At 45.5% G+C, this 144,179-nt stretch overlaps 1 long non-coding RNA gene and 1 pseudogene across 4 annotated transcripts; one reads left to right on the forward strand and one right to left on the reverse strand.

Annotated features, from left to right (window-relative positions):
- Positions 1 to 6,145: 6,145 nt before the first annotated feature.
- LOC122899832 lies at positions 6,146 to 103,677 on the reverse strand. 4 transcript variants are annotated; one of them, XR_006383151.1, is made up of 4 exons: positions 49,781 to 50,064; positions 37,708 to 38,187; positions 36,991 to 37,293; positions 6,146 to 6,366 (listed from the first exon to the last, which is right to left on the reverse strand). It is a non-coding gene; the product is annotated as an uncharacterized LOC122899832 (long non-coding RNA). The 4 variants fall into 4 exon arrangements; XR_006383149.1 differs by lacking the exons at positions 6,146 to 6,366; positions 49,781 to 50,064 and adding an exon at positions 103,430 to 103,677 and having other exon boundaries at positions 30,692 to 37,293; XR_006383150.1 differs by lacking the exon at positions 6,146 to 6,366 and having other exon boundaries at positions 30,692 to 37,293; positions 37,708 to 37,943.
- On the forward strand, positions 60,103 to 60,275 carry LOC122901475 (annotated as a pseudogene).
- Positions 103,678 to 144,179: the final 40,502 nt, after the last annotated feature.

Consider the following 144,179-nt stretch of genomic DNA (forward strand, 5'->3'; position numbering starts at 1 on the left):
AACCCAAAAAGTTAGTTTCCCACCTTTAAATGGACAATTGCTTCTTCTTTCAGTAAGTCCATTTATTCAATTGTTCACCGCCTAACACATTTATTGAGTGTATATTGTATACACAGCACTGTTTTGGGGTCTGGGGATACAACAGTGATCACAACAGATCAGGCTCCTGCTAAGACAGAACTTACATTTTAGCAGAGGAGACAGACGGCAAGCAAGTACATAAATAAGATAATTTCAGATGATAAACGTTATAAAGAAAATAGAACAGGTGACTACCTTTGGGAGCACCAAGAGACAACAGGTGAATTGACACCTGATCAGTGAGAAAAAAGCCAGCCATGTTAGAATGAGACAGAAAAAACAGCAGATGCAAAGGCCCTGAGGTGGCAATGATCTTGGCCAGTGTTAACAAGACTTTGAGAGCTCCATGAAAACAGCGGAAGCTGAGATAGGGCTGATTCACACAAGACCTCCCAAGCCAAGAAGAGAAATTTGGATTTTATTCAAGTTACATGGAGAATGTGCCCCCAGGACTTAGGACTCAAACTGCCTCCAGAATTAAGCCACTAAACCCCACACACTGTTGATATAACTCGGCACCTGTTGGTTCCTGGAGGGGGGTACTCAAGAGCCATGAAGCACACCAAACTAAACAAGGTAGTCTTGGAGGCAGAGCCAGAATTTGTGAGTAGAAAGTGGCAGAGCCAGCGTCTGATCTGAGGTCAGCCTGATCCCACAATCCTGAGTCTTTCTCCACCCCAGCCTCCCAGGAGCTCCCACATAAAGCTCAGGTAAAGATAACAAGGAGGAAAGATGAATCCCAACATTTGACAAAAAGCATAGTCTGATGCAGCACTTTTCCTCATGTGCAAATGGAATGGGTACACGGAAAGCAGTCCCAGGAGTAGACAGCTCAAACCTAGTGAGACAGGAAGTCCAGCATTTCTCTCACTTCAGAACAAATCCAGAAGGCAACTTTTAATCCACTACAAGCACCCATCTACGTAGCACCGTTGGCAATTCTCCACGGACTTTCACATGGCGTTCTCACGGCCCCATGAGAAAGATGGGATAGAAAGCTGAATTCCTTTTTTAACGATTTCATTTCTTTATTTATGAGAGAAAGAGAGACAACATGAGCAGAGGGGAGGGGCAGAAGGAGCCAGAGAAGCAGACTCCCTGCTGAGCAACGAGTCAGATGCGGGACTCAATCCCAGGACCCTGGGATCTTGACCTGAGCAGAAGGCAGACCCATCGCCAACCGAGCCCCCCATGTGCCCGAACTGAATTCCTCACAATGCCAGTTTGCCTCACTTTGAGGTGCTTTTGCCTTTCTCCAGCCCTGCCCACCTGGAAGGTTCATCCCCAGGCTTTGGCTCACATGTCAGCTCCTCCAACAGGTCTGCTCTGATTGTCTCTAGCTCCTTTCAGGCCAGATTAATCATCGCACTCATCACACCATATGTATCCGATGGCTTCTATGTCCACCCCCTCCAAACTGTGAGCAAACCGAGGCCAAGGATTATGTCATCTGCTGTCAAATGGCTGGTGCCCATCACAGCCTTAAACACAGAGCAGACATTTGTTGAATGCTTGTTGATGAACCCGCGGCTGGCTGGGGAAGGATTTCTTGCCAGTGCTGACGAATGGCAAAGCTGAGACCCACGTCCAGGTCGTAGACTGCATTAGAGCCACGAGGAATACCCATGTACTAGGAGGTCAGGACAGGGGCTATGGAGACATGAAAGGGACCACGGAGGAAGTGATGTTGGGGAGAGGAGGCTGGATCAGAGGAATAAAGAAGCTTGGCACCACGGGGAGGCAAGGATGGGCAGGATTTGGAAAAATCCAGAGGTGAATTCAGAGGTGAATTACCAAAGGTTCCACATGTGGGACGCTGGGGAAAGGAGGACACGGCCTGCTGGGATGTGAGGCTTAGCAGGAGACACCGGGAGTCAGGGGAAGCTTTGCACATTCAGCTTGGCTTGTCAGTGCAATCCCAGATCACTGAGAGGACCTGTGGTCTGAGGCTACATTTAGACATATGCTTAGTACTTGATAATTACAACCAGGAAGGTGATGGTTATGCCAAGGCAAGCAAAGAAAATGAAGAACTCCCAGCAACTGCTGAAGGACATTTTTAAAACCATGCAACCCCATCTTTTAAACATCAACAGGGTAGCTGTGGCTTTCTGGGATGCACTAACACCTTCCTTTCTAAATATCCAAATGCTGCTTTGGTAGCCGAGTGTAGAACTGCCCTCTTTGGAGAAAGCAGTGCGGGGGAGAGGGATCCAGAAAGCATGGGCTCTGGAGGGAGACTGACCCGGGTTCCAAACCTGACTCTGCCCTCTTCAGCTGAAAGGCTGTAGGCTAGCTCTACGGTCCAAGGAAGGGTTCCATGGCAAAGTTACACATGTGGAGCCCAGGTAACGATACCTATGAGGTCTAAATTCTGCACAAGGTCAATTCCTAGAATATACAGGAACTCCTGAGAACCAACTAGAAAAAGGACAGGAAATACAACAGAAAAATGGCCAAGCATACAAGACCCAAGGGGAAATGCACAGAGACAGAAATCCAAATGGATAACAGTGTTTTAAGAGACCGCCAAGCTTATTAATAAGAAAAATGTCAAAAGAAATGCAGTGAGAGACTATTAAACTCTTCTGTTGTAAATATTGGTAATACCTGTGTTGGTAAGTTTATAGGAAAAAGGGAAACTTCCTGCCTTATTGGAAGGAGTGCAAACAGGTGCAGCCATGCAGGAAAACAACCTGGCAGGACTTAGTTTAAACAAATGTTTATCTTCCTTGTGACCCAGAAAGTTTATTCCCAGCTATAAATCCCAGAGAGATGTTCACAGGGTCCTGTAAGGCATCATTTATGAATAAATTCTTAAGTCTCGTTTCTTGTGACAAGGGGTTGAAGCCAATGTTAGTGCCTGAGACTAGAGGAAAGACTGAGGGCAAGTTATGGCTAGATTTGGTACACCACTGAATACCATATGTCACAAACAAGATATACCCACAGCATGGAGATATCTTGAAGTAACACTGAATGAAAACAGTCCGTGGTAGATAACATGCTTATTACCTTTCCTAGGAGGAAATAGGTGTTCACATCTAGGGTACTAGGTGGTGCACTATGGGGAGCTAAGAAATAAATTGGTTCTTTTTCTTCTACATTTCCAACCCTCCACCCCCTACCTTTCCCTAACTATCCCACGGTGGCATTTAGAACACTCAACGTGTTTCCCAAGGTCTCCAGGGTAGTTTAAATATTCCTGTCTAAACGTGATGGAGATGTGTTACATGGTTCTGGGGTAAGCTTAAGTCTGGAGAAAGTTTTTTCGGTTTTTTTATTTTGTTTTGTTTGTTTGTTTTAAAGATTTTATTTATTTATCAGAGCGGGGGGGGAGAGCGAGCACAGGCAGGCAGAATGGCAGGCAGAGGCAGAGGGAGAAGCAGGCTCCCTGCCGAGCAAGGAGCCCGATGTGGAACTCGATCCCAGGACGCTGGGATCATGACCTGAGCTGAAGGCAGCTGCTTAACCAACTGGGCTACCCAGGCGTCCCCGTTTGTTTGTTTTTTTGATAGAGATCACAAGTACGCTGAGAGAGAGAGGAGGAAGCAGGCTCTCCACTGAGCAGAGAGCCCAACGTGGGGCTCGATCCCAGGACCCTGAGATCATGACCTGAGCCAAAAGCAGATCCTTAAGCCACTGAGCCACCCAGGCGCCCCTGGAGAAAACGTTTTAAATATCAGTGTCAATGAAACCTTGGCCTGAAATCCCAGTGTCTGGTGAAGGAGGGAGTGAGGAGCCAACCAGCCGGATGTTCTTATTATTTCCATTTTACCGACAGGGACCAGAATCACAGAGACAATCTAAGACACTTGTCCCGAGGCATTCACTATCAATTATTAAACTGGTTTTAAAGCTCAGGCAGTTTGAATCCAGAGCCCACGCTCTTCTGTTTTTGTTTGTTTGCACATTTTATTGCGTGAGCATGTGTATGTGTGTGATGCAATCTTTCAAACATACAGAATTGTACACAGACTAATAAAAAGAATACATTGTGCTCATCACCCTGCTCTATGCAGCCCTTTGCCATTTAACCACAAAGCAGCTTGTTCCCTTTGTCTTTTTTTTTTTCTTGATCTCTCTTGCCAAATGATTCTCTGTATCTTCTGTTTTCCAGATTAGTTGGTCTTTTCTATTGGTTGTTTATTTCCTATTTCATTAAGTCAGTCAGTCTTTAGCATTCCCTTTCTTCTACTTTCTTTGAGTTTACATTTTGGTTCTTCTTACTTCTGACCTGCATTCTTCTTTTCCAGTGTAAGTATTTGCAGCTCTACATTTTCTTCTCAGAGTTGTTCTAGTCATTAAGATTTCTTCTTTGAGTCAGTAATTATGAAAAAGATTTTTTTTCTTATATCTGTCTTATGGCTGGATTGGTAGGTTATCTTTCAATTACTGATTTCTGATTTAGTTGCTTTGTGTTCAGAAATGTACAAGATATTGTTTTTCTTTCTGTAGTTAGAGATAGATATGATATTAGTTACTTTTATTACTTGAGATTTCCTGCATTATCAATTTTTACAAGTGTTCATGTGATTATTAGAGGCAGGGCTTTGCATAAATGCTTTAGCTCAACGACCAACAAAGGGTGTATTAAGGCCAGATGATAGATTTTTGCACCTTCACAGATACTGTCTCTCACAGCTATTTAATGCTGTCTTTGTAGCACAAAAGCAGCAATAGATGCTACTAAATGAATTAATATGTCTGTGTTCCAATAAAACTTTATCTACAGGAAGAGGCAGCAGGCTAGAAATAGCCCATGGCTCATAATATACCAATTTATGCTTCAGATTCACAGTTAAGCTTGTTAAATGTGCTTTTAAAATATTCTGTATCTTTAATACTTTTTTGCTTTTTTTGCTTAGTTTTTTGAGAGAGTTATGTTTCTCCCTTTATGATAATAGGTCTGTCCATTTCTCCTTGTCATTTTGCCAGTTTTTGCTTTATGTATTTTGGAGTTATGTTATTAGGTAAAAACTAGTTCCAAAGTGTTACAGCTTCATGAATCCTTTTTAAAATCCTTAATGTTCCAAAAATAAAATAAAATAAAATCATTAATGTTCCTTGTTAACAGGCTGTTCTCCAATGATAATATAGTTATGTCAACTTTCTTTTGTTAGTATTTGCCTGGAAAATAGCCATCTATTAAAATTCAAGTGTTTTAAGTATTTATTTTATATTATGTATCCCCTCAATTTTCTACTTTTTTTGAGTAACAGACAGCCCTGTGGTCACTTAAGACACACCATAAGATATCAATTTAAAAACATCTAGTTCTAGAGATTAATCCATTAAAATGTTAGCTCCACAAAGGAAGATAGTCTTAGATATTTTGTTCACTGCTAAGTCCCCAGTGTGGCGAACTGCCTAGCACAAAACATGTAGCACAATACATCTTTATTACATGAATGAACATTGGACTCTTCATTTCAAGGTAAGACATCTTCTGTTCCTAAAGAGGCCAGCTGCAGGTGGTGTCTCCCCTCCCTAGCTAGAGCCTGTAGCAGGTGGAAATTGGGGTGAGGGAAGGGAGGTATGGTGAGCTGCTTTTTTCTTTCCACCCTTTTGTCCCTAGTTTACTTGGCAGGGCTTCAGGCTCTTCTGTGAGGTTGGAGTACAGAGGGGAGGAGAAGCAAGGGCCGTAAAGTTCTTACTAGGCTACTGGCTAATCTTACCAGCTTTGCATTCTCCAGACTAAGCAGATGTTACAGTTGATTCTAGCCTCAGAGATTTCCCTAGCGGACTCCTCTGGCTGCAAGTCTCCTAAGGTGAAGACAGCATCCCATCCCTCTAGCCGCCCCACTCTTCAGCACCAGTCCTCCAGAGGTCCATTTAACAGAGAATCACCCCGTCTCCCCAGGCAAGTCTAAAATATTAAGGCTCCCATGTGACTCTGCCTGCATGAGCCACATCTTGTCCATGGAAACCAGTCATGCATTCTTTGCCCTGCTGCAGGGGGAAGGTTGGCACTTCCCAAATGCAATCCTGTCCTCTCTCTTCCCTGCTAAAGTCCACTTTAGCATCTTGGTCCTAGGTCAAACATCAGGGCAGATGCTGGAGACAAAATCAGGCTCTCCAAGCAGTTCAGCTGAAGAGTTTCCCCCACACACCCCAGCACCGTTCATGCTTAGAGTGAATTGAGAGGTTAGGCACCCTCGTGTCTCCATCCCAAGGAAACCAGACGTCAATGACTCTTCCAAAGTCCTCCCCAAAAAATCCTTTCTTCAAAATCCTCACCCGGATCCCTTTTAACATACTGCATATTGCGGACGGGTCCCAGAACTATGGAAGAAAAGAGAGTCATGGTCAAATTCTGCATTTTGATCTCCCACCTCATTTTGAAAGCAGCATATAATTAATTACCTCTTGGTGCCCCTGTCAAAACTTCCATTTAACATCCTCTTTTAGTTGTACATCCTAATGCTTCCCTTTGTGGTTTACACTTAAAATTTTTAAAGGCACACGAAGTCTCAAGTTAGCTCTATTCTTCTGCTGAGTCTCACAGAACTTTAGAATGTTTAAATGTCCTCAAAAAGCTTTTCACCTTGAAATTATTATTGTTCAATATTTTAGTTCTAGCTGGCTTTTACACCTTCAAATTTGTGGTTATTGTTGTTTTAAAAAGCGAATGCTCATTTCTACATATTCACGGTTACCATTTCTGTGCCCAACATTATTCTCTCTTCCTCCCACCCAGGTTCAACTTCTATCTCCCCAAAGTTTATTCTGTAGCGGGTCTTATTTCAGCCTATTCTTGAATGATAGATTAGCAAGGTATAATATTCTACACTAGTTCTTTTCTCTCAGAAATTGAAGTATAATTCCATGGCAGTGGTGGCATGGGGCTCCCATTGTTGTTGTGGTATCTAAATTAAATCATTTCTCTTTTGTAGATGATGTGTTCTTCTCCAGTTATTTTGCAATCTCTTTATGTGACTGGTATTCTGCAGTTCCCCCACAATGGCAAAGCATAGTGTTAGTTTCATTTATCCTGCTTGGAGATCCTTGTGATTCCTCTAGCTACAGACTTGTGTCTTCAATTACTAAAAGCTCTCAACATCATTCATTTGTTTATCGCTTCTTCTCCATTCTCGCTCATCTCTCCTTTTGGAGTTCTTCTTAGACCTACGTAGAACTTTCTTCTCTCTTTCCTATTTTTTTTATACTTTCACCTCTCTCTCTTACCTAATGTCATCATTTCCTGGGTTCCACCTTCTAGTTTCCTAATACATTGTTCTTTTGTGTCCTACCAGATGTCTAATCCATCCACTGATTTTTAAAATCAACTATATCCAGATGTAAAATCACTCACTGAGCTTCTGGTATAGCTGAGTAAGACCCTATTGGACTGATCCTCCTTCACAATAGCAATTATATATTCAAAACAACAACAAGCAATAACCCGAAGGTATTGGAGAGTGAAAACCCAAAAAACAAGGAGGGTCCAGAGGGAAGTCAACACTGGCATGGGGTAAGTTTCACACTTTTGCAGGTTTTAGACTAATGGCAGTCGATACGGCCTTGGGGGTGGCTTAAACTCCTACAGTGGAAATAATAGGAAGTGAGTGGGGAATCCCAGGAAAGAGAGATCCAGAAACGTACTCCCAAATTAAAATTTCTGCCCAAATCTCTGGATCCACTAGCCATGCATGTGCATATTAGACTCTGAGAAGCACTGGTAAGGACTAACAAAGAGATCGACTTTTCAAATGTTACCCAAGAGAGTGAGTTTTCAGCTTGGATCCAACCAAGTTAATTGCCTGCCAAAATAAGTGAACAGACAAACAAACAAAATCAACAGGCTCTTTGGAAGAATATATAAGAATCCAGAGTCTTAGCAATGTCCAGGATTGTTCACAGAGTTGTTCAAAATTGCTTGATACATGAAGAAAGATAAACATGATCTATTTTCAAGAAAAAAGATAATCAACAGAGATCAACATCAAGATAACCCAGATACTAAACTTAGCAGATAAGAATTTTAAAGCGGCTATCATAACTACAGTGAATGTAAAGATAGGGAACATCACCAGAGAAACATGAATTATAAAAGAAAAACCAAAAGGAAATTCTAAAATTATAAAATACAATGTTGGTAATAAAAATTCACTAGACAAGTTTGAAAGCATAATGGAGATGAGAAAAGTAAGAGACAGTGAACTCAAGGCAGAGCAACAGAAATTATCCAGTCTCAAGATCAGAGAGAAAAAAAGAGACAAAGGTTGGGGGGGTGCAAAGGGAGAAAGAGAAAATCTCAAGCAGACAATGCACTGAGCAGGGAGTCCAACAAGGGGCTCGATTCTAGGACCCCGAGGTCATGACCTTAGCTGAAACATTCAACTGAAAAGAGCCAGATTCTCAACCGACTGAGCCACCCCAGGTGCCCTGGTAAAAAAGATTTTTAAGAATGAAGAGAGACTCAAGAATTGAAGGACAATACAAAAAGATTTAGCATACAGAGTTGGAGTCCAAGAAGGAGAGGAGAGAGAAAATGGGGGTAGAAAAAAATATTTGAAGAAATCATGGCTGAAATTTTCCCAAATTTTGTAAGAAAACAAACAAATGAAAACATAAATTATAGATTCAGGAATCTCAGTGAGCTTCAGGCAGATAAGATATGTGGAAAACTATGCCTAGATCCCTCACTGCAGGAAACCAAAGATAGAGAGAAAATCTTGAAAATAGCCCAAGGACAATGACACATCACATACAGAACATCAAATTTCAAGTAACTGCTCATTAGAAAAAATGTAATAGCAGCCAGAGGACAGGGGAACAACATCCTTAAAGTGCTGAAAGAAACAAATACATAAATAAACTCAGAAGTCCATATTGAGTGAAAGTATTCGTCAAGAATAAAGATGACCTGGGCGCCTGGGTGGCTCAGTGGTTTAAAGCTTCTGCCTTCGGCTCAGGTCATGATCCCAGGGTCCTGGGATCAAGCCCCACATTGGGCTCTTTGCTCCACGGGGAGCCTGTTTCCTCCTCTCTCTGCCTGCCTCTCCGCCTACTTGTAATCTCTGTCTCTCAAATAAATAAATAAATAAAATCTTAAAAAAACAAAAAAAAAAGAATGAAGATGACCCAAAAACATTGTGCTAAGTAAAAGAAATCAGACATGAAACCACAAATTGTATAGATGCATTTAAGTAAAATATCCAGAAAAGATAAGTTTATGGAGGCTGAAAGTAGATTAGTGGTTGCCTTGGGCTGTGGGGCAAGAACAGAGATTAACTGCAAAGGGACAAGGGGGTTGTTACGAAGGTATGGAGATGAAATGTCCCCTGCCATGGAGACGTGGCTAGTGGCCCCCAGATCCCTCCCTACAACGGGTTCCCAGAGCACACTTTTCATCCCCCCATAGTAACAGTCAGTGGCTATAATAATTATGTGCTTACTATCAGCCTTCTCCAGGAATTGGGAACTTCATGAAGACAGGCTCTATTTCCAAACTGTTCTTCTTGGTATCCCTAACCCCCCAGCACAGGGCCTGAAAATGAAATTAGGGCTCAATAGAAGTCTGTTGAATGCATTTGAACTTCTCATTCCCTGTTGGTGAGCCCTTTCTGCAAAGTGATGATTCTTTCATTTCAGATACATTTTCCTATAACGCGTTTTAGTAATTTTTGTCTTTCATTTGTTCCATTGTCTACGCGGAAATCATAAACTACCGTGCTTCGTGTTTTGTCTCTTCTCTATAACTATTACTTTTGTTCACACATTTTGCTCTTTGCCCTTTCCTCTGTATTTTATGTAATTCTGCCATGCCATGTCACTAATTTTTTGCCGTGATGGTTCTACTCCCTGCTATTTCCAAAGCACTCCGAGTTCTGCAATGTACTATTATCATCAATTTTCTGTCTTAATTGTGCCAGTTCCTTATTCATGTCACTGTTTACTGTCTCTTGTTTTTCCTCTTGTTTCATAAAGTCCATTTCCTCGTGATTTCCTTCATACTACAAAAACAATTGGGTTAGACAATCACTTTCTGTATCTTGGAATAAATGTTCCTCCAAAATGAGCTCTTCCTTCACCTTCCCCCCCCCCCCGCCTTTTTTTTTTACCCCCTGCCATGTTCCATTTCTTCTTTTTGGAGAAGGCAAAGAAGAGGAAGCAGAATTTTGGCCTAGGTCTCATTTTTACCTCTTGTTCCTTATCTTTGGTTCATCTCCATTCTCTTTGGGGCCCTGATAGTCCCCAGATGATATGGGTAGGTTTTCCTTAGGCTCCATTTCCCAGTTTCCTGGGCACAGTTTGATTATTCTCCTTAGAACTGGAGAGATGAGTGCCCATGATTTGCTCAGTCCTTTCGTTGCCTGAACAAGATGGAGAGGAGGGTGAGGATGGGCTTTGGGCAGTCTCAGGCCACACCACCGTCTCTGGGCACTCACTCACTCTAACTTTTTCTCAGTTCCAGACCAGGGCATTTCCTTGGGTCTGGTATACATCTGGCCTCTGTGAAGAGCGGTCTTCACATGCCATTTTGATGGGAAAGTCCACCTTCCTCTACCTATTGCTACCTAACAAGTGACTCCAAAATGCAGTGCCTTCAAATACCCAGAATTACTGCTCCCAGTTCTGTTGGTCAGGGATCTGTGCAGGGCTCAGTGATGGGCAGCTTGACTGGGGATGAAGGGCCCGAGATGGCCTCACTCAGTCTGTTGGTTGGGCACCTAGGCTCTCCTCCATGTGGCCTCTCTCTCTCTTCATGCGGTCTTTTGTCCTCCATGGCTTCTCCCTCTGGAAAGATTGCCTGGATTTCTTTACATTGCAGTTGGATTCTGAGGGAATAAGTTGTGTTCTGAGGGAAGCTGCCCAGTCTCCAAAGGTCTAGGGCTAGAGTTGATGGGTGTCACTTTCACCACCTCTTTTTGAACAAAGCAAGTCACAAGTCATAAGACCAGTCAGATTCAAGGGACCCGCTCCTGGGTGGGCAGACCAGTGGGTGTATAGAGGGATGGAAGGAATTGTTGACAGCCTTCTAGAAGAACTACCACTGTCCTTCTTTGTTCTGCTCATCTTCTATGTTAATTTCGGAGACACTATACCCCATCCTTTTCTGGGGACAAAGAAAGACTAGCTGAGTGGTTAGGAGTTCATCTGGCCTCCATCTTTGGACAATAGTACTTACCAGGAGAGAGAGGAGAGGAGCTCCAAGAAGGCTGTTCTGCATTTTTCCCAGTCCAACCATACCCCCGAAGTCTCCAGACTGGGAGTGGGAGGGTATCAGTGTGGTTTCTCAAAATGTACTACACTCTCTTTTCCTCACATAATGCATCTCTAACCAGAAAAAGGGAGCTCTCTATCCACCCCAAACATCTTCCTTGGTTTACATTGCGCTGAATCTGGAAGAAACATGTTAATGTTTGTAGGATGTGGCGGAGACCTGTCCCTAGCTTAAGCATTCATGTCCTATTCTTTGCTATTTTTACTTCCTTTTGATGATTTTATACAGTCCCACTCTCCCCAACCCTAAGGACTGAATTGTGTCTCCTAAAATTCATCTGTTGAAACCCTAACTGGTCTTGGTCTGAGTAACTCGACCAAGGTCACAGAATGAGTGACAGATTGGAACTCAGTCAGCCTGGCTGTAAGGCGCACGCTCTGCGTTTCATGCTGGGAGGCCTCTGGTACTTTCCCTTTTGACTTGCAGTTCCAGAGAGAACGCAGCATCCCGGACTTCCTCCCAGCTGGTGGCTCGTTGCTCCTGGCTCTGCCCTCGACCTCATTCTACACTCTCCTTAGGCACCAGCCACCCCAGAGCAGTGACCTCGGTTGGGGGGTGGGGTGGGTATGGACAGAAGAGGAATTCTGCCTCAGCTGCACATTCCTTCCCAGCCTTTGGGGAGGGCAACAAAGAAATGCAATTAACACCCAGTGTGTAGGTGGGTGGGGAAAGAGCAGCTTTTGTCTGTCCTTCTGGTATCCTGGGAGTACACACAGCTCTGTTTCTAAGCCCTGGTCATTCCACGAGGGTGCTAGGACACCAGCAAACTCCTGCCAGTAGCTCTCTCTTGGCACAGAAAAGTCTGGTTACTTGCTATTTCAAAGGAGGCAACAGAAGCAAAGAAGCTGGTTTGTGGACTCAAGTAACAGATTTAATCTGCACGGGGCTTTTCAGTGTTCTCAGCACGTTTATACAAAGTAGCTTTATCTTCATGTCAGGCCTAAGCAAGTAGAAAGATATTTTTGGTATCTGGCCTATGTTGTTTGTGACAAGCTAGTCCTTCCCATGAACACTAGGAACATTAACTCACATGAATAAGAACGAGAGTTAACATTTATCAGTGATCACTGATTCTAAGCCCTGCTTTAAATGTTCTTTATAAGCAGTAACTCATTGACTCCTCATTACTTTTGACCTTAAACTCCAGAGACCCTTGGCCCCACAAGCAGCTCCACCTTCCTTCAGCCCTGAGTGATGAGCCATCCTGTGAACGAGGCACCCCAAATTGTGCAGTGCGTGACTTGTACAGTCAGACGTGGCTACCCTGCTGGGCTGTGCCAACATTAACTTCTTATGCCAGTATGGGACTTACTTGAAGTCTTCTCTCTCATGAGTGGGGCCGCCCCTTTCTTTTCCAGAATCTGTGAGCTCTCTGCATATTTTATCACTCATTAATCCACATTTTGTAAAAAGGTTTATTCTTCTTTTCCACGTGGCTTCCCCAGGTCACTGTCACAGAGGAAAGGGACTGAGCACTGTCCTGCCGCTGGGAGAGGCTATGTGAAGGATGGAGGCATTCTAGGAGCCAGGAGATTCTAAACAGGGTGTGTGGGCTGGGACTGGTAGTGGCAGTTATTCAGGGTTTTCAATACAAGTGTATGGGTGTGAGGTGTCCAAGGCAGTGACAATGTGGTTTATCTCCTAAACCAATTAGGCTGAACAAGAGAGAAAATAAAGGAAGAAGGGCACCAGATACTGAGGTCAAGGGCTTTACTCTTCCTGTACACAACCCCATTCAGCACTAAGAAAACTATCATGTTTGAACTACTATCTACATTTTACAGGAGAGGAACTGTAACCTCAGACAGCAACCCTCCTTCCAAACCCAGCTCAGAGGTGTAAACTGATACAGCGTTACCATTGCAATAAAGAGCCTCATATTCCCTTGGATCCAGTAACATATTCCCAGGAATTTAATTCAACCAAATAATCAGGGATGATCCCAAAGAATATGGAGAGGGATATTCACTGCAACACTGATAATTGATATTACTTACTATAATTAAGACTAGCAAAAACTAGAAACATCTTAAATGATCACTGGGGACAGGGATGGAATATGTAAATTATGGTGGATCCAAATGATAGAATATCATGCAGGCACTGGTAAGCCAGTTTTCAAAATAATTGCCAATTATTCAATAGGAATATGTTCGTGAGAGGCTAAGAGAAAAGTAAAAAACAACAACAACAACAAAAAAAAAAACCCAAAATTACATATAGAGTAAAAGTCATTTCTAAGAATATGTGTATAAACACATAGAAAAAAGATGAAGGAAATACATCAAAACATTACCAGGATATTAATTTAATATATGTTACACTAGATACATGAAAGCATTAAAGTCACCAGGTGGTAGGATAATGGGTGATTTCCTTTTCCTCTAGATACATATGTGTTTTTTGCAAATATTCTACAACAAACACATATTACTTTAATGGGAAGAAGCGGCAATGACTTTGAAATCTGTTCAGTCGGTAGTCTTGACTACCGGTGACCCTGGGCCTCCACGCTCTTGGCACCAGCAGGCCACATTACCCTGTTCCTTCTTTGGCGGAGAACCTGGGACCTCTGTACCACAGCTGGAGAAAGTGAAGCTCGGAGAGGTGTGGTTTCTTCCCCAGGTCTCCCAGAATCCACATCTGTCTGCCTCCAAGGTCCCTGCTCTTTCCTCTCCCCAAAGCAATTCCCTGCCCCTACTACACCTGGCCTGGAGAAACAGCTGTCCAGAGAAGGCAGTGACCAGAATTCCCCCCAAGCTCCAGGCACCACTGACATAAAGATCAGGGCATTCTTCCAGAATAGTCAAGGGACCTGAACCCGGTCGGAGGGAGAGGTACCTTCTGGTCGCGCCACAAACCCATACTACGTTGGCTTCTTCCACTGGCCACCAGGAGTGTGCTGCTCATTGTCCCCATTGGCAGCCCCTAATACCTCAAAACACCTCATTTTTTGTTCCTGCATCAGTTTCCACCCCTCGCCCTACTGGCTGACTTTGTGACCACCCCCCTGCTGCAACTTGCCAACTTTGCCCAGTCACCGTCACCTGCCAACGACAACCCCTCTTATGCCTCCTTCTAGATAAGCTGATTTTTATTTGGGGGTACTACAGAGGCTGCAGGTAAGACACCCAAGGCACTGCCAGTGACAGGTGGGTTGGGGACAGTGAGCCACGGGCCAGCCAGGCTTGCTCCCCCGACCCCTCGCTCATTCCAACCAGAGCACCTCTTTCTATCTTTGGGTTAACTCCGGGCTCTGTTTCAAGAAGAGACCCGAGCGATTGGAGGCCCCAGATCTGGATCATTAATAAATACACAAAACACTCTTGTAATTACATTATCCCTGTAGACCTGAGTCACAGTGCCAAACAGGAGGATGGCTCTTTTCAAGGCTACACTTATACCCTATTGATGCTAATTCGCTGGGCCATTTCAGCAGGGCCTGCCTTTTCTAAAGGCTTATTGGGAGATAGTGGAGGGGGACAGCTAGGGAGACAGAGCTGCTGGAGGGGAAGGGACAGGAGTGAAAGAGGAGAGGAAAGGAGGGAGAAGGTGGGCAGGGGAGGCACAGGCCCGGGACACCTAGGACAGCTCTTTGGCTTCTTCAAACACTGGCACCAAAGAACACTCCTGAGAAGCATCTGTGATTTCACTTCTAGTTTCCCAACAAGTCATGACTCTGGTCTCCCCGCCTTGCAAGGGCTCTTTCCTCGGATTTAAAAGCCCTTCCTGCACTTGCTCAGCCAGTAAACTCCCCCAAGGTCATGGGGAACCCCTCTGGGAGTCCCAGGCCATTCAGGGGCCCCTAGGATGATGTCCAGCTCCCCGAGAAAATAGCCCTGAGTTAGCTGGAGGCTGCTCCACTTGTCCTTTCTCCTTGCCAGGCTGAACGCAACCTGAGGACATGAGACCACCTTGTCACCTCTACACTCGAGTCCCCATCCTGGCCGCAAGTCTTGCACATGGAGTCAGGCAACCCTGAGTTTGAGCCTGGGCTCCAACACTCAAGAGTTGCAGGACCTTGGAAAGGTACTTAACTCCCCCAAGAGTCTCAGTTCCATCACATGAAATGGGTATGCTACCACCCCTCCAAGGGCGGTTGAGGAAACCAACCATTCTCCCTCCTCACCTTCATCTCCACAGAAGTCATCACCATCTGAAAAATTGTACATTAACTTGTTTCTTTATTGTCTGTCTTCCCTCCCAAGAACGTAAGCTCCCGCAACGCAAGAAGTCATGGAACAAGGACGGGCACCTGGTAATTTTTCCATAAATATGGCGGCATGAATGAACTGCCTGACCCAAGCGGCTGCATTCACAAAGGACAGAGACTTCTAGCCAGGGTCCCTGGGTCTCCCCACACAGAGACTGTCATCAGAAGACTGAGGAGGACATCAGTAGAACACTTAAAAGTGACCCACATGAAATTGGAACCCTTGCACACTGTTGGTAGGGTTGTAAATTGGTACAACCTCCGTGCAGGCAAGTCCCTCCAAAATTAAAAATACAACTACCGTCTGATCCAGTAATTCCACATCTGGATATTTGCCCAAAAGAACTGAAAAAAAGGACTTTGAAGAGACATTACACTCTGTGCTTACTACAGTACCATTCTCAATAGCCAAGAGGTGGAAACCAATTAAGTGTCTATCAGTAGATGAACGGATAAAAACAATCTGGAATATACAGACAATGGACGATTATTCGACTATAAAAAAGGGAAATCTTGCCAAACATGACAACATGGATGAACACTTGAGAAGATTCTGCTAAGGGAATTAAACAGTCATGGAAGGGCGATTACTGCAGGATCCCACCACATGAAAGTAGTAGTCAAGTAGTCAAAAATAGTCAAAGTCACAGAGTCGGAGATTCACCATCAAAGAATGGTGGTTTCCAAGTGCTGAGCAGGAGGAGGGAAAATGGGGAGCTGCTGTTCAATGGGCATAAATCTTCCGTTCAGAAAGATGAATAAGCCCAGAGACGTACTATACATCCTGCCTATAGTTAACGATACATGTTGTACAACGAAAATTTTATTAAAGGATAGATCTCAGGGTGTCTTGGTTCAGCATCCAACTCCTGGTTTCGGCTCAGGTTGCGATCTCAGGGTTGTGAGACAGAGATCCATACAGCTCTGTGCAAAGTGTGGAGTTTGCTTGACATTCTCTCTCCTTCTGCCCCTCCTGCTCATGCTCTCTCTCTCTCTCAAATAAGTAATTTATTTTTTTTTAAAAAGGGCCGATCTCATGTCATGTTCTTACTAAATTAAAATAAAATAAGAAGTGACCCTCATGAGTAGCATTTTCCAGACTCACAATTTCCTCAACCACTATCAGCTGGCCCATCCCTGTGTCTCGGAAGCACTATTGGGCTGTTTGTGCCCTCATGGCAGTTGTGCTAACTGGAGGAGAAGGGGAAGATGGGCAACCCTTACCAACAGATGGGTCTGGCACATTCCAAGTACCTGGCCAGACTGCTCAGGCCCAAAGAGACAAAAGTCCAAGGCTATAAAGCTGGAGAAGGGGGTGGGTGAATGCAGAGGGGGCAAGACCTACCCAAAACTCATGCTGTCCACACAATGTACTCCTTGAGATCACAGATCCTTTTTTCATAAAGTTCTCTGTGTGTGTGTGTGAGTAAAATGACAGAATCTTATTAAGTGAAAATCTAGAAAAAGCTCTCAAGAGAGGGGTCACAGCAGGGTTCCCAAGGAAGGCCTTTAGGGTTAGTCTTTTATAGAAAGCTAACCAGTGAACAGAAATCCTTTTCACATTTCTACTGATACCACCATTGAGCAAGGACTAGTGATAAAGTTCTTTCCACATCACAGAAGTTGTCTATATCCAGACCTCACAGCCAGCTGTGCATTATAGAAGATAATGATTTATTATTTATTTATTATTTTATTTATATAAATTTATTTTTTATTTATATATGTATATTATATATAATATACAGATATTATATATAATATATAGTTTTATTTTTATAATTTTTATTTTTAATTTTATTTTTAATAAATTTATTTATATAAATTTATATAAATATTTTCTATATAAAATGATATATTTTATTTGTTATTATTTATTATGAGTCTGGTAAAGGCAGCTGGCATGTTTTGGAGCTCAGAGCATCCACTGAAGGTCATGACCCTGGGTGGTCATCATCAGCCTCTCCGCAGGACCTCGAGACTCCCTGATGCCCCCACCTACCGCACTGTCACCCATGTTCATGACAGTCTTTGGAAGGAGTCGCCTTTGTCCAACCCTGCTCCTAACCACACCATGGATTTAATCTCCTTATTTAGAAGAGAGCCTAACTCACTTTTTGAAACAGTCCAAAATTCATTGCTGATTTGATCTAATGGACTTTTGTTTTTCAACTATTTCCAAAGTGTGACCCCCCTCCTTAAATGATGAAGAATGACCTTCCCTGGGGAACTCCAGGAATGGACAAAATGTCTCTCTGAAGACATTTCTGAGAGATACATTAAGGCCATTGCTCTCCACCTTGGCTAGCACAGGAACCAGCTGGGAAGACTGAAAACAAAATACAGGCTCAGATCTCACTCTCAGAGTCTCTGGTGTGAGAAATCTGATATGCAGCCTGGTGGGAATATTTCTACTTCCCAGGGGATCTGAATGTACCACCAACGTGGAGAACCCCTGCTAAACATTGGTGGAATCACCGGGACCAAACATGCATGGAGTAGGCCCCCTACTCCAGCAGTGGTAGGTGCCTATGTGAACATGGTGAATTTTGTAAATTTGCAAAACTTCCTTGTACAGTTGGAGAACATGAAGCTGATTAAGAACACATGGCTTGGGACATCCGAGTGGCTCAGCCGGTTAAGTGTCTGCCTTCGGCTCAGGTCATGATCCCAGGATTCTAGAATCCAGTCCCTCATCGGGCTCCCTGCTCAGCGGGGAACCTTCTTCTCTCTCTGCCTGCCACACTCCCTGCCTGGGCTCTCTCTCTCAGTACAGAGAGAGACAAATAAAAGTCTCTCTCTGACAAATAAATAGACCAAATATTAAAAAAAATAATAATAACATACGGCTTGCCCAAAATCTTAGAGCTCAAAGCACCAATTCAAGTTCCTTCAGTGAGATTTATCAAGCATCCTGTGGCCTGGCTGGCCGCCTAATTACCCACCCAGAATCTCACCCATTGTGTCAGATCCCGCATCCAGTGCAGCCCCTCAATCTGGTCTGCAGACATGTTTTCGCTGGCATACACAACACACAGTCTTTGGTAAAATTCTGAATTAGTTGGCTAAGAATCAGAAGATTTTACATGAAAGACATGTATTTCTTGCTAACACTCCCATGGGCAGGGCTCACCTGGAGCTGGCGTGGCCCATGCCCTCCCTTGGACCCCCAGGCTCCCCAGGGGCCACCCTTTCCCAATCTTGCATGGGTTGTTCATTTGACCTGCCTGACCATGTCCCGTCCATTTTTGTGATCTCCGCATTACACCATGAATAGAGATGAAGCTTTATTAAATGGGAACACCATCCACTCAAACAGATCATGCTTATTGGAAATACCAGTCTCGGCTTTTATCTTAAGAAACTGGAGTCAGACCTGATACATAATTATAAAAATCCAAATGATAATGACGAAGCAAAAATATCGCATTGACGGTGTTTTCTCATTCTCAAATGTTTTCATGGACATTCATCCAAAGGCTTTCTTCTCTGTTTCTAATCTGACCCTGCTGCTTGTCCCAGGTCCTGAAAATGGTCTGGATAGAAGTCCAGATCAGTGGCCACAGGCCAATCCAAACAGAAACCTTTGAGCACAGGAAGCCATTTTTCCCTATTGCTTTCCAAAATGATCCTCATAGATGAGCATTAAGGGGAAAAATATGATCCCAACATGTCATAAAACTACAAAGGGACAATGCCATCTAATACATCTGGATTGATAGAAACTATGAAATATATTCATATACATTCAACGAAGGTCAGAATTAAATTTGGGGGCCCACATAATTTTAGATTTATTAATTAGCTTTGTTTGTTAAATGCTGCCTTTATATACCATTTTGTAAAAATGACTCAAGAATTCTTAAATTTCAGGGTGCCTGGGTGGCTTGGTGGGTTCAGTCTCTGCCTTCGGCTCAGGTCATGGTCTCAGGGTCCTGGGATCGAGCCCTGCATCAGGCTCTCTGCGGAGCAGAGAGCCTGCTTCCTCCTCTTTCTCTCTGCCTGCCTCTTGCCTACTTGTGATCTCTGTCTGTCAAATAAATAAATAAAATCTTAAAAAAAAAAAGAATTGTTAAATTTCTTGTGATTTCCTCATCTGTAAAACGAAATTATAATACTGTGTCTTACAGAGAAGTTGGGAGGACCAAGAGAGCCAGTTCATTACGTAGGGCTCAGAACAACACCAGACATAGTGTAAGGGACTCAGGAAATATTTGCTCTATTTATTATTATTCAGCTGTACAGGGCAATTTATCTCTCCCTTCCCTCCTTTCTCTTCCCAAAAGAAGCTAACCAAATGGGTTTATGAGATCCCCATGACCTCTGCCCATTAAATAAGGATGAATTTATTCAGATGTGATACATCACGTAAAGCTCTCATTCATGGATATGAATGTTTAAGTGACTGCAGTGTCTATTACAGGAGAAATTTTTTTTTTTTAATCCACTGATTGGAAGAGCTACAGGGTGATATTTAACTGTCTCCCTTGTTGACTTTTCCCTCTCCAGCCAGAGGCCTGTAAAGTCCAGGATGGGAAATGTATCCAGCTCATTACTGCCCTTTTGGCCCAATAGTTGAAAGGCAGTAAAACATCAACCATGAATGTAAGAAATAAACAAATATTCAGACAATGCAAAACTAAATCAAGATAAAGTTGTCCTATTTCACTCCTAACAGCAAAAATTCTTTGGTGTCCTAGTGACAGGCTGTGGTCGATGCTAACGTGCTGCCCAGAATGAGGCCACCATTGTCCCAGCTGCTGGGAACGTTGCTGGCTCACAGTTGAATCCTCCCTAGCACTGTTTTCAACAAAGGGCACTGTGTTACCCAAACTGCATCACCAAAAGGAGCCACACATGCTCCCTAAAAGCAGTCTGTACCAATGATTGATCAGTTGCATGGGGACAAAGGCCTGGCCCTTTGGCTCCATGTGGGAAAACTCTGAAGAACCATCTCAGCTCCAAAACCCTATAGAATTGAGCCTTGTGGCAAATGCACCACAGTCCAACTTTCTCTCTGCCCAACCCAGTCCCCTCACTCCCAGTAATCCGCCTGCACACAGGCCTCCACTCTGGGGTCACCTAGAGGAACCTGACCTATGACCGTTCATATCAGGATTAAGAACCAAGTGGGAAGACGTTGGCTCTTCCTGGAGGTTTCTTATCCCCACTCCTGCACAACTCACTCCTCGCTTTATTCATAGCTCATCTCAAATGCATCTCAGAGAGGACTTCTCTGACCGTCCTAGTGCCTCCCTGCCCAAATCAATTGCTAGCAGGTTATGCCATTGGACCTCCTTCTCTGCAAATATCAACATCTGAAATTGTCTCATTCTTTGCTTTCTTGCTCTTTCTGCCCTCACCCACCAGGATGTAAGCTCCAGGGAATAGATACATGCTATATTTCTCACTTCCTATATGCCCATCTTCTAAGCATCACCCTGTATGACACAAGCCCTTAAGAAATATTCTTGAGGCAAAAGCACGAGACTAAGGGTGGGGAGCTCTCCTCTTGCTCTGTTTCTGCTATTAACCATCTGTGTGACCTCAGGCAGGCCCCTGGACCTTTCTGAGTCTCACTTTGCACATTTGCAGAATGGGGTGGCCAAATGTGGTGACCGATAGGGTTCTGACATCTCTGGGATGCTATCATTTTAAATGGTTAGGCAGCTCAGAATTACCCTATCAAGCACATGGCTATCACGGAATTTTTGAGCTGGAAAGGAGCTTCTCAGAGCATACTACAATATCTGATGAGTCTGAGCATTCAGAGGCCAAGTTCATGACTATGTGAGTGCTAGAAAAACTTTGTATCTAGGGATATGTTTAACGTGGGAGATCATCAAAGCCTTAGGGCACTATGAGATAACCATTCTCCTCTTTCCATAAATACTGTGAAATGTGTTAAGTCCCACTCTCCAGTCCTAGGAGGTCATGATGAAAGCAAACACTGGTTGAGGCTGCCCAAGTGGCCAGTGGGACTCTGCTCCTATGAAGCATTGACTGCAGTGCCCAACCTAAGCAAGCCCTCAAGGAATGTTGACTCTTACCAGCTACCACTTCCAATGCAAACAAAAGTCATCTTGAGGCAGGTACTCTTATGATGCACCTTGGGGCGGTAGAGACGGAGCCTGGAGAGATCACACAAAGCACCATGGAGACAAAGACCTGAGAAGTGGTTAGAGCCGAATTTGAAAGTCCAAGTCCAAGGCTGTGCCATGTAGCTACCCACACTATGCTGCCACCCGACCAAGTTACATTCTTTTGTTTAAAGATAGGAATCCTGGCTTGCCAGCAAGTCATCGTTTGACCCTCAACTAGAAGTGATATGACTGGTTTACAGCCAAGTTTCTCAAAATTGCTGGGACTTCATCAAAATTTAAAAGCTTCTGCACAGCAAAGGAAACAGTCAAAAAAACAAAGAGGCAACCCACGGAATGGGAGAAGATATTTGCAAATGACAGTACAGACAAAAGGTTGATATCCAGGATCTATAATGAACTCCTCAAACTCAACCCACACGAAACAGACAAACACATCAAAAAATGGGCAGAAGATATGAACAGACACTTCTCCAATCAAGACATACAAATGGCTATCAGACACATGAAAAAATGCTCATCATCATTAGCCTTCAGGGAGATTCAAATTAAAACCACATTGAGATATCACCTTACACCAGTTAGAATGGCCAAAATTAACAAAACAGGAAACAACATGTGTTGGAGAGGATGTGGAGAAAGGGGAACCCTCTTACACTGTTGGTGGGAATGCAAGTTGGTGCAGCCTCTTTGGAGAACAGTGTGGAGATTCCTCAAGAAATTAAAAATAGAGCTTCCCTACGACCCTGCAATTGCACTCCTGGGTATTTACCCCAAAGATACAGATGTCGTGAAAAGAAGGGCCATCTGTACCCCAATGTTTATAGCAGCAATGGCCACAGTCGCCAAACTATGGAAAGAACCAAGGTGCCCTTCAACGGATGAATGGATAAGGAAGATGTGGTCCATATACACTATGGAGTATTATGCCTCCATCAGAAAGGATGAATACCCAACTTTTGTAGCAACATGGACGGGACTGGAAGAGATTATGCTGAGGGAAATAAGTCAAGCAGAGAGAGTCAATTATCATATGGTTTCACTTATTTGTGGAGCATAACAAATAGCATGGAGGACAAGGGGCGTTAGAGAGGAGTAGGGAATTTGGGTAAATTGGAAGGGGAGGTGAACCATGAGAGACTATGGACTCTGAAAAACAGTCTGAGGGGTTTGAAGTGGTGGGGGGGTGGGAGGTTGGGGTACCAGGTGGTGGGTATTATAGAGGGCACGGCTTGCATGGAGCACTGGGTGTGGTGAAAAAATAATGAATACTGTTTTTCTGAAAATAAATAAATTGGAAAAAAAAATGACATACAGAAAAAAAAAAAATTGCTTGTGTGCACACCTGAACGGTCTTCTTAAAATGCAGGTTCTGATTCAGAAGATCCAGGGTCAGGCCTGAGACCTGCATTTCTGACGGGTTCAAGTGCACTGATGTTGCTGGTCTGTGGATCAGGTTTTGGGGGGCAAAGGCACAGAAGAAGAACCTCCTCCTAAAAGTCAGAGACCAGCCTCTGTTCCAGCCCTGGCAAACTCTGGTGACTAAACCACAGCCAACTTCATTCTTACTCCCCCAGGACTTAGTGTCTTTGTCCATAATGTGGAGATGACCCCATCTTTATACCTACTTCTAGGATGGTTATTGTGATGAAATCACAGGGTATGTGTGGAAGCCTCTCATAAACCAGCAAACTCATAGGAAGGGGGCAGGAATTTGCTTGTCCACTGCTCTGTGGCCTTTGAGGATAGGGGTCAGGTTCTCCAAGGGGTTACTTGTGAACTGTCTAGCCTATAGTAGGGAATTAGTTAAGTGTTCACTCCAAGTGCCATACATTTCAAATACTATTTACTTTCGTCTTCAAAATAATCTCTGCTTCCCATTTTACAGGTCAGGAAACTGAGGCATTACCTACCACACCCCAAACCACTGAAGCCATAAAGTCTGGGGCCTGGATTCATACCATGATCTGTCTGGTTTGTACCCTTTATTCCTGGTATTTCTCCAGCTGAGAGGCCTAGGCCCAGACTTTGCTTCTGCACCTGTCACATGGATACTGGGAGTCCAACCCCTCCTTTGAATAAAAGGGGCCCCTGAACTGTGGGCTCCAGTCTAAGGACGGATCCTACGAGTGCAAGTTGAGACTTGTCATCTCAGGGGCAGGAGAAAAGGGCAGGAAAAATAACCCAATTCAAATAAACTTTTCCAGTATTCTGCAATGAGAGCCAAAGTCAAGGGTGTCCTAATTTCAGGGTCCCCCAAAACCCATGTCTAGACTGTGTTAGGAGGAGCCAATGCTTAGAACACCTGAAACTAACAGAACACTGTATTTAACAACACTGGAATTAAAATGAAAAAAATTAATACATAAAAAATAAATAAAGTTTGGGGCGCCTGGGTGGCTCAGTCAGTTAAGCAGCTGCCTTCAGCTCGGGTCATGATCCCAAGGTCGATCAAACCCCACACTGGGCTCCCTGCTCAGCAGAGAGCCTGCTTCTTCCTCTCCCTCTGCCTGCTGCTCTGCCTACTTGTGCTCTATCTCTCCATCAAATAAATAAAATCTTTTATAAATAAATAAATAAAGTAAGTTAGTCGATTTTCTCCAAAAAGAAGGGGAAGAAAGAAACTAAAACAGAACGACGGTTGTCCGGGTGGGGTCCATCGGGGTCTCCAGAGGGCCCTGCGGACCCCGATGTTTTGTTCTTGACCCTGCTCTACAGCTCCAGCGGCCGGCTTCCCACACGAGGCTGTCCCTCACGGGGAGGCTGGCATGGGAGGACTTTTGTCCACAGACCAACTCTGAGGCCCAGTGGGCTCGAGAAAAGAAGAGGAAGGACAGAGACTATATGGAGAGCATGGCGCTATCTATAGTGAGACCTGGAGACACAGCCCAGAGGGGCACTAAGGTGTGAATGGCAGAGGTGAGGTGGGAACTCGGGGCCTCCTGACTCCGAAGTCTGCGCACCTCCCTCCGCCCCCCCGTGTTGGTAATCACCCGGAATGGCCAGAGCGCCAGGACTCCGCGGCCCAGGAGAAAGCACAGCGGTGCCCCAGAGCCTCACCTGATATCCGGGCGGACACAGCGCCTCACCGGAGGCCACAGGGAAAGGGGACTTCCCCTTTGTGAGCCCTTCTGCTGGGGGCGCCCAGCTCATCCAGACACTGACTGAACACAAGCCGGCCATGCAGGGAAATCCAAGCCTGATGGACCCTCAGAGGAAGCTGCTCCCAAGAGGACACTGCCCAGCCCACCCAGCCTGGGAGCCTCCAGCTTGTGGACCAGCTGGACCACAGGCCCCGGATGCAGAAGCCCCAACAGGAGAAGAGAGCGGTGCTGTGGCCCCAGGAAAGAGCCCCCTTCCCAGGTTCTGCTTTCCTGTCTGTCAGAGCATAGCCAGGAAGCCCCAGAACCATCACAGAACAAGAATGGCCCAGATGCTCGAAGGGCCTCCTGACACCAGCTGCTCCCTCTGGGCCTATGGCTGGACCTTGTGTCACACACCCTCTAACCCTCCTCACAGTCAGACTGGAGAAGCATGAAGCCACTAGGAACAGGCTGGGGGGTGGCTATGCAGGCACCCCCATCAGATTTTTAGATTACTATCAGAACCTCTCATTCCACCCAGAGCCAATTTCTACTTGATCCGTTCTCTGCAGAGACAAGGACCCCTTTGCTGACAGCCTTCCAGCCCCCCCCCGCCCCGCCCACCCTGCTCTGAGGAGACAGCTTCCTGTCCATCTGGCACTTGTCTTTCTGGAGGACATGACTTTTGTATACAGAACAGACCCTGAAACCAGTGAGTCCACAAACCCTGGTACCTGCCATGTCCACGGGGGCCACAGCCAGCCCTTGGTACCTCAGCTTCTACAATCTTCTAGCCCTGACAAGGTCAAGAATATATGCACAAGCCAAAGACAATGACCTTTGGGACAGAGGTCAACGACTCCCACTGCCTGAACCTGGGCCTGGCCTGGGCCCTTGGCCCCGCAGACACGCCCTGTGGGGAACCAGCCAGTCTGAGCCCAGTGTCCTTGCTGGAAGCTGGACGTGGGAGATCCACAGAGTGAAACTCGAGGCCAGTGTGGCTCCAGGTGAACAAAGAGAGCTGGGTCAGGCCCATGGACAAGTCACCGGTGTCCAGAGATGTCCTAGCCTCGGGGGCAGCCAATGGCCTCAGATGGTGAGAGACACATGGCAGTTCTCCTTGGGGCACATGGGGCAGCTGCCAGGATGGTTTCTGGAACGTCCACCCCATCCTGATATGCTGATACCAACAGGACAATGTGATCATGTCCTCTGTTTCCCAAAGCCAGAAGGAGCCTCAGAACCCCAATCAGTGAACTTGGCAGGAGAGATTCCCACACCGCCCCAGACGCTGGGTCGCAGCCAGTCCTCATGTATTGCTAGTGCTGGCCCTGAAGGAAATACACAAGGGCCCAAAACAATATGATCTGTCCCTTGGACTTAGGTGTGGTAAGATGTGACTAACACACATAAGGGTCATCCTGGCTTTTCTTCTTCCCACCAACCTATGTTCTAACTAGCACTGGCTCTATGTCCAGAGTCTCCCCAAGTGCAACATTTCCATTTCCACCGCCAAACCCTAGCCATGCCACCATGTTGCCTGGACTGCTGCAATAGCACAGCATGTCCCTCTACTTTTCCACCCTTGCCCCCTCTAAAATCCATCCCCCACACAGAAGATTATGTCCCTCCCCTACTTAGAATCTTCCAGGGGCTTCTCAATACCATCTCCTTAGCAAAGCTTCCAAGAGTCTATAGGATCTGGACCTTGTCTGTCTCTCCTGTCTCCCCTCCTCCCATCCACCCCACCCCTCACGCACAATGGCTTTCATGTCACCTCAAACACAAGAAGTATATTCTGTCTCTTGGACTTTGTATCTGCTCCTCCTCGACAGCTGTCTCCTTCTCATCATTCAAAACTTCCTCAAATGTCACCTCCTCAGAGAAGCCCTCCCTGACCACTCCAGCAAAAGCAGCCCCGCCTCGGTCCCTCTGTCACGATTTGTGCTTCTGTCGTCTCCATAGCTCCTATCAGCCTCTGACACGCTGTCTTCCCTTTCTTGTTCCATGTGTATTGTCTGGCCCGCCTTCTACAACACAAGAATTACAGCTAGGCATGCTGGTTTTCTGACCCCTGAGTCCCCAGCCCTGGGAGAATGCCTGGTACCCAGCTAATATTCAGAGATTATGGCCTGCCTGACCAGCATCTGTCCCTCTGGGGATTCTGACTGGCCTCTGTCCCTCTCTCTCCTACTGCCTCACACCACAGTGGCTCCCAGGGGAGCGTGGCCTTGTTGCCTCTGCCTAGATGCCCCTGAAGCAGACATGTGGTACATCTGGGCTGCAGAAGAATGTTTGAGCATTGCTTTCAGAGTGTGAAAGGAATCAAATGACTCAAATGACCCCAAACTCCTCCTTTCTTCTTTTTCTCCCCAATGGTTCATATATATACACATTTTTTGAAGATTTTTATTTATTTATCTGATAGAGAAAGAGAGATCACAAGTAGGCAGAGAGGAAGGCAGAGGAAGAGGGGGAAGCAGGCTTCCTGCTGAGCAGAGAGTCTGATGCAGCTTGATCTCAGGACCCTAGGATCATAACGTGAGCCAAAGGCAGAGGCTTAACCCAGGAGCCCCTATATGTATTTTTTTTAATTAAATGTGTTGAGATCATTATAGATTGACATGAAGTTATAAGAAATTATATAGAGAGAGTCCATATGCCTCTCACTGACTTTCCCAGTGATAACATGCCATGAAACTATATTATAATGCCACAGTGTCAAACCCAGATATTGGCATCGATACAGTAAGGATACAGAATGCTTCCATCAGCTTAAGGATCCCTCATGCTGTCTTTGATTGGCCACCCCTGCCATCCCTAACACTAACCACCATAAGCTCTTCTCCCTTTCCAAATTCTGTCGGCTTGTCCTTGCTTGCTTTCCACACTTTCAGACACCACAGCATGGTTGTTGGGTGCTTGGTTCCTTCCCATCTGCTTGTGCTCAGCCTCAGTTCTGGCCTCCCCTTCCCTGCAGAAGATTGTATCATCTGATCTTCGCCCAGAAGTGACACTCTTGGAGGTGCCTGGGTGGCTCAGTGGGTTAAAGCCTCTCTTTTGGCTCAGGCCATGATCTCAGAGTCCTGGGATTGAGCCCCGCATCGGGCTTTCTGCTCAGCAGGGAGCCTGCCCCTCTCTCTCTCTGTGCCTGCCTCTCTGCCTACTTGTGATTTCTGTCTGTCAAAATCTTAAAAAAGAGAAAAAAAGAAGAAGAACTGACACTCTGATGTTTTTAGGACCTTCTAATTAATGCAGGGTGTTAACATTGATCCCCTACTTCCTAAGGGGGCAGCATCTTCCAATGCAAAGAGCACAGGCTTGGAATCCTGTCTCCACTTTTCTGAGCCTCAGTTTTCTCATCTATACAACGGGTCAGTAATACTCAGCCAAGTCAAGGAGATTAAGTGACACAGGGAGGTGTTGGGGGTATTTGATTCATGGCAGCAAGGAGGGGTAACCATGCATAACTTAGGGCCACCTATAAATCTCAGTCAGTCTGCAAAATAAAAATAGCAATGAAAGAAAACACCATTTCCTAATGGGATTAAAGTCAGAAAGGGCATCTGATCCTGGAACATATCTCCCACCATTTGCTCATAAGAGCTGATAATTGAACTAAGTTAATGTCTGTCAAAAAAGGGGTCAAGGATTTTGGGAGGGCTCAGGACCATACCATCAGAAATCTGTCAATCAATAATATTCATCACACAACTTCCTGTGTGCCCTCGTGAAACTTCTCTACTCTTCTGGACCTCTACTTCTTGGTCTGTCAGTAGGGAGACAGCTTTGACCTGTGGTTTCCTCCCTCTGGGCTTCAGGGTCCAAAGGGAAGACAAGGTAGAGCCCTACAAGGTCTCTGGCCTTCTCCCCCTCCCTCGCCAATCAAAAGCAGCCCTCTGTTAAGTCCAAATGGCTTTTCCCTTGATGAGGCTCTGGTGGTTTAAGAACTTTTGAGACCACTGTGCTGATAATTGCTAAGATTCCTCTGACTCTGCAAGCCCTCCTGACTCACGGGGCTCTCTGCAACAGAAACAGATCTCAGTTTCATCAATGCCTCCTCCAGGAAGCCTTCCCCGACCCTGGAGATGAAGGTAGGCCACCTGTGGGCATCTGCCTGGCACCCCCTTCCTAACTTGCCCATAGGAGCATTCTAGGGGATGACACCAAAGACTCACAGGGCCCAGAGTGTCAGCGCCAGCACCCTGCCCCCGACCGCGGGCAGTGAGAATGTTCTGTTTGTGCCCATACTGTGAGTGAGGGTGCCGACTCAGCCCTAACTAATAGGTACCCCCTCGGGGTGTGAGGACCCCAAGTGAGTTGCAGCTTGGCTTACTCTGTGACATGCAGTCACAGCAGAGGGCTTAATGGGACATCCTTCTCCTGGTCAAATGAGGGAAATGAGCCACCGTCAACCTTGCTCAGCTCTGTAAACACTGGTAACCACCTGGATGCAAATGAAAGGGCCCAAACTTTGAAAACACTCACACCTTCCTTCACCTAATTCAGTCTCCGGAGGGTCTAGAACTTCATTGGCCAATATGGCAGCCACTTGTCATGCGTGACTATTTAAATTAATTTAAATGCGATCCAACTTCAAATCTAGTTCCACAATTGGACTAGCTGCTTTCAAGTGGCTTTTATAGCCACACTTTAAGCAGCATAGCTATAGGACATTTCCAGCGTCACAGGAAGTTCACTGGACCGTGCCAGCTAGAACTGTCTGGAACACCTGAGCCCAGCCCTCTCCACACCTCCTTCTGACAATCAGTTCACTATGCTCCCCAAACCTTCTTCACTTGTTCCTAAAGGGCCCGGACAGGGGTGAATCATGACCCCCGCCAAGTTTGTGTCCATCCAGACCTCAGACGATGACCTTATTTGGAAACAGGGTCATTGCACATGTAATTAATTAAGATGGGGTCATCCCGGATTAGGTTGGGCCCCAAATCCAACATGACTGGTATTCTTGAAAGATAAGAAGACACAAATACTCACATAAGGAGAATGCCATAGAATGACACAGCCAGAGACTGGAGTGACACATCTATGTGCCAGGGAACACTAGGCATTGTCAGCAACCACCAGAAGCTAGGAAGAGGCAAGGCTGGGTTCTTCCCTAGTGCCTTTGGTGGTAGCATGGCCCGACTGACACCCTGAAACCTTGGGCTTTTGGCCTCCAAAGCTGGGGCAGAATAAATTTGTCATATTAAGCCACCCAGTTCGTGGCAATTTGTTCCAGCCATCCTCAGAGACAAATATAGGGCCCTACCTGGAAATCCGCTCCCCCCCCCATTTTCATACAATGCCCTCCCTCCCTCCGACACATCTCAGAGAGTAACCTCTAGGTATGATACCCAAGAGCCAATCAGATGCCCAGCCATGCCAGCCAGCCAGTCAGCAGACGAGGTAGCGTGAGGACGCCTGGCAGGGGAGGGGTGCTTGCAGGCTGAGCCTGGGATGGGGGGCAGGGGGACTGCCCAGGAAGGAGTGGAAGGTGTACAGACAGCTTGCAAATCACACTTTCCCTTTTCAATTCTAAAACAATATCAGAAGCTTCCCAGAAAGCAACAAGCCCCAGGCGATCCAGTCAGTCAGTAGTTAAACAGTGGCCTGATAGCTTACTTTATTAACTAGCTAAATCAAAGGGCTGTTACAGTCTCTGTCCGGTAATAAAATGCAGGAAGGAGCTGAATCACCCACCTATTAGCGTGGTGTTGGTGCAGTTCATGGTTATACGGGACCGGGCTGGACCACAACAAAGCCAGCCGGCATCTCCACCTACAAACCCTACCACCTCTTCCGCCCATCCTGCTCCACACAGTGCCCCTGCCCACAGCCACCTGCCCGTGGAGGAGGACGGCATCAGAATCTGTTCGTGGCGCCTCGCTTTTTACATACACCCAGAATGACCCCTCGCCATGCATTCCCACTCAACTCCAGGATCCCGCCACAAGCTCAGACAAAAACAAAGAAGCCAAACCAGTCAGAAAGCCAAGGTTTATTAAATCAAGTCCTTAAGGAAGCAGCCAGCACCGACTTTTCACAATGGACCCTAAACAGGGGCAAAGCCCCAGAGCCGATCGCTGAACAGCACGGATGAGCCCGGTCCAGAGCCAGCATCTTCCTCCGACCACACAGAGCCAGGGAACACCCTATCTTTTTGACATTCACATCACTTGTTCCTTGGGGTACTGTTTAACCTGCTGCTTTACAGTGGGAAAGAGGAACACCGCTGTGGAAAGACAGTCCTAAAACTGTTTCCTTCCCTCATGCGGCTTCCCAGCAGGGCCACTTACAACAGCTTAGCTAACACTCTGGGCCTCAGTTTCTTCCCAAGTAAATGAGGAGTCCCGTGGGAGCTTCCTTCTCTACCTGTGACATGAATCTCTAAAATGCTTGAGACTTTGATGCATCGTAAACTCCCCATTAATGCTCCTTGTTAATGTAACCTGTTGATGAATGAGGCACCTAGCATATAGCAAGTACTCAATAAATAATAATTACTGTTATCATTTCTAGAGGGGCAGCTAGTCAACCAGGCTACAGATGCAATAAGAACTCTTTATAAAAAGCTCATTAAAACACAGTCAACTCTGCAGTGGCCCAAAGTACCTCCCTCAGAACACTCCAAGGATACCCAGAAAAGACTGAGCCCAAATCCCCTGCCAGCATTAATAGTAGGACCCACAGAGATCCACAAGTTTCCATGGAGCCAGGGTTGGCAGGTCCTTCCCAGCTGAGCCGTTGCTAGCCCCCCCACCCCTTACAGGCCATGTGGTTTAGAACTGCACCAGTACTGAGCTGTTGGACCAGGAGCTCTGCTCCATCCCTGCCCTATTCTTCTTGCCCTCATTGGCTGGCGGCCTCTTGGGCTCCGCCCACTTCCATCCAGAAGCCCCAGGTGGAAGAGTTCCTAGGGCCCCTGTGATGATGTAATCCCATCCCCAGGCTCAGACCCACTGAGCATCCCGAAGAGGGAACTCAGCATGAGTTCATTCTCCTTCCCAGGAGAAAAGAGAGCGGGAAGAAAGAAATGGGCATTCTTTCTTGTCCCCTCAGGAGACAGGAGATGCTGAAGATCCTTTGCATTTGCTTCTCAGATCTGCCAATCCCAGGGCAACTTGAGCCGCACTCTTCTTGCCTGCATCAGGAAGGCACTAAGGCCAGTGTCCTCTTCTTCGCCTGTGATTAGATCTGTCTGGAATCTCTCCACCTGGCGTAGGCCGGGGGTGACCTCAGATCCCATCTCTGTAGCTTTCCAGAATGGGGCTTCGCTGTGCGGACCGATTTTGTTTCACATGAAGGGTTTTCTTACACTCAAAAGCGGTTGAGCCTGGAAATTGTTGCTACGAGGACAGGACTGAGGGATGCCTGCGTTTGGCTACAAGGTCAGTCCTCCATTCTCCCTTACAGAGTACCTCCACTTCCTCCCGGAGCAAAGATCTGGTGAAACACTAAGAGTGGGCACACACAGTACACAGCAAATCCCAAATTTCGTGGCATATGTGCCTTTCCAGATGACTGCATGGATACACTCCATAACACATTGTTAAAGTGATAATTAGCGATAGACTTGTTATGAATATTCCAAATAAAATTTCTCTCCACAACAGTTGATGGAGACAAAGGGCATCACATGAAATGTAAAAAGTAAGAGAGGGATTTTTATATACAATACGTATTTTAAAAGGGATTGGGAAAATCACGTAGCTCAGAAGTTGATTTCAGTAAACTAAGCCTCTCAGAATCCATTTTCAGCTGCAGGTGTGTGAGCATGCATGTCCCACCCCACCCCACCCCACCACGCCGAGGGAACATGATGCCCCCATCAGAAGAACAAAACAAGAGAACTCCAGGAAGGGAAGAAGCAGCTCTTCAGTTGCCCTGTTGGACAGGCGCCAAGGACGCAGAAGACGGGCAGTGGAAGAAAAACCAGGGGCAACGGAGAAATGGACGAGCAAGTAACTACAACCAAGGTGCCTCACACTTTAAGAGTGAAAGAGAAGTCTTTTATTGTGTTTAGGATTGTCCTCCTACAGGAACTCGCTAAAGGCTCCAGCTCTGCCCCCACACCCTCTTACGTGCATCCTGATTTTTAAATTCACAGAGTGATCTTGCTCCACATGGAGCAACAGCGATGCCAATGGCACACTCCCTCTCCTCCCCGCTGCCTAACTCACCAGGGAAGCTCAAAGCCTCCAGCCACATGAACTGATGATAGCAAAGAGGGGAGGGAAGCTCTAAAGCCAAAAGAAAACAAAAGGAGGAGCCCCAGATCCCACCACGGCCCTGTCCACGCCAGCAGAGTATCAGTGCGGCTCTGGGGCATGGAGGAAATCAACCCTTTCCAGGCTTAAAGGAGACAGGGAGAAGAATGCAATTAGCAGTGTGGCCCTGTCTCCTCTGTTACCATCAGGGATTGGGGACTGACTCAGATGGAATATTCTATTTTAAGGGCGAAGCTGAGCTCGTCTAGCCCAAGAGGGAAATCGGGTGGCGGCACGTATTAGCATGCGCACAGAGTCCTCTGCGGGCAGCATCTTCCCTGCCTCCCTTTGCAGAATTGCTAGACATCATCCAACACCACTTCTTATCTCAGTGGCTGACACAGTCTGAGTACAGCCCTAAAGCTATCTAAGTACACCCCCTTCAACTTCAAACGAGGAAACCAAGGACCAGAGAGGATGGATAATGTGCCCAATACAAAAGGCTAGAAAACAAGGGGCAGGATCAGTGGTTTCAGGAGGAGGACCCCTGAGACCTCAATCTTGCTTTTCCTATTGCAACAATACTACTTCTCCCCACACCCAACTTTTCCTTAGTTGGACTAAATTAACATTCAGACCACAGAATTATCCTTAGAAAGAGTAAAATAAAACATTTGGATCGAAATTCAGAAGAAGGAAAAACTAAGGTTAATGTATCTCAGCTCTGTAGATAGAACACACTAGGCTGACCCTGGCTTCTTCAGGACCTGAAGAAAGCCAGCCTTAGTGAAGAGGCCACCAAGAATAGACTTGGCAGGGGTGAGAAGCAGAAGGGTGACTGCTGACTGCCTCCAAGCCTCACACTTCTGCCACAGGGCCTTTGCACTGCCTACTCTGCTGTGGATGCTCCTTCCCAAAATATCCACAGGGTTCACTCTCTTACCTCCTTCAAGCCTTCACACATATGCCCCCTCCTCAAAGAAGCCTACCCTGACCACTCACTTCAAAATTATTTCCTGAAACTCCCTATCGCCTACATCCTACTTATTTTTTTTCCATAACTTACCACATTCTAACAGACTATAATTTACTTAGTTATAATGTTTATAATCTACTACCTTCCATTTTCAAACAATATCTACAGGGACACGGAATACTTGGTTCCCTCCTGATTCTCCAGGGTCTAGAATAGTATCCTGGCACATAATAGCTGCTCAATAAATACTGGTTGGATAAATGAATGACTGGACGGTTGCTCTTTCCCTTTGCTTCTCATCCTCCCTGCACTATCTCCCTTAGCAACAACCACCTACTCTCATTCACGCATGTGTGCTCTCTCGTGCTTTCTCTCTCTCTCTCTCTCTCTCACACACACACACACACACACCCTTTTGCCCTTTTCTCTCTTCTTCTCCACCTGTGTCCCAGGCCTGCCACTAACATCAAGGATAGTTTAGGCTAAACCTAGAACATTCAGTACTGATATTGCCAAGCCCTCCATTAAAAACTCATATTTTATATACATACATTGTTTTATATGCATGAAAAATCTAGGAGGAGTCGCAAGAAACTGATGGCACTGGGTATCTCCAGGAATCCAGATGGCTGAGCCATAAAGCCTTTCGGTCTCTATGTTTTTGTACTATTTACATTTTGAACAAAGCGAATATAATCAATGATTAAACATGTTTAATTAAAAATAAAAATTGGGGAAAAAAAAACTCAAAAAACTCCCATATGCCTCTGTTCTTGTCTTCCACACCATCTTAATACAAATTTTTCTGGGCGAAGACCAAAAATGCTACCAGCCCTGGGGTAGGATGCTGAAAAAAGGAAGACCGTTTTCCTTTTCTCTAGTTCCCATATTTTCTTAAATGAGATTGTTACTTTCATAATGAAATATTTGAAAACGTTTCCATCAAGCAGAAGGACATGAATTAATGCAAGTGTTCCTACATACATAAAACATGGAGACTTTGTTTAAGTCATGAATCCCTTTACCTTTCATTTTGTTTCCTCCCCTTTGGATTTCAGACTTAACAGATTTCAGAATACATTGGATAAGCTGGTGCCAGGGTCTTTGGAGGCACAGAGACAATGCCTTCGAGGAGGTGCTACCCAGGGAGGGTGACCACAAGCACATGTCCCAGCCTGACGGGCACCCTCAAACATGACAGGTGTCACGCATGAGCCAGTGGATTATGCGTGGTTTCCTGGTTTTCCTTTGAGACTTTTGCATTGTTCCAAATTGTCCCCTGTGCAGTGTACAAGCAAATGTACATATTTCCTCTTGCTGTGCTATGGCGTGTGTGTGTGTGTGTTCTCAGTCATCGGCCTTCTCTAGGCTGTGGATCTTCCCAAGGATGCTCGAGCCCCTGTTTAATTCACCCCTGCCTTCTCAGCCTCCAGCTCACTGCCTTGCAACAAGGACTGCTCCATATATGGGTAATGAATGAGTGACTACTTCACAGCATCCAATGAAGAACCACGAGAAAGACCCCAATACCAAACCCAGAGAGACACCACTCCCTCATTCGCCATCTGCTTTACTTAGCTGTCATTCATGGGTATGCTCTGTTCTGGGCAAGGGAAAGGAGGCCAGAGCTCCCCAAGTGTGGATATATAAAGTCATCAAAGAAAGGGCACAGGCAGCTTTCCCAGTGGCCCAGGCTCTAATGCACTTGGGTGTGCCAAGCAATTAGTGCAGGCTCCAAACTCCAAGGTCTTTGCAACCTTCACTAATTGTCCTTTGATCTCCTTCTGGAGATTTACCTTAAGGAAATAATCATATGAAGATTAACTAGAACCATGTTCATTATTACCAATTCTGCCTAAAACAGAGAAAAATTGGAAACAACCTGAACATCAAGGAACATGAAATTAGGTAAATAAAGGATGGTCTAGCTCCATAATTGAGTACTCTTACACTACAATTGCTATAGACCCATGAAACTCATGGCAAAAAAAAAAAAAAAAAAAAAGAAGGGGAGGATGTGTATTCTTTGAGTTGTAGTCACTTGGCTTTGTTCCCTTATACTAAATCACTTAGTGCCCTCATTTTTTGAAAATTGCTTTATATTTCTGGTCTCGGTTGTCTCTTCTGTAATTAAAGGCATTACTTAATCATTAAAAAAAGCTGATATAAAAAGCTAATGCTCATGAAAAGGCATTCAATGACAAGGTGTGTTATCAAAGAATATATGTGGCACTGTGACACTGTGGCTACATTTATACTTATGATTATATATATGTGCATACATATATTTAAATATGTGTGAGCAGGTCGGTATGTATAGCATCACATATATATGAAAGGCTCTTTAACAGAAAACCAATGGTTGTCTTTGTGGTAAGTAGGATTTGGGGCTGGTTTTTTTCTTTTTTCTTTTTTTTTTCTTTTCTTTCTTTCTTTTTTTTTTGTCTGTATGTCTGATGCTTTTATAATAACCATGTGCCACTTTTCAATAAGGAAAAAAACAACCAATGTTACTTTTCACTGAATCAAGAAAAAAACACTATCCTGGAGCAGGTGAGAGGAAGGGGGTGACGGTGGAACCAGGGGAATGGCTGACGTGAGGGCGGGCTTCTGAGAAAGCTACCTGGGATGGAGTCACGTTTCCATCCCCACCCCCCATCTTACAAAGACCCCGGTTCCACCGGACCAGACTTTCTCTCACACACCCAGCCACAGTGCATCCACTACGGTCCTCACCAGGAGGGTCCTCACCAAGAAGCTGCTCTACATAAATCAGGGTCCCCATCGTTGCGTGAGTCTCACCTGGGGCAGGGCGATGGGGGCAGGTTAGGGGAAGGAAAGCACCGAGGACCCTACCAGGAGACACACTGACCAGGCCAGGTAGCAACTATCAGAAGTGGACCCCCGTTCACACAGGAAACAAGTGGGCCACGAACTTGCCAACTCCTGAGAAAAAACAATGTTTCGCAGGGCTTCTAGCCTAAAATGACCCAGTTTCAGGTAAGACAGTTTAATCCAGGACTCAGAGATGAAAAAAGTTAACATTTTCTCATCGAGAAGGTTAAGCAGAGCTACCAGAGCCAAAATGGGAACAACCTGCTCAGAAAGGCAGAGGTGAGATCTTCAAAGTCCACGAGGAATGGCATCCAGGTGGGATGGGAGCCAGCGGGGGCCTCTTCTCACAACATCTGTTGGCAAAACTGGTTGTAATTCAGTAGGCGATTTTCTCAGGGTTATCCTGAAAGCTTCCGGACCCCTGCCGCTTCTTCAGCCTCTGTGGCCTTTGTTCCTGCTTTTGCAGTTGCCAAGCGAGTGAGATCCACTGTGCGTCCTCCGTTCCGTGGTCCTGGGCGGACGGCTCGGGGACGGCGGTGGGTGGCTCGAGGTCATTGCTGGCATCTGTGAACAGGGAGAGCACTTATCACAATTGGACTCTATCATTCTCCTGTCATCATCATGTCAGCAATGGACAGAAACGAGGCGAGTGGACTGGAGCGGAGAGTCGGTGGGACACAGCAGGAGCTTGGAGTGGGAAGCAGCGCAAGGGGCTAACAAGGGAGGCAGGGCCAAGAGAAGGATAGGAAGGCACAGAGATGAAAGAATTTGGAAAGGGGGCAGAATGCATGAGCAGAGAGGCCAGGCCAGCTTGGGCTGAAGCACTCATGTTCCTTGCCCGTGCCCTTGTCACCTCCTGCGTGGCCCATCTGCCTCCCAGTCTTTGCCTTCTGGCCCAGGAGGGGCCATCCCAGCCCCGCCTCCCAAACCCTACTTAGTACTAACCCTCTCTAAGCCCTACCAGAGAAATGGACTTACTTCTCCCCTTCTTGGGCCCGCAAGCCTTCGGTGCCTGCTGTCCTCGGGGCTCCTGTGGGTGCGGGAGCACTCCTTTCCGGCGTCCGCTTCCTCAGCCTCTGTCACGGCGGTTCAATCTGTGCTTCCAGAATCTCCTTTCTTCCCATTCTTCAGGAAGGTACCAAGACGTTTTTGTCCCTCGACTGGACAAGATCCAGCAGGAGTGGGCAACGCAGGGCCAAATCCGAGACACCAGACTGAGAGGGACAGGAAGGGGAAACACGGGACAGTCCTGGGTGATTTGGACCATCTGGTCACCTCATTCCAGATTTATAAGGGGACATTTAGGCAAGAGACCAAACAGGGTCAGAAGTCCAAATTCGCTGGTCACCAGATTACTTTTTACTTGGGACCCAAGACCTTCCGACACCATTGATCTTCACAAGACGGGTGCAAGCAGATCTTTCTGCCAAACATGTACGAAGCCAGGACAGTTCCATACTTTAAAAAAAAAAAAAAAGTGAATGCTAACCATATTTAAGAACCTGCTCTACATAAACCAGCCTCCACAGAAGCACACCCAGGGTGCCCTCCCTTGAGGCTTCCTCTAGGATGAGCACTCCCCCTTGCTAATGCTCTCCTCCCAGCTGGTCCCCTGGGGTAGTGAATAGGGACATGATGAGCCAGGACCCGGTCCCACCATGGCCCAGGAGATTTCCTTCTGCTCCACAGCCACAGGACTGCTCACTGAGCCAAGTAGGATAAACATCTTATAAATATAACCATTTCTTACAAGCATTACTAAAATACAAGAGGCCATCACTGGTCATCCCCAGATCTTAAAACACATCCTCGACCCAAGTGGTTTGCAAACTTCAGTGTGCCAAGAGTCCTGGAGGCCTTGCTGAAATGTGGATTTTTTGGTGACATTTCCAAGGTTTCTAGGGGAGAGGCTAAGAATTTGCATTTCTAGCAAGTTCTAGGGGCTGCTGTTGGTGTCAGTCTGGAGACTACACTTTGGGAGCACTGGTCTATGCCAAGAGAGGTTCTTAGTAGTACCTACCACGTTAAGGAGCTGCTACCATGCCAAATGCCTCACTTTCACTTAGCACTCAAAACTCACCTGAAGCAGAGGCACAGGAAAGACTACAACACAAAGAAAACTCACTGTTGCTGAATGCAGGCATTTGAAGGCCTGAACAGCAAAAGAATAAGAAGTTTCTTAGAATCCATTTGCTCTAACTCGTTCACTTAATGCAATAGTAGCAAGTTGATGAAGGTTAGGTGACTTGTTGCAAGAAAAAAATGAAACACAGATAACCAATAGCAAAACCCAGACTAGAAAGCCACAGAGGTATTCAAAATCATGAATCATGCCCATGGAATCTCAGAAAACCTCCTGATGTTTGCCATTACAACAGTCTCCAGGCTCAAGAGTTTCTGTAATCGGTGAATGTAGGCTTTTTCTTCCTGTCCATTCATCATGCCAAAGCACTCACTTGAGGCCATCGTCAGTTCTTGGGAAGCCCGTGATGGAAGTAGTTCCTGATTCTCCAAGTTCAACTGTGAATCTACTGCCTAGAACTCGGAACTGGTTTTCTACCAGAAATCCCATTACACATGTGTAGGGTTCAAGGATAAGTCCTCCCACCAAGCACAGGGTTGCTGAACCACAGTAAGGACAGTGCATGTCATCAAAAGCCATCATGAATATTATTTTCTTAAAATCTTTGCCCCTTTGCCCTTCCGGTCCCTCTTCCTAGAAAGCGGTTGCCCCCGGTTTTCTCATGTCAGGCTCCTTCTGTCACCCACACCCTATAGTGTATGCTTCCCTCAAGAGACTCTTGTGAGCACCAACCCAAACAGATCTCTCCCTGCATCTGCCAGATACTTCCCATCCCATCACCCTTCTGCATTTTCTGTACAGCCCCTAGTACCACCAGAAACATTTTGTTCATCATTTACTTGCTTATAACCACCTGGCATCAGAACGTGAGCTCCAAGAGGACAGGACTTAGCCTGTCTTGTTCACCACTGTAACTCCAGCATCTAGATCAGTACCTGGCACAGAGCAGGCTCTCTACACACATCTGGTAGATAAATAAATGAATGCACTGAGGAATGAAATAGAGTATCTTCTTCCAACATAGCTTCCAAAGTTGGAATTTGAGACTTTCCTTTCAATTTCTCACCCTTTCAACAGTAGGAGTTGGATTCCTTGTGCTTCAATGCGATATGGAAAGAAAAAATGAACCCGTAGGTTGGCAATCTCAATGACAGAAGAGAGCAGACAGGAAGTTCCAGGGGATGGGGATGGTGCTGAATGTCTCCCCAGCTCTGTGCCCTTTCACACAGAAAGGGTGCTGGTGGGTCATGTCCACCTGGTTATAGGATGCGGGAAACAAATCCTACAGTGGAATGATGAGATGTTTTAGAGTCAAGAGATTTGGTTTAAAACCCTAGACAAGTCATTTAAATCTCTGCCTTGGTTTCCTCATCTGTAAAATAGGTATGGTGAAATACTCAAGGCTTAGGGTACTTGTGGGGATCAAGGAAGTTAGCACTATAAAACTCTCTAAAGAGTAAAAGACTATTACTTGTTATTGGATTAATGATAATAAGACTATGTTGTTTCCAGATCGGTGAAATTTTCTAGGAAGTGTGTCTCCTCCCAGTCCTGCTCTGCTGCCCCTCAGTCCTACCCACTCTATCCAGCTCCCAAGCTGCTGTGTGGAAGCCCCCAGGCCAGTGACAGCAGCTCCAGGGCGCTGACACTGGCCACTCAAGAGCCACCTCCAGTGTCACGGCCAGAGCGACAGTCACAGATGGTGTGGGCAGAAGGAAGGCCAGGAGAAGACCACTGTGGGAAGCCACAGAAGAGCATGGGGAAAACCATCAGTGGAATTCAACCAGGGCAAGTGGTAGAAAACTGGCCCAAGTCCCTCCACCTTTGGCCAAAATTCTCTGGATAACCCAGAGTCCCAGAGATGGGGACTTCAGAGAAGCCCCAGTTCTGTCTTATCACCAGGCTCTGGCTTCAGAACATCCCCACAGGAGGTGGGTGGGGGCTACACTCCTTCCCTTCCCCAGCAGGTCTCCTGACCAACCCTGCATTCACCAGGTTCCCATTCAAATTTTTAATGCTCCAGGCAAAGAGGCTCTTGACCCAAAGCTGCCTTGACATTACAGATGTCCCCTCCTCTGACCCAGTCACTCCGGGCTCCACTGCACCCTGTCTCCGCTCTTCGTTAAGTGATACCCTTATGACAGGTCTGCAAAGAGTCACTTCTCATCCCTTCTACCGAGAGTTCGATTCAGCCAGGTGACTGGCTACTAACCACACACACACTGGGCACAGAGTTTACACAGCAGCGCCCCACATTTGGGGGAAGACAAGCCTGGCAAGACAGTCCCTGCCCTTGAGCAGTATCCGCTCTGTCTGGGGACACAGAATTCATCACAGCCACCACGAATGGCTCTGTTCACTGTCAGAAAAAGCAGGACACAGGCTGGGGTACATGGGGACCAAGGTGAGGGGCTGCATTAGGTCATCTTCAGTAGCTGATTTCTCTTCTGGCTCATAAATGTTGCCCTGATTGGGGCGTTTGGATCACGGGCAAGTTCTTTCATTTCTGACAACAAAATGAGGTGATGGGTGCTGGTAGTTGCTTGAATCTGAAAAGCTTCAGGGACACATCATCACCTACCAAGGAGATTAATGAATGGAAGGATTTCAACATGGAGGAAGGGCAGGAAAGGGGGTTCTGGTATGAAAAGGATGAAAGGTGTTTGAGGGACCTAGGCCTCTCCAAGGGGATTCGATAAGATGCTACAGGTCTCCCCCTGCACCCCCCAGCTCTAGGTTGGTTGGCGATGCCAGCTGGGGAGATACCAGCCTATAAATGGTAATAAAAGTGTGAGCGTGCCAGGGAGAGGACCAGGGGAATTCACGTGTTGAGGATTGCTGGCTTTCAAGGGATGCAGAGAGGAAGATGCTAGGGAGGGAGGAGACCGTGGAGCCTTATTCAGCCTGTCCACTTACTGGGCTGGTGCTCAGAGTCACCCATTGCCCTCCAAGGGTGAAGACAGATCTGCTTTATCTTCTCCCTCTCCTCTGTCCTCCTGTGTTCCCTGGGCTCTGGGATAGGGTGGGGAGGACAGCAGGACTCTGCTAGTCGGTACTAGCTGGCTCTGGGACTTGCTCACGGGACCAGCCTGCAGTCTGGCACTGGAGGAGGAGCTCCGCTAGCTGGATGTGGGTGTGAAGGGCCCCAGGGTCTCTGGTTTGGGGCAGGGCAGAGCCGACCACTCAGCATCCCACCAAAGAGAGAACAGCCTCTCTCCCACCTCTGCTCAGGGTCACTCACCCTGTCACACTGGATTTTCCTGCTTGTTCCCTGCTCTGAGCGTCTATACAGACTGAGCTCTTCATCCAGGCTGCCCTTCACAGCTTCATCTTGGCACATTCTCGCTGCCTTTCCAACACCTGCTTCCAAACTCACCGTCTCCGTGAAGAAAGACCTGACTCCTTCCGTCAGTATCAATCTCTTCCTCGCCATGCTCTTGTGGCACTCTTCAGGGACAAAAATCACCCGTCTGTCTCTTCCACTGGACCATAAAATCCTCAGATTAGGATCTGCACCAGGGGTCACAGACTCAAATGGCACATGGGGCCACGCAGGTCATGTGATGAGTGAAACAGCTCGTGTCTGGGCCCTCGATGTTAGCTGTCTTGGTGGCAACCAGACACTTGGGAGTCTCAGGACCTGAATCAGAGGGACGGGTCTGACCTAAAAGAGGCGGCTGCCCTTATGGAAAATACTACCACATGGAGACGTGAGCCGACTCTGCCAGGACTTCAGATTCTGGGGGAGAAGCCCGGGATCAGCATTCTCCTGTGAAATCGCCCCATCGTTATGTGTCAGCAGCAAATTCAAATTTAGGACACCACGCCGTGAGCCAAATAAAATGCATCTGCAGGCCAGACTGGCCCAAGTAGCACCCGATCGCAGTCTTGGGGTTTATTTCTGCCTTGTCGATACTCGGTAAATGCTTGCTGGTTGAAAAGCAACCGAAAGAACGAATGAATGAAGAGAGAAGGAGGAACAGATGGGCGGGAGAGGGGAACCAGGACGGACGCCCACGCGTCAAGATGCCAAGTGACGGGTCGGGCGGCTCACAGTGACCCCGCTGCCAAGCTGTCAGCGTGAACAGCATGGTGGTCTTGCTTGCCGCCTGAGGGGGGATGAAACACCGGGGGCCTTGTGAACTCGGAGTCGCCAACCAGCTCCCCGGAAGGCACCACACTAAGCAGCTCCGGCTGCAGCCAAAACACAGACGCTGAACGCAAGCCGGTGTGCATACACTCACGTGACCACGGCGTGCCAGAGTGGAAGCTCCGCGTGCCTCCGAGTCCACAGTCCCAGCAAGGCTCACCTTCTGCTGCATGTTACAGACGTGCTGAGGGAGGCAAGAAGGGATGCTTTTGCCATGAGGGGGTGCAGGGGGGAAGAAAGGAGCCTTCCAGCCCGAATTCTTTGTTTCTAGCCAGAAACTAACTATCTCTCTCTCTCTATCTCTCTCTCTCCCCCTGCTGCCTTGTGGAGTGCTCTGAAGCTTCGGGGAGGGCACAGGCAAGCCTGGCGTGGACCCTCGGACTCCAGGAACACTACGAGGCGGGAGTGGTGTACGAGCAACCCATGTGGAATGCCTGGGGTTGCAAAAGAAAAGTTATTTCAGGTTCAACTGAATTATAATTTATTTTTCCTAACTGATCATTACTGCTGCCGGCTCTATAAATAACCACCTAGGGAGTCTGCTTTTCTGCTCCCAAATCCTCAAAAAGCATTGCCAGGTTCTCTGCGGTTTCTGGCCTGCCAAGCACACAGCACATTTCTTTTCTGTGCAGCCCTTCAGGGAATCCTTCTGCAGTGCATGCCAAGGAGTCTGCTGCGTTCCACCTTCCCCCTCCAATTCCTCCCCCACTCCCCCAGACAGGCCACCCGCCCCTCCTCCCCGACTCTGCAAGAGGCCTCACTCCTGGGACGCAAGAGGTTCCCAGGCCAAGGTCCCGGCTTCTCTCTGTTTACTCTGCTTCTACCCGACTGCGAGCCTCGGTGCTCCAAAGCCAGGAGTTACTCGGACTCCAGAAATCCAGCTGCAGCGTCGTTCAAGCCTGAGCCCAGAAAGGAAAGGAGGGTTCGAGCCTGAGAGTATCGCCAGCAAAATGTCAAGCGTCAATACAGCCCCAGAAAGGATGGCTGTGGTCTATGGGAAATCAATGGAAATGACTTAAAGAAGGATCTGTTCGAGCATGACTCCATGTAATCAAGTACAAAAAAAGAAGCAGCATGTTCTTGATGGTATTCTGAAGGATGGATGCTTACGTGCTCTCTAACCACATGGGGTTTCTCTCTAAACAGAGGACCTCGGGAGGGACTGATGTTCAGCAAGACCCACCAGGCGCTGAGAGCTGGGCCTTTCATGCTGCCTGTTTTGTTTCATCTTTCCAACATGATGGCCCCGAGGCAGGTGTTCCTTTGTCCATTTTGTAGAGGACAGATCCAAGGAAAAGGGGCTTGCTCAAATTCCAGCAGAAAGAAAGCAGCAAGAGTGAGCTTCAAGTCTAAGTTCACCAGACTCCCAAGCCCAAGGTCTTCCACTGCTACGCCCCAGGGCCTCCCTAGCTGGAAGACCAAGGTTAAAGACATGTTTATTTTTCTATTTCTCAGATTAATTTTGCAGCTCAGAAAGCAAGGACAAGTTGGATATTTAACCACAGGTCATTAACAGCCATATTTGAACTCTTCAGAAATTAACCTCTCTAACTAGTCAACTGTGAAATCTAAAGTGTCCTCTTTTTCACTGTTTATTAGGAAAATTACCATAAGGGCTATGGTCACTTACATTGCTTTAATGGTCTAAAAATAAAGCTTGTGTATTTTTGGATGGTTTTTAAAAACAATAATTACTAATATTAACAACACAATGAGAAACGAATGTAAGTTTTCACAATTATTCAGCCCCCAAAGCAGGTTAGGGGACCCACTACACGTTTTGATGGCCTTCTGGGCTCACTCTGTTCAAGAGCATTTGTGACACCACACTGGAATGGCCTGTTTTCTCAGATGTCTCTCCTTCTAGGCCAGTGATTCCCCAAGGTTTTTTGGTAATGTGCCCTAGCAGCAAACATTTGAGTATACCTGCATAGGGGTATATTCCTCTATAAATTGTATTTTTACTCTGTTATTCATAGAAATGGAAAGGATGAAATAGGCATATGTGCCCACCTGTGTAGCTACATGTCCGTCTGTCTGTCTTCCTTTCCCCCCTCCACCCCCATGCATCGTCTCACCTTCCACGGCCTCCCACATGCGTGTTTCACTTTGGATACCACTGTTCTAGGCGATGTGCTCATCAGACCTTCATTGACTCATTTCCCCCCATCTGCAGCAGCATCCATCATGTCCTGAGGACTGTGTTAGGTACTGGGGAAAACCGAACGAATGAAAGGACAAGGAATATATTTTCCATGGAGCTTACAATCCAGCAGGTGAAACAAGGTCGGATAAAGTCAGATGGTGATCATGGCCACAAAGGAAATCAAACAAGATGATGTGATAGAAGTGATGAAGAATGACCATGGACATGACAGGACAAGTCACTCTAGACTGGGACTTAGTGAAGGCCTCTGTGAGCTGCATGATGAGGAGGTCACCATGCAAAGATCTAAGGGGAGAGTGAGTGTTCTGGGTAGATAGGATGTCAAATGCAAAGGTCCTGAGGCAAGAAAGGCCTATGTGGCTGGGCTATAATGAGTTAGTAGGAGAAGATGGAGAAGTAAGAAGCTTAGACTGGGAAGCCCCTGCCAGAGATGAATCCTAGCCCCACTGCCTACTGACTGGGTGACCTTGAGGATGGATGTCACATGCACACAGTTGGTGTCAATAAATGACAGCCCTTGACATCTGTTAACTTGTTTCTCACTGGACTCCCCCCAGTGGACACAGAAGTTCTATACCAGCTAAGCCTGGCCAGTTTTCAACCCTGCTGATCTAGAATAGCTGTCACCATGCCTGGCTTATTGGAAGAGCTCAATGAAAATTTAGTAAATGAACAAGTTTTAAAATTGGTAAAAGCTATAGAAAATCAGAATTCGGCTGAATATAAAAAATATGGATTTTTTTTAAAGTAAACGTTTTCCAGTTATAGAAGTCATGTCATGTACATTTGGGAAGTCTTTGATATTTTTTTTTAAAGATTTTTTTTTAATTTTATTTATTTATTTGAGAGAGAGAGACAGTGAGAGAGAGCATGAGCGAGGAGAAGGTCAGAGAGCGAAGCAGACTCCCCATGGAGCTGGGAGCCCGATGTGGGACTCGATCCCGGGACTCCAGGATCACGCCCTGAGCCGAAGGCAGTTGTCCAACCAACTGAGCCACCCAGGCGTCCCGGGAAGTCTTTGATATTTTAAACAGAAATTGGATAGCGTTCCGCATTCCCCTTAATACATATTTTCAACTGCACATATCTGTTACGAGAGGCCATGGAGTGTATAGGTTAAGAATGTGTGGGCTCTGGAGAGATCCACCAGGCAGGTGGACATCCCACCTCCACTATTAGCCATCTAGACCATCTTGCTAAAGTTACCTGTCTTCTTCAGGACTCGGTTATTTGATCTCCAAAATTGCCAAAATACCAGGCCTACTTCAGAGTAGTATTGTGACGGTTAAGTGAGCCAATGAATACAAAATGTCTCAGAAATGTTGAGGATGTGGCGCTCCCGACATAACCAAGCTCCAGTTTTAGACTTGGCTACTTCTCAGGATTTATTAGCAGCATCACTGCTAGGAGTATCCTTACACTTAACCCCCGCCACACAAATGGGATCATTTCCTTAAGAGAAAGCACTAGAAACAGCATTGCCAAATCGCAGGAGATATGGATTTTAAGGGTTTTTAGCACATTACAAGTGTTGGCCCATTTCCTCAAATCTTCATCTCCACTGAGTACAAACCTTGGAGAAAATCTTCGCCAATCTGTTAGGGGAAAGAACTTCTCATTGTTTTAATTTGCCTTTCTTTAATTACCAGGGATATTGAACCGTTTTTCATTCGTATTGCCTCTCTTGTGAACTGCCCGTTCATGTTTAAAAAAGGAAGTCCATTTTAATAATTAGAGGCAGCAGAATAGGCAGCTTGAAGTGAAACCCCCCCTGCTGCGGGGGGCCAAACAGGGCTAGACAGTCACACGTTATGGAACTGGGCATCTCTTTACCTTGTGGAAAGTTGAACTATGTGAGTTCTGAAGTCCTTTCTAACACTAGGATTGTTTAGGGACGCCTCGGTGGCTCAGTCAGTTAAGCATCTGCCCTTGGCTCAGGTCATGATCCCAGGGTCCTGGGAACGAGTCCCGCATCGGGCTCCCTGCTCAGTGGGGAGCCTAGTTCTCCCTTTGCCTGCTGCCCCCCGGCTTGTACTCTTTCTCTCCAACAAATAAATAAATAAATCTTTAAAAGAAAAAAAAAGAAAGAAAAGAAAAGAAGGCCTGAAAATCAACAGCTGGACTCTGGGGACCCAGCAATATCAGTGGCCTCCGTGTTTTCCCAAGATGAAATTGATTATCTCAATATTCCCCATGAGCCTCTGCATGAAGGCACCTGAGTTCCAGCAGAAAGAGAAGTAAACTGACATGGCTAGGCCTCTAGTAGATCATTCTAGTACAGGAGAGCAGAGAATTCCTTAAGTTTCCCCCTTGACAAGATGAAAAACCTCAGGCGGGGTGGGGGTTGCGCACAGAGCAAATCCTGTTACAGTCACCTTCACACTCAAGGTCAATGTAGCGTGAAGGCTTCCAAGGCATGGCCAGCAACCTGTTGACCTCAGCCGTATCTGTAGAACTCTCTTCCTTGCTTCGCATTTGGCTTAGGTACCATCGTCGGTCTTAGAACACCGTCCTCCCTCCATTCCCCTGCAAGTGTTTACACTGCAGTTTTCTCCTGAGCCAAAAGCCTGTGCAGACTTGGAAAATGCCACTGTATTTGTAGTAAGTGCATACCCGGACTCAGATTTGCTAGTTGTCCACTCTCACTGAGCTGTTCTTGGACTAGAAGTGGGTCTGAGTGTATTGGAATCCTTTAGCCGGAATCTTACAGCGTTTTCAGAGGACCTTCTACATTTTCACTAAGGGATTTTTTTCCCCTCCCTAAAATCTCCCCCATCTTGGCCGTCACAGTTGAAATTTCTGGCTGGGTTTGGCCCCACAGGCATCACGACAGTTGGAAACCGAACGCTCCCATCTCTTCAGTGACTACTCTGAGGAAGAAGTCACAGGCAGGGTGAGAACCCGGCAGGTCTTCCCGCAGGCACACCTGCAGCACACAGACCTGAAGCAGCAGCACAGTAAAACCGGCAGCCAGAATCCAGCTTCCAGCAGGGAGGTAGAATCAGACTGAGGCAAAGCCAGGACTCTGGTTCTTGGCAACATGAGTGAAACTCCACACTAAGAGAGAAGGGCGTCCGTACTGCCAGCCCCTTCGCATGCCCCTCAGATGGGTGGTGAGTGAGGGGACAGCTGAGCTCCGCACGCCGCCCCTGGTCACAGGCAGGTTGGCTAATGACCCCCAATAAAACTTTTGCTCCATCCCCCGTCTGGAGGTCATGTGACAGCTGAGCATACCAAGTCAATCCCTCCAAAAGAATTTGTGCAGGTCCATGAGCGTGCTGCACTGGGCCAAGAGCGGGGGCAGATAAATGCCAAACCTTGGGGCTCTCCACTGAGGGCTTGTGGTTCGGCTGAGGAACTGAGGGTCCCAGGGGCAGCTGGCAGCAGGGTACATCTGGAGTCAAAAACAGGACCCTGCAGGGAGGGCTACTAGAGTCCCCAGAGGTCTAGAGGTCAGCGGAAGGCCAGCCAGCCTGATAGGAGAAGGGGTTGTGTTCCATGCTGGAGGGTGGGGGAAGTTTGGGCAGGTGGATGAGAAGAAAGGGGGCATCTAGGGGAGAAGGGAGACCGTGAGGACAGCCTGGGAGGCCCTGCGGGCAGCCCACGTGGCCTGCACTCTTGGCCCCAGAGTGGGGTCTGTTTAAGGGAGGCAGAGAGAAGAGAATGTGGCAGGGAGGAGGGAGGCCGGATTTCAGAGAGGTCTGAACCCCACACAGAGAAGTCTGGGTTTTATCCAGTAAGCGGTAGGGAGCAGTTGGAGACCTGTGAACAGCAGATTAGCATAATTAAAGGAGAATCTTAAAGACTTGGGCTTTCTGTGGGGACACCTAGGGGTGATGAGAAATGTCAGGCAGCTTTGACAATGGCCCAGGCTGCCAGTGGCCAGGGCTGGACCATGGTGTTGGCCACGGGAGGGGAAGAAAGATACCCGGAAGATACCGGGAAGCAAACATCTAAGGGGCTCGGGGAAAGATTCGGTAAGAGGGCTTAAGGATGAGTCCGGCAATCCGCAGCTTGGTGGCCATGAGGTCGGGGTGACATTGTCCATGGTAAAGAAACAGGTTGGAGCTGAGGAGGCAAGAAGTGATGGGTTCAGAGTGGCACAGGAAGGGCAGTTCTGAGAGAACTTGAAAAGGCCCAAACATCCCGAAGGCAGGCGGCCACTAGAAACAGGAGTCTGCAGCTGATGCTTTGTAATTCCGCTAAAGGGAATGAAAACGCAGCTGAAGTTCTAGCCCGCGCCACGGAGACAGCTGTCTGTCCGAACAGCCCGTTAGTACGGGTTCCCCACACCCCTACCGCCTCTTCCGCTCTTGATTCTCCCCTCCCACTTTATCAGACCCCAGAATGAGATCAGCCACAGAGAACAGGAAGAGGGACACTGAAAAGCCCAGATTTGTCATCCTCGCTTCTGCAAGCACGGTCGGACTCCGTGATTCTCCCACTGAAGCACATGCTCACAGCTCAGCCCTTAAGTATTGAGTCATTTCTTTCCCCTTCCCCTCCCTTGTCCCTCGTCCCCTCCTATCAGCTCCTCCACCTCCTCCTCCACCACCCCCCCAACCCCTGCCAACAGCCTGGCACGCATTTTCTCCATCACATTCCTGCGCGACTCTCCACATTTCCTCTTCCCTCCAAGCCTGCCTCCTACCTCTTTAGAAACGCTGGGAGTCCGGGAGGTGAGCCACAGATGCACGGGGACAGAGGACCACAGATGTCAACAAAGACAGGCAGCTAGTTGTGAAAGGAGCATTGAAGGCAGGTCAGGAGTCTTGGATTTTCAGAGTCAGGCAAGGGAATCAGATAGAGATCCTTAGAGACAAGGGGTCTCATGATCTCCCCAGCTTTGCTGACTTCGACACAAGTGTTCTCACTGCCTAGATACAGATGGCCGATAAGCAGTTCCCTTTCAGAGAGGTAACCCCAAGTGCATGCTGGCAGCTGTAGTTACTCTGAATGACAGTGGGAGGGAAGGAAACAATGAGTGCAAAAAAAAAAGGCAAATGCTTAAGGTGGAATGGACGTGAGCAGTGTGAAATGCACACCTCCTCCAGTTCCTGGAAGACAAAGATGAGTCAAACAGAAGCTTCATTTCAGAGGCGTTCCTCCTCCGCTTGACACACACATTCCCAGACACAGAATCATCCGTCCCCGTGTCACCCAGCATCTGCAGCTACCAGCCACCGCCTCCTTGTAAGTTAAGCTGGAGAGTCAGATCTGCTTCTGCTGGGGAGCTGAGAGCAAACTGGGCCCCGCAGGGATGTTTCCAGGGACAGGAGGGCAGGAGGGTATGGTGGAAAAGCCGAGAAGGTCAGGATTAAGCTGCAGTTATTTCTGGTTTCCTAGACAACCCCGTCTACATCAGGTAGAAATCTGAAGTCCATCTCAAAGAATGACACAGGCCCTGGGAATGGGAGACAAGAGAGGAAAGGCAAGCAGTCGATGCCGTGTGCCAGTTCAGGGAATGGGGACAGCAGGGGACACAAAAATCTTCTTTGTGGGACCTGAAATCCCATCAGGTTCTGCACTTTCCATAATCTTGCATTTGTGGCCAAAAGAATGACTTTAATTCTGGTTCACTGGATGGGGATGTGGGCTCTACAGGTGCATGAATTCGTCAAAACTGATCTGGGCATTTCCCTGTATATAAATTAGACCCAAATTCTGGCTCTCCCAAGCCATTGACTGTGCGATTTTGGATGCGTCACCGGACATTCTGTGGTCCAGGGTTCCCTGCCTGCTAAACTGAAACTAAAATTTACAATCATAAGAGCTGGCTGGGGCTGGAAATGGGCCATACATGCAGGTGAAGAAGGACCATGATCAAAGCAAAGAATTTCTGAATAGGATTAGCTGTCTGCAAAAAATTCCCCCCAAATCATCCATCCGGGAACAAAACAAAAAACAAAAAACAAAAAAAACCAAACTGGGGAGAGAAGTGAAGATGCCTTTCTCTACATCAAAGTGGCCATCAGCTGTTTGCTTTGTGTACTTCCGGCCCTGCAGAGCCTCCAAGCTCTTCTGCTGGAGATCTCCCAGTGGCCTCAAGATCGGGTCATGCAGACTTCTTCCCTTCTTTCCAAACTCCTTTTGCATCTTTTGGCACCCTGGTCAGGTAGCAGGAGAAGGACCCTTCACGGAAGGGAGGGTACAGGGAGAAAGGGTTCACACAGAGGGCACGCCATGTGCAGAGAGAGCTGGACTCCGAGGCTATGAGAGCCAGCCGGGCATCACGCCCAGTCCATCTCTTACAGATAGCAAAGGAAAGATCCAGAAAAGCGGCGGAAGTTCTCACCATTCCTTAAGCCCCCTCCCAGCCCCCTAAAGAACAACGAAGTGGCCCATGGCTATCTTTAGGCTGCTCCTCTCCCATGGAAGCAAGCGTGCCTGTTTGTTCCCCAAACAGGTCTCTGGTTGGGTGACTTTTGGACAGGCACTACCCTAAACAGGCACGGAAGCAGATCTGGTGAATGGTCTGGCTCACCTGCCTCTCCTCCCAGAGCAGCTCTGGGACATGGGGAGGACCTCTGGATATGCAAACTGCAACTGCTGGGGCTCCTGGGTGGCTCTGTGCGTTGAAGCCTCTGCCTTTGCCTCAGGTCATGATCCCAGGGTCCTGGGATCCAGACCTGCATCGGGCTCTCTGCTCAGCAGGGAACCTGCTTCCCTTCCTCTCTCTCTGCCTGCCTCTCTTGCCTACTTGTGATCTCTGTCTGTCAAGTAAATAAATAAAAAAAAGAAAAAAGAAGAATAGAGTGACTACAGCTCCTAGGATAAGAAAGAATTCACAGAAGACGCCTTGACGGCAGCTACCCAGTGACACAGCAGAGGGGTGGCATGCCCAGGGAAAAACTCCGGATAAGGAAGACCATCAAAAGAGCATCAGATCCAGATTGCAAATTGCTTTAGCAGCTAACACAGGCAGAAAGATGGAGTGACTCGCTCTAATCCAAGAGGTTTATGCTTCAGCCCTGGCTGCCCCGGACTCTCACCCTTGACCCAGCCTATTCATCAGTATTTTGATAAGCAGATTCCCTTCACAGAGCTACTTAATCTGGGTTTCCAGAGAAGTCTCCCAGGGATGAATGAGTGTTTCCTGCCAGTTTCAGAGGCTGGGCGGTTCAAATGCAAAGCGTGAAGGGACTTGTCATAAGGTGTACAAACTTCCCCATCATTGGACTTGACCCAACTAGGGGTTAACTCAGGCATCTTTTCAATTTTGACACTTGGATCTATTTTTTTCTAAATCCACTTCCTCCTTGGTATCCAGGAAATTTAAAGCCCTCGCTTATATCCTCCTTGATGCCAGGTTTTAGTCAGAGCCTGAACAGCATCTGGGGCTAAACAGAGATTAGGGGTGGGGGCAGGGGGGTCAGTAGGAGTGACAGGCACAGGCAGGAGACCTGCCTCTACGGAGGGGCACCACCAGCAAGCCGGCCTTGTGTGCAGCCCTCTGGCTACATGCCATCTGCCTATAAGCCCTTAGGTGGTGGTGGTGGGAGGGGGAGCTAGGGCTGGGACCCCAAATCCTGAGGCCCCCAGAGGCACAACTTGCCGTCTGGCCCATGCCCTCAGAGGATGCTCTAAGAGTTGCCACATCCCTAATGGCAGGGACGAGCTCTGGTCTCCACCTTGTCATTTCTTCCAACTGTCATTAAAGAAGGGCAGCGCTGCGGGCTGTGTCTCCTGTTAGAAATGAGCTGGGGAGGGGCACCTGGGTGGCTGAGTAGGTTAAAGCCTCTGCCTTCAGCTCAGGTCATGATCCCTGGGATCGAGACCCGCATCGGGCTCTCTGCTCGTCAGGGAGCCTGCTTCCCCTCCTCTCTCTCTCTCTGCCTGCCTCTCTGCCTACTTGTGATCTCTGTCTGTCAAATAAATAAATAAAATCAAAAAAAAAATCATTAAAAAAAAGAAAAAAAGAAATGACCTGGGGAAACTGTCTGCATTATATTCTGGAGAGATGGGAATTGCCTTCAAGCAACAAAAGACGTGACCAGGGAACTTTGATTTGAATTCAGTTTATAAATTATGTGTTACAAGTAAAACTGGGTTTAATTAGTTTGTGGGACCCTTATATTTGCTGTAAGAAAAAGTGACAAAAACTGAAATTTACAGCTGTGGGAGGAAAAAGGAGTCTGAGCAGGGGCAGCGTCAACCATGACTAGCACCCAAGTTAACACCATTTGTCTCTTACAGGTAGTTCAGGATTGGAGAAAAAAACAAAACAAAACAAAACAAAAAAACAAAAGACGAAATGAAAAACAAGCTAAAAATGGAAAAACATAACACAGAGCTTTGAGTTCACAAACAGGCCCAAAGGAGTTGACAAGTCACCTGACAAGGGTTTTAGGTTGGAAAAGAATGCCAAAATGTGAGCCCCTGTGTGCCTTCCCTCCCTTACTGGTGTCCCAGCCCCGCTGCCCGGGAATAGAGATGGCTAACTCCCCAACCGAGGTGAAGTTCACTGCTGGAGACTGATCCAGGCCAACATTCTAGGACCCTTCAGTCCCCCTTGACACAGGCAGTTCTTGAAGTATGGGGGTGCAGATGGGGCCTGTGGGCTGAGAGCGTGGGGAAGGACATGTCTGCAGGGTGTGGGCCGGGCCCCAATCCCCCTGCCCAGGCCACTGCTCCCAGAGCCGGGGTCTTCACTTAGCCCCAGGGATGGGGACGTGGTGGAAACCATCCATGCCACCACATCGGCATAACTAGGCACCTAGGCCCTCTCTCCCTTAGCCAGAGCTGGAAGCCAGAAAGGTCAGGCCGACCCGCAGCTCAAAGTTAACCCCAGGCTGGCCACTGCCCGGCCTGCCTCCTTGCCTCTGTCAGTAGCACCGCTTGCTGTCCATGGCAGACTACTTGCCAACGACCCACAGTGAACTTGGCTGCTCCCTGTGGGATTTACTGGGTCTGGACCTAGAACTGGCTTGGCCTGCCAGGCGCAGAAGGTCAACTATGTTTGACAAGGTGACCCCTACCCGCTACCTCTTTCTTTTCTCCCTCCTCCCTGGCTACCTGCCCTTCTCCAAATCAGTCTTGTCTTGGATCAGTTTCTCCCTGACCTTGGCTGATCTCTGGCATACTGGGTGTTTTTCCAAGGAGCACAGCTGGCCCATCAGGCGCTCAGAAGAATGAGGCTGGTCGGTTCCCCCAAAGCTCACCACCCCGTACCATCGCAGTGTCAGAGCACAGTCCCTGCAGGGTTCACAGCCGTTCACAGGTCACCCGAAGAGCCAGACAAGACTCTCAATGTCCCAACTCACCATACACATCCTGCCTTAAACCCAGACTCTGTCTCAGGGGTGCTCGATGCCAAGATACCCGTAACAGAAAGGGCAACCCTCAGAGTATGTCAGACACATCCGGCAAAACTGTCATCTTTAAAGTCCATAAAATCTAAGACTCTATCATCCCCCAGGATCCTCACTGCCACCACGATGGGGAGCCAGGGCAGACTCTTCTGATCATTCAGACTTTAACTGGCTGTGGAGGACCATCCCTCCTAGAAAGGAGTACTGGGCAGCAGGACTGACTGCAGGGAGCATGCTGGTCTGCGTTCCAGGACCAGGGGTCCACCCGAGCACCATCTTCCAGGGGGTGGTGCAAAGTGGGGGGAATGGGGAAACCTTGTCTCGGTCCCAGTTTCTCTAAGCCATTCTCTGCCTATGGCGAGCCTTCTCTATTAAGGGCCAGATAAGAAATAGTTTAGGCTTTGGAGGGTCACATTTGCCTCAGTTGTATATTCTACTTTTCTTTGACTTTTTTTTTTTTTTTAACAAACATATTGGGAAACATAAGAACCATTCTTAACTTGAGGGCCTCTCGATAAAAGCAGGGGGCAGGCAGATCTGGCTCCCACGCTGGTCACAGTTTCAGATCCCTGGCATAAAGAAAAAAACTGCAACATTTCTTAGTGGCCCCCCACCAAGCAGGCCCTTGCCACCTTCCTTCCCTGCCCTGACTCCAACTGGCCCATGGACTGCCCCTGACATGTTCCAGCTGCACTTGGCCCAAGTCAGGCCCCTGCTCAGGCCCCAGGATGGTCTGTCTACACCATGCATTTCACTTCATTCAGCATGTTGGGGGCACATGGAGAGCCCTTCTGTCTTCCTTGAGCTCAACCTGGGATGCCCAAGGTCCAGATGGCCCCACCCTGCACTGTGAGGTCTCATCGGACCGCACTCATGAGCCAAACCCAACCATCTCCCTGCCACAGGGGTACCAATTGCTGAATGGCCTAACTTGGGTTCTTCTTATTCCATTACCTTGCCACACAGGGCAGGCAGACCAAGGGCATGGCAAACCCCATCAGTTCCATCTTGAAGCACAGCCAGGACCCAGGACCCACCCTTCCACTGCTGTCCCCCAGGCCACGCTTCTCTGTGGACAACTGTCACAGCCCCTCCTCAAGGCTCCCTGCCTCCTGTCTCCCTCTCCCGTGCTCAAAGGCCCCAGAGGCTTCCCAGCCCATGCCAAGTAAAAGCCGATGTCTCTCAACACTAAAACAAATCCAGCATCAAGATCCTTCCACTGGCCCACTAAAAAGCCCCCTCGGTCTACCCAGGCCACATACCAGGCCTCACCTCCCACCACTCTGTCCTGCTGAAGCTAACTCCAGCGACACTGGCCTCCTTCCCTCCCTCCTTACCCAGCTCTCTTTGTCTTCTTAGCCCCGATCACCAATACTTTATGTAATTTTTCACAGGTTTTTTTTTTTTTTTTTTGGTCTTGGTTTTTGTTTTTCTCACTAGAATATGAACTGCATCAGACAGAGGTTCGATTTCTTCAATGTGCAGCACAGAGTAAGTGTCCAGCAAATGCACGGATATCTAGAATGCACAGGGACAGGGTCCCCCCGCTGACGGGTGAGAGATGGCAGCATGGTGGGGACAGGGTATCCATCTGCACTGTGATACCTTTACACAAATAAACATCTTGCTCTTAAGCCCCCTCGGGCGGCCAGAGGGACTAACAAACAATGAAAACAGATACAGCCCTGGAGCCAACAGTCTCCAGTTGTTTATATTCAATCCTAAAGCAACCTCAGATTTCAGCCAAACTAACGAATTATCTACGGGAAAAAACAACAAGCGATCGCTCTAAGGCTTGGAGCATTCCTGCTCACGGCCCTATGGTGCTCACCACACCACAACAAGCGATCGCTCTAAGGCTTGGAGCATTCCTGCTCACGGCCCTATGGTGCTCACCACACCACCCGGAAGCAGCAGAAGGAGGAAAGGGAAATCATGGTCTTTGGCAGCAGGTCTGGGTTTCAAATCCTAGTGCTACCTCAACAAGCAGACTGATTTTGGGCGTGGTACCAAGGGCTCTAAGCCTTGCCTTCCTCGTCTGCTAAATGGACATTCTAATACTTATAAGACTGATGAAAGGTTGATATAAATACTTTTTAAAAATCAGACAGCTCTCAGCACAATGTCTCAATAAACACCAATATCTCCCCTTTTGTAAGTGAGGAACCTAAAATTCAGAATGTCAGATGACTTTCCTGAGGTCAGAGGGCTGGTTCCACAGCAAGGCTGGGGCTCAAGCCAACCGTGTCCATCTTTCCTAACATCCAGCCTCCCATCTGTTTACGTTCCACATGCTCCACACTGCTTGTGTCAGTCGGATAAAAGCAAGAGTTGGCTCTCCATCACCCCGTTTGTGGAAGACTGTGGAACAGAGACTTCTGGCTTTACTACCTGACACCACATGCCAGGGGTCACATTTTATTATTGAGAAATCTGACAGTCACAAGTAAGGGTTCAAAAAGCTAAAAGAATTCAACTGCCCAGTTGCTAACTGTCCCTAGAATATGCACATGGAAGAGGACGGCTTCCCTTTCACCAACAGATGGATAGACACCACACTCAGTATAAGCAGGGTACACTAGGGACCCCCCACACCAGCACCCCCCAGGCAGACAGCAGAACCCGATCTAGCCACCCCCGAGATCCAATGCCAAAGCACAAAAGCCACAGTCAACCAGAAAGCTTCCACAGAAGGGATCAGTCTTTCCAGGCACAAGTCATTTTCTTTATGGAGCCCATGTATTCAGTAATCCTATCTATAAAGTAACTTTTTTGTATAATCGAAGTGCTTTCTCCATTAGCTTTCACCATGAAGTTGAAAATGTGTTCCTCCTGGAGAAAAAAAAAATAGACTTCAGACATCATAAAAATGTAAATTATTAAGGAGCAAACCTTTTAGGTGACACATTTGGAGGACAAACAATGAGGAGACAGCCCAAACAATGTCTAAGCGGACTGGAAAAGAAACAGAACACAAATGTGTGTGGTTACAAGACGAGAAAGCTTTTCTCAGGATGTGAGTCCTGAGTCAAGGACCTGAGGTCGCTGATGGCGCAAAGTCAGGGCCCCTGTTACCCTGAGAAGGAGGTGCTGCAGTCCTGACAGTCACTGGCCATCCCGCCACCCCCACCTGGGTGACCCTGCTTTCACCTCGGACCTCAGCCAAAATGTCCCTTCTTCAAAGAATGACTGGTGGAACTGACTTCCTCCTTCCTTCCTTCCTTCCTCTCTCTCCCCCTCCCTTCCTTGACTCATTCACTCAACAATGATTAGTGAGCTCCCACAATGGGTCCAAGTCTCCTTATTACTGTCTATGTTCACTTTATAACTAAATATTTACATGTCCAATACTCTGAGTTACTCTCCATCTCCCTCGTGAGTTCCCTAAACACAGAGATCACATCTGATTCATGCGTTATTTCATCGCCAGCACCTGACAGTCCCCGGAACCCAGTAGGCATTCTGTAAGTATCTGCTGAACAATGCGTCAGCCAAAGCATTCCAAAGCTCCACTCCTATTCCAAAATTCCAAAATGTACTCTGCTGTCTACCCCACACAGCTATAATTGATGTCACAACCAACAGGACTTCTAAATTTAACAAAGGAGACAGATTAATTCATTTATAAATTTATTAATAATGGAAAACAATAAGACGTCCAGCAAAAGGCCCACAGTTCCTTTCCCCAGGGGCGGAAATCAATGGTATAGATCAGAGGACAGGCCTGTGGCTGTTATCCTGGGGTCGCCAGAGGTGGTGGAGAGTACTAGTTAAGAGCAAGGTAGAGGAAGACAGGCTGCCTGGCTCAGGGTCCTGAGCCCACCAAGAGTCAGGACTCGCTGTGCGACTCTGGGTGACATACTTAACCTCTCTGTCCTCCAGTTTTCAAATCGGCAAACTGGGAATGATACGGATATTAACTAGGGGAGGTGGGGGGATGGGGGAAATAGGTGATGGGGATTAAGGAGTGCACTTGTAATAAGCACCGGGTGTCGTATGGAAGTGTTGAATTGCTATCTTGTACACCTGAAAATAATATTACACTGTATGTTAACCAAGTGGAATTTAAATAAAAACTTTAAAAAAAGAATATTAACTTCAGTGATAGCATTAATAATTAAATGAGTTAGTACATATGAGCACAGTGCCTTGCACCTGCTAAGGACTCACCAAATATGGATTTTATTTTCTGGAAGAAGGAGAACCCAGCTAGGCCCAAACCAAGAAGCTGGATGTGCTTTCATGAAGTTCACAAACCACCCCGACCGAATCTCCAAGGTTTCCTATAACTCAAAGGCGGGCAGATGATTCGCCCACGTCAACCGTCCAGCCTCGGGTGCCGTACATGCGTGCCAGCACCGCTGTAACCAAATACCACAGACCGGGGGGGCTTTAACAACACACACTGACTTTCCCTTGGTCCTGGAAGCAGGCAGTCTGGAATCGAGCTGCGGGCGCGTGTGCTTTCTCCTAAGACTCTCTCCTTGGCTTGCAGATAGCCACCTCTCACCATGTCTGTCCTCACGCAGCCCTTCCCCTGAGCAGGCATCCCTCTTGTCGCTTCCCTTTCTCACGAGGATGCCAGCCCTCTGGGACCTCACTGGATGCCGGCTACATCTTTCAAGGCCCCGTCTCTACATACAGCCGCACTGGAGGAGGGCACCGACATACACACTGGGAGTGGAGCAGGGACAGGGATGTCTGCCCATGGAGCGGGGCCAGTCACCTTGCCCATTTGAAATGAAGAGTTGGACCAGAGGACCCCATGAGGCTTCCCAGGACTGAGTCTAAGATCGGATTTCTCACATCCCACAGTGCCCGGCACAGTGACAGGCACGCACTGAACGCTTAGAAAATGCTCACTGGATGCCTCTCTAACAGATACTAGTTAAGGCTGAGCTAACGGTGTACGTTCCAAAGTCCATACATCTTACTGTCCAGTCTACGTCCCGAGCCCCAGGAGAACAGATTGCAAAAGTGAGGACGGGCCGCCTGCTGACACTGAAATTAACTGTAACGATTAGCTCCGAGACCTTCTCACATTAAGTGGACAATGAAAAAGTGGACGCAGAATCCTCCCGATAATGAATCAGAGGATGAACATGCTTCCATGGAGGCCAGGGTCAGGCTGATCTGCTGAAATACCCAGAGGGCGGAATGATCTCACTATCTCTGTGAAACATTGTTCCAGAATCTGGTCTGCATTTGACAGTGAAATCAATAAAATCACGGTCTTAGCAACAATTTCACAGACAGCCTTCAGGGAGTCCATGAGTAGAACCCCCGTCACAGACAAAGCGACTGCTTCGAGACGCTCAGAATCCCCCACTGCTAGGAAGGGGAAAACTCTGGCAAATCAAGGAGACCAGACTGTCAACAAGCAACTCCCTCAATACTAACTTTTTAAGGAAAACTTTTATATTACATTTATTACGTTCATTCATAAAAACCAACTTTCCTGGGGTATCACATATATATACTAACACCCACACATTTCAAATCGATGTATATACCCACGTAACCATTACCCCCAAAGCAAGATATAGAAATTTCCATTACATCAGAACATTCCCTGAAACTCCTTCCTGGTGAACCCCTGGTCCCACTTCCCTCAACCCCATCACAGGGCAATGGAGGAGTTCTGACTACTCAAGGGTTTTTTATAAGCATACAGTGGCAGTATCGTAGCCAATGAGGTTTATCCGAGGCGCGATTATTGCTAATTGAAACAATATATACTCTTTTATAACTGGCTTCAGCGTAACACCTAGAACATTCACACCCACCACTGCCGGTATCAGCAGTGTGTTCCTTTTTAGTACTGAGTTGGGCTCCAGAATGGACTGCAAGTTGTTGACCCATGCCCCAGTCAAATGGTGTTTGGGTTTGCATTAATTCCAGTTTGGGACTGTTACAAATTAAGCTGTTAGAAATATCCCCATACCAGTCTTCTACCCATGTAAATGTTTGTTTCTCTTGGTAAATATTGAGGAGTAAATCTGCTGGGACATGTGCATATATGTTTAACTTTGTAAGAAAATGCCAAACTCATCCTACTAGAAACCACCAATAGACTCACTCTTGAAGTGCTTAGTAGACAGATTTTTAAAATAAGAGAGGAAACCAAAGTTGGGAGGGCAGCAAGGGCATCCGGAAACCTGTTGGGGTTGCTTTGCTGAAGGAGCCCGCAGGCGCTCCCTGGCCCAGGATCCTGTCAGGACAGCTCCCGCTGGCCACCTCCCCTGTGCCCACTTCACCCCAGGAAAAGTCACCTTTGTCCCACCTCAGAGGCCATATGTCCCCCACCCCCCTGTCAGTGGCCCTCTGCTCCCTCTGTCTTCAGGGGCAGTTCTGACAGGCCCATCACCTGCAGACTTCTCCAGGAGAGTCTGGACTTGGAGGGGTTGTCAGATCCAGGGGACACATTCTCCAGCTGCCTAGGAACTCCGGTTACCAGGCTCCAGTGTTGTGGGAGCATCAGGCCACGGAGCCCCTCGCTAGGTGTAAGGCCTAAGGAGGGGGCATCTCTGTCTTTCCCCCTCAAGAGGTTCCAGGCCAAGCTCATTGTGGGGACTCCAGCACACCTCTCTGCCTGTCAGGAACAAGGGCAGGCCATGTGTTAGCCAGCCCTGCCCAGAACCCAGCACCTCTCTTCAGAACACGGGTATCTTCACATCCTGTCCTCAGCCAGGCCAGGAAACATCTTATGAGGTGTCATGTTACAGAAATAATAACAGAATGACAAAAACCGGTATGTTGACAACCCCCCATACCTACATTATTTCAGGGGTGTTCGTTCTTTTATTCAAGGCAACTTCCCGAGACACCAAACTGAAATTTTATAAATTTTGAGTTTCTGCATTCTCACAGACATATTTTTCACATGGGCCTTATCTCATTTTCTGAAAGGTAATAAGCTCCCCTTAAAATCCTTCCAGAACTCCCATCACCCTCAGAAAGGAAGGAGGGAGAAGGAGAGGAGAAAGTGAAGAAGGGGGATTGTGATTTCTCAAAAGCAGAGAATCTCAGGACTTGGAAGCCTTTAAGGAAGTTTGGGAGTCAGAAACTGAGTGACGAGAGATCAGACAATAAGATCCACGGGAAACAAGGAATCCTTGGAACATGGGGAAGCTCCCCAGACCTTCTGGCCCCAAGCCTCTGATAGGCCTCACTCTGGGGTCAGGAACATCCTTCCCCTCCCCCCTGTCCCCTCTACTCCTGCCCCCGACTCTGCCCCAGACAGCGGTCATGATAGGACCCCAGCGTCGCCGGCCTGAGCTTGTGATGACTTGGCGTATGGCAGACTTGCCTTGGCTTCACTGAAACCGTCCTTTCTTTCCTTAAGCAGTGATCGAGAATATCGTTAATAGGCCTTAAATTTCCCTTATCACAGATATGAGCAGATCACAGAAGCCCATTTGCATTTTTTATTCTTACTCACTGGGTTTTTTAAGGGGAGCCAAGAGAGGGAAGATGGAACACATTTACTTGCTGGGATTTTACTTGGGATGTTCATCTGAAAGGCAGAATAAAAGCCTTAAAATTGCCCACTGATTCCCTTTCACTTAGAGGATTCTGCTGGTTTGGGGCTTGGCTGGCTAGAACACCCATCTGTAAAGAGAGGAATGTTCCTCTCCCTCCCCGGGTGGACCTGCCTGTGGGGCCTCTGTCTCCCGGGGCCATGACCACACAGGCAGCAATGCACACACACTCTCGCTCCTTCCGAGGGCCAGCCGAGACCTCCCCCCCATCGCTGCCCACCATGGCCTTTCTGCCTCAGCGTGCGGGCAGCAGTGAGGAGGACAGGGTTCTAGAAGACTCAGAGACAGCCCTCCAGAGGATCCTCCAGGAAAACAGCTTCAAGGAATTGCAGAGGCCATTCGGTCCCACAGCTGATTTCACAGATGCAAACTCCGAGCCCCAAGGGATTCAGTCAGCGGTTCCCAAATGTGGGTCTGCGGAGACAGGAAACTCCCGACTCCCCTCCCAGCCACCTTTTCCTCTCCCCGCCTTTCCACCTCCACCAGGCTGCTCACACCCAGATCTGGGGATCGTCTTGGTGCGGCCGACTGTGCCCTGTGTCCTGTCACATCTGCCCCCCCACCCTCTCTGCTCTGCTCTCTTTGCAGGGGCTGACCCAGAAGGACCCCAACAATGGGCACCCTGTGTGCTGGCTCCCAGCCAACAGGGCAGCAGGCACCAGATCACAAGAGCGAGGAGGAAGGTGGAGAGGTCAGTGAATTCATGCCCCAGCTCCCTGCCTACAGGGGAGAGAGAGCCCGAATACCAGCCTGGCTTGACCCTCACTGAAGGTTCCTGCTCGCTTCATGGGTTTCAGGAACACCCCCCTCTTCTCAGCCCTTCAGGCCTCCAGCAGCAGCCCCACCCCCAAGGGTCCCTCCTGAGTTGTCCTAACAGGCCATGGCTCTTTCCTGTTCTGCCCATGATGGGGTAAGCACTCACTCCAGCCACCACTGCGACTCCAAGTCTCTGTGTCCCCACAGCCTCTCTGGCCTAGACAGGGGCAAAAGCATCCTGACCGGGCCCTAGCTCCTCACTGGGATGCTGAGTTTTTTTAAGGCATTGAAGGGTGTTGAGTTTTTTAAGTTCTTTATATATTTTGGAAACTCACCCTTTATCAGCCATGTCATCTGCAAGTATCTTCTCCCATTCCCTAGGCTGCCTTTTAGTTTTGCTGATTGTTGCTTTCGCTGTGCAGAAGCTTTTAATTTTGATGAAATCCCAATAATTTATTTTTGCTTTTGTTCCCTTTGCCGCAGGAGACAGATCTAGAAAGAAGTTGCTACCGCCAATGTCAAGAAGTGACCACTTGTGTCCTCTTCTAGGATTTTTAGGGTTTCAGGTCTCACATTTAGGTCTTTAATCCATTTTGAATTTATAGCTATGTGTGGGGTAAAAAAGGGGCCCAACTTCATTGTTTTGCACATTGCTGTCTAGTTTTCCCACGTGTTGAATCACTACATTATACACCTGAAACTAATATTACACCGTATATAAACTAACTGGAATTTAAATGAAAACTTGAAAAAAAAAATAAGCTCCTAACTTGGCTCTTGAGAGGGCTCCAGACCCAGGCTGCTGTTTGTAACCTCCTCTCGGGCCCTGAGCTAGCGATGGCAGCCCCATGGTCCCCTCTGCCGTCCTCCTGTGCCCCCCCCACTTCCCAGTCCTGTACTGACCTCACACGTGTTGGTCCCTTTGATCCCCCCTGCACACTGCGGTCTCCTCAGCCCCTGGGAGAGGCCTGCCTTAGCAGCACACCTGCTCCCTCCCATTTTTATTCTCTATCCCTGAGCCGCACTCATATCCTTCGGGAACACTTAACAAATTTGTAATTATACAATTTTTTTGTTTACTTTTTTAAATCACTGTCTCCCCTGCTGGAATGCCGCCTGCACATAAGTAACAACTCTGTCTACTTTGTAAACCCGTCCCTAACTGTCATAGGGACTCCAGGCACACCTGCCGAATGAGTGACAAGGTGTTTGTACAGACCAAGTAGACAACTTCCTTTCTCAGGAAGGACTGTTCTTCAACCTGAAATTGTGTCCTCCTTCCTTTGTTGGAGGGGGTATTCATATCCTCCTTTCTTTTATGAGATTGTGCTAAGAGTAAATGGTAATTGTCAAAATTTTTGAACGGCCACCTTCGGGAGCTCTCAAAAATATTGTTGAAATGTTGAGCCTACGACAGCTATCCCTTGATGAAGAAACATTCCAGGAGTCCCAGTATGGAGCCCAGAAGAGGAGAATCGAGTAACAGAGCAGCGGTGGGCTCTGGCTGGACCGAGTTCAAGTCCCAGCTCTGCGACTTGGTACCCGGACAACTCTGAGCAAGTGACTCAACCCCAGTGCCTCCATTTCCTTGTCTACAAAATGAGGATAATCAGAGATTCTACCCCAGGAGATTTTAGGGAGAACTAAATGGATCAAGCCTTGTGAAGTTCTTAGAATGATGTCTGCCATGTGTCTAACGCTAAGCAAATGTCAGGGCTCTTACTACTGCTAGTCCTACTCAAACCCAGGTCTCCTAAATTCCCACCCAGGACCCATTCATTTTTAAATTAGAGATCTGCCAGGGCACCTGGGTGGCTCAGCTATTGGGCATCTGTCTTCAGCTCAGGTCGTGATCCCGGGGTCCTAGGATCAAGCCCCGCATCCGGCTCCCTGCTCAGAGGGGAGTCTGCTTCCCCCTTCTCCCATTCCCCCTACTTGTGTTCATTCCCTCACTGTGTCTCTCTCTGTCAAATAAATAAATAAAATCTTTTATAAATAAATAAATACAAAATAAAATGGGATCTCCTGACATCATCTCTGTGTTACCTGGCCACCCCTGCATGTCAGGCTGAAATTCAACTTTCTGAAAACCATCCTCCTCCAGCCAGCCCCATTCTGTCATAATGAGGCACCACCCCTGCTAAAATGGACTTATTTTGAATAAAAATGTTTTGAAAATATGTTCTTTCCTACTTCTTAACCAGCTCTGATGACAGCAGGGTCATTATCAGGCGGTGCTGCGAACCCGCCAAATTCTGCAGATCTAAGGCTCTGCCGCCTGAGGCACTTAACACCCCAACCCCACCTTTGTTTTCCTCATCTACAAAATGGGATGATCTGATGCACAAGGGTTGATTTGGTCCTAATGAGCCAAGTGCACACACAGAACTAGCTACTGAAGCTTTTCTTTCTTTCCCGGTTAATAATATTATAATTCACTCAGGAGTCTGCCCTCACTTAGATTTCCACGCAGAATTCCCCCTTCCCCAAGCCTGCCAAACACCCAAGCCCCTGACCTGAAGAGGGTGGGGGTTAACGCCTCAGGCACTCTGTGGGAGGGAACGCCTTCCTGGGGGCAGTCAGGGGACCCAAGGGCAGGTCACCCTTCAGGCTGCTCCTGAAGCAGGATGGGCTTTTGAAGTTGGGATATTTCTGTGGAGCCTTGGACAAAGACACCATTCATCCTCATAGCAGTCCACACCCTGCTTCAAGCCATTTTAACTGAACCCTCTTTTCCTCCAACAGAACGTTGTCTGAAGATGAAAAGTTGTATTTGTGAGCGAATTCTAGCGTTTTCGTTTTGTTTTATTTTGTTTTTAAAGATTTTATTTATTTGACAGATCACAAGTAGGCAGAGAAGCAGGCAGAGAGAGAGGAGGAAGCAGGCTCCCTGCCGAGCAGAGATCCAGATGTGGGGTTCCATCCCAGAACCCTGGGATCATGACCTGAGCCGAAGGCAGAGGCTTTAACCCACTAAGCCACGCAGGTGCCCCGAATTCTAGCGTTTTATTTGCAAAGCCGATTGCACCAAATTCTGCGCTCTATCCCAAGCATGTGTGGCCGTTCTGAGGCTAGACCCATTCTCCCCACACCAGCAATATCATACACCCTCATACACCATCCCCCCTCCACGTGAAAGGGGATGCATATTAAATAGCAGTATTAAGTAGATGTTAATAAGGCTAAGAATAAAAGATGGTGACATGTTCAAAGAAATTCCTTTTATCTTTCTGATGTTGTTCATTCTCTAGAACCTAGAAACCCAGTCAATGCATTTTCTGACCACAGAGTCAAGAAAATTATCTGATGCCTAAACTAGTCCTGGAGTATATTTACAAATAAATAGCCCCTGCTATAGAGGAAGGATAGAGGCATACCTTAAACACAGGAAACAAAATTGGATTTGGAAATATTCTTGCATTTGGGATTTAAAGAACTATACATACATATATGATTTTACAATTCCCACGAAGCCTAATTTCATTTGTAAAATGCACCAGGGAATCCTAGCAAGTTTCTGTGGAACCATCCAGCTAAGAGTGTTTTTAATTAATGGCTCATCTAACAGTCCACAAATATGAACTATGCACCATGAGTCGGCCGGTTCTGTGCAGGACTTGGGTCTCTGCACCCATACAGCAGACAGTTTATAAAACTTCCTCTGAGACACATGTAGACAATGACCCCACCTACTGATTTTAAGGACGTTCTATTCTGCAGGGGTTCATCTTCAATCTCTCCAAAAGTATGTCAGGGTCCTGCTGTGTTTCAATGGAACCAAACCCCTAAGGCTCAGAAAGAAATAATTTCACCAGAAAAAAGGGGAGAGAATATCTCTGAACAATCACTTCATTAACATAATTTTCTGCATGTGTGATCTTTGGTCATCTTATTTTAGTTTACAACCACTTTCGCAAGTGATAAAATTTAAATTGATGTTGGGGAAAGGGTAGGAAAGGCCAACACCACTCCCCCCACCACACACACACACACACACACACACACACACTCATCACAGGATCCAAATTCACCAAACAGAGGTAAAAGCAAAACTGAGCTAAGCTGGATACAAAAAGACTCCCTCCTTCTCATCCTTCCTCCCTTCCTCCCTCTTTTCCTTCCTCCTTTCTTCCCACCTCCATCCTTCCCTTCCTTCATCCTTACCCTACCTTTCCTATTCCATCAACAAAGCCAAGTGCCAGCAGGAACACCTCACACTCACCTGGCCCCAAAGACCAAGGGGGTACTTTGCGAGAGAAAGCAAGGATGTGGCCCTCCTGAGCTTGGGAACGTCTCTATCAGCACCTGCCCAGTTTTAAAATTTTACTTCCTAGGTGGCCCCAGATCTATAACCGATGCATAACACAGGCACCTAAGCATTACTTGAGCCAGTCCCGGAAATCCAGAGATGCAGAAGCCCCAGCCCCTCTCTCTGCCCTCAAGTCCTCAAGGAAAGGGCAGCCCAGTAGGAGAGAAAGCGTTCCCGGGATTGTGTGGGAATGGAGTTGGCCCTGGCGACCTGTGCCACGTGTCTGGAGTCATCCGCAGGAGGTCTCCCTTCTAGCACAGTTACCCCTATGTGAAGGGCTGTCTCTCCTAAGAGCACAGGGTATGTGACTGGCCACAGAAATCCCGGCCATCCCTTTGGATCACTGGGGAAGAGCTCAAGATACTCAAGTCCTTCAAGGCTTGGTTTCCCCTCCGCGCATCTCACACACAGATGCCAACTTCCCACTGCGTGTGTCACCTTGGGCTGCTGGCTTCACACTACCTTCTCCTCCCCTCTTCCTGAAAATACCATGGGCTTCTTTTTCTTTTTTTCTTAAAGATTTTATCTATTTATTTGACAGAAAAAGAGATCACAAGTAGGCAGAGAGGCAGGCAGAGAGAGAGAGGGAAGCCAGCTCCCCACTGAGCAGAGAGCCCGATACGGGGCTCGAGCCCAAGACCCTGAGATGATGACCTGAGCTGAAGGCAGAGGCTTAACCCACAGAGCCACCCAGGCACCCCTACCATGGGCTTCTTAACTGAAGTAAAACAAATCCCATTTGGCTTTGCTATGTTCTGGAGCACTCCAGAGCACGTCCAAGTCTCAGGATCACAGCAGCTCAGGCGAACTTCCCCTCATTCCTGGGACTCCGGCGCACAGCCCCCTGCTCAGTCTCCCCAGCCTGCCTCCACCTGTCCTGATTCTGGTTTCCGCCATCTGGAAAAGTACATCAGACCGACTTTACCTATTTCAGACCTGGGGGACTGCACCATAAAACCTCTGCTTCTATTTCTTTTTCTACAGCTTGTATTTTAAGAACATCTGAACTTTTTATTCATTTCCCAGAAAAATCCGGGACCTTCGTGGCCCAAACAAGCAGTTACTCGGTCAAGGTAAAAGGCAAAGCAAACTCCAGTGATAAACTGTCACATGGCCCTGATTTTGCCTCCAGGTAGGGTTTCAAATGCTTTACATCAAACCCCACCAAAGTTCTATGAGGTAGGTATGATTATTACGCCCATTTTACGGATAAGAATAGTGAGGCCCAGAGAGCCTGATTAAACTTGCCCGGGGTCATTTCATGAATAAGTGGAAGGGCTGGGGTAGGACCTCAGTGCTCAGACTCAGTGGAGCTGCTCCCCAGGAAGGGAACGCTCTCAGCATGACCAGAGAGGCTCTTCCGTGCCCCCGTCCACACAGCACTCACTCTGTGGACCCCCGGCAGGCCCTGCCCATAGCCCACGCGTGTATACACACTGACTGAGCCCATATTTACCTGTCACCTTCAGGAAGAGCAAGGCTTGCGGGGACGAGGAGAAGGAGGGAGAGAGGAGACTTCTGCCCTTGAGAGATTCTATTTTAATTTCTAAAAAAAAAAAAAAAAAAGAAAACAAGGAAGAGACCAAGCCCTGGATTTCAAGATCAGCTTTCAAGGTCTCCAGACATGAGGAAGTCATCTGAATGGGGAGGCATGACAGGAGTCTGACCTCTGCGCGGCCTTCCCACTCTCGTGGCGCTTCCGCTCTCAGGCTTGATAGCCAACAGGAGCCCAAATCTTCCCCATCTTGGATCAGGTAGCAGCGCCAACAGGCTTCAGAGGGATGTGAGAGCAGATGTTACATTCTCTAGTCCTAACACAGTAGCATTAATCTTGTTTTATTCACAACCAAACTAAAGCATAAAGGGTCATTATTTCCAGAAGTTCTAACATAAAACCCAAGAACTCACTTTGTTATCCTAGCCTAACTTCCTGGAAACACCGAATCACCGCACCCCACGATTTCAGTTCCTCAAACTCAAGCCCCTTTGCAGGAAGGGGCCCCCCTGGCAGGGAGAGGCTGGTCCCTACGATGGCGACGCCGGAGCTGATGGAGAGGGCAATGGCAGCTCGTGCAACGTCTACTCTGGGTCAGGGCCCCAGGCGGAGTGCTCAGCATGCTCCTCGTATCTCATCCCCACAACTGCAGTGAGAGGTGGGGTCCATCTCAACACCCACTTCAGTGAAGAGGAATCTGGTGAGAGAAGCCAAGTACCCGGGCCGAGGCATCCTGGTTGGGGTCACCGATATGAACCCAGCCAATCTGATTCCACAATTTCACATTCTTATCCAGTGCTTGACAGTCCCTTCCTACAAATCTCACAGAAAGTTCTGGAAACCGGCTGTGCTGATTACTCAGAATTTTTCGAGTAAATACATATGCAGTCATTTCCAAATCCTCACTTGAAAATTTTCCAAAATGTTCACAATCCTCTTTCCCATCCTAGTAAGTACAGTAAGCTAAATCTAAATCGAATTCGATTTTTTTAATACATTCAGAACTATCTCCTAGCTGTTTGCCATGACCATGAGCTCTGATCGTACAGTATTTCAGATATACATACAGGAATTGAAGATGATCATATTAATATACGTGCCCACTGTGTGTGTGTCTGGATACATATCACATAAGATATATGTAATATATATAAGATACATAATACGTGTCCTTTCATGACTGATATTATGATTTACATATTTTACATATTTTTATAATTTAGAATTTATATTATAAATATTTATATCTTTTACATTTCTTTTTTGTAACTTCCATCTTATTTTTTAATAAGATTTCAGAACCCATCCTTGTTAGGGGTATTTAAAAATAAGTGGGGAATCTAAAAATAAGAGCTAAGAAAATTTATTATCTGTCTTTTCCTTGCAGAGCTTCAGTTAAATTATTTTGGTTGACAGGTAGACATTTTACTATAGGCACACTATACCAGTGATGGCCCGCCCACGATGTATGTACAGAGATGTATAAGAGATGTGCTAAGAAACAGGAAGAAGGGCAAATGGAAACTTAAAAAGCAATAAAACCGAGCACAGACACTAAAATGACTAGCGCCCTAACCCTAAGGAAAGTCCAATTTCCCATAAGGGGCATTCAATATATTTTTACCTTGTGGCTCAATGTTTTTGCAGACACATTAAATCATAAAAATCCAAGAAACCCTATCTCCCCCCCAAACCACACAATATATTTTAAGGAATACGTCCCTTTTCTAAGAAACCGCTTGACTTGCAGGAAGTGGCAAAGTGGCAGGTGTGTTCCCACGATCAGCCAAAGAAACCAAATAAACGTCCCACTGGGCAAACCTGTTTCTCTCAGATAAACAGCTGCCTGCTGCATTAAAGAGGAAAAAGGAACCCAAGGATTGTCCCTCTGCTTGGCTGGCACCTCTGTTTTTCTGGTTCATTTGGAAAGGAAGATGGCAACCCACACCTATACAGACACCACTCTACAGCCTGGCCAACCCCAGGCCCTTACGTAGGCTGGAGATTTTGAAACCCCAGCTCTGGACAGAGGCCTCGGCCAGTCTTCTGTCTTCTGGATAGGCATGGGAAAGGATGGCTGAACCGAGAGCTGCAGGAGAAGCAGATTTCACATGAGAAAGAGATCATTATGCAACTGGCTGTATTATGCAACAGCTAGGCTCGGGAGTAGGGGGTGGGGTGTCCATCTTTACTGGCTCCCAAGGGGGCCCATGCCTTCCCTCTCACATCGCTCCTCACACAATTAATAGCAGCCTGCCTGTTTGTATCCCCAGGGGACTGGGAGCCCCTGAAGTCAAGGACTAGCCAGCCTGGACACCTAATGAGCACCCGACACGGGAGAGCTGTTGTTGCTATGGTTTGTGCTCAAGAAATACCTGTTGAATGAATGGCGTAGTGAGGGAATGAAAGCATATGACTTTCACTTAGCAAATCTCTTGCTAAATGCTTGGCATTGGAGTTTGGTGGCTGGGATAGGGCCCACTCAGTATGGTACAGCTTTGGTTTGTTGTGTTGTAAGCCGGGTTAAAAAGGCAAATGTTTTTAAAATATCAGAGAGGAGCAAGACTGCAATTGCCTACTGGACATTCCAGATTAAAATGAGGGACCATCTAGGAGAAGAGAGGCAGCTGGCTGCTTAGGAAGCATGAAGGTTAAAGCAAAGTCCTAATGGACAGAGTCTGAGGGATACCATCCAAGGGGTCACTGGAGGTCTGAGGGCTCACAGACACAGACTGGCTATAGTGGGGCTGGACGGAAGCAGCGGGTCAGGCGGGGCCAGCTCCTTGGACGTCTGGGCAGTAAATATCCCCCAGGGAAACTGTGTCTTGCAGAGAAGGAGCTGTTGTGAAAGTGACTGAGGCAGCAATCAGACCTCAGCGCTGGGAGCCAGACTGCCCTCCCCCTCCTGCAACCAGCTAAGGGGTCTCTCGTGCCACCTTTCTCCCAAGTGGCCAAGGAGTGACAAAGAATGGGCAATGAGTGTTCACGACCTCCAGCTATGGACCACTTCATTCTGCCACAAAACATGTATGATGTTGGTGACACAAAACTGCAACTGAGGGGCGCCTGGGTGGCTCAGTCCGTTTAAGCATCTGCCCTCAGCTCAGGTCATGATCCTGGAGTCCTGGGATCAAGTACCGCATCGGGCTCCCTGCTCAATGGGGAGCCTGCTTCTCCTTCTCCCTTTGCCTGCTGTTCCCTGTGCTTGTGCTCACCTCTCTCCCTCTGTCAAATAAATAAATAAAAATCTTAAAAAAAAAAAAAAAACTGCAGCTGGAACTCACCTACAATCACACAACTGGGAAGAAGGAGAACCAGAACTTGTACTGGGGCCAGAAGACCCAGAACTCCAGCCCCACGGGACCCAGGCTGCCCTCCTGTGCCTGTCCAAGGCAGCCTGGTGGGGCAGAGACTCTGACAGCAAGTTGCCGTTGGCACAGCTCGACCTTCTGAGAGCTTTGCGGGTTATTTTCCACACTCACCACCTGCTGGCTTCCCCCTGTCTGTCCCCAACCTCTGTCCCAGAGCCACCTCCATCTGGAGACATCTTGTCAGAGTCTCACCTTGCCCTGCTGGATGTTCATCTTTCCTGCCTGCTTCAAGCTAGATCTCGCCTGACACTTCTGTTAGCTGAGCTCCAAACTAAGGGTCCCCACACTGGTGTTGCCCAGAGGGTGATCCCTGAGATGTCTGTGCCACTGGCAGATTCTGGGCCCCTCCTCAGCTCCACAAGGTCAGAATCACTGGAGTGGGGCCCAGAAGCCTGCAGTTGAAACAAGTCCCCTCCATGATCATTATTGGCAGCTAGTGCGGGACCTCCCAGGGAGACAGGGGCTCCCAAACCCCTCCCCGTGAACACCTGCCATCCCTCCCCCAGCTCCAAAATTGCAATAGTCCGTACTAAAGATAGAAAATTTGGAAGGCAGGGTCCTTTAAAGAATTGAGAAAAGAATTAAGTGACCTCTGATTTTACCAAGTAGAGAGAAACAGTGTCCACAGTTTGGCTTCATTCCTTCTGGTATTTTTCTGGGAACATAGACATGGTTTTTGGTTTTAAAAAATGGCATTATACCAGATTGTTCAGAGGCCTGCTTCTCTTGCTCCGCCGAGCATGAGCACATGCCACCCGGCCATCTGGAAGGACGCACGGGCGTGCCTGCAGCATCATCGACGGCCCGCTCTCTGCAGCCATACTGACCGCCGAGCAACCACAGGCGAGGGGTGCTGATGCGGAAGGGTGGGGAACTGAAATCGGGACACCAGCCATTGGAAATCCGGTGTCTCTGCTGATACTACCCATCTCCCCAGTGTCCGAAGTTTACTCCCTAGAGGTGGTCAATTCCAACCTGGTCAAATTTTTTTAAATCCTAAAAGGTTAGGAACGGAAGAAACTGCAAAAGCCATCAGGACCCGTGTCCTTAGTTGTAAATGAGGAAACCAGAGTGGAGAGAGATTTAGCCTCTGCTGGAGTCTCATGGTGTTTCCGCGCCAGGCCCAGGGCCCTCCAGGTTTGCGGTCTGTGCCGAGACTCTGCTCACCAGCCCATCCCCAAGCGACCCGCCATGTTCGACAGAAGGCAGCAGCCACATCAGGCAAGCCCAGGAGGGGCCCGGGGTCTCAGGACACAAGCTCCAAATTCCAGGGATCTCTCAGATACAGGGTGTTTCAGTCTGCCTGTGGGATTTTGCTAGGGAGTGTCCTGGTCCCAGTCATCCAGTTATAAAGGCATCACCCTCCCCAAGACTCGCCACAGAGCAATCCCATTTATGGGGGAGGCTGTGAAGCAGCTGAGAACCGTGTTTCAGTCTCATATCACTCAAGAATCCACTCTGGCCTTCACATCGTTCAGACACAGCCTTCCCTGAATCATAGCTTGGAGGAAAGTCATGAGCAGCACCTCGGCTGAAGAAAGCTTACGAATTCTGCCCCCTTCAAAATTCCCTGGAGTGTTCCCGCTTCTGTGAGCTGGGTTTCAGTTCCTGGCTCTCGCCTCCCCTTTCTGGCCTGGGGAGGGGACCTCCCCTGAGGCTCCTCAGCAGTTTGGGACACATTGCAAGTTCAAAGTGGGTCACTGGATTCGAGCAGATGGCTAGCAAACAGGAATTCTGACACTGATTTGTTCATTCATTCATCTGTTCTTAAAAAAAAGAAAAAAAAGATTTATTATCTTAGAGACAGAGAGAGCAGGGGGAGGGGCAAAGGAGGAGGAGAGAGAATCTCCACCAAACTCTGTGCTGAGCGTGGACCCTGACTCAAGCTCGATCCCAGGACTCTGGGATCATACCTGAGCTGAAACCAAGAGTTGGATGCTTAACTGACTGAGCCACCCTGGGGTCCCTTATTCTTTCCATTTTTAAAGATGAAGATCCTGAGGTTCAGAGTGATGAACTGATGCACACTGACCATGAAACGAATGAAGGACGTTTCAAGGCCTTTTGCATGGGTCCCTTTCAAGGCCCTAGCAATGTATTTACAGAATCATATAATTTTTTTTGAAAAGTACAAAATCAAGCTATTTTAGTTGCAATGGGTTAGGAGCGCTATCTCCTTCCACTCTGACGTCTCCTCTTGTTGCATCTGCCTTCGGGTCGAAAGGACTTACAGTGGCTACAGGCGTTTTGGGAGCCAGCTAAGAGGAAGCTGACTTGCAGATAAATTTAGTTTAGGTGTAATGGCATCTCTGCATGTGGCTCACACTCATCGGCATATTGCTGGCTGCCCCCCGACACCCCCAGCTATCCCCACAGCTTCCAGGAACACGCCGATCACTCACTGGGCCAACTCACTGTCATTGAGACTCAAAAGTGTAACACCTGGACCCTCAGATATGTGGGCAAGGGAGGAAAAACAAGGACCAAAATATCCAGAGCCATGGGGCACCTGGGTGACTCAGTCGGTTAAGCATCTGCCTTCAGCTCAGGTCATGATTTTGGGGTCCTAGGATCAAACCCTGGTCCTGTGTCAGGCTCCTTGCTCAGTAGGGAGCTGGCTTCTCCATCTCTTTCTGCCCCTCCCCCTACTAGTGCACACACTCTCTCTCTCTCCCTCTTGCTTTTCCTCACTCTCAAATAAATAAAATCTTAAAAAAAAGAAAGAAAGAAAGAAAGAAAGAGAAAAAGAAATACCCAGAGCCAGATGCTAGACTGTGAACATTTCTTCCAGTCTTGAGACATGGAATGTAGGAAGAGCATTTAGTTCACCTACTCAAAAAGGGAAGTTTTCTCCTGTCGGAAATATATCTGATGAAACCTTGAACATAGTCACACAAACACTTTTCCCCTTTGTGATGGGAATTATGCAAAATAGATTTTTACAACATTCCTGCACAGCAGGACCCAAACCTGTGGCCATACAGCAAAAAGTGGATGACTGTTTCTGAAGTTATGTTTTATGCATCAGGACTATCAATAATAAAAAACAAATTCCGTCAACCACACTAAGAGCAAAACGAAATGATCTTTTCAGTCTCCCTTTACAAAAATTACGAAGTCATTATCATATGAAGAGGTGATCAAAGAGTATTCAGCCAAAAGATGTTAAGGGAAAGAAGTACAGGAGTTTGGTAGACAAATCATTCATAAAAACATTTGGGTGTGTTTTTTTGGATTTTATAAAGTTTGTGATACATGTCAGGCTTTTCAAACGTAGGTTGGATGGAATTTCTTTTCTCATTCTAAGTAAATTTTCACAATTGGACCTCACTTTGTATTTGTGATTTTATATATATAATTTTTTCTCTTAAAGAGGTGCCCCAAATTTGCATAAGCTTCAAGAGCTACAAAAATCCCCCTCTGTCCCTGAAGGCGAAATAATTGTCCATCCTGGAAGTAGCAGACCCCAGCCTGGAGGAATTGGTACCCTGAGTCTGGGATTCTCTGCAATTCAGTCCATTGTGCACCTGGACATTGGGTTCTCCAGGCTGGAGTGGAGAAGGGTAGAGGACAGTAAATAAATCCCAGGTTCTATCACCACAGCGGAAGCGTTTGACTTCTATCTCACCTGAGTTGGCAGGTAGGAGGCATTCTGAGGAGCTTGACTCTGGGACAACAAAGTGCCCAGATTAAGGACAGATATTCCCACATTGCCACACAACTGAGCCTGATTTGATCATTCCAGGTGTCACATTCCCTAGACTTGTCCTGTCTAAAATGGCAGGTGCTCATCCCACGTGGCTATTTGTATTTAATTTAAATGAAAGAGAATTAAAAATGCGATTCCTTATTTGTACTAGCAACATTTCAAGTATGCAACAGCCTCGTGTGGCTGGTGGTTACGGTACTGCATGGCACAAATCTAGAATGTTTCCATCATTCATTCCAGAAGTTCCGTTGTTCAATTCCATTGGTTTAAATATTCACTGTTAAGACATCTCTAAGCTCTTCTTCTCAAGCAGAGGGCATTTTCAGGTGAGTTTGACAGACATATGAGAGGAGAGAAGCAGCAGAAAGGAAGGCCTGTCCAGAAAGAAAAGCAAAGTGGAGCATCCTGGTTACAGAGAAGGGCCGAGGAAACGCCAGAGAGGAAGGAGAACCTAGGCTAACTGGCGTGGGGAGCCTTACAGGGAAAAAGGGCATTGTGAGACACATGAGCCAAGGAAATGATTCAAATCACACCTGCGTGGGGCACCTGGGTGTCTCAGGTGGTTAGGTGTTCAACTCTTGATTTCAGCTCAGATCATGATCTCAGGGTCCTGGGATCGAGCCCCACATTGGGCTCTGCACTCAGCCTGGAGTCTGCTTGAAGGTTTTCCCTCCCTCTGCCCCCACTCAAATAAATAAATAAATCTTTTTAAAAAATCACATCTGAGAGAGAGTAAGGAATAGAAATATTAGCTCCAGAACCACAATTGTCTCTTTATATACACACACTCAAACACACACATACACACACATGCACACGCGCGCACACACACACTGAAGAGCACTTTGCCGGGGAGCCTCACCTCAGTCCCAGCTGTGCCCAGCAGGAATGTCTCCAGACACCAGGTACAGAGTCCCTGGCTGCATCCTGCCTCTCCCTCCACTGCCACCCCATTCCCCAAAGTGCCATTGCTAAGTCTAAACCCTGCAGAGATGCCAAGGGCAGCACCCCCTGTCTCTTGGAGCTGAAGGGACACCTGGCTTCACCACTTCTGCTAGGTCTGACCTCGGGAATAATGCATGCACCAAGCCTCCCCTGTTCTGATACTCAAGGGCAGAAGGGACGCCTCTAGCTCCTTCCAGGGGATGCCAAGGGCACCCGTTTGGTGAATTCTAGAGCAAGAAGGCCTGGCAGAGTGAGGGACCCACATTTCTCCTACATCCTGGTGCCTGGGAGTGGGAAGGGGGGAAGCCCTGGAGAAAGGAGGGCAACGAAGTACCCAGCTTGCAGCAGCTCCAGCACGGAGCTCCCAGGAGGAAGAAAGGACTTGTGACTATGGGGACCCTGCTGACCCAGCAGCTCCCACCATGCTCGTCACCCCCACATCACCCTTGTAAGAACGCTGACCTACACTCACTAATGAAGTAACCATCCTAGAAGAGATAAGTGACTTTCCCAGAGTTCAATGCTAATAACAACATTGCCCTATCCATTCACCACCCCTTGAACAACTCCTAGGAGACAGCTTGTAAGGCGGGTAAGAGCCCAGATTCCAGGGAAGCCTTCCTGGCTCTGAATCCTGGCTCTGTCCATTACTAGCTGTGGGCTGCTTCAGTCTCCTTGTCTGTAAAATGGGGATAGTCCTAGTACACCTACCCATGGGTCCCCGTGTGCATTAAATAAATTTATACGCGTGAAGTACTCAGAAATGAGGGGGGCATGTGGCAAGCATTCCATGTTAGCTGCCTTGCTCCAGGTACCAGGTCCATAAAGAAAGCTAAACACAGCCCCTGCCCTCAAGAACCCTCCAGCTAATGAGAGAAGAGACAAGTAAACAAGTTGTAGGATAGAGAAGGTGCCTGGGGTGCACAGGAGGGACCCCAAAGCCAGAAATGGCCTTCCTCCGGGACAAAGGGACAACTTTCTTAAGTTTCGAAGAACCATAGGACAGGCACTATTCTGGGCCCTGCCCCCATTTTTTGGTGGGTTGGGTTTTTTTTGTTTTTGTTTTTGTTTTTGTTTTTTAAGATTTATTTCTTTTTAGAGAGAGAGAGCAGATGGAGGGGCAGAGGGAAAGAATCTCCAACAGACTCCCTGCTGAGCGCAGAGCCCGACACAGGACTCAATCTCACGACCCTGAGAACATGACCTGAGCCGAAATCAAGAGTCAAATGCTTAACTGATTAAGCCAACCAGGTGCACCATTATGGGCCTTTTTACTAGAATTTCTCATTTAGTCCTTGGTCATTTCACAAATGGGGAGCTTGAGGCTCAGAGAATTGAAGGAACACCCCCCACCCCATACCCATCACCTGACGGGCAAGTGACAGCCAGCGTTCAGGCCCTCATATGCCTGATTCCAGAATCCTGACTCCAACTTTGACCAAGGTATATGGGCTGGCCAGGCAACTAGGGGGGACAATCTCCTATGACTCTCTAGGGCAGCTCGGGCTCATGAGAATTGTGGGGTAGTTAACGCTGGTCTCTGTACATGGTTCTTTCCATAACCTAAAAAATATCAACAGGGCTGGGCCCGAGAAGATAGTGCCCTCATCTGGAAATAAATACTTGGCTCAGGCACCATCATGTTCCTCACCATATAATTATCAGATAATCTACAAAGAAGAGGTCTGAATCATTAGCCTGTCTGGGAGGCCTACTGTTTCCCTACAGTCCTGCTCTCCCCATGGGGCAGCCCTGGAATGAGCAGGCCAGCCGGAGACATGGACTGACCTGTACACTTCCTTGACCCAGGGGTTCCAGGGTCCCCAGACTACCATTACCATCTGATTACACTGTAGCCCTCAGCTGGAAGGACCACCTTGGCCTTCGACACAACCCGGTCCTTTGCCAGAGAATCGTCTGCTGTCTGATCTGTGTGTCCAAACTCACTGGTCTTCCTGAACGTCAGCCCGGGGCTGACAGGGACAATCATTCCAGCAAAGGTGTAGGACCACAGAGAAAGCCAACGAGACAGCAGGCAGACTGTAGACTCAAAGTCCCAAACATATCTCCCAATCTTGGGTTTCACTTTTATTTTTACTCTCAAAAGACAGTTTGTATCCACATGGAGGGATTCAGAGATTTAATCTAACTTTGCCAAAACACACACTCATTTCCCCTCACTGTGCTTCCCAACCAGAAAGCGGTGGCAATGGGGGAATGGGAGGGATGATGGCGTGCATTACTGCACTGAAGGCCAAGCTCACAGAGGGGTTGCCCTCTCCAGCTCTGGTTAGCAATTCTACTTGGGTCACCTGGACCAGGAGCTCTTGGAAGCTGCTGAGTCCCCAGCACAGTGCCTGGCTAGGATCCACACATATTAGCTGAACAAATGAGGCACACCCCTGTTGGGGTTGGCGGGGTGGGGGGGGAGACTCCCGCTCACTGCACTCTCCAGAAGTCCTTGGCAATCCCCTTCTTCTCTCTGCTCTCAGCATCCATTTGGGCTGTTTTAGAGCAGAAGCTCAGTTAGGAGGCCGCCCTCCAGAGAAGATCAGGGGTTAACTGTGTTTACTGAGGACCCGTGTTCCACAACATACCCTATCAACCTGTCTTCCCGAGTCCCAATTTTACAGTTTGTAAAAAGCCACGGCTTTCCAACGGAAAGGGGGAGAGTCAAACTCACCAAAGAGAAGTGTCTGTGAGGGACTGTGACATGAATGGTACCTCCCGACCGGTCAGCGCCGAAGACTTGCCTGCTTCCCAGCCTCGAAGCAACACAAGGGCAAATATCAACTTTCCACTGGGCAGGAATAGAGCATGTTGGAAAAAGAGGTTGCGCCAAAATAAAGGAAGAGCAAGATCTGGACCAGACCAAATATTTGGGACACCCAACCTATGAGTACTGATTTAAAACCATTAATCTACAAAAACAATCATTTGAATAGGACCCAACGTAACTCTTTACATTGGACCAAACACTAAAGCTTTATCTAAACAAAATAAAACTATCCCTGCCCCCTTCCCACCTTACCCCCTACTTCTCCCCAACCCCCACCCAGAGAAAACAGGTGCTGCTAACTCAGTTTTCTGATAACCTGGTCAGACACGGAGTGGCCAGCAGCGCATATTTCTTGCAAAGGGAACTTAGCTTAGCTCCGCTGGGTGATCTGCTCACATCCCACGTCCGGCCTGACACTGAACCACAGCCCAGTGGTGACTGTGCCACCGAAAGCATGGAAAAGGCCACAAAGTGAACACAAGACCAGGAAATAGGCAAATGAGAGTAGGTGCTTGGTGAGGTGGCATCATGACGCAGCCGCCGTGGGTGTTAGTCCCCCTCACATTAGCTGATGCTTCTGCTCTGGGACCCTTCACATTCTGTCTCCAGTGAAACTCACCAGCCGTGCTTCCAAGGGACACACACAGACACCAGCGCTGCCGGCCACGGACAGAACTCAAACCAGCCCCAGGCGAGGCCTCTCTTCTGGGCTCCGTTCCGGACTGCTGAAATCCTGCCTCGCCATAGGAAGAAAGGAAAACATCTCACAACGGCGGCTGAGAGGCCACTGGCCTGGGCCCAGATGCAGAGGCTTCTTGGCTGCTATGTGCGGGGACATCGGCCACCGGAGGCCCAGCTTTCTATAACCACTGGTCTATCAGAAAAAAGGTGATATACAGAAACTGGCCGGCTTTTCACCTTAAAACTGAGAAATGAACCTGTTGTCACACCCTCCAAATAAACGGTAGCCCCCGTGGCCCAGGAGCAGCTCTGCCTCCGGGGAACATGTGGTAGTATCTGGAGACATTTGGGTTGTCACCCCGGAGCTGGGCTGTTGTTACTGGCACCTGGTGGGCACAGGCCTGAGACACTGCCACACACCCTACAAAGCACAGGACAGCCCCCGCAATGAAGAATTATCTGACCGAAAATGTTAAGAGCGCCGAGGCTGAAAAACCTTGCTCTGTGGAACACGGTTCAAATCCCAGCCCACTACCTACTAGCTCAGGGGCCTCATACAAGTGACTTCACTTCTCAGAGCCACAAAACTCACACAGCAGCTTCTAAGTGCTGGGCACTATTTAAAGCACTGTGCACCTATGAACTCACTTAACCTTCCTAACCACGCTCTGCCCTAGTACTTTCCCCATCCCCATTTTATAGATGAGGAGACTGAGGTGTGGAAAAGCTAAGTAAATTGCCCAAGATCACCCAGCTAGTAAGCAGACGAACCAGGACTCATACACAGTAAGCGGGAGACATACCAGCCCTCCGACATTACCCCATTCTTAGGGTTGTCTTATAAGTTAAAATGTGCGTTTATTAAATACCTTAGTTCCTGATATAAAGGTGTGCAGCAAATGTGGCTTCTCATCCTTCATCTGGCATTAACCCTTTGTTGTTTGCATTAACCTTGAACATCGAGGAGAAGGATCAAGTCACTTGATTTTTCTCTTTCTTTTCTGACACAAAATCAAACACTTCCATTCTCAAAACACAAAACAATACCAAAATGTTCAGAAATCTAATATGAGCCATGGAGAGGCTCGCATTAATCCACACCAACACAGTGCTCCTCAATGTCATGGCTCAGCGAGGATGACCCCCATGGGGTCACTGAGAGCGACCTCCTAGATCTGACACTGGTCTCTGTCGTAGCCCCACTCCAGGCCCCACACCCTTGCGCCCCGCCCCCCCACCCTGGTCCTCTGGAAGGTCTGAGGTGTTCCTAAGCCATCTGAAAAACACTCCCAGAAGCACACTGTAAAAGCATCCTGGCTGGGCATTTTGCAGAAGCAGAAACCAACACAGCACCACCAACTCAGTACAAAAAGGAAAACCCACAACAGACTTTAGCGTGGTCAGGTCTGGAAGCACCGCAAGTAAGTAATTACCAAGCCAAACTTCAGAAAATTGGCAAACTCGATACCGTTGCTCAGGAAGAACACATGATAGGTGTAGGGACCACGACATTGGGGGGGTGCAATGGGGGAGAGAGATTGGGCCCAACCCTGAAGACAACAAGGAAGAGGGGGACTGATGGCCTAGGAGCCAGGTGTGGGTCAGTGGATGGGAGATTACCGGGAGGAAACCTCAGGGGCAGGGGAAGATTCTGGCTAACCAGAGCTAGCAGGTCTCTTGATGAAGGCAGGCCAGGGTGAGCAGCCCTCTCCTGGGGAAGGTCGAAGGTGAGGAACCCAACCAGATATCAAGAGCTACAGAGATCCAGAGCACAGGGGATTCGGGCTAAACCAACTTAGCAGGGTTCTTGCCAAAACTGGACAGAGCAGAAAAGAACACAGAGGCTTAAAATTTGAGGCCTCGTAGAAAAATAGCTTGGAAGAGCCTCACTAGAGTTTGGTCTTGGAGAGACTCTTTGTCAGGGCCAAACTCCGGGACAGCACGTTTGTGGGTGAGGCTCAAACTCTTCAGGTGAGGTGATCCCTGAATGACCTACTTCTGTGCTGGGGGAGGCCATGGGGGACTCAAATGGGGCAGAGAGAGAGAGAGGGAGGGAGGTACAGGGAGAAGGACAGAAGCCAAAGTGCTTAACATCAGCAATGACATCTTTGTCTCAGAGCCCCGGCCCCTCCATGTGATAAAGCGGCCACGTAGTCATTCCTGGGGAGCAGGAAACGTGGGCTCCATCTGTTCCGTTTATTTGTTTCTCAACGTATGGGCTTAAAACCTGGGATCAGCATTCTCACCGTATCAACACAAAACTAAGTCAGGCTCTTTCTATCCACCTAAGAAAGAAAAACTTCGCTTCCAGTAAATAACTATTGATGGGCACAAAGCCACCAAGACAGAAGGAAAGGCCTCTCCTTCCCAGACATTATTTTTTCTTTATTTTTAAGATTTTATTCATCTGTTTGGCAGAGATTGACACACAGCGAAAGAGGGAACACTAGCAGGGGGAGTGGAAGAGGGAGAAGCAGGGGGAGTGGAAGAGGGAAAAGCAGGGGGAGTGGAAGAGGGAGAAGCAGGCTTCCCGCCAAGCATGGAGCCTAATGTGGGACTCGATCCAGGGACCCTGGGATCATGACCTGAGCCAAAGGCAGACGCTTAATGATTGAGCCACCCAGGCGCCCCTTTCCCAGACATTCTTTCTCTGAGGTGGGATGGGGTAAGGGAGAGGAAGGGAGTCATCTGGAGTCTAACCCCAGAAGAAGTGCCCACAGAGTGAAAAAAAAGCACTGTGAGATAGTGGTCTTGACTTCGTGCTTTCCCACGGCCCTGGAAGAAAGTCTCAGAAATCCCGTCTGCAGGGTTTCTGCTCTTCTCCCCTCCATCCCCGTCCAGTCTCAGGGGCAGGACCCTCAGAGCCTCAGGGCTGAGCTGTGTCTCAGGTCAGCCTGCCCGCAGGTGATAAGGCCACACATGCACATGTGTACACATACATGCACACACACGCACATACACCCCTGCAAGCTGGAGAGACACAGGAGACGGAAAGGATTCCTCTCTAAGAGCTCATGATGGCAGGGGAGCCCAGAGCCACAGCCAGGTGGGACTTTGACAGCCACGACGTCTCTACAGGTAGGAAGAGAGACAAACGCAGCTTTCTTCCAGCTGGAGCAAACAGAGGCTTGATTTTCTCACTGGAGTGTTGTAAGAATCGATTGTTTGGGGGGAAATAACATAAAATCTAAGAGCTCTGGTTCCCAGGCTAGAAGACAGAGCAGATCTATTCATTCCGCAGGCATTAAAAACCCACTGCTTAATTAATATACCAACCACTCCACCGGCTCTTTGCAAAGAGCGAGCTCAGTGCACGCGTTCCCAGGGGCTGGCGTCCTTGCCACGGAGGCTCCGACCCGGTGCTGGAGGCCAACACACGGCTGCTGCCACCGTGGGTGTTCCCTTCAAAGAGGCACTGCTACGAAAACCGTTAAAAATCAGACATCTGCTGTGATGGCTCCAATTATATCAATACGGTCCTTTTTTAACAAGGCGTTATGTCCAGGGAAAATAACCATTTACTGATTGTTCCAAAAAAAAAAAAAACACCAAAAATGGCCCTCTCTCTACCAGGAAACTGCTTCCACCACAAAGCTGGTTTTCCATCTGATGTGGTTTCCATTTGGGTCAGGAGTATTTAGCTCCCTCTTGTCTGTTTCGTGGACCCCAGTGAAGAGTGGGGTTGTTCCCTAAAAGAATCAATGTTGACACCCCTCACAAGGACCTTCATGTGGAAGGAAACGTTTGTCGCATGCCTATTACACATGATTTCCTCTGCCACGAGCTCCACATACACTGTAGAGTCTGATGCCAATGCAAAGGAGACGTGATGACAGGGTCGCAGCCCTGGAATCAGGAAGCGCTCCCGAAGGCATTCTCAAGTCTGTTTCTACTATCATCCCATTTTTACAATGAGGAGACAGCTCTGACAAAAAGCTTCCCAAGGTCACTTAAGCAGGGGGTCTAGGATTCAAATCCAGCCCCATTTTTCTCCAAATCTCTGTCCTTGCCCCTGCACTGAATGTTTGCAGGCTCCGGTCTTCTCCCCTATCAGCGGGGCCTTGGCATTCTGGTGAGGCCAGACCTTGTTAGGAACAATTGTGGGTTTGGTATGAATTCCAAAGCCCTTTCCTAAAGCAAATTTTTTGGACACACAAGCCTCGTGAGGGCCACGAGGAAAAACAGATCAGGAAGCCTGCTTTTCACCAGAACCAACAGAGCCAGCCATCTGCTTCTGGACCAGCCAGCCACGTGAAAGGCTTCCCCACCAGCAGCTCCAGATGTGCCTGGGCCGACTTGTCTTCTCCAGTCTCCTCTAAATTTTCTAACCTTTAAAAGGGGTACAATAATGCCCGTCCTTCAGGGCTTCTATGAGGAGTTCACATGCTAAGAATCCTAGCAAATCTAGCAAGTGCCTGGCACATGTGGGTCTGTAAGCCACAGTCCTGCACTACTTCTCCATGGACTCCAGGAGTTACGCCTAGGCCCAGGGAAGAGAAGGGGAGCAGTCCGCTCCTGTGGGAAAAAGTATCTCATCATCAGTATTTTTTAAATCTCTCATGCATGATGAGAATAAAAAGCAGACAGACTTCATCGGTTTTATTACTGCTTTTAAATGGACTACAGACGATGGGCCCCTCCTTGCCTGCACCTGTGTTAGACATCACCCACTCCCTCCTCCCCACTCTGTGCCCCTTCCCCACTCCCTGCATGCCACAGCCTAGATCTCTGCCAAATTTCTCAATAGAGGGGGGAATAGAGACACAGCAGGGGTCTCTCACACCAGGCCACCCCACCCCCATCCCTGTCTGCAAGGCCATCACAACACTTCAGGGAAAAAAGGAAACAGCTGCTTCACAAACAAGGTGGGCCTGTCCACAGAGGGCCTCGCTGAAGTGCTTTCCAGGGCAAAGGAGATGCAGGTGCAAAGCTCATAACTGGGAAAGTCCGTGCTGTTCAGGAAGGCTGGAGGAGGGGGTGCAGGCCTGGGGAGGGAGTGGCAGAAAGAGGGTGGGGAAGTGAACTGGCCATGTTAAGAAGTTTCAGTTCATTCATCAAGAAGCCTCCAACATGATCAACATGATCGGGCCAGCGCAAAGAACAGCCTGGAAGGGCCAAGGCAGGTGTAGGGGAGAAGCACCTGGACCAGAGGAGTGGAAATCAGAATGGTCAAGTGGGAGCCAAACCATTGGCTTCGGAAGAGGAATTGATGACCCTTGGTGACTGACAGCTTGGGTGAGACAGGTGGTGGGAAGGAGAGAGGGTAAAGACTATTTCCTGGCTTAAGCACCTCGTGGACAGAAGTACCCTCTACTAAGACAGGGGATGCCTGAAGAGGAGAGACTCGAAGGCAAAAGGCCAGGAGCTGGGGCGGGGCGGGGCGGGGCGGGGCGGGACGGGGCATGGCATGGCATGGCATGGCATGCATGAGCAGATACGGGGGAAAGCTGTACATGTGCTGAGTCACCCCAGTGGAGATGCTGAGAAGATGGCTTTACGGAAAGTCAGGTGTTCCGAAGGGTGGTCCAGACAGGAGGCGTGGAAACAGAAACCTGTGGCATGTTCCCTGGGGGAGAGTGGCCACAGGAGGAAGAGAGTTCTGGGGCACTCCTACTCTCACCGGCCAAGCAGGGGGGGAGGGGGCAAAGGTGGCCAGAAGAAGAGAAGAACGTCAGCTGAGGGTGGTGCCTCTGAGCCCAAGGGAAGAAAAGGGGATCTAGAGTTTTAATTAAACTTAATAAAATGCTGCTCAAGAAAAAAGCAGGGAATGACGTCATCGATGACAGATATGCAGGTCACAGGGGTTCTCACTAGGAGCAGGTGCAGTTGGGGACCAGTATACGAGGCCTGGAGAGTGAGCAGGAGGCAAGACGCCCTTAGAGCCCACCGGCTGTCCCCAAGCCCGTCCTTTGTCCTGTCACCTAGGGTATCTCCTGCACAGCCTGCAGCTCAAGTAGGATCACCCTGCTTATTCCTTTGTTTACTCATTTCCTGTCTTCTTCCCTCCCTGGAAAGGTAAGGTCTGTCAGAGCTGGCGCACCGTACAGCCCATACTTAGCAGAATGCTTGGCACAGAGTAGGGATTCAAGAAATATCTGTTGGATATTGAACAGATGAAACAGAATCAGAGCGTAGATATGAGTTTGGTTAATAAGCAGGGGGAGAGGGGGCCGGAAAGTGGGTGGGCAGCCAGCAGAAGCCATTGATGGGGATGTCACAGTGGTGAGAGGAACAGAGGTGCGTGGGGCCCCAGGAAGGTGGAGAGTAGGGCCGGTGTGGGACACTGACATGAAAGCTTAAGAGAGACTGAGGGATATTTTCTGGTTTCAATAACATCCAACCCATCCAGGACTTAGGGCATGAGCCCCCAAAGCAAGGCCTGAGGTAAGGTTCCCTTGTCTCCCTTCATCGAAGAAATGTCCCCAGGAAGTGGGTAAGGGAGCGGGGAGAGCCCCCAAAGAGGGGAGGAGCCAGGCTGAGGTCTGACCTCAGGGGCCATGCCAGGCTCAGCCTGACCCTAGGAGACATCTGGAGTCTCAGCTGTAACCCCTTTCCCCCCACGGAGTTTGGCATCTCCCCACCCCCACGGCAAACCAGCCGAGCTTTCGTCTTCCCGCACCAGTTCGTGAATAGTGGACACCGATACTCTGGCTCGCTTGGCAAGAGGACAATACTCTGAAGCAGGGGACAGGGGCAAAAGCCACAGAAGCCACAGGGGATGGCAAGATGTGCAGAAGCTGTCAAAGCCAGCCAAGGGCGTCTGGGCAGAGCGCCGACACTGTGTGCCACTCAGTCGGGACAGTTTTGTGTGGATTACCCTGGAGGAACAGCTCCATTCCCAGGCCGGGATGGTACAGGGATGGTCACCATTTAGAATCATTTTGGTTCCAGAAAAGAATCCTTCAAAGGCAGATCGGCTGTGAAGTACCGAGAAGAAGTGCTCCTCTTGGAAACTCTGAGGGCGGGAATTTCGTGCAGCTGCCAATGCCGAGTGTGACGTGCAGCTCTGGGAAAGGGCTTTGAACATTCAGAAATACTTCGAAGTCAAGAAGTAGAAAATGGAGTAACCTGTAAGAGCTTACAGTTTTGATACATGAGGACTCATGCAAAGCAGGGTAGGAGGGTCTCAGAGTGTGGGAGGAGCCTTTCCAATTTACGGGAACAGTCATGTTCCTGGAACACACTTACGATGATCACAGCCTTGTGATACGGCAGACTCCTCAGAAATAAAATCAATGGAAATAAAATAGAATCCATCAACATGTTCATATTTCCTGAAGACCTGCTACGGATCCAGCTCAGGGCCAAGAAATGGTGAGATGGAGAGATGCCCGCGTGCTTGAAGTGAATCTATCACCAGACGACGGTCCTTAAATAATTAAAACCCAAGGCCAAACAGGGTCCCTGGGAGGCAGTTTGGTTTGATGGGTGAGGAGTGAGCCCCAGGCTCCAACCACCTGGGACAGCGCCCATTTCTAGCCAGTGAACTCTCTGGGCTTCACTTTCCCTGTCTGGAAAATGGAGTAATCGTAGCACGTACTGCCCAGGAGGCCTGTGAGGATAAAAGAAGATCACTTGTGTCAGGCCCTTAGAGCGGGGCCTTGTACATGAAGCGCTCAGTTCCTGGGAAGCCCATTGACACAGTTATTATTGGAAGCAAAGGATGAGAAAGATCACTGCTTACTTGACTTGTCTCCCATCCTGCTCTGCTCAGGAAAGACCAAGACCCCATGCCTGGCTACGGGGTCACACTAGAAAAGAAAATCAAGAAAATCCACCCTTGTTTTCTTGGACCCAGATGTGACCAATCTAGGCATGGACCAAGAGTTGCAGGTGGATGGCGTACTCCCCTTCTGAGTGGGCCAGGAGCCAGGGCCAGCGACTTTCTGTCCTGGAAGCCTTTCAGCCTCAGAGCACACATGTGCTGAGTCCCTAAAGAGTGTTGGGTCAGCCTGGAAACACTAAGAAAGCCATCAGCCTCTCTGTGTCCCTACTGACTATTTCCTGCCCAGCACCAGGAGCCGGTGCTGACACCTTTCTGATCAACACACAGAATGGGGCGGCGGGTCCCAAGCAATGCAGTCACACGGGCCCGCGCTCCTATCCTGCACCTCCCCTCACAGTGACTGAGCCAGTGACTTTGACCTCCGAAGGCTCAATGCCCTTATCTCTAAAACGATTCCTAGCCTTGGCTATCCATTAAAACCCCTGGGGGAGTGTTCAAAAGTCCAGGACTCACCCCAGACCAATAAAATCAGAACACCCCAAGATGGGAATCACTGCTCTAAGGGTAGATGGCCATCATCTTCCAACTCAACAGCGCTGACCTCGAGCACCCCGTAAAAGGTGCTTACCACGATGCATTGCTCAGAGCTCCCAGACTCCAGACACACTCCCCACAGACCCACAGAAGACTGTGCTTTGGAAGCATTATTCTCACCTTGGCAAATATCAAAAATCAATCCCATATTCTGATTTCTCTAGTTCTTCTGATCACCCTGGCCCATACTCATCTTATTCTTGGAGAGAAAAAGGACAGACCTATAAAGTATTTCCTGGAAAGCAGGGCTATTAGGCTGAGTCCTCATTTCCAACCATGTACTCAGTGGGCCTCATAGCCTTCACCACAATGAGAGAGTCACCACTCAAAGACAGGTTCAGTTCCTGGCTTGTAGAGGTGACAGGGTCAAGGAGGGGCACCTACAACCCGGGCTATTATCGAGGTCCTAACAGTTGCATCCTTGATAGAACTGTAGGAAAATACATCTGGGCCTGTTCCCGCCTTGCCGTATCTCTAATCAATATAAAGCCTTCAAGCCTTTGATACATGAGGATTCACGCAAAGCAGGGTATGAGGTTCTCAGAGTGTGGGAGGGGCCTTTCCAGGCCTTGCTTCCCAAGTGGTTGACGGGCACAGACCCAGAACTGGGGGCAGTAACGGGGACAAAGCAAACAAGTGGGATTTCCTTGCAACTTGTAGTTATGATTCTCAAAGCATAATAAACACTCAAGAGAACCAAAACAGAACTTTAATTCAAGAATTGAAAGGAAGCAGCTAGAGCCCCAGCTAGAAGAAGAGCTGATAGATAACAAGGGGGAAAAGAGTGCTGTCCACCCAGTATGAAGGCAGTGCTTGTCACCCAGTGGGAGCTCAGATGCTGGGATGCCAGGCAACAGAGTGGCTGATGGAACTGCTCGGTCCTATCATCAGCTGCTAAGACGAGATCCCACCATGTGTGTTCCAGACCCTGATATTCCTATTTGTCAAGTTATTCAACAGTATAGTATTTATTATGGCTCAAGTGTGTATCTCAATATCTATCTATATTTCAAAATGCCATTCAGGAGGTATTCTTTTTTTTTTTTTTTTTGACAGAGAGAGAGAGATCACAAGTAGGCAGAGAGGAAGGCAGAGAGAGGGGGAAGCAGGCTCCCTGCTGAGCAGAGAGCCTGATGCGGGGCTCAATCCCAGAACCCTGAGATCATGACCTGAGTTGAAGGCAGAGGCTTAACCCACTGAGAGACCCAGGCGGCCCAGGAGGTATTCTTAATATACCCATCTTGCAGATAAAAAAATGAGTTAAGGAGCTTGTCCATAGTCCCACAGTTAGAATGTGATGGAGTTAGAATGTGAACTCTGGCAGTCTGGCTCCAAGGCTTGCGCCCTCCATCCTGTGCCATATTGTTTCTAATCTAGTAAGGATATCAAATAGGTAGACAATCAGAACACGATGTTTGAGGGATACATGAGGGGCTAGCACAGGGGGAGGTGTCCACATCTCTATTATTTCTAGCTCGTTCATAAAGAGGGAAATAGAAGTGGCCACCTGGCGACAGGCTGAGAGGCCCACGGATGGATAGAACGGGCATTCCAATTGCTGGAGAGGCAAGTAAGAAACTTGACTAAGTATTTACCCAAGAGAAATGAAAAGGTATGTACACACAGAAGCCTGTCTGTGAATGTTACGGAATTTTATTTACAGTCGCCTCAAAGCAGAAAACAGCCCAAATGTCCATCAGCGGGCGAGTGAGTGGAGAAATGGTGGCCTCCCCATGGGGGAGCATTGCAGGGCCGTGCGAGAACGAGCTGATGGTGCATACGACAGGCACGAGTCTCAGAAGCATTGTCCCGAGTGAAAGAAGTCAGGAGCCATAACAGCACCTGCTGTGAAATTCCATCTGTACGGAGTTCTAGAAAAGGCAGAACTCTAGTTTCAGAACCCCAAGTGGTGGTTGCAAAGGGAAGAGGGTGGGAAGAAAGAACGGACAGGAAATAGGCACCAGGGAACTTGTAGGGGATGACGGAGATCGTCGTCTGTGGTGTGGCTGCGTGGCTGGAGATGTTTGTCCAAACTCTTTGAATGGTATACGCAAAAGGGTGGCTTTTGTTATATGTATATTACGCTCAATTTCAAAAAGAGACTTGACGTCATCCAGTCCCCCCTGAGATGTTGTGGGTTCCAGAACGAGAGTTATGTATGTTCTGCTTCTTTTGCTTATTTCTTTTTTTTCTTTTCTTTCTCTCTCTCTTTCCTCCCTTTCTTCTTTCCTCCCCTCCTTCCCTCCTTGTTTGCTTGTCTTTTCCCTTCCTTCCTCCCTCCCCTCTTCCCTTCCTCCTATTTTCCTTTCTCCCTCCCTCCTTTCCTCTCTCTCTCCTGAAAGCCTACTCTCTCTCTGTCCATGCCAAGCTAGTGGCAGGCCCCTGAGCCCCAAGCATTTCCAGCACTGCCATTACAAATTAGTGGAAATGATCAGACATCCAGGGAGACTGATTCTCAGCCTACTTCAGAGGGGCAGCTGTTCAGCAAAACTGGCCAGTGACCCACAGAGAAGGCTGGCAAGCCCACTGCGCTCTCTCATTGGGCTCCTCTGTGGCTTCTGCCTCCCAGATAGAAAGTATGCATATATTAGATGAAAAAGAGGAAACACCTTTCCAAGAATTACTTGGCCTTGGGAGGAAGGGCGGTCAAGTGCCTCTGTCCAAGAAAAATATCATTCATCCTTGAATTGTTCTCTCCAAAACCTTTGGCAATGGGATTGGGGTGAGGGGCTACAGCAGGGGAGAAAAGGAGGTAGAGAGAACAGGGAAAGCAAATGCGACACTGCTCTGGGGTAGCTACCATCTTAAACCCTGGAAAGGATGGAGGGAGAGAAGAAAGCCTTCACCCAGCCAGTTTCTGCTGGGTTCCCTAATGCCAGGGCCAGCCTGGCCTCAGCCGGATGGGAGGTGAACACAGAAGTTAACAGGGTAAGGCAGGCAGCAGGAATGGGGACAGAAGAAGAGACTGGCATGGTTCCCTCCGGTGGGCCTGCAGGGGGCCCGTGGCAGCCGGAATGTCCATCTGCTATGCCCCACTATTAGTAGGCTCGCAGGAAGGGAAGGGGACAATGACAATCCAACAGCCCCTCACACAGAAATACACCAGGAAGTAAGCAGCTGGGCCCACCTGCCCAGGAGTAAACCACATGGGAGTAACCAGTGAGGGCTCTCTTGGACAAACTCCTCCTAGCAACAGAGAGTTATAAAGTCCCTCAGCCAAAAAGAATGCAAGTTCAGTTCAGCCAAGCGCAACCCAGCCACATGGGCGGTGGGAGGGTCTGGGGATGCCAGCTGTCTCCAAGTCCTGCTTGCTGGAAGTTGAGAAAACCACTCTTAGAGAACTGGATGCTTGCACTATTTTTCTCCCCCCAAAAAAGAGTTGGTCCCGAGGTGGGAAGACCTATCATTCAATAAGAACCTAAGAATGAGGAGGTAAGGGTAGCATGAAGGTAGGACTCTGGCTCAACATGGGGAAAAATCAACAACAACATCAACAACGAATCTCCAGCGATCCAGAAGAGAAAAGGTAGCAGTTCTGAGCATTTAGCCCTTGGAAAGCAAGGAGACCCTCTCTAAGCCTAATTAACTTATTCCAGGCTTGGAAAAGAAGCTGCACCCAGAAGAAATGCCCTGTGAAAACAGGACAGTTCATGTGTGAAACTGAAAATCAGCTAAAAATCCATCAGTTCTCCCAAGTTACCAAGAAAGAAGAACTAATCCCCTAGCTGTGGATGAACGCCTCCATTTAAAGGCTAAACTGTTAACTATTCAGTGTCACTCATTTCCATTCCAGTAAGACTCTTCTTGACACGTTTAAAACATCCATACTCCATCCATTAGCACCAGTAAGTTGTCTGTCTTAGCCTGGAAGGAACCTGTGCAAGGTACGTTACAAGAACAAACCAGCATGTCTAATGAATGAATCATAGAATAGACTAACCATTGAAATAAATGTATATAAATACATACATCCTGTTAATAGACTCAGCATGGTCTTTCATGTTTAGCAAGTGTTAAGGTTTATTATGGTGTTAAAGAAAACTGTACACTTTGACTTATAAACCCTGTGGACCAGATATGTACACAACTCTACTGAAAACAACAAAGAAAACTGGAGAGTATAGAGAAATACCTTTTTGAATGACTAATGAGCTACAAAGTTTTTAAGATGTATTCAACAAATGAAGAGTAAGTAAAATCCGAAACCCAGAACAGAAGCCAAGCCCTGAAACCAGTTTGAGGATCTCTGCCAAACAAGGTGACCTTGACGTTCATCCTCTGTGGCCTGAGGAGATAGGCTGAGAATTTCCCATAACTGATAAATGATTCTCTCCCATGGATCATGGAAGTCTAATGAGTACCAGGTTTAAGAAAGTAAAAGAAATATGCACTCAGGTACATCTTTGAGAAGATGTAGAACACCAAAGACAAAAAAACAAACATTCAAAGGTAGTCAGAGAAAAAAAGAAAGATTATTCTCAAAGGAAACATAAGACTGACAGTAGATTTCGAAGATTTTGGCGGAAAACAGAAGATGTTTGAGTAATAATTTCATCGTATTGGAGATTTCATCGTATCGTAACTGTCAACCTAGAATTCTACCCCGAGAAGCTAGCTCTCAAAAACAAGGGTAAAGTTACTGTATTTTTAAGTGAAGAAAAACAGAGAACTTGTCACCAGCAGACACTGAAATAAAATTCTAAAAAATGTACTTCAGACTTCCTCAGATAATAGTAAACAAAGCAAAATTAATAGCACTTTATTAATATCAGTTAGAATAGACTTTAAAGTCTTAAGGAATCACTAGAGAAACAGACACTACTCCATTATTAAAGATCCAATTCACCAGAAAGATAAAACAATTCTAAATATGTAGGTACATATTAACAAAGGCATAAAATATATAAAACAAAAAACTGGCAGAACCATAAGGAGAAAGAAAAATCCACAATCATAGTGGGAGATTGTAATGCACTTCTCTCAGTGACTAATTGATCAGGCAGAAGAAAACCAGATATTGACAGAAAAGATTTGAACAACATAGTTAAGATGTTTTATCCAATAGAGTTATACAGAACACTATATCAAACAACGACAGAATCTATGCAACATTATGAAAACTGACCACGTACTAAGTCTCACACAATAAGATTCAACAAATGTAAATACAAAAGGAAGAATAAAATTTACAAATAACATTTACCATCCATGAAATAATTAAGTTAGAAATCAGTATCAAAACGGTAAAAGCAGGGCACCTGGGTGGCTCAGTCAGTTAGGCATCTGCCTTCAGCTCGGGTCATGATCCCAGGGTCCCAGGATGAAGGCTCATATCGGGCTCCCTGTTTAGCAGGAAGTCTGCTTCTCCCTCTGACCCTCACCCTATTCTCATGCTATCTCTCTCTCTCTCTCTCTCAAATAAATAAATGGAAATACATAAACTATAATGTTCATAACAGGAAAAATGTCAAACATTCAACTTAAGAAGTTCAGAAAGAACAACAGATCCAACCTAAAGAAGTTAGAATGGAGAAATTAATAAAACTCAGTGTAGAAATTAATGAACTAGAAAACAAATGATAGAAAGGATCACAAAGTCAACAACGGATTATTTAAAAGATTAATAAGATAGACAAAATTCTGCAAAAGGTATTCAACCAAAAAATACAGATGGCCCAACAGTAATATAAATGAAAAGGGGATATATCACCATTGACGCTACAGAGCTTAAAAGGATAAAAAGCATATTATAAATAACTTTACGGTAAAAATTTTGAAAACTCAGACAAATGGATAAATTCCTTAAAAATAAATAAATAAATAAATAAATAAATTCCAGGGAAAAAAATTAAAACCTGAAAATAAATCAATAACTATTGAAGAAACCGAATCAAAGATTATAAATCTCCAAGGAAGAAAGCATCCCAGCCCTACATAACTCTTTTAGGGAAGAGATAAAGAGAAAACATTCTACAGCTCACTTCACAAGTCTAGCAGAACTGGATACAAAAAGCCTGACAAGGATAATACGAGAAATGAAAATCACAGTTTAACACACTCATGAATGAACACAGATATACAGCTTCTCAACAAAATAATAGCAAAACAAATCTAGCAACATATAACAAAATGAATCCACCATGACCAAGTCAGGTTTATTCTAGGAAAACAAGATTAATTTTACACTGAAAAATAGTTGACCAGATATTAACAAATTAAAGGAAGAAAAAATTAGATAAATTCTCCCCAAACATATAGGGAAAATATTTTATAAAGATCTATTTATGATTTAAAAAAAAAAAACTTTGTAAACTACTGAAGAATGGTAGTTCCTTATCCTGATAAAGAGCATCAAATCCAAAAAAAAAAAAAAAAAGTATCAAATCCATAGAGAACATCATTCTCAAGGGAAAATAGTAACCATGAGAGCCAAAAAGAAAAGTTTTAAAAGACAATACAAGAGGGGTGTCTGGGTGGCTCAGTGGGTTGGGCTGCTGCCTTCGGCTCAGGTCATGATCTCAGGGTCCTGGGATCGAGCCCCGCATCGGGCTCTCTGCTCAGCAGGGAGCCTGCTTCCTCCTCTCTCTGCCTACCTCGCTGCCTGCGTGTGATCTCTGTCAAATAAATAAATGGAATCTTAAAAAAAAAAAAAAGAAGACAATACAAGAGACTATTTTGTGACTTTGCCATTGGGAAAGATGTCATTAAAGACTCAAAAAGTTCAGTGATAAAAGAAAGATAAAATTTTATTACATTAAAAATCAGAATTTCTGCCACTCTAAAAATACTAAAATAGTAAATACTAAAAATATAAATACTAAAAATAAAAATATTTTAAAATACTAAAAAAAAAAAATCCAGAAACAGCCCACAAATGAGGAGATGGTATTTCCAACACTAATAATTTCTAACATACATAAATAACTTCCACAAATAAATGAGAAAAAGATGAACTACCGAATTTTTAAATAAATGGACAAGAGACACTTCACACACACACACACACGCACAACCAAAAAGGTCAACAAGCATATGAAGAAATGCTGAAATCCTTGTATAATCAAATATATATATATATAATCAAATGTATACAATTAAAAGCAGATATGATACTATTATACACACACAAGACTGGCAAAAATTTCTGACAGGCGCCTGGGTGGCCCAGTGGGTTAAAGCCTCTGCCTTTGGCTCAGGTCATGATATTCAGGTCCTGGGATCGAGCCCCGCATCAGGCTCTCTGCTCTGTGGGGACCCTGCTTCCTCCTCTCTCTCTCTGCCAGCCTCTCTGCCTAATTGTGATCTCTGTCAAATAAATAAAAAATAATAATAATAATTTTAAAAAATTTTTAAAAATTTCTGACAATGTCCAACAAAACATAAAGTGCTAGCAAGAATACACAGCAAAAGCAACAATTATAGGGCGCCTGGGTGGCTCAGTGGGTTAAGCCGCTGCCTTCAGCTCAGGTCATGATCTCAGGGTCCTGGGATCGAGTCCCGCATCGGGCTCTCTGCTCAGCAGGGAGCCTGCTTCCTCCACTCTCTCTCTCTGCCTTCTTCTCTGCCTACTTGTAATCTCTCTCTGTCAAATAAATAAATAAAATCTTTAAAAAAAAAAAAAGGCGACAATTATATACTGCAGCTGGGTATAGAAACTGGTCTACCACAACAGAAATTAGTTTTTTTACTGAGGTGAAATTCACATAACATAATGGAAATTAATTTTGAACTAGTCTAGTAGCATGGAAGAGGCCCACAGTCTATGACCAGTAATTGTACTCCTCTGTATCTTCCCCAAGTAAACTCATATACATGTTCTCCTGCTGGGGGGGTGGGGGTAGGGCTTGAACAAGAATATTCACAACAGCTTTATTTAAAATAGAAAAAAAAAAAGTGGCGGTAACTTCAGCGTTTATTCCTAATAGGATATGTGAGCCACAATATATTCATTCAGTAGACTATTACAGTTCAGCAAAGCGAAAAAAAATCCTGCTACATTCAAAAACATGAGCAAATCCAGGAATGATACTTTTAGCCATTGGTCACCAGTCAGTCAGAGGGGATCCCAGAAGCAGTGTGGGAGCTGGGGTCCCAAGACCCCCTGCTGGGCCAGGTGTGATTTCCTTCAGGAAGGGGAAGGGACTTGAAGAGGTCTCATGATGGCACCCACTTAGGGTGGGGGGCAGGTTGCAAACAGGTAGTCAGGTAATCAGCAATTTACCACCAAAAGATACAGGAATATTTCACTTGTGTCCCAACCAGTGCAGCAGAAGTGGTCTGTACAGGCTGTGAACATAAGAACACAGGGATACGAACAGCACAATTCCATTTATATAAAATTCAGACATAAACAACTGGAGATTCTGTTTAGAGACACAAAACAGAAGAGGGTAAGACAATAAAGAAAGAGCATAGGGAAAAGAAACAGAAATTTCCAGAAAATGGTTATCCCAAAAGGAAAGAGATGGGACAGGATGGATGGGAGTACCACTCTTCGAGGAGTGGTACAAGAGTAACATTTCTTGTAAGTTGACTGGTAAGTCCCTTTCCACCTTTATATAGTTCATAAGTGTTCTTTTGAATCTAGTAGCTATTTTATCATCGCTTTTTAAAAAGAAGTTCATAGAGAAAAACTGAGTAAGACACTCCTGTAACAAATGGCTGTGGTTCCCGCCCCATCTTTCCTAGTTGCTTGGCAAAGATGTTCTCCTCAGTGATAACTCATGGAGCTCTTAAACTCACTTCAAATTCTAAGAGCTTCCACCCAAATCACTCCAGAAAGATCCTTGCAGGAACTCTCCAGTAAGGTGCAGCGAGGCCCAGCCTCCAGAGAACATTCGCTCTGACTCTTCTATTTAATGTAATCATAATCACAATGCTGGCTTTTTGGTTTTGTTTTCAATCTCCTGGAATCTTCCCAAATTCTAAAATCTTCCAAATGAGGACATGGAGCAAAGGGCTCCGTCCTGTCTCTCTTGCCTAGATTTCAGGGGTGATGCTCTCATTTTAAGTCCTTTATCACATGCCTCAACTGTGTGGTGCCCCAATTCTTTGCTTCAAGATTTGCTGACAGTCAGGGGAAGTCGCTAAGAGTGTATTAAGTACACCTTGAGGGCCAATGAACGCAAGGAGTTTGGGAGGTCGCCTATGTGGGTTTTTTTTTTTTGGTTTTTTTTTTTAGCAACTTCCGCCATGGCTGGAGTTTGTAGCTTCAACGTCCAATTTTTCAGCGACTTGTGAACAACCCCTCAGAGCAATTATCCTTCTCCTGAAGCCAAGTGTTAAGGCTGCTTTGCAAAGCTACAGGGCGAGAGCATTCCTCTCTCAGTTAGAGAGGGAGCCCTGTGAAAGCTCCCCGCCAGGAAAACAGAAACTCTCTGAAAGTGAGAGAAACTTTATTTCTTTGAGTACCTGTTGAAAAGGCAAGGAAGGGACACCCGGGTGGCTCAGTCGGTTAAGCATCTGCCTTCAGCTCAGGTCATGATCCCAGGGTCCTGGGATCGAGTCCCACATCAGCTCCTTGCATGGTGGGGAGCCTGCTTCTCCCTCTGCCTGACACTCCCCCTGCTTGTTCTCTCTCTCTCTGACAAATAAATAAATAAAATCTTAAAAAAAAAAAAAAGAAAAGAAAGAAAAAAAGAAAAGAAAAGGCAAGGAATCCGGTGGCCTAGGAAGAATCCTGGGACTATCTCCTCTCTGGCCAGAAATGTGATTCAGACGGAAGCTGAGGGCCTATGCAAATATTCTGCTGTTTGCAAACTTGGGGATCTGCCGAAGGGTTGAGATGGAGCCATCGAAAATATCAAGGGTCTGCTGTATTGACTCTTGATTGAGAAGGTTTTCAGAATTCTTCTCCTTTCAAAATTCAATCAGTGCCTTTTTATCAGGGCTCCTCCGATCTTTAAGATAGCTTCAGCCTCTCACTGCCAAGCCTGGGAGTCCCATGAATGGCTGAACGGACTCACCTTGATGACAGGGGGTCAGCAGAGCATGTTCTGTACTTATAACACTACTTTTATTTTTCTTCATCGCTATTATTTGCTTATTGGCCATGCACGCGTTACTCGTTTTTTTCAAAAAGTTGGCCCTGAGCCCCAATTCGAGGACCCATGTGTGTTCGGAGAGTTTCCAAGATTCCTGAGACTAACTTCCCTGTGCTTCTGCCTGGCATCATTGTCCTAATCTAAGGGGCGTTCTCAGCTCATCTCCACTGCACATCTTTGTAGATGGAAAACCCCATTCTTGGGCGCCTGGGTGGCTCAGTGGGTTAAGCCGCTGCCTTCGGCTCAGGTCATGATCTCAGGGTCCTGGGATCGAGTCCCGCGTCGGGCTCTCTGCTCAACAGAGAGCCTGTTTCCTCCTCTCTCTCTCTCTCTCTCTGCCTGCCTCTCTGCCTACTTGTCATCTCTCTCTGTCAAATAAATAAATAAAATCTTAAAAAAAAAAAAAAAAAAGAAAACCCCATTCTTGTCCTTGTTCTTGCAAGAATACCCCCCATGCCTGGTACTTTGTAACACTTGGTAATGAGCGTAAGAATCACTATGCACATGTGTATGACTTTCATCAACAAGCTGGATCCATGGCCCAGGCACATATTCCCAAGTGGGAGCTCCCAAATGGGCAGCCCTCTGGGGAATGGGGTTCAGTCACCTCCTACCATGACCTCCTCTGTCTTCCAAGCCCCCGATTTTGGAGAAGACCCTTTTTTCTACCTTAGTACATCAGTAACCCTTTGCTTATGTAGATGGCACTTCTGGATAGTTTTGAGCATTTCTGATCATATTCAATGGCCTGTCGTCAACAGATTTGTGGGTTTTTTGCTTGTTTGTTTGTTTGGGGGGTGTGGTTTTGGGCAAGTTCAAAATGCCTACAGATGATTTCCCAAAATGATGAATTTATGTGCATCTAGAAACTGAACCACTACTCTTCTGCTACTTTAAGCTAGAGTCTTCACATTTTTGACATATACATCAGATTCAGAAATACTCTTTAAAAAGTGTCAGCCTTCAATTCACTGTCCTCTGCCTTTGTTTTTCCTCCTGAATTTGTTTTTGGAGAAAACTGTTAACTCGGGAAATGGGCATTGGGTTAGGCAAAGCTTAGCCCTGCTGGTGTGACTCAGATATCCTTCCAGTTTTGAGCACGGTGTCTGAACGGCATATTAACACCACAGTGTAGAATGAGAAAGTTGCTGTGACATCCTGAACTCACTTTTCTGTCTAGTTTTTCAACAGCACATTGGTCGTGGGGAGTGCACAGTGCCTATCCTGACATAAGAGACACATGCCACTAGGGGTGACCTCTCCTGCTCCGTCTTCTCTATCATCGGGTCTCTTCCAATCAATTCCAGCACTAAAGTCCCCAAGTGGGAAGACTCTAAGTGTGTGTCTCCAGTCACAAGAAGGCCTGTTGGGCCTCCCGTGTTTCCCTCTCAGTATTTTCTGTAGATCAAATGTTACAACGTAAGCGCTGCTAATACCAGCATAATAGTTCCCTGCTAAATTTCACCAAAAGGTCATAAAGTTCTCAATTAATTTCAACAGGAGTGACGCATAGTTATAATTTTGATCAGAAAGCCCGTGGCTATCCAGAAACCTCAAGGGTTTTATTATCCTTCATAAATGCATTTTTCCTTTAAGCATTATTGGGGAAAAAAAAAGCATTTGGGGTATACTATAAAATCTCATGCCTCCTTAAATTGGACACACATTCACACTGTTCTTGACACCTAAAGGTCATGATGAGCATCAGTTACTGGGCTACAACTCAGAGTTTGGAAGACCTATTAAAATACATAAAATTTCACTGTATTGTTTACATTAAATACTTAGATTAGATAGCCCTACATTTCTATGCTTTTAATTCCTGTGCCTTTTAAATTTTATTTCCTTTTTTTAATTTTTTCTGTTTTTTACATCACTAGTACTTCTTACTGGCATTTATCCAAAAGAACACTAACAACGCGTGTACCATACTGTGTCAATATCTTCCAATTTGTTAGGGGTACTTGGCAAATTAAAACCAAGCCCCTCAGAACTTTATACAAACGAAGACTCCAGAAAGAAAGTATGAAACGACCTGCAGTGGTCAAAATCTATGAACTGTAGCTCATGGACCTTATGACATCTCTCTTGGTTTACCCCTGGGAACCCAACTGGGTAAGTGAAATTGTATAAATGTGAATTTCAGATTGCTGCAGTATTATCCTGACCCTGGCTAGCCTCAGACCACATGTTACTTCTTAACCCACTGCATTTTCTGCTCAAGATACTTCAGTGGGCTTGGTAAGGCTATGATGAGGATACCCACGTGACAGATGGAACACAGTAACATGCAGCCGAGCCTGACCATAAACACCAGCCCTCCCAGTTCATGAAACCAGTGTTCCCTGCCCCACCTTTTCTGGGCTTCTGCGGATTTGCAAACATGGTCCGATTCGCCCAGAAATGGGACAAAGGACAGCATGTCAGGACCTCCCTGGTGGACAGTACAGAGACAGAAAAGAACCAGAAAGGCACCAGGAACTCCCAGAGCAGGAAGTGGGAGACAAGTTCGAAGCTATCCAGCTGTTGCATGGCTTTCTCTAGGCTATCTCTCATCAAGCTGGGGCCTGGAATCTGCCAGGACTTCAGACTAAATGCATCTTCTTCCTCTTGCCGGAACCTCTCACACAGTCAACGTCTCAAAAGCCCACTTGGCTGGGGCCCCCAAAAGTAGCACACCCTTCTCCACTGCAAGGAGGGTGGCAGCCTCAGCAACACAATGGGCGGAGACAAGCCAAGCACAGTGCCAGCTAAACACAGCCTGATCTGCAGCCATGTGTACACATTAGTAGGTACCTCTTACAGCAGACACACGGGGGTGCTGGGGGGAAATAAACCAGGTGAACCTGAAGAGGCCAGAATTTCCCATCAAATTAACAAGTCTACCCAACAGCCCTCGGCGGAGGTGCTAAGGGGTGTGATAAAGGAGCCCCATGTGACAATCCTGTGTCTTCTGGGTGCCTTCACTAAACAGAATGGGGGAGAACAGAGAGCAAAGTGTCATACACACCTTCCCCTCCTGCCTGCAGATCTCCATATCTCGTTGGCACAGCTGTTCTATCTCCCCAAAAAACCCCGCAACATTTTAGTGCCAGAATACAAAGGGTCTCTGGCCTCTGCCAAAGTCATCACAGTTTTTAAAAGCCAAGGCCAGGGGCACCTGGGTGGCTCAGTGGGTTAAAGCCTCTGCCTTCGGCTCGGGTCATGATCCCAGGGTCCTGGGATCGAGCCCCACATCTGGCTCTCCGCTCAGCGGGGAGCCTGCTTCCTCCTCTCTCTCTCTAACTGCCTCTCTGCTTACCTGTGATCTCCGTCTTTCAAATAAATAAATGAATGAATGAATGAATGAATAGTCAAGGCCAAGGAGCTCAGCAGGCCTGGGGTTTTCTCAAGCCTCACAGGGCGGCCCAACCCCAGAGCAAAACTGAAACCCTTGCCTTCTGAGAGGCATGAAGAACAGCTGGGACCTAAAGCAAGAAACCTGGGCCAGGTGCCCTGGATTCAGGATTGTGTTCCTTCCGTGAGAAAGCTAGGGGCCTTGCAGGGGCGATTCCAACCTTCTGGGGGGGTGTGGGGTGTGACCAAAGGAAAATTCAAACAAGCAATAACTAGCTGAAGGGTTGTGGGAGGGTCTTCAGATCAATACCAACCCCAAGCCAATGCCACCCTGTCCCCAATAAACACGTGGTCTTTGCCCCTGTGTGTTTCACAGAAGTTGCTCAAATTGTTCCACCTATCCCCACATTCTCCCTGCTCCCCCCACCCCCACCGGCGTACACATGGTTACATAAAAACATCTTAAACGTGGGACCCAAATCCTTCAGTCCGGGGGAGGACCGGGAAACGATAGGGAGCTGCTCGGGCGCACGGTCTGATCATTAGTTGGGGTTACATAATCATACAGACAAGGGCTGGAGAAGGTTCCGTGGAGCTCAGTTCAGCGCACACCCCATTCTCTGCCACCACCCACACCCAGAGCCCAGAAAGCAAGCCAGTTTTAACACAACCGAAGCACACGATGTGGCTTGGGGGCTTGGGGGCTTGGGGGGCGGGGGCACCTGGCTGCTGCTGTGAAAATGCCAAGGGCTGCCAGAAACAGACCCTCCGGCCTGCAAACCACTGTCCCCAAAGTTCAAGGGAGGGCAGAGCCACAGAAGTTGTCCTGACTTGCAACGTAAACCGATGCAACCACGCTCACCGAAACCAACGCCTGGCCTCCCCCCTCCTCTACACCACTTGGGTCCCAGCCTATGCGGGTTCAGGCTGTCTGCCACGTTCAGCAGTCCCCAGGCAGCCCCTGCAATCTCAGCCGGGGCCATTCAGCACCACCCGTGTTTCTAATTTTGAAAGATGGTAAAATGTGGGGCACAGCTTGGAGAGGGGGGCACCCGCTTTGCTAGCCGTACGGCAAGAATCCCCAACAGAGCAGGAGTTTGGTTTCTGTTTGGTTTTGTTTGCAGGGGAGGCAGCTGGTGGTTCCGCTTTAGGAACATGGAGTGGCGGCGGGTGGGGGGGGCGGGGTAAGGGGATAAGGGAAAGCTCTTCCACTGCCTTGGCACCCAGCATCCCCCCCCCACCACCACGAATCTCCTTTTAGGCAGCAGAGACCCGCTTGGGTCGCCCTGCACCTTCCCAGGGCGGCAGCAGCAGGCAGCGCAGGTGCGGCGGCGGCGAGGCGATCGCCAGCCGCGGAGGCTCCGGAGCGAGCCGGTGGCCCGGGCGCGGGTGCGGGGCGGCGGCGGACGAGCGGTGAGCGCGCGGCGCGCACAGGGTTACAGCCGCGGCCGCCCGTATTGACGCGCGGGGGTCACTTGAGGCTCGCGCCGCTCCCCCGGCACCAGGCCGAGCAGCCGCTCAGCCCACCGAGGGCACCGCACGCCGCGCGGGCCGCCCACCGGCCACCTTGCCCAAGAAAGGCAACGACAAGACGGAATCGCAGCCCGCTATTCCACTTCCCCGTGGCGGCCGCAGGCAAAAGCACAATAAATAAAATCCAGCGCAAGGAATCCATCCGCCGAATAAAAATCCAGAGTCCCCTACCTTCGGCCTTGGGATGGCAAACTGGTCCTGTGTTCTCTGACCCACGGATCCAGCCCCTTCTTCATGAATTATTCCGGTCAGTCGGGATTTTGTGCATTTTTTTCATGAACACCTGTTTCAAGTGAGGGGTAAAGACCTTATTGGAAGAATTGTCCTTAAAAAATAACGCGTGCGTGCATACGTCCATCCAGGCATGCACGCGTGTTTGTATACACACATGTGCACACGGCGTGTACATGTACATTGAAGCACCAAACTAGGCAGTTGGATAATGGGAGAGTCGGCGGGTTGTGAGCATGCTCGCGCCGGGAACAGATCCACCCTCTGTTATTCCTCTGAATAAATATAAATCACGATCAGAAACCCAAACAGTAGCATCCCTCTTGAATTCCTGCTGCTGAAAAACACGGAATAAATTCAGCCCGCAGACACAGAATCTAATCAGCAGCTGTTTGCTGAATCCAGAGCCAACCCATGCCTTGCTTGTCTTTTCCACTATGAGTCCAGACCTTTTTTTTTTTTTTTTTTTGAAAGGGGTTTTAACCTTTTAAAGATACAGTACACCAATTACCACTTCTGAATAGCTCTTCCTCCAAGTACAGGCGGCTAGTCCCATGCCTACAGCCACAGGGCAGGCTTGCACAAAGTGATGATGATTTCATTTATCTGTGCCTTTTTAACAAAATACAGAGAAAGAGAGAGGGAGAAGACCAATGCAAGGTTTAAAACTAGAGACACATTTATTGCAGTGATGGGCTTCTTGGTGACTGATCAGTGTGTTATGTAAACACCATGATCCTTCACTTCTGAACACACATTGACGGGGTCAGACAATGGGGGGGACGCCTGTCACCCCTCGCAAGCCCCTAACTGCTGTCGGAGGACCAGGGAGCTTGCCAAAGAGGCTGAAGGAAGTGGGGACTTGCGAACCTCAAGAGTTGGCACAATTTTTAAAGTATAATGTAATCTAGGACCAGATCTTATTCCAAGACTTTTTTTTTCTCCAACCGGAATCTAGAATCAAAACTACTGCCCGAACCTTTAGAGCCTCTAAGATTCAGACTTAGGCCTTTCTTTGAGATTTTGTTAACAACACTTTTTTCCCCCAGGGCTAGGTTGAGCACATGAGGTAGAAACATGCAGTGGGGGAGGGGGAAGATAATCCCCAACCCCCATTTTTTTAAATTATTCATTAAGTATTTCAGCCACCCAGATGGTATTTATTCCAATTTTGTTTCGGTTTTTAAAGAGGTAGCACCAAGAAGGAACCAAAACTCCTAACCTCACTTACGTCTGAAAGGAGAGAAAATGCCCTTTATAGTTTCTTTTTTCATCCAGGAGCCCCTGAGCTCCAGAATGGCACTGGTCCCACCCAGCAGCAGCAGCAGGAGCAGCTTACCTGAAGAGCAACCCTGGTGTTCCTACAGCCATTCCCTGGGGCATGTCCCTCTAGCATGTCCCCCTAGCATCAGAGCCCATTCCTTCCCTTGGCAAACCACTAAAACCAATGTGCTGTCCCCCTCCCACCTCGTGGCAGGCACTGCCTGTGCTGAGCCCTCCCAGCCACACACACACTCCCTTCTCTCCTCTCTTCCAGGGCTCTTTAGCAGAAAATTATCATATTTCATGTGTCATCGCCCTAGCTAGCTGGGCCGGGCCCCGATTGGCTTGACACTGGCAGCCAGAAATGTCACCAGCCACACAGGTTGGAACTGGCTCTCCCGCGCCCGAGGCCACCAGGGACAAGAGCCCAGGAGGCAATGTGACAAGGCTCAGACCTACCACAGGGAGCCCTACTCCTTTCCCTGGTCTGGCCCCATGCCCTCTCCCAGCTTCTCTCTGTACCCAGCCCTGGGGGAGGGGACTGCCAGGGGATGTGGACAGAGTCTCTAGCCAGGCTGGGAGCCAGAGCTGCCTCCAGCAGCAGGGAGAGAGGGAGCCGCTGAAATTCCTCTTCTTCCCAGCATGTTGGGGAAGAAACTAAAGATATCTCCGTTGGGTTTTAAAGATTTGGAGAAAGTGTTCCTGACAAAAACAGTCTCTCACGTGTTAAAAAAATAAAATGGTCAGTAAGGCTGGGTGAAGACAAGATTTTTTCACCCTTGGAAGTTTATCCGCTGCCGTTCTTTCCTGCCCATCCAACGTCCCCTGAACCGAGGTGTCACAATCATAATATCCCAAGGCTGTCAGGGAACCCAGAAGGCAGGTCAGTCCATCCTCTTCCCTTAAACAGAGCAGCCCTGACCCACCAGAAAACTACCAGAGAAGGAAGGAAGATTCTTCACTTGGTGTTACAATGCCTCATGATATCACACGACTTTTCAAGAGTTGGGTGGCCTTTGCAGTGACCAATCCGAGTCACCGTGGCTCTGACTTAAGTTTCGTCCCTCTTGCCCTCTCTTCGGCACATTTAATGTGATCTGCCGTTTTTCTCACCTCATTCTGTTCTCCTGACCAAATTAAACCCTATCTCTGGGAACATTTTTGTGAAAGCTGATTCTCAAACCTTTCATTATGCTGCTTTAATCTTTAGACCTGGAAGAAAAGCCTCCCAGAGCCAGAGGAGGCTGAAAAGTCATTTGGTCCAGAATCCATACGATGCTTCATTCTCCTCTATTTCCACTTTGGAGCTTTGGGTCTCTGGGGTGGTTAGGTGGACACATACATTTACTTCCACTCCTCCAAAGGAAAAATTTATACAACCAAAATCCGAATGGCAGTGCTGGGAACCAGAGAAAGATGCCATCAATAAAGTCAGCATTTTGGAAAATATGAAGAAGATGTGAAGTAGATGAAATGTGGGTGAGGACGTGCTGAAAAACTCATGTCCTGCACAGACTTCCTAAGAAGAAAATGCATAGGCTTCCAGAAAAGGGTCCTGGAAAATCCCAAGCTCAGAGGATCAGAGAGTGAACAAAAGGTCATGGGCATCAGTTCAGAAGCAAATTAAAGGACATCAGGAACAAGCTGGTTGTTTCCATATGGAATGACAATCACTCCACAGCACCTTTGGAAAGTGGAAAATTTGTCCCTAATAAAGGTAGAAGTCAAAGGCTGAATTGGGGCAAGCCCCCAGCTCATTTGGGAATGAGAAGAAGGAGGAGAAGGAGATAGAGGAGGAAAAGATTGTTTAAGTAATCAGAGGAGACACAAAATATAACAATATCCAAAATTAGCCTGACAGGAGTTCCAGAAAGAGACAACATAGTTCATGAATGCAATAATCAAAGAAGAAAAAGAAGATCATTTCCTTGAGTTGAAGAAAGACTTTAGGCCTTAGATCATGAAAGTCTAAGTGCTAGGCATCAGTGTGACTGAAAGAATTTCCAATTCTAGATGTAGCTGGTACTCTAAGAACAAAGAGAAATAACTACAAGCTTCCTGATAGGGGAGAAAAATCAGGCTGCTTAAAAGAAAAGAAAATCAGACTGGATATCATACTTCTCATCTTCAATGCTCTGCAAAGGCAGTGGCACAATTTTTACAGAATTCTAAGAGAATATTATTGTAGCCCAAGAATCCTACCAGCTGCCAAACTATAATTTCTCTCATATGTGATGACAAAAGAAAGGCATGTTCAAAGACAGAAATTATATCACCCCAATACTCCTTTATTAAATTTTTTAAAAAATTACTTGAAGATCTTCTGAAAAAAAAAAAAAGCCAGAATAATGAATTCAAGAAAGGAAAAGATATGTTATATAAGAAAATATAATGCGGAATAAAGCCAATAAAAGGTATGGTTAAGTATAAAAATAATTGATAATGTGGTTGTAAAGCTTAATTGTGAGAAGTTTTGAAATATTAGACAGAGATATCAGGAATTAAAGTTTCATATGATTTCAACAACAGAAAAATGAAAATCTCAATAGAATGAGTAAGTAAAATCACTAGAATAAAAAACTGGATGAGAGGATCATTATGGAAGGCAGACAATTAGAATTCCATCTATCTCCTCTCTTGCCACAACCACATTAAAATGATAATAAGGAAGTTTTTAAAGTTGAAATACAGAATGACAAAGAAAACAGTAGAAGAGCCATTAGCCAAGAAAGTTGAAAAAGAAGGTTGGGTGGGGGGACTGAATTGATCAACTATATACTTTAATACTATCATAAATAAAACAGTATATAGCATAGATATAGAAACCTACAAAATGGATGAACAGAAATGAATAGAGTCAAGTAACAGATTCAAGTGCAGCATTTGCTGAAAACTGAATTTTCAATCAGTAGGGAAAAGAATGTATAATGTCAGACTGAGACTACCTTTTAAAAATATTACTGCTAAGGGGCACCTGGGTGGCTAAATGGTAAAGCCTCTGCCTTCAGCTCAGGTCATGATCCCGGGGTCCTGGGATCAAGCCCCGCATCAGGCTCTCTCCCTGCTCCGGAGGAAGTCCGCTTCCCTTCCTCTTTCTCTGCCTGCCTCTCTGTCTACTTGTGATCTCTGTCTGTCAAATAAATAAATAAAGTCTTTAAAAATATATATATATATTTCTTCTAAATCATATCTTATACAAAATATATTCTATCTTCATGAAAAAAAACACAAGAAAAAGTAGATGTTATGATTTTGATCAGTAAATCACAGAATATTATAAAGTTGTGGGTTTTTTTTTTCCCTAATAGTGTTAAGAAGATAATGTGGTTACCCCATCTCTGCTTAAACTCCATTGTGTTAAGCCCCCAAAGAGATCCACTTCCTAGTCTCTGGAAACGCTATTACCTTATATGGCAAAAAGTATGACTAACTGAAGGATCTTGAGATGGGAAGATTATCCTGAATTATCTGGGAGGGCCCTAAATGTAATCAAAGTATCCTTTTAAGAGGCAGGTGGAGGGCATAGAGGAGGAGGCAGTGTGACCAGAGAGGCTGAGACTGGAGTAATATGGCCACAAACTGGAAAGCCACCAAAATCTTGGAAGAGACAAGGGCCAGAGTCATTCCCTAGAGGCTCTGGAAGGAGCACAGCCCTGATGACCCCTTGATTTCAGCCCAGTGAAACACATTTCAGATTTCTGGTCTCCAGAACTTTAAGCAAACAAATACCTGGTTTTAAGCCACCAAGTTTGTGGTCATCTGCTACAGTAGCCATTAGAAACCAATACAGGCACCATGATGAGAGAGAGTACTTCCTAGGGGGTATAATAATGATTATCGCCTGCAACAACACTTGCTCTGTGCCTGGTGCTGCTAAACTACATTCATATCTAATTTCATTTAATTTGCATGGGAGTAGGGAGTAAAGAGTTGTGGTTAGTATAACTCTAGTACTTAGTAGTATGTATGCCTGAGCATGTTAGATTAAACTTCTAATGCTGCTTTACCTCACCTGGAAAGTAGAGGTAAGAATGGCACCTATCTGATGGGATTATTGAGAACAAAGCAAGACCATCTATGTAAAGAGCTTAGAATAGTGCCCAGTGATAAGGGCTCCATAAATGAGAAAGTCCTTCCTTATGCTGGGCTGCAGTCAGTCTCTCGTGGGTACTCTCGGTGATTCTAGTTCTGCCCTTCGGATACACACTATTTAACTGTGGTTCAAATCTCCAAAGACAATGCCATCAGGAATCTTAGCTTCTCCAAACTAAAAATAACCAACACCTTCAATAATTGCTTTTGCAAATTCATCCAGAGTGCTTTTCCAACCTGACACTAACTCTGAACACATTCTTACACATCTTAGGGTTTGGTCCCAGACTTATCACCATCATTGTTCTGGAATAGGAGTTGGCAAACTCCTTTGGTGCAGGCTTTTTTTTTTTTTTTTTTTTTTAAAAAGGTGAATAGGTGAATAGGTGAAGCACAGAGGATTTTTTTTTTTTTAAATAACCCATGAGCTAAGAATGGTTTTTGCATGTTTAATGGATTGTAAAAAACAAAAGCAAAGTGTCTGGTTGGCTCAGTGAGTTAAGTGTCAGCCTTCAGCTCAGGTCAAGATCGCAAGGTCCTGGGATCACTGGGGGATGGGCTCCCTGCTCAGTGGGGAGTCTGCTTCTCCTTTTCCCTCTGACCCTCCCCCTACTCATGCTTGCTTTCTCTCTCTCTCTCTCTCAAATAAATAAAATCTTAAAAAAAAAAAAGGCAGAAAATAATTTGCAACCATTCATGGACTGCAAATTCTGAAATATTTACTGTTTGGCTCTTTTTAGAAAAAGTTTGCTAACCCCAGTTCTACAAGATACTACACTTTTATCAACACAATGTAATATTGCCCAAGACCTTTTTTTTTTCCCAAACAAATTGTGCTATTATATCATATATATATATAAAATATTATATTGACTTAATTGTAAGACTCTTACTGATTCAATCAGTATCCATTCTCCTCTCTTTATCTACCATTACTTTTTTAAGGCTAGGAATAAGGCTACTAGTTAAAGACTACATTTCCCAGCCTGCCTTGAAGGAAGATGTGGCCAGGAGGTTAGGTTCTAGCCAATGGCATTAAGCAGATGAGAACTGTAGCATTTCCTACTCCTGCTCTTAAAAGGAGGGATCATGCCCTCCCTTTCCTCTCGACTTTCTCAGTGACTGGAAATGGGAACCTGACAGCCTTGTGTATGAAGGGTAGTGGAGCAACAAGATAGAAGGATCCTGGGTTTCTGGTGCTGCTTATTCTCAGTTTGTGAAAGAGAGAGACACATTTCATTTACTTACACCATTGCAGTTTTAGGTCTAGGACAGAAACTGAATCTGTGCCCTAACCAATACAAATATCGATTTCATCCCCTAAGTATCTTTCACGCTTGCTAAGCCACACATCTCCCCCATTCTGCACTTATGCAATTAATTTTCTGGGCCCCATAACAAGACCTTACACTTAGCTCCATTATATTTCATAGTGTGAGAATCAGTCCATCATTTTACCCTGACACCTGGGACCCAATTCTGCCATCCAAAGTATCTTCATCCTTTCTAGTCTCACATCACTCTTCAAAAGGCACTTTAGTCATAGCACCCTAAAACCAGTATTCACCAATACCTGCTTGAGATTAAGAATAATGTAATGGAAAGGACAGTGACCTCAGTTTATGGGGAAGAAATAACAGATTAAACTAAATTCAAACAGAGGAGGAGGAGGAGAGGATGGAGATGAGCAATTATGAAGAGCTTACTATGTTCCAGGCACCCTGTTGGGAATTCCCCCATTGTTATGGCATTTAGTAGATATTTCATTCATTCATCCATTCATGTTTAAAGTAGTAATTTTAATTTTTTGAAGCAGTAACTATAAACACCTCCTATTGGGCCAGAAAACCACAGCCCACCCAAATCCCTCTTTGCCGATGGCCATGTGCATGCCCACCTTCTCTTTGGTCACCTGCAGAGTGCACTGCCAGCATTCCTGACCAGGCTCACAGCCAAAGTAAAAATATCCCAAGCACCTAACTCAAGAATTGTTCCAATGTAGGACACTAGACAGTATTTTTATAAACCTCTACACTGGGTCATCTGGAGACAGATAAGAAGTTCATATTGGCTCTCTGTAGAGCTGCATGCAGAAGGACTGAGCAGATAGGTTCTGAGTGGGGTCAGACCATCTGGGTTCAAACTCTGAAGACCTTGAGTTAATTGCTTAATCCTTTCTTGCCTTGATTTCCTTATTTGTAAACTTTGGATCCTTACTACAACCATCAAAGCCAGATTTCTGCCCTAGCTTACAGATAATGAAGGTGAGGCTTCTGTTTTTTGTCCAAAGGCAGATGAAATAATCATCAGATGAGGAGATGAGGATTAAACTCCAGGTTCATTTGATTCCCATCTCGTGGTTTTTCCTCTTCCAAAGATAAAGAAGGAAGATATGATAAAGGCAGAAAATAAGTTACCAAATCACGCCAAAAAGGGTGACCTGCCCACCAGAGGTATGGTCATATGACCTTCTGTGATGCCTAAGACACTGAAATGAAGTTAATGATGGTTTTCTTCCAAATCCCTTGGAGAAGATGTCACTGGTTAGAGCTGAACAATATCCTAGGATGGCTCAAGTCCTTCTTCTTTTTAAATCATTCAGCTTGTCTGGGGGACTTCATGGGATAGTTTCCAAAAGAGAAAAAAAAAAAAACAGCCAAGGCCAAGGTGTGTCCGCCTTCTTGCTTCTGCTTACCTAAAGTAAATAATTTGGGATCTAAAGTCACACATCCACACACATATGCACATTACACACAAGTATGCATGCATACACACACACACACACAACAACAACAACAACAAAACCTTAGAGCATTTAAACCTTAAGATGTGAGGAGACCCATCAGGGACCTCATGGATCTATGGCAGATGCTGAATGTCACCAGGAAGTTCACAGACTCTCCAGCAGAAGTGTTTCTACAACAGGAAAAAATCTCTGACCCTGTCTAGAATCAATGCCTTAATGGAATAGTCATCAACTTATGAACAAGAAAAAAAGGTATATTAAGATAAATTAGGGAAATATGTGAGTTAAAGTCCCTGGCAGCCCGAGGATCCTGTTTAAGATTGCATATCAAAATTCCTACAGAGTTTTAGAAAAATATAGGTTCTCCCAAGTTTCTACAGGAGGACTTGGTATATGTACCTCTTTAAATTTCCAAGGTACTTCTGAAAATCCTAGTGAAAAATTACTGCTGGCTTCAGCTGGAGAAAACTGTGGTCTCATCTAATTTTGCCAGGGCCAGATACCAACAGAACAAATGTGATATAGAGATATTCTAACAGATGAAGGAATCTAAAAATTATGTCCATAGATTCAGTCTACTAACAGTATAACATAAATACCACTGGTTAAAGTCAGAACAAGAAAGGGAGTTGGAAGGTACGGGAACAGGGACTTTCTAATACGCCAGAAAGCTGGAGGCAGAGACTGCACAGCTGACTAATTCCTGGAGTCTGTCTGATTCTCCCTTTTCTCCCAGATGATGATATGGCCTTACCAGACTGAGTTTGAGTTCAAAAGCTGGGAGAGCCCAATGTTGGTAAGAATTCTCTCCAAAGGAAGCATTAAGCCAAGTAATTAGATAAGTCCCTCCTATGTTGGAAACTTCTAGTGCAAAAGGAATATGATATAGCAAACAAAACAAAAAACAAGCTCCTCAGACCTCATAAAATTCTACATGGGGCAGCCAGTGACATGGAAGTCATGTGCCCCAAATGGGTACTCCAGGTCCTACGCTGAGACAGGCCACCTGACTCCCTTTTCCATGTGACCACCCAGCTTCTGGGCAGTTTGCATATCTTGGCTAAATAAAGTCTATGTGTCTGTGAGGTACAGGAAGGGGGAAGTTTCTTTTCTGGCAGCCCACAGCCCACCCAAAAATGCTGCAAGAACAAACATAGGGAAATCATAAAATGCAGATATGAGGCCACAACTGCAAAGAGGAATCTAAACAATCCATAGGAACAGGATTAGAAATTGCAGTCAGATGGGAAAAGAGCTCTGACTAGAAAAGATCATGAACAACTACCACAAATTACATGTAACTTATTACATTCACCTGGGATCCAAAACTCAGATGGCCTTCGGGGGCCATACAAATAACATAAGAGTCTGAAACAGTGTAGTGTAAGCAAAGGAGAGCTATAGCAATCATGCTTCCCTGCAAATCTAATAAACAAACAATCAGACAAAAGCTGTGTTGGCTAGAAAGTGTTTGAATTAGAAGAGGAACTGCCAATTTGTACCCCTGGGCCCCAATGATCACAGTCAGTAAAAGAAGAGAAGAGGGGGAAAAAATTCATCCTTTCTTAGAAAGATAAAGATAATTGTTTTTTTTTTTTTTTAAAGAACTTTAAAGTCATCATCACTTCCAAGACCTAGTTGAGACAGGATAAAAAACCAAAGTAAGATCTAGAAAAAGTTAAAAAATGTCTCTAAAAAACAGAATGTCTTCAAATAAGTTGGTCAGATGGTTCATCAGTAATTCTCAGGTTGGAGTCCCAAGAGTGCAGTGAATCACATGGGGGGTGAGGTAGTATGCAAGACAGTTTTCTAAACAACTCTCATTTACAGGCTTAAGGTGTCCATGCTACTCCCTAATAGTACAAAAGAGCTTCTGTTTCTTTCCTTGGAGATAGTTCATCAAAAGCTCTCCAAATTTTTTTTTCTTTTTATTTTGAAATACTTTCAGACTTACAGAAGAATAGTAAAGATTGTACAAAGAATTCCCACATACCCTTCACCCAGCTTTCCCTGATGTTAATTAACATCTCACGTATCCACAGTACAATGATCAAAACCAGGAAACTGATACTGGTACCATGCTATTAACTACACATTTTCCTCTAATTCTGCTGGTTTTTCCACTAATGTTCTTTTTCTGTTCCAGGTTTCAATCCAGGATTGCACGTTGCATTTGGTTCTTTCTCCTGGGTCTCCTGTGATCTGTGGCTGTTTCTCAGGCTTTTCTTGACTTTTCTGCCCTTGACACTTTTACACAGCACTGGTCAGGTATTTTGTAGACTGTCCCTCAATTTGAGTTTATCTGATGTCTTCCCATGATGAGATTGGAGTTATGGTTTTCAGCAAGAATACCACCAAAGTGATGTGCCTTCTCAGTACATCAAATCAAGGAAGGGGTCACAATGTCAGTATGTCTGGTGTCTGGTAATGTTAACCTTGATCCCTTGGTTAAGGAAGTGGCATCCAGTTTTCTCCACTAAAAAGTTACTATATTTCCCTTGGTAGTTGGCAAATATTGGGGGAGGGTACTTTAAACCACTGCAAATGTCTGTTTCTCATTAGACTTTCACTCACTAATTTTAGGATTCCTCATGCAACTGTCAGAAATTATGGCTGTGGGGTTCCAATGGTGATTTTATATCTCCCACAATTCCTCTATATATATATTAGTTGCAATTCTTCTATAAGAAGAGTTGTCCTTTCTCCCCATTAAATAACCATATTATTTTACTTTTCTTTTTATCAATATGAACTCATGGATATTTATTTATTTATTTATTTATTATTGGTTATAACCTATTATATCCTTTGGGGGAGGTCTGAAATTGTTCCAGCTTGGACCATTGAGACATCCATCATGATAGCTCTTGTATTTCACATAACTCTGTTGTTTTGTTGTTGTTGCTGATTAGCATTTCTTTATTTCATGGCACCACAGATGCTCCAGGATCATCTTATTTTTTCCCTCCACAGTCTCAAAGTCTACATAATTGGAGTTCCCATAATTGGCATTTAGAAACTCACATCTGGGCACTGAGTGTGCTCATTACTACAGGGATGCAGTTTCTAGGCCATCTCAGTGGTTTGTCAGTCTGGCTAGCTGGAGGTTTATTAATTTCATTGATCTTTTCAAAGAACCAACTTTTGGTTTGATTGATACTTCTGAATTGCTTTTCTATTTCTAATTCATTTGCTCTTATCTTTATTATTACTGTCCTTCTGTTTGCTTTAGTTTTAATTTGCTCTTCTTTCTCTAAGATAAATGCTTCTATTAGTGGCTGGAGACCTTTCTTCTTTCCTAATATAAATCATTTAGGCTATAATTTTGCCCCTAAGCACTGCTGTGGCTGCACCTCACAAATTTGATATGTGTGTTTCCTTTTTATTCAGTTAAAAATATTTTCAAATTCTTCCTGTTTGATATATAGGTTATTTAGATGTATGTGGTATATTTTCCATATATTTTGGAGTTTTCTGGGTATATTTCTGTTACTGACTTCTGGTTTACTTCCGTTATAGTTCATAAACATACTTTATATAATTTCATTCTTTTAAAGTTGTTAAGGTTTGTTTTATGGTCCAGAATAGAGTATCTTGTGGTGATGTTCTCTGTGCACTACAGAAGGATGTGTAGAGTATTCTGTAAATATCAATTAGATAAAGTTGGTTGACAACACTGTTCCAGTCATTATATTCTTAACATTCCTCCTACTTCTATCATTTACAGAGAAAAGAACATTGATGTTTTCAATTCTAATTATGAAGTTGTCTATTTCATTTTTCAATTCTCTCAGTTTTTGCATTATGTATTTCAGAACTTTGTTGTTAAGTACATACCTACTTAGGATTGTTACTTCTTGGAGAATTGAACCTTTTATAATTATTTAATCACTCTTTATCCTTGAGAACACTCTTTGCTCTAAAATTGATTTTGTCTGATATTAATATAAAAACTCCAGCTTTATTTTGGTTAGTGTTTGCATGGCATATCTTTTTTTATCCTTTTACTTTTAACCCATCTGTCTTTATATTTGAAGTGTGTTTTGTATTGTTTGGTCTTGCTTTTTTAATCCAATCTGACAATCTCTATCTTTTAACTGGTATATTTAGACCATTCACATTTAATGTGATTATTGAGATGACTGAATTAAAATCTACTATCTTGCTAGCTGCTTTTTATTTGTTCTATCTTTTCTTTCTTTTTTAATTTTATTTTTCTATCTTTTTGTTGTTGGCTGTTAACCTGATTTGGGAATAGAGAGAAGAAGGAAGTGTTCTCTGTTGTTCTGATTAAACTTCAGTCTTAGACAAACACTGTATCATTGAGTCTTGGAGATGTAGCCTTCTCAGTGATCTTACCCCTCCTCTGGGTTACTTCTGAATCTAGTATATGTACCTTCATTTTCCCCAGAAGTTAAGAGTTTTTTCCTGTTCCCTTTAACCAGATATAGTAGGATTTCACCAGTACCCTAAGGATAATAGTGCTCATCCTTACACACATACCACACAAATTAAGGCTTTTATTCCTAAAAAAAAAAAAAAAAAGAAGAAGAAGAATCCTGGTGGAGTTTCTTATCCCTCCCACAGCAACTTCTGTTCCTCTTCTTCAGCAATGTACTACAAAGGAGACTTTCTGCAGCCTCTCCCAACCATTTCTGTGAGTTCATGGTGGGATTATGCAGAAATACCTGCCAAAGGGCATGGATCTCCTTTATTTGTGGCCCCTAGCTTCACCCTCTTTTGCTAGTGTGCACTCAGCCAGACTCCACCTATTTATCAATCACCCTGGATGAATTCTTACAAGAGTGTGGCTGTGTCCTGCCCAGGTAATTAAGTGTTTATGTCTCATTTCTCCCTGAAGATCCTGTCTCTTCCTAAATTCTGACACTGCTGGTTTCCCAGAAAGCTCAGTACTCCAGTACACTCAAGAAAGGCTGTGATTTTTCTGTTTGTCAAGACTTTTTTTCACTGTAAGTTTGGGAGTAATTCTCTTTCGAGCTCTCTACATCTGTGCATAGAAACCAGGACCCTACTTCTTTTAATGTAGCACTGAAGTATCTTTTGCCATAGCAATCAGAAGAAGGTATGGCAGGTGGTCAGAATAATCATTGCCTTCTTGGAAACTTCCCTAAAGGGACTTACAATGACAGATGTCCCAGAAACACCTCTATCTGTTATTTTTTTGAGAAATATAAGATATGCAGGAACATCCCATAGGAGTTTAAGTAAAATATACATGATGTACACCAATTTTCACAAAGTGGAAGGTGGAACCTATATAAATTGGGTATCAGTCAGCTGTAATCCAGGACAATTGTCTGGCTGAAAGCACCTACCAGTCTGCAATTGCCTGGCAAAGAATATGATGTTATAGAGCAAACAGTATGGTTAGCTAAGAATAAATTAACTCTAGAGAATTTCATGTCATTTAAGTCAATTTCAGAATTTTCATACATGTCACTATTTCGTGAGAAATATGACAGGTGACTGATTACTCAAAATTAGGCCAATGACAAAAATATCATACTTATGTTTTATTATTTATGATAATTTGCCCAAAGGTAAGCCTTGTCATTAACCATTAACTACTGCATATATTATTATTATTTATCAGTAATGACAATGCAATAATACCATTTAGTGATCACTTACTACAAGCCAGAGATAATACAAATATTTTCCCATTTCATCACATAAAAATTCAGTGAGAAAACTGGAATTCAGAGGGATTATGAAACTTGTCCAATACACAGAGCTAGTATGTGCTAGAACCAGAATTCAATCCCAGGATAGACTCCTAAGATCTTGCTTTTAACATCTGACCTAGACTGCCCCAGAAAAATGTTAATTAAGATTTTATGTGGCCCATTCACTATTTCCCTCTGTCATTTACAATGCTGGAAGAGGTCCACTCTTGCATAAGAACACAAAAGCATCTGAAATGCCTTACTGGCTAACACCAGTTGTCTGACCAGAAGGACATTTGGTTTCAGAATGGTAACAAGAGACCATTTGTTGAGAGAGCATGACAACTGACCTTTATGAGGTTGGTTTGAAAAAAGGCTATAACTGTCCTCCATATTTTCTAAATTTCTCCTTCTTTCTCTGTATACATATGTGCATATATTCCAAATATTCTTTTCTTCCTTATAACACTACACTATGATGCTATCATCCAGTAATTTATTTGTAGTCTCCTTGAAATTATATATATGGTATAATATATATAATGTATCCATAAACCACACTAACTCTTAAGAATAGGGAGCTCAAATTCAAATACAAATAAAAGATGTAAAATTTTTTTCAAATGAGAACTACTTAAAAATAAAAATAAAAAATAAAGAGCTCTATAACACACCTACTATCACTAATAAAGAGACATAATGTGACCTTTCTAAGCTTATCTTAACTACAGGGTGGATAGACACTACTAAATCTGCAGGTGGGAGAGACAAGCTACACTCAAGCTTAGTTCACCTTACCTAATCAAGCTGTGTAAGATAAGATAGCAAAGTCAAGATGAAGCAATGGCAATTGCTAGCAAGTAAAGAGGAAGAGTGCTACAAAGAGCAAAGGGCAATAGTCCTCTGGAGAGATTCAGTTCAAGGGTAAATGTAAAACACCCTCAACCACCCCAAGATAGAAGACCACACGAGGTAGCCCTGCCAGGATCTTTGAATTTTAACACAAAGCAGTAACTAGTGCTTCACTACCTTTTCCAAGTTAAGATGCATACAGAAAATTAATCCATTCAGATGACACACGTTGGAGAAGAGAGCCAGAGGGAACTGTTCTAGGGGCCTCCAGCCCCCCAAGCTCCATCTGGCTTCCATAAGAGGTAGATCACATTTCCACACACCTGAAATTCATTCACAACACACCAGTGAGTGGTTGCCCACCAAGTGGAAAACTCTTCAGTAACTTGTGTCAAAAAGTAGTTCAATTATGTTTGATTTACTCTACTTAAGAAGTTGGGAAAATATGTAATACATCAGAGCAATATTTTCATCAGAAGTGATTAAGGTTAAAACACTTGATGCTTAAAGGACAAGCTTCAGGTATTAGAAAAATTAACTCTTGGAATGCCTTGCTTCCTAAGGATATAGAAATACAAAATGTGAATACTCTGCAATTTATTGGGCTTCATGGTATTTCAAGAAACTGTTTTAAACTCTGAATTAAAGTTTTCAATAACCATAATGCTTTAAGTCCAGGACTATTCCTAGTCCAAACCAAAATATTTGGTCACCCTAGTATTATACTATTCTCCCATTTGGTCCTAACCACTTTTATTTAAAAGATTTTTGTTTACTTATTTGAGACAGAGAGCACAAGCGGGGAGGGGAGGAGAGGCAGAGGGAGCAGACTCCATGTTGAGCAGGGTGCCAGATACATGGCTTGATCCCAGGATCCCAAGATCATGACCTGAGCCAAACACAGATCCAACTGAGCTACCCAGGCACCCTAGTCCTGACCATTTTAGAATAAGGAAACCTTGTTTACCTATCCTCTTCTTTAAAAATAAAAATAAAATAGCACATGCTAATATCAAGAAACTAAAACATGAAATATATAAACCAAACCAAAAAAGTGGTACCATTTACAATCCCCAGAATCTCATTCCTAGAGATAATCTCCATTAACAGTCTGCTTTCCAGTCCTCCATGTGGGGAGGACAGACTTCCCAAACACTACTACCCAAAGCCAGATAACTGAATACCAAGTGACCAAAATAACAAATGCCTATTCCATACATGGAGGTCAGGTGGGGTCTACCCCTTTCCTGCACTCCTTAGGTAGAGCTTATTATTTGGGCCTAAATCATAGGGTCAACCACATTCTTTGTGGTCACAGTGTTAGTTCAACATCATCACATGACCTTTTTTTTTAGTACCAATGAGATAAAAAGAAGCTTTTGCTCAGTATTCCAGAAGACAAATTAGTTCATTCTCACATGTATTGAAATTGAGAGGGTCTAAGGCTTGGACCTGCATTGTCCCAGATGGTAGCCACTAACCACACATAGCTATTGAGTATTTGAAATGTGACTAGTACAAATTGAGGGGGACCTGGGTGGCTCAGTTGGTTAAGCAGCTGCCATGGTTAAGCTCAGGTCATGATCCCAGGGTTCTGGGATCAAGCCCCACACTGGGCTCCCTGCTCAGCAGGGAGTTTGTTTTTCCCTCTCCCTCTCCTGCTGCTCTCTCTCTCTCACTCTCTCTGTCAAATACATAGAGTCTTAAAAAAAAAAAAAGAAAGAAATGTGACTAGTACAAATTGAGACATAATGTAAAAGTAAAAGACACATTGGATTCCAAAACTTAGTAAGAAAAGGGAATGTAAAATATCTCACTCATGATTTTTGTATTGATTTCATGTTGGAGCAATGATGCATGGGCCACATATTCTATCTCTGTTAGACAGTACTGGTCTAGAGCATTTGAACCCTTGATGAAGCCAGACCTGATAGTAGCCCTACCCATGGACTTTTCAGATATATGAACTAATATAGTGAAGATGAGCTTCTATGAGAGGCAATAACAGGAAGACCTACTGTAAACTGAGTAGTAAGGGAACTCAGCTTTGAGGATGTGCCATTTAAGTTGTGACCTGAGGGAGGAGACAGGTGCGAAGAGAGGACAAAATCCCAGCAGAAACTAAGTGTACATAAAGGCCTGAGACAAAGAGTGTTGACACCAGAGGAACTGAAAAAAAGCTGGTGCCATATACTGAACACAGTAGTATAAAGGAAAAAAGAAATAGGTGATTTGTCCACATATGGAATTCTTTTTTTTTTTTAATTTCTTTTCAGCATAATAGAATTCATTGTTTTTGCACCACACCCAGTGCTCCATGCAATACGTGCCCTCCTTAATACCCACCACCTTGCTCCCCCAACCTCCCACCCCCCGCCCCTTCAAAACCCTCAGATTGTTTTTCAGAGTCCATAGTCTCTCAGGATTCACCTCCCCTTCCAATTTCCCTCAACTCCCATCTCTCCATCTCCCTATGTCCTCCATGTTATTTGTTATGCTCCACAAATAAGTGAAACCATATGATACTTGACTCTCTCTGCTTGACTTATTTCACTCAGCATAATCTCTTCCAGTCCCGTCCATGTTGCTACAAAAGTTGGGTATTCGTCCTTTCTGATGGAGGCATAATACTCCATAGCGTATATGGACCCCATCTTCCTTATCCATTCGTCCGTTGAAGGGCATCTTGGTTCTTTCCACAGTTTGGCGACTGTGGCCATTGCTGCTATAAACATTGGAGTACAGATGGCCCTTCTTTTCACGACATCTGTATCTTTGGGGTAAATACCCAGTAGTGCAATTGCAAGGTCATAGGGAAACTCTATTTTTAATTTCTTGAGGAATCTCCACGCTGTTTTCCAAAGTGGCTGCACCAACTTGCATTCCCACCAACAGTGTAAGAGGGTTCCCCTTTCTCCACATCCTCTCCAACACATATTGTTTCCTGTCTTGCTAATTTTGGCCATTCTAACTGGTGTAAGGTGGTATCTCAATGTGGTTTTAATTTGAATCTCCCTGATGGCTAGTGATGATGAACATTTTTTCATGCGTCTGATAGCCATTTGAATGTCTTCAGTGGAGAAGTGTCTGTTCATATCCTCTGCCCATTTTTTTATATGATTATCTGTTTTGTGTGTGTTGAGTTTGAGAAGTTCTTTATAGATCCTGGATATCAACCTTTTGTCTGTACTGTCATTTGCAAATATCTTCTCCCATTCTGTGGGTTGCCTCTTTGTTTTGTTGACTGTTTCCATATGGATGCTAAGATTCTCAACAAGATCCTAGCAAACAGGATCCAACAGCACATTAAAAAGATTATCCACCCTGACCAGGTAGGATTCATCCCTGGGTTACAAGGATGGTTCAACATTCACAAATCAATCAATGTGATAGAATAAATCAATAAGAGAAGAGAGAAGAACCACATGGTCCTCTCAAACAATGCAGAAAAAACATTTGACAAAATCCAGTATCCATTGCTGATTAAAATGCTTCAAAGTATAGGGATAGAGGGAACATTCCTTAACTTCATAAAATCTATCTATGAAAGACCCATAGCAAATATCATCTTCAATGGGAAAAAGCTCACAGCCTTCCCATTGAGATCAGGAACATGACAAGGATGCCCACTCTCACCACTCTTGTTCAACATAGTATTACATTCCTAGCAACAGCAATCAGACAACAGAGAGAAATAAAAGGTATCCAAATTGGCAATGAAGAAGTCAAACTCTCTCTCTTTGCAGATGACATGATTCTTTATATGGAAAACCCAAAAGATTCCACCCCCAAACTACTAGAACTCATACAGCAATTCAGCAACGTGGCAGGATACAAAGTCAATGTACAGAAATCAGTGGCTTTCTTATACACTAACAATGAAAATACAGAAAGGGAAATTAGAGAATCGATTCCATTTACTACAGCACCAAGAACCATAAGATACCTGGGAATAAACCTAACCAAAGAGGTAAAGGATCTGTACTCGAGGAACTACAGAACACTCATGAAAGAAATTGAAGAAGACACAAAAAGATGGAAGACCATTCCATGCTCTTGGATCAGAAGAATAAACATTGTTAAAATGTCTATACTGCCTAGAGCAATCTATACTTTTAATGCCATTCTGATCAAAATTCTACCGGTATTCTTCAAAGAGCTGGAGCAAATAATCCTAAAATTTGTATGGAATCAGAAGAGACCCCGAATTGCTAAGGAAATGTTGAAAAACAAAAATAAAACTGGTGGCAGGCATCATGTTACCTGACTTCAAGCTTTACTACAAAGCTGTGATCACCAAGACAGCATGGTACTAGCATAAAAGCAGACACATAGACCAGTGGAAGAGAGTAGAGAGCCCAGATATGGACCCTCAACTCTATGGTCAAATAATCTTCGACAAAGCTAGTAAAAATATACAGTGGAAAAAAGACAGTCTCTTCAATAAATGGTGCTGGGAAAATTGGACAGCTATATGTAGAAGAATGAAACTCCACCATTCTCTTATACCGTACACAAAGATAAACTCGAAATGGATAAAAGACCTCAACGTGAGACAGGAATCCATCAGAATCCTAGAGGAGAACATAGGCAGTAACCTCTTCGATATCAGTCACAGCAACTTCTTTCAAGATATGTCTCCAAAGGCAAAGGAAACAAAAGCGAAAATGAACTTTTGGGACTTCATCAAGATCAAAAGCTTCTGCACAGCAATGGAATTCTTTTTTGCCCACTCTTTGCACTTGTCTGCTCCATCAGGTCACAACTTAAATGCCACATCCTCAAAGCTGAGTTCCTTTACTACTCAATTTACAGTAGGTCTTCCTGTTATTGCCTCTCAGAGCACCTCATCTTTGCTATATGTGGAAATTGAAATGTATCATTGCTCCTCAAACATATGAGGCTATGAGCACCAACCCTCTGAGCAGCTGAAAATCTGTGTATAACTTTTGACTCCCCAGAAACTTAACTACTAATAGCCTGCTGTTGCCTGGAAGCTTTACCAATAACATAAATAGTTGATTTGCACATATTTCATGTATGTTTTACATACTGTATTCTTATAATAAAGCTAAAGAAAAGAAAATCATAAGAAACAGAAAATAAATTCACAGTACTATGCTATATTTATCCAAAAAAATCGACATGCACACACACAAAAAATCCATGTGTAAGTAGACCTACATAGTTCAAATCCATGTTCTTCAAGGGTCAACAGTATATCAATTTCTTTAGATGTCTGTTTAATGTCTATTTTACTCCTCCCCACTATACCATAAACAGCATTAGTGTAGATCATGGATATGTGGTTCACCCTTTCATTCCCAGCACGTGGCATAGTATCCAACACATAGTAAGTGCTAAATAAACATCTGCTGAAAGCCAGGAATTAATGTTATAGGGAACAGGAGAAAGAGGAAGACCAAGGGAAGGTGTGGTGTGGGAGGGGAACCCAGATAACCCAATGTAACCAAGCCACAAAAAGGGGTTGGTTAATGCTGTTTATCAGAACTATAAAGAAACTAAGGCTGAGAACTGACAAATGAACAGGAGGTCTGAAAGGACTTGAATATCAGTGGCTCCCTGGTCTTTCCCCCAGGGACAAAAATAAATGATCAGAGACACAAATGGTGGAATCTGCAGTCCAAGCATTCCTGAACTTCACACAATAAAAATTTTGCCTAAGGTTTTGTTTTCTGTTAGTGACAACATGATTCTTAGAATCATTCTTATAACCTTCATAAAAAGTATGGGAGGATCTGGGCTCTACTCAGAATTCTTACTCTGCTCTAAGAGAAGATCACACTCTTGACCTCTGCTTTGTGGAACTTCTCATGAACCTGGTTGGAATGCTCCCCTGGTCATACCCCAGCCAGCATTTCTGGACTCCTCAAAAGTGAAGAATATTTGCTATTTTCTTGTTTATATTGTTCTCATATGGGATCTACCTTGCTGGCTTTATTAATTTTATATTATACCTTAAGAAAGAAGGGAATTTTATGACTGAAACTCTTTAGGATTGATATATAATAGTCTCTTAATTATTCCTCTGGACATAAAGCCTCACCTTAAATGAGAATGTCTCTTTGTTTTGTTTAAATGTGACATGTATGGGACACCTGGGTGGTTCAGCTGGCTAAGTGTCTGACTTTAGCTCAGGTCATGTCCCAGGGTCCTGGGATGGAGCCCAACGTCAGGCTGCCTGCTCACCAGGGGAGTCTGCTTGTCCCTCTCCCTCTGCTGTTCCCCATGCTGTACTCTTTCAGTCATTCTCTCTCTCAAATAAATAAAATCTTAAAAAAAAATAAATGTGGTACACATTTTTAACTCAGTTGTGTCATGAAAAAGTTGATATAAAAGAATTCATGTTTGTTATGATATAAAGAACAAAATTAAAATGACATCCTTAAACTAAGCATTCAATTCAAGATCTAGAATATTATCCTTGAAACCCTCTGTGTGGCCCTCTCTGGTTTCATGGTTTGTTTGTTTTTTAAAGAATGCAAACCACCCGACACCCGATTATTGAACTCCAGCAACCTGGGCTTAGAGGAAATGTGGTGCTGTCCACTGGGCAGGTGCTGACAAGCCTTGAGAAAGGTAGGCAGGCCATCCTCTCTCTCTCTCTCTCTCTCTCTCTCTCAGTGCTTGGCTCTTTCTCCCCCCCGCCTTTGACCACACACACACACACACACACACACACACACACACACTTCCTCTCTTTCTCTTAGAAGGACTAGAGAATATTACATATAGAGGAAGCAGGTACAGAACCCTGCAATTCCGTCTCCTTCCTTTTCTAACAGATGGTTTCTATTAGGGCTTACCACGTATTTTTCCTTAACAGAATCGGGCATGCACTCGAAAAGCAAACATTGGGACCATAGAACTGGCAATCACTGATGTATTATAGAAATACAGAAATATGATAGCTGGAAAATTCCTCAGAGATAATTAAATCTAATCTTCTTATCTTAGAGCTGAGAAAACCATGGCATGGGACTTACCAAAGGTCATTCACCTAAATACATGTCTTCAGTCTCCACATCATTATTTTTGTTTCTTATTATTCGATTCTCATTATTGATAGATTTTCACTTTGATAATTAAATCACCTTAGTGATCATATTTTACTTTAGTCTGAGGCACCTGACCTCAGTATTAATTAGTATTTTTATTTAGCAATTTTAACAAAACTGATTTTTGAGCCACATGTAAAAAGAGAATATATATTCATCTCAATGCAAAACACAATTTTATTCATAACAGAATTTTTGATTTTAATCAAGTCATTAAATATTCACTTTCCTGATATCCTGACATTCTTTGCCCCTTATTTCTACTTCTAATAAATATAATTGAGCAGAATCTTTAAAAATATAAAAACTTAAGCATACTTTTATATTTTTTTAAGATTTCATTTATTTGTTTGACAGCAAGTACAAGTAAGGGGAGCAGCAGGCAGAGGGAGAGCTGAGCAGGGAGCCCCAATATGCGGCTCGATCCCAGGACCCTGGGATCATGATCCCAGTGGAAAGCAGATGCTTAACTGATTAAGCCACCCAGGCACCCCTTCAGCATACTTATAAATGGTGGAAATGATAAGCATTAAGTTCTCTGTCATATCAGGAACCCCGAGGTTGCTACTACGCAGCTGGTTAACCAAAAACCCTAAATGCCCATTAGGTGACCAGTACTGTTCCAGAAATGTGTCTTATTCAAGAAAAAAAAAATGTTTTCAATTTTAGATTTTCAAGAAATACTTTGTATTTATGTTTGCTTATTTACTTTATTCAATTGATTATATTTCTATTATTCTCAAGGCACTTCACTAGGCACTGTTGAGAATAAAGCAGATGCAGAACCAATTCTTACAGCATACGCAATGAAGAAACAGAGGAAAATGTTTGTATAAACAACTATAATATATGACCTAAGAGAATGAACACAAACTCAAATGCCCACAGAATCCAGGCAGATGATATCATGCATAAGACAAGGGAAGTGTAAAGCAACAGGGAATGCAGAGCTATAAAACAAATGGTCCCCCTAAAAGAATTTTATTCTTTGTTTAATGGAAATAATGGAGAACTAGAAGTTAAAGGATGTGAGAAGAGGGAGAAGAAAAAAGTAAGAAAGAGAGAACACAAGGGAGGAGAACATGAAGAAAGGGGAGAAGAAAGGGATAAAGACAGAGTAGAGAGAAAGGGAATAAGAGGGGATGGTGAAAAGAAAGAGAGGGGAAAGAGAAATGAAGGTCAAAAAGAAGGCTAGAGAGAGAGGAAAAGTAGAGAGGAGGAGAAAGAGGGAGAAAGGTCGGGGGGAAGCGAAGGAGAAAGTTGAGGAAGGGGAGAGTACAAAGGGAGGGAAGAGGAAGAAGAGGAAGGTAGGGAAGAAAAGAGGGAAATACCAGGACTGAGCCTTGAGGAACTTCAGAACTTCCAGACTGAGAAGTCAGGTAGAGAATGCAGATAGATAGAGACCAGGTGATAAGAGAAAACCCTGGAGAGCATGTGTCCCGAAACCCACAGGGAGTAAATGTTCCAAGACAGAAAAGATGGTCAATGGTGTCAAATTGTGCTGAAACTATCTATTGAATTGGTCAAAATTGAGGTCACTGGTACCGTTGACAAGAGCAGTTTCAGCAGTGTTGGAGTTGGAGGCCAGGTTGGAGTATATCGAAAAATAGATGGAAGACAGAGAAAGAGACATTGCATGAAGACAACACTTTCAATAAGCTTTACTTGGCTTAAGAAATTGGGCAGAGGTTAGAGTGGGACAAGCACTCATGGAAGAGGTGTTTTTTTAAAAGGCAGTTGATTATCAACAAACGCCAATAAGCACATAAAAAGATGTTCCACATCACTAATAATAAGGGAAATTCAAATCAAAACTACACTGAGATATCACCTGGAAGATAGCTACTATTTTAAAAAAACAGAAAAGCAAATTTTGGCAAATATGTGGAGAAACTGAAACTCCTGTGCACTGTTAGTGGGAATATAAAATGTTGTAGCAATTGTAGAAAACAGTATGGTGGTTGCTCAAAAAATTAAAAATATAATTATCATCTGATCTAGCAAGCATACTTCTGGAGATATACCCAAAAAATTGAAAGCAGGGTCTCAAAGAGCTATCTGTACATTCACGTTCATTGCAGCATTATTCACAATAGTGAAAATATAGAAACAACTCAAGTGCCCACTAATGAATGAATAAGCAAAATGTGGTGTAGACATACAATAAAATACCATTCATCCTTAAAAAGGAAGGAAAGATGCTGACATCTGCCATAACACGGATGAACCTTGAACACTTTGTGATAAGTGAAATAAGACAGTGACAAAATACAAATACTGTATGATTCCATTTACATAAGATACTACCTAAAGTAGTCAACACATAGAGATATAAAGTAGAATGGTGGTTGCCCGGGACTGGAGGGAGGGGGGACTGTGAGTTATTGTTTAATGGGTATGGAGTTTCAGTTTTACCAAATGAAAAGACTTATGGAGATGGACACTGGTGATGGTTGCACAAGATTACAAATGTTTTCAATACCATTGAGCTGTCTACTTAAAAGTAGTTAAGATGATAAATTTCATGTTATGTATATATCATGTATATTTTATCACAAACTTAAAAATTGGGGGAAAAATACCATTGATATCAGATCCGATTTGCCTACTAAGGGGAATGATGCAGGAAAGACAGAGACACTGATGGTGTTAAAGGAAGATGGCCAAAGGAGCCAAATACTAGAGAAGGGGAATGGAATCCAGGCACGAGAAGAGTAGTCTCTGAATGAAGGAGGGACACTTCTATCACACTACAAAGAAGAAGGAAAAGGATGTAGATACCAGCATGGTGATAAATTTGGTGATGAGAGTATGAGGGAATTCTCATCAGCTGACTTCTATTTTCTACATATAGTATAGGGGAGGACATTCCCTGAGAATAAACAGGGTGGGTGAGAGATTTGCAGAGAAGAAGGTATGAAACAAACCCTTCGGGAGTATGAAAACAACCCTACTAGAAAAACATTGTAAGAAGTGTGGAGTATTCTATTATGATTTGGGATCATAAATTTAAAGCATAACAAGTCAACTCTGTTTTTATTATTTTCCTAGCAAGATCAGCAGCTCAAGGGTCTATGGAGAAACCATGAATCACCCGTACATCTTCAGATTCAGGGTCAAAGATCTGAGGTGGGGGTGCCTGGGTGACTCAGTGGGTTAAGTGTCTGCCTTCAGCTTGGGTCGTGATCTCAGGGTCCTCGGATTGAGCTCTGTATCAGGCTCCCAGCTCAGGGGAGAGTCTGCTCCTCCTTCTTCCTCTCCCTCTGTATATGCTCACTCTCTCTCAAATAAATAAATAAATAAATCTTTAAAAAAAAAAAAAAAAAGATCTGGGGTGGAGCCTTAGCTTCTGTTGTCTCTACCCAGCTCACAGGTGATGCCCATGCTATGGGATTGCTAGGCCACACTTTGAGTGACAAGGGGCTATACATTCTCTTTTCAAGTCCTTTAGTAGGTGAGACAATGGATCTATCATCTCTAAGTCTAAAAGTAGTAATAATATTAGTAATAAAAATCAAGGGGTGCCTGGGTGGCTCAGTGGGTTAAGCCTCTGCCTTCGGCTCAGGTCACGATCCCAGAGTCCTGGGATCGAGCCCCGCATCGGGCTCTCTGCTCAGCAGGGAGCCTGCTTCCTCCTCTCTCTCTGCCTGCCTCTCTGCCTACTTGTGATCTCTGTCTGTCAAATAAATAAACAAAATCTTAAAATAAATCAAAACCTCAATAATAATTTAAAAAGTAGGGGAGCATGGAGAAGGCAGATGATGTGGTTTATCCAATTGTGGCTGTATCGGAAATACATTATTTTTTGTGCCCCTCTTCTCATCTACGTATCTTGCCTTAGCAACCCCATACAATCTCAGAGCTTCAATCACTGTCTTTATGTAGATATCACGACCCCTATCGTGGCTCCAATGACCTGATGGACACATCTAAATGGATGTCCCATGAACAAATCCAAAAATAAGTTACCTCCTGTATTTGCTTCCTCCTTGGTCTTTCAATCCTTTGACCCTTTTTACTTTCTGACTGATCTCCACATTTGAGAAGCCATTAAGGTTAACTAATTCATCCCTAAAATATTAGTAACTTCCATGAATGCAAATTAGAACTAAACCAATATACCAGACACCAGAATTCAAAAGTTTGACAATATACTCTGCTGACATGACTGTAAAGAAACAGAGATTCACATACATTGCTAGTGAAAATACAAGATGGTATAGACCCTCTGGAGTGATGTTCGTTCTGTTTTGGTTTTTGCAATATATAGCAAATTATCCATGCCTTGACCTTTTGACCTAAGAATCTATTGCAAAGACACACTGGCAACATATAAAATGATATCCATACATACCTATTCACTGAAGCACAATTTATAATAGCAAATGACTGAAAACAGCTACCAAATACCCATCAAGAGGAGACTGGTTGAATAAATTATGATACATTCAAAAAATGGAATATTATGCAGACATAAAAAGGAATGATAAAAATCTCTATGTACTGATATAAAGGAATTTAAGTGAAAATGCCAGATTCGGAAGAGTGTATACAGTATTCTACTTTTTTAATAAAAAGGAAAAAGATTAACATATACACATATTTGCTTATGTTTTCAAAAAGAAGAAATGGAAAAACAAATCAAAACTTAACAAAAATCTGTTACCTGTAAGTTAAAGGAAAGAACAGTGGGGATGGGATGGGAATAAGAGCTAGACGTCCCTGCAGGTACTGTCCTATATGGTTTTAACTTTGAAAGCACATAAATGTTGTAAATAATTAGAAAATTAAACTAAATAGAAAGGACACACATACACAAAAGAATCAAAAAAAATATTAAATCTTCAGTGACTTCCCACTACTAGCCACTGAGTCCAAACTCCTCAGTCTGGCGTTAATGCTTTCTTAAGCCTGCCCTAGCTAGACTTTCCCATCTTATTCTCCAATGTCCTCCCCCCAACACCTACGGTATTCATATACAAACTAAACATTCTTTAAGTTCCCAGTCAATTTTACCGGCTAGACCACACAACTCTTAAAAATGAAACCCACCTTGCATCCATTTGGGAGACATACAATGCTCAATCTCTAGTTACCATAACCTATACTGGTAACAATTCTGACACCTGAAAGTTATTGGCTGGAAATTTTCCATATATTCTGAAGAATTCAAAGACTGAGCTCTTGATCACCTATAAAATATCTGGCTAAAGAGTAACATTCTAGTTACAAAACAAAGACAATAAAGGAAGCAACCTAAGTGTCCATCCAAGGAAAAATAGATAAACAATGTGGCATAGACATAGAATGGAATATAATTCAGTCTTAAAGAGGAAGGAAAGTCTAACACATGCCAAACATAGATATAAACTGGAAGACATCAGATAAAATACGTCAGTCTAAAAAGGAAAAATACCATACGATTCTACTTAAATCAGGTTCCCAAAATGGTAGTTGCCAGTGGTCAAGGATAGGGAGGAGTAGGGATTTATTGTTTAATGGATACAGAGTTACAGTTTTCCAAGATGAAAAAGGGATGGTAATTATGGCTGTATAACAATGTGAATGAACTTAATGTCACTGAAAAGTAGTCTTAAAAATAGTTAAAGTGGGGCACCTGGGTGGCTCAGTCAGTTAAGTGTCCGTCCAACTCTTGGTTTTGGCTCAGGTCACGATCTCATGGGTTATAGGATTGAGCCCCACATTGGGCTGTACACTCAGCAGGGAGTCTGCTTGAAGATTCTCTCCCTCTGGTCCTCCCCCACCTCCCTCCCTTCCTCCCTCTCTCTCAAAGAAATCTTTTAAAAATGATTAAAATGGTAAAATTTTATGTCTACTTTACTATAATTTTTTTTTAATTAAAGCAAAAAAAAATCAGCCATGGGATTACCTTTTAATACTGGACCTTTTAATACCTTTTATTAATATGAACTCAGTTTTAACCAAGGCTATCTTCTCTAGGGCCATTAAGGATCACTTAAGAGAGATTTGACTTTTTGCTTAAAATATGGTACTACACTCTCCCCAAAGGAGTATCCAACAGGAAGAGTCTACCCTGAGACTACTTTGTCCCCTGGGGTTTGCATAACCAGGAGTTACACAGAGCAGATTAATTTATAAGATTTTTCTAAGATTCTGATGGCTGTGCCTTATCAGGTTTGACATTGACCCATAATATCTCCTTTTACTCCTCTGACCAAAATGCTCCTGAGTGGAAAGCTCTATCCTTCCCCTCCATTCCCACAGGAAAAATTGCTGCACTGTGAGCTACTACTGGGGTTAAGAAAACACCTGGGAAGAATTGGCCATCCCAAGGTAAAACTCTGCCTCTTGTACAACATTAATACAAGATATAAATAATAGGGAAACCTATGCAGGAAGGAGAGGAGAGGGAGACTATAGGAATTCTCTGTACCTAAAACTGCTAAAGATAAATAAATACAAAAAGTCTACCAGTTAAAAAAATAAAATTCTGCAGCTTAAATTCTTTGAGTTGTTGGTAGAGCAATCACTCTTATTTGTCCATTTGTATTAATTTATTTTAAGTATAAATGATGCTTTCTTAATGAGGAAATACAGTCTCACTTAAACACGCAATAAATCTGGGTAGAAATTGAAGGATATTTTGCTAGCCAGTCACCATTCCAACCATACTTGAATACTGGGTGAGGAAAAAAGGCAACATCATTAGATATAAGCCACAAATTATAATTGCCTAGTTTATGCTCCTGACTTCATTGGAAACCCCAAATTTCTAACACATGGCTTTGCTTCTCTTGTGCCACTTAGAGGATACAGATAGATACACTGAGGTCCTTGACTATAACGGCAATTGAACACTGGAAGAAAGAGGAGATTTGCCAAAATGCCCTTTAAACATTACTTAAAATGGAAATAATAAGCTTATACTTCCAGCTATGATGAAGTAGCTGGTATCAGACTAATTCTCCTGCTAAAAACATCTATGAAAGCTGACCAAAATAACACACACACACACACACACTGCTTGGAGACATTGGAGAACAACCAAACAGCCAACACTTGGGGAACTAAGATCCCAAAGAGCGTACATGTCTCCTGAAGGGAGCCCTCTGACGTGATCACATTTTTCCTTGGGGACATTTATTAATATACAATGTAGGGCCAAATAGTAATCAGCAGGTTCAGTGGGTTGGAGATACAAAAGCTAAGATTCATGGACCACTGAGGAGGAGGGGCTTATGACACCAGATCAAATGATCTCCCCTTGCTCTATCCGGGAAAATTAAATGCTCTGAAAATATATATCATCCAGAGGCTCTATAATTTTTCATACATAATTTTCAGCATTCAATGAAAAATACCAAACATTCCAGAAAACAGAACCAAATAGTAGAAAACCAAGAGAAAAAACAGACCATAGACAAAGATCCGCAGGTGATCTGGAATTAACAGGCATGGACTTTCAACTCAACTGCTGACAAAATATTTAAACCAACACTTCACAAGAAAAGAAGAATAACTAAGTGGACAATAAGTATCTGAAAAGAAACTAAAAGTCACTAATCGTCAGGAATGCAAATGAAGGCCACAATAAGATAATACTATGAATATTCAAGAATGGTTAAAAAATAAAAATACTAAATGTTGGTGAAGACATGAAACAATTTGTACTGTATAAATTGCTTGTATAAATGTAAGTTGGTGTGGAAAATCATTTTGCATAAATTAAAAAAACTAAACATATATATACCTTATGACTCCATAGTTCCACTCCAGGGCAGATACATTACAAAACGAACATTTATGTCAGCCAAAGGATAGTAGCCAGAAATATTCATAGAAGTCTTATTTATAATAGTCCAAATTACAAGCAGCCCAAATACCCATTAACAGTGGTATATTCCAGAGTAGCATATTCATCCGGTAATATGAGACAATGAACAAGAAATAAACTTCATCCATGTGATCCATGATGATAAAGTTCATAATCATAACATTGAAAAAAAAGGAAGAAAAAAGGAGCATGCTGCATGATTCTGCCTATGTAAATATTGAAACAAAATAAAATTAACCTATGGTGATATAAGCCAGAATAGTAGTTATATTTAATGGGAGCATATAATGACTGAGAGGCACACGTCAGACTTCTGGTGTGTTGGTAATTTTCTCTTCTAGTTCTGAGTGGAGATTAGAAAAGTGGGTTCATTTTGTGAAAATTCTACAAACTATATATTCAAGATTTTTGCACTTTGGTGTATATGTGATACACTAAAATAAAAAGTAACCAAAACATGTATTTAGAAATAAATTATTTAGGCAACTAAACGTTCCCTAACAAGGGAAGCAGAGGGAACTTAAACTGGAAGGTTCTGAAGACAGCTTTCGCCTGTGATCCATGGGTCCTTTCAGAAAGCAGCAGCTCTCCTTCAAGGCTATCTCTCCCACTCTCTCTCATCTATCTGCCATAACCAATTTGGATTTTATAGCAAGTGGTTAAATTTGTTTTACTTAACTTCCTGCTGCAGAAGGTAGAGACCTCACCCCCATGTCACCACCGTGTAATTTAATTTCTGGAGGTTCCCTCTCAGAACTCTTCCTGAAGTCCATGCCCACTTCTCCACCATGTTGCTTTCACTTGTCCTCTTTTATTTATTCATTCATTCATTCTTGCATTGACCTAATGTGTATTTGTGCAGTGTGTCGTGCCTGCTAGCTGCTCTAAGAGGAGCTGAGGATTGTGGAGGCAAGTCAGAGATGGCCTCTGACAAAGCTTTTGACTTTCACCTCAAGTGCTTCCTACACAGATGAGACTTTCTACACAGTCTCACCAACAAGAAGTTTCCTTCCCCACTTTGCTCCCTACTCTGCCCTGCCACCAGCTCACAACTCTCTTCTCCTACACACAAACCCTTTATATTCTATTTAAGTAAGCAAGACAAGCTCATTAAAGGAAATTTTGGAAAATATGTAAAACAATAAAAAGGAAAAAGACCCTCTCATTCATATTCTTAACACTCAAAAGATTTTTCATAACATGACTATCTTGTCATTTTTAAATGATGGCTGTCTTTTTAGTATAGAAGTCTGATCGCTGCCCTTTCTTCCTAGAAGGGACCGAATTAGTCTACTGCCTGTGGGACAGTGGTCATGGGTTGTGGACCCAGGTGTTCTGTACCACCCTGTCTCTGCTTACACCACGCCCTATGCCTACAGTGCTCTTCCCTCACCTCTCCAGCCTTAAAAACTTTCACTCACCCGCCACAGCCAGGTACAAACTTCACTTCTGTTAGACCTGCTATGACACCTGTCACAAGGTGCTGTGATTGCAAGGAAGGCAGAGGAACTCTCAATCATGCTGACCCTGAAAGTCAACTGCCTGGGTTCAAGTCAGATCTGTGACTTCCTAGCAGTGTGACATGGGTCACTGATTTAAACTGTCTTTGCCTCCATCTCATAATAGGAAAAAATGCTAGAATGCCCCATGTAGTATTTCTGTGAGGATTAAATAAGATGACCCTGTCAAATGGTAACTTAGCACAATGGCAGGCCTATAGTAAGTTCTGGGAAATGTTGCTTATTATACTTGTCAGATGTCTGTCTCCTTCCCCGGACTTTGCCTATCCCCCAGGACAGATTTCTTCTTTATTTCTGTACCCCTTATCCCATGCTCACTGGTTTGTTTTGTTTTGCTTTTTAAGATTTTATTTATTCATTTGACAGAGAGAGAGCATGCACGCAATAGAGGGGGAGAGAGAGAGAGAGAAGCCGACTCCCCACTGAGTGGGGAGCCTGATGCAGGACTTGATCCCAGGATCACGACCTGAGTGGACGGCAGACACGTGACCAACTGAACCACCCAGGAGTCCCATGTTCAGTTTTATAGATGTTTGAGGGATGAATGAATGATCTACCAAGTTTTGACATGTTCTCTTGCTATATATACCTTCATAGTGAGAAATCAAAAAAAAGGAGAAGGAAAATGGGAAAAGAGAGGAAGAATAAAAGAGATAGATATAAGAGAAGAAGGAAGGCAGGGGAAGCAGAGGAGGGGGAAGAAGAGAAGAGTAATGAATTGCCATTATCGATAACAGTATCTGACACTCGTGTGCCCAGAAAACAGGCATCAGTCACAGTACCCCAGACTGCGATGACCTCTCCTGCTGCTAACTCTTTGGAGTCCAGGAAAATGTTGGTCCTTACACTTGATGCAAAGCTCAACATTACATTCTGGCCCCTGGGATAGATGAGTTATGTGACAGAGTCACTGCCCAGAGACAGTCCCCAACAGGTCCCTGAGAGAGGACCCTCAGGTAGACCCCCGGAGATGACCCTAGGAGACAAGGACTGTACAGGGCCTACCCAGGACGTTCCAGGTCATCCGAAGTAGTTCCCCAGAAGAGATTTAGCACTGGGTGTGTAGAATATTTAAAGTCTCCCTTGTAGCCCATGCAAAACTTATTTCTACTGACTCCAGATACATTGGCTTCTACTTCTATTCTAGAGTCAGTGATAAATCCCCAAGAACTCATTAGTGGTTTCTAGCACACATAAAAAGTACAGAAAGCCTTTGTTTTGCTGATTAGGGAAGCTACATACATTTTTAACTGATTATTAAGAAATAAATGCCTACCTTTGCAGAAAAACACATTTTTCTCTGCCTCTGAATACCAAGGAGGCCTTTGGGGCCTTCACCTAGGGACCTGGCTGTTTCACCCCAACCACGGGGCCCAGCTCCACCTCCACAGCTCTTTCCAAAAGCAGTTCACTCATCAGCAAAGGCCCCAAGTCTCTGAGTGGGGGGTCGTGACCCTCATGAGTCAAATCCCACACAGAGAACACATGCCTTCCTAGTGGCTGGCAGAACCACTGGCTCCCAGATTTTTGCAAGGTGATTAAACCGTGAACTTGGAAATCAGTCAGGCTTGAGTCAGAATTCCAGCTGCCGCACTTCCTAGCTACGTGGCCTAGGGCAAGTTGCTCCTCCCCCAACTCTGACTTTCCTCCTCTGTGAAATGGGGATAATAATAGCATCTTCCCGCTCCAGCTGTGGTGAGGATTAAATATGCAAAAGGAGGGGGGAAAAAAAAGGAAAATGTGCAGATAATGCCCCAAAAGGAGTCAGGATAGTACTTGGTACACAAGTCATGCTCAGTATATGATAGCTATTATTACCGTCATTTAGGGATCACTTTCTCAGCTTCCAGATTTTGTTCCATAGCATTTCCACTGAGACAGAAAGTCAAAGCTGGGGTTGGGGATGCTGAACTGAGAATGATACCAAAAGCTAACCTTTAGGAGCATTTACAGTGTTCCAGGCATTGTATAGGTGGTATTTACGTATTTTATCCAGTTAATCCTTACAACATATGGGCCTCGTGCTACCAGGAACCTCATTTTAGAGAGGGGTGTACAAGGCCCAAAGACATAAAATAACTTGCCTTGGGGAGGGGGTGAGGAAGGAATGAAATAGCTTGGTGGCCTGGGGAGCAGAGGACTGGGAGAGGGGAGCACGGGGCTGGGGCAGGGAGGAGGTGGTTTTGGAAGAATGTCGGAAGAAGAAAAGGAAATAGTAGGTATCTCTCTGGGTTATGCATTGGTTCCCTTTAATGTTCTTTCACAGACAACATTTACAGTTGGAATTCCTTTTTAATTAGCAGCTCCACTGTTGTCAGGAGACCACCGAAGTTCACAGGCACAGTTAAGGAGGAGGGAAGCATTTTCCCCAGAATTGTAAGCCGGTCTCCTGCAAGAGCAGAGACTCCTATTAAAACCCTCCCCAGCGAATAACCTCACTGCAGTAAATGCAGCGGTCTGCACCGCAGGGTAGGTCCCTAGTCCAGGAGAGGAGCTCAGGGAGGCCTCCAGAAATCACACTACACTTAACCACAGCGATCCACCCCCAGGTTCCTCCCGGGGCGCAGCTCCTTTTCTGTTCTCTCCCTTTTCCCCCCCCTCTCTTTAATAATGAACGTGTGACTCAGAGGTTGAATGAGTTACCAGGAAAGTTAACCAGAAGGGAAGCCCATTGAGTAAAAGTGTAATTAAAATTGTGAATGGACAGAGGAATACCATCATTGCGGGAGATGGGAGCACACAGGAATGACTCAGGGGTTAGGTGCTTAGATAGGGGCCTCTGGGACTTAAATTATTTCTGGAGATGATCTGGAAATGGAAGGAAAATTCTGGAACCCTTCCGCAGTCAGAAGTGATAGGCTGCCTGGGCCTCTCCTTTCCCTCCCCTGAATGACCTAGACTGGAAGCCAGGACTCACTTCCAGCAGAAGCTGAATGGCAGCTATGGCTGAATTCGTCAAGGGACTCATTACCCTTTTGGTGCTAACACCACCAGGCTTTAATGTCAATGACTTCCCTGGTGTAGATAAGTTTCCCGCAGGAAATTTTAACAGGAGAAGGTGAAAAGCAAAGGCAGCCTCACATTGGATTTTCACTCTTTAGCTCAAACCCAGAAATATTCTGCTTGGCGGGCGAGAGACGGTAAGGAGGACAAGCATGCACTGCCTTTAGGGGAGGGAGGCTGGGCTGTTAGGGTTCACAGAAGTCTACACGCCAACCTGCGGCCGATTACCCATTTGTGTACGGTCAGAATTAGAAATTAAACAGTACGGGGGACTGTGAGTTCTTAGGAGAAATGCAGGCTGATCCTAATCAAGAAATACAACATTCCCTGGGTCAGGATCTCTGTAAAACAACAGTCAAAGAAAGGACACTCTCCCAGGGAATCCATTCTGGGAGTTTCCATAACCGTAGCCACTCCAGGTCAGCCGTGCTAATGGACCAGCAGTACAAATTCATGCCAAATATCCACTGTCGTGTTTCCATACTAGTGTGTTTCCTGCTTGAAGAGGGCCCAGGCTATCTTATCTCTCCCCCTAGAATACAGAGGCAATTGCTTTGGCAACGTGGAGGGACATGAACAACTCCAGGGTATTTCTGCTAATGGAAACAGAAAGAGGTATGGGCCCAAATGCTATGGATGGAGTTTGAAATTCATTTTTAATTTTTGTTGGATATAAGCGTACGCAGGTTTTGAACAGCCCTGGAAACAAATTATGGAAGCGACACTGTGAACCATGAAGGAGAGGGAACTGGAAGGTGCTTCTGCTTTGGGTCTTATTCATATACATAAATTCTCCAAACTCCTTTCTCTGCACTCCAGGCCGATGAGGAGTGAAATACCTGGGTGTTCTAAAAAGCTTTACAAGCACTGAAGAAGGACCCTAAAATTTTCTTTTAGTCAAAATGGTATATATATATACATATATATGTATGTATAAAATATATATAAACATATATTTATATATGTATATAAATATATATAAAATCTTTATATATAAAGATTTTATATATATATAAAGATTTTATTTATTTATTTGACAGACAGGGATCACAAGCAGGCAGAGAGGCAGGCAGAGAGAGAGGAAGGGAAGCAGACTCCCTGCCCAGCAGAGAGCCCAATGCAGGGCTCGATCTCAGGACCCTGGGATCATGACCTGAGGCAAAGGCAGAGGCTTTAACCCACTGAGCCACCCAGGCACCCCCAAAATGGTATATTTTATAACAGAAATACATACAGGCAAAATTTAAAAGGAAAATTAATATGTGAAATTAATTCTAGTAGCATAAAAGGGATTCAGTGACTTATTTTCATCTTTGATCAATAAAAAAAGAATTGTTGATGTTTTGACTACACTTTCTAAAAACCTACCTCCCATTAATCTGTAAGCCACTATAAACAAAAGTTAACTGCCCTGCATCCTAAGAAAACGTAAACTTTTGCCAAATTAATTTCTTTGCAAATAAGTAGAAACACATTTTGTCAAAGTGCAATCAATCTGAAATTATTATATTAATTCTGCTCCAATCCCAAGACAGCTTTTGATTCCCTAAGACACTGCTAAGCATGTAGATATGACTCATCAATAATTGTCAACAAAGGGCGCCTGGGTGGCTCAGTGGGTTAAGCCACTGCCTTCGGCTCAGGTCATGATCTCGGGGTCCTGGGATCGAGTCCCGCATCAGGCTCTCTGCTCAGCAGGGAGCCTGCTTCCTCCTTTCTCTCTGCCTGCCTCTGCCTACTTGTGATCTCTGTCTGTCAAATAAATAAATAAAATCTTTAAAAAAAATAAAATAAAATAAAATAATTGTCAACAAATATAAAGAAAGTCAGCACAGCCTTAGGCTGAGACAGTCGAACAGACTGAGGGCTCTGAAGCCAGGCCACTTAGGGTCAGGTCCTGGCTCCCCCAGGTACAGCTTAGGCAAGTGAATTAACTTCTCTGAACTAATCACATCCTTAATGTTCCACTCAATGCAAGGGCATTTGGGAGAACTCCATCATCCAAGGACAAACTGGGCAGAAGAGAGAAAAAGTTCAAATTACAATGATCCCTATTGTCCAGATTGGACACAGAATGAAAACTCAGAACTCCAGTGGAGGAGAAGGATTTTGGAAGGGTTTGTTCATGGTCCAGATCTATTCTTAGCTAAGGAATAAGATGAATACCTAAAAGGTTATAATGCAATGCAAAAGCCTCCCAGGTTTTGCCAGCTCAGTGTGAATCACTCCCTGAGTAGGACAGGACAGGGCAGCCGCTCCTGCCCTTGAACAGTATGGTTACCTGAGTCAGAGCCTATTTCGAAAAGCTAAAACTGATCCACATCTGGCATTTCAAGGACAAGCCAAGTCACCCACATGCAATCGACCACAGGTGAGTTCTTCTTCTATTCATAGATATCCTAGAAATAGGTCTGAAAACACAGAAGAGGCACCGTGGTGTTGCAGGAATGGCATGCAGAAACTCCAGAACCACACATATTAGCTCTGAGCCCCTGAAAATTATGGTAAGCCCTCTGAACTTACCGTTTCTCATCTGTAGAATGGGTGGCATAGACAAAAGCTGGTTTTGAGGGGGGCCCAGAGCAAGAATGGACTGCTGTTCGTTCATAAATGGAGCAGCCAAAAGGGCAGGACAGAGCGACACCTGGGCGCAACCCCACAGGCTCTCACACTCCATGGCTACTCCAGTTTCTACGGTGCTGGCCAGTCCAGCTGCCAGCCACAAAGGCCACTACAGAGCCCCCAATATGGTGAAGCCGTCGAGGAGAGTAGTGGGCTAGCTGGTGTTGAGCTGACCCCCTTCTACCCTATAGAGCAATATTTCATCCTGATTAGGAGTGACAAATATTTGGGGTGTGGAAGGATCTTTCTTGCCCATGGGCCTCAGCCCCCAGGGACTCACGAAGTCTTTGCTTGACTACACCTGCTGAAATTCTAATTCTGCATAAATTCACTTTGGACAAAGAAATCCATTTTGCAGCAAAGAAGGAGCCCATGGGCACATGATCTTGCAAGCCACTGGCCCAACAACTTAGCACACCACTCAGACGCCGCTGGCTTGACAGAACACTGGAAGGATCTCTTGAAAGCACGGCTAAGGTGTGAACATAGACGGAATACCCTGCTGTTCTCTGGGAAGTGGCATATGCCCCTGATATAAAATCAAGAGCCTTTATACGAGGCTCATTCCCAATAAATAGAATACATAGGTCTGGGAACAAAGTGGGCTGGGGGCCTGGGAGTGGTCTCACTCCCTATTTCTCCCAGTGTCACTGGAGAAATTTGTGTTTCCTACACCTGGTACTTAAGGCTCTGCAGAGCTAGACATGCTTCCATCCTAGGACATGATTTTTTTCTAAAATTAAAGCTAGAGCTACTGCTTGCCTTGTTACCATAAGCTCTGCACCCCCATAGCAGGCAAAAAAGTAGAGCTGTCTTACTGGTAAGTGGGTTTGACCATGATCATCATGAGGAAGTAGGGATACAGCCATATAGTGGGGCAGGGAAGAACATGGATGACATGTGATGGACATAACCAGTGATCCTCTGGGGTGTGTCTTGGTATTTCAGTGGCTGGTTTTAACCATAAATTGGCAAATGCAGCAACCACAGCCTGCTAAGGACATGGGAACCAGGGGACCTAGACCCCTCACGCACGCAAGTCCGGCTCACTCCAACAGACGAGCCACCTGGGTGAGCAGAGGTGCGAGCCAAGGAAGGAGACTCTAGAAAGAGCAGCCAACAAGGGAGAGGATGAGTATCAGTTATGGCCTCAGGACTGGTTGCAACAATGGGACTGTAGTTTGTCCCATTAACCCCAAAATTCTGACCAAGAAGAATCCTAGAGAAGTTGTGGGAGGATGAAGTAAGTATAGGGAGAAATCAGTGGATGTGAATGGCATGGGGGTGGGGGCTGCAGCAGATGCTACTGGCATCCCAATCAGATCCCCATTTACCTACCAGGCAGGGGTCCCCATCCTCCTCCCTCCTGCTGCTACTGTGGGTGTTGGCTGCTATGGCTCATACCCGCTCTCCTCTCTGGAGGCTTTCTCTTAGCTTACGGGAGCTGCCCTATCTAGGAATGCCTCTCCCCACTCCCCCCAGGGATACCTGTAGCCCGCTGATGCAGGGGAATAAAAGTTCACCCCCCCCAACCACCGCCTCAAGGCAGGAAAACCTTGGTGGTACAACACACACTCTTGAGATCCTTATGGGATTAAGTGGTCTTCATCTGCTCAGGCTGCTACAACACCTCTTAGACTGCATAGCCTGTAAACAACAGAAGTATGTTTCTCCCGGTTCTGAAGTCTGAGGTCTGAGGAGAGCTCTCTTCAGAGTCGCAGACTGCTGCCATCTTCTTGGATCCCTGCGGGATCTCTCCTGGGCCTCTTTTATAAACCCATTCTCATTCATGAGGGCTCCACCCTGATGACTTAATTATCTCCCAAAGGCCCCACCTCCTAATAGAATCACAGGAAGGCTGAGAATGTCAACATATGGATTTTAAGTGCGTAACACTGGCTGAAGCCAGGCTTCTAAGACCACATCTTTACTTAGTTTCTCCCTGGCTTGTACTGTTTCTCTTACTCCGTTGGGGTTTTCCATAAAAGCAATGCCTCGATCAACGAATATTTTGCACCTTCTCCCATCTGGGCCATGTTTCTAAGTACCCAACTTAATCCACTTATCCAGAATACATTTTTATGCATCTACTGTGTTGACAACCACACACAGCATGATCAAAGCATGAGAGCTTGAGTTTTGTCTAGCAAATATCACTCTCCTCCCCTTCCACTATGAGCAGAAAAATCCTCCCATGCCCCCCGGCCTCGGATTGCATTTTTCAAAGATGGCCGCCACACCATCTCCGATCCCTCAGGCACTTCTCACGATGTGACCTGAACACCCCTCTTATAGCGTGTTGGGATCTGCGTCTCCTCCCCTTGGAAGTGGCTTGTGCAATTGTTTCAACCGAAAGAGTGGCAGAAGTGACGCTATGTGATTGCCAAAGCGGATCCTAAAAGACAATGTAGCTTCCACTGGGTTCTCTGAAAGGACTATGCTAGAGTTCTAAACCACCTTGTATGCAGTCTGACAACCCTACAACCAGCTTGCTGAGAGAAAGCCCAAACCAGCCTACACGGAGCAACCACTGGAGAAGTGAGAGAAGAGCGGAGAAGCCCCTGGAAACATTGGTCAACCTCTCGCTATGCCGACTCCAGTCATCACCCGACCGCAACGTCACAAGAGACTCTGAGGCAAGCCTGCCCATCTGAGCCCTTCCTGAACACCTGACCCAGAGACACCGTGAGAGACAATAGAATACGATTATTGTTTTAAGCCACAAAGTTTCAGGGAAACTTTTTTCTATACCAGTGGTAACCAGGACGTCTACTGTGATGCTGAGCTCTCCCAGTGGAATTTGTATCTTGTACCTTTGCCATCACCATGAGAAGAGCATGTCTTGGGTACAAGCATGCCACTCATGCAGGAAAAGTGAAACATGTGTATAGGAAGAAAACCTGCAACCAGCCCAGATCAGCAAACCTTCACCAAACTGACTAGCAAGATACACGAATGAGAAATAAATCCTTATAGCCGCATGTCACCGAGATTTTGTAGGATTTCTGTTATCGTTGTCATGTAACATTATGGCAATAACTGACCCAAGAGGAAAAATGAAAGCATTCCCTGTTCCCAAGGATAGGATACTTCATAATTTGTAATTAAGGAGGCTTTATGACTACTATCAATAAAAATAATGAAACAGCCGCATTATCCAATAACATCTTTATCCTGAAATTTTAATATTCTTCTCCTTTCTTTCTTAAGCCCAATTAGTGATACTGTTCCTTTTTCTGAGGCCCTAAAGACATATGACAAATGACCTCATGGGTTTTAATTAATCAGCCTCTACAGAATGAAATGTTGTCACGTGCCTTGCATGACTAAAAAAAAAAAAAAAAAAAGACAATGGATAGATAGAAAATCTTCCCAGCAACCATCAGCTAGAATGAGAAGCACAGAAGCCAAGAGTTAGTTTATAAGTCGCTTGAGATAAGAGACCAAGAATCACATCAAAAAGGAAATGGGTAGTAATCCATCCAAGCAGTGTATTAAGGTTAAAAGTAAAAAAAGGCATCAAGAGATTCATTTAAAGCAGGAATATAGAAAATAAACTTCAATGCAAAAGAATAAAGACAATAGGTATTTACCCATAGACTACGACACAGCAAGAAGTCATGAAAAAGACAGAAGGAGCCATGGCCCAGTTCTCCAGATCCAACCAAACCTCAAGCCAGGCCTTATTCAGGGTTGGTCTTAGCCAAGAAGGCTGGGCTTCCCTGGGTCCAGTGATCCAAATGCATGTTTGAAAATAACATAGCATACAAGGGATAATTATTACCTCCTGCCTTCTGTAAATTGATTGGGGAAAGGAAATTTCATGCCAAATTACTCAATAAATCATATTTTGATTTTAATGTTAATGTCACAGAACATTTGTTGCTTTATGAAAACTTTATTTGCTAAGTACCCCCTGGGCTTCACTAGATACTGAGTATATGAAAGTTATACATCTTTCTCAGGGCCATAAGTAGGACTAAATGGGATCCTGGAATTCTTATTTGTCC

Source organism: Neovison vison, chromosome 2 (genome assembly GCF_020171115.1).
Source record: "Neovison vison isolate M4711 chromosome 2, ASM_NN_V1, whole genome shotgun sequence".
NCBI classification, from domain to species: domain Eukaryota; kingdom Metazoa; phylum Chordata; class Mammalia; order Carnivora; family Mustelidae; genus Neogale; species Neogale vison.